Source organism: Nilaparvata lugens, chromosome 1 (genome assembly GCF_014356525.2).
Source record: "Nilaparvata lugens isolate BPH chromosome 1, ASM1435652v1, whole genome shotgun sequence".
In the NCBI taxonomy this organism is placed as follows: domain Eukaryota; kingdom Metazoa; phylum Arthropoda; class Insecta; order Hemiptera; family Delphacidae; genus Nilaparvata; species Nilaparvata lugens.
In genome coordinates this window covers 47,301,534-47,445,712 of record NC_052504.1, presented here as the reverse complement: position 1 = coordinate 47,445,712, position 144,179 = coordinate 47,301,534, and the positions used below count along the sequence as shown (strand labels likewise).

Below are 144,179 nucleotides of genomic sequence, written 5' to 3'. Positions count from 1 at the left end.
GAAGGTCGAATGACACACACAAAAAAGTTTCATCTGTTTTAGCAAGTACTTGATCCTTCCCAAATGCTTCCTTGGAGAGTTCTTTTTCTAGCAGATGCTTTTCCTGATCGAGTTCAGCTGTATTGTCATCTCTATTTTTGAAAATTTCACATTTTAGACACTTATCTTTCTTAGGAACATGAATGCCAACATTAAAGTCCTTGTTGAAAATATTTCGGAAAACATCTTCTTTCACTGGATCAATTTTCTTTTCTTTACAATCAGCAATATAAATTCTGTATATATTTGCTAAGTTTTTGAAATCTGCTTGTAAATAAAGTTTATTTGAGTCCTGGCGGCAATAATGTGACGGCACTGCAGGAAGAGAATTTATGAATGCATCAACACTTTTTCTTTTTTCTATTGAAGTTTTATTTGGGGACTCTTTCCTACCTCTCAAGTCTACTTTTGGTGTGTGTATTTCTGTTTTGTTATCAAATGAATATTGTAAAATTCTTTGACTGATGTTCAGGGTTTTAATTAAGAATTGTTGGCACACTTTTACTTTTTTTTCTCCTTTGGGTAGATAATAATTGAATGACCGGCCTCTTCTACTATTGTCTTGAGAAGTATATACTCTTTTCTTTTCTGTTTCCTCCATGCATGATAACAAAAAACTCTTCTTATTTCCAAAATCTAATCCATAGTACAAATCAAAAATTTTTTGTCTCTCATGACCCAGGATCTCAGAACAATTGTTTTGACATTTCCCATGAGCACATGGGTCAGGTTGTACTTTTTTAGCTTGCATAATTTTATTTGTTTTGCTAATATAACTTTCACCAGTTTGTTTATTCTTCTTGGCAATATTAGCTTTGGACATGGTTGCTCTCCTTTTTTTCCTTTCTTCACAAGGGGCATCTCCAAGTAATGGATTATCAACACTGGTTGCAACGTCATTTGTAGCAATAACTTCAAAAATATTGTTAGAATCGGATGTGTTACAAACTTCAACTTCACCACTAATAACTGGGCAGTCACCATCGAAAATTATTACATTGTCATTGTCAACCATTACACTGTCATTGTCGATTGAAGTATCAAGAGCATTCAAATTTACTGGTATACTGATGCTGGAAGATTCGTTTGTTGAGATGCTTGCCTTAAACATTACTACATTGTCGTTGTCAATCATTTCACTATCATTGTCGATTGAAGTATCAAGAGCATTCAAATTAACAGGTACACTGATGATGGAAGATTGTTTTGTTGAGCTAAGAGAACTTGCATCAAACATTACTACATTGTCATTGTCAATCATTACACTATCATTGTCGATTAAAGTATCAAGAGCATTCAAGTTTACAGGTACACTGATGCTAGAATATTCGTTTGTTGAGGTGCTTACCTGAAACATTACTACATTGTCATTGTCAATCATTTCACTATCGTTGTCGATTGAAGTATCAAGAGCATTCAAATTTACAGGTACACTGATGCTAGAAGATTCGTTTGTTGAGGTGCTTGCCTTAAACATTACTACATTGTCGTTGTCAATCATTTCACTATCATTGTCGATTGAAGTATCAAGAGCATTCAAATTAACAGGTACACTGGTAATGGAAGATTGTTTTGTTGAGCTAAGAGTACTTGCATCAAACATTACTACATTGTCGTTGTCAATCATCAAACTATCATTGTTGATTGAAGTTCAAGAGCATTAGAACTCACAGGTACACTGATGCTAGAAGATTCGTTTGTTGAGGTGCTTGCCTTAAACTTTATTACATTGTTGTTGTCAATCATTTCACTGTCATTGTCAATAATTTCAGTATCAAGAACATCCAAATTCACGGGTACACTCTTGTGCTAGGAGATTGGTTTGTTGAGCCACTTGCATCACAATAAAGATCACATCTTCTTCTTACTTCTTCACTGTCAAATGATAACTTAAGAGCTGCTTCTAATATTCTTTTCGATCTTTTAGACATATTTCCTACTGGAATAAGATAGGATAATAACTATGAACTAGACTACACATCTCCTGTACAGAAAGACTAGTTAGATTCACTTAACCTCAAATGAAATAATTTTTTGAAGAAGCATAAATCAGCTGTAACCCACGAACAGCAGATTGGCTGATGGAAGTAAACAGATGTATGCCACATAAGTTGGAGGATATCTCACTGTCATAAGAGAAATGTTTTGAAGGTAAAATGTTGTAACCCCACCAATCAAGGGTTACAACATTTTGCTTCAGAGGTATATTGCTTGATGAGGGTTACACAGATTTATAAAATGCTTTATCTGAATAAAATGATTATCAGAGGATTACAACATTTTACCCACATGTGAAACAAGCAAGTACAAATCCAACTATCACAAAACCTGAAATTTTGAATTTTTGAGGGTTACAACCTTTTACCTTAGAAACCTCGATAATAAGCCTACAGTTTAAGAGCCATCACTGATAAATACGTCACTTAGTATAAATACAGAAGAACAAAAATCATAAACCTTATTCCGGGCCACTTTCTCATTAATTCTAAATTTCGTATATGTGTGTGATAAACGAAATTTGAATTTGAAATCACAACATTTTTTGAAAAACATACAGTTTTGAATTACGTGCTTATTCTACGAAAATTGAAACCCCTTTCTTAGCTGGCGTCTAGGAATAAGAAATATATTGACCGATGAATACAAACAATTTGGATGAATACAAACAATTTGGATTTAGATTAGGCCTTGTCTAAAAAATTCAGCTTATAGTCTGTTATACAATAAATGAGCAATTCAATTCATAACATCTTAGTCATAACATCTTATGAATAGTGTAATCATTCATCAAATCAGTCTTATCAAGTCATAATTATCATCACCCAATTGAATGAATTAAGTCATACATTGAAAAAAAAAACAAACTATTTATAAACTTACAGCACTGAATATCACATTTTCAACAATTTGAAAATTAATTTACGGAATAATAAGCATTTTCATTCAGAATTAGATTTAGTGCGTTTTTTAATTTATTCAGAGGCAAGTTTCTTCTAATATAAGATAGTGGCAGATTATTGAACATGGAGTACACTAAATAGGAATAAATTTCAAGCTCTTACTCAATCTGACATTAGAAGTTACAATACTCTGGTAGTCCAGATAACAGTAGACCTCACTAAACATCCTTTGCAATGTGGTAACGAGAATATTCAGCCATCTACTAGAAATGCTATCTACTAAGAATAAAGTCATTATTATAATATCAGGGCATTTTTAAAATGTTTGCCAATGGCCCCACTAAGAAATCTGATCAGGCTGGTTGGAGACTTCCAATCAAACATACGATCACATTTCATTACATTACATTACCAGGGCTACCAGACATTGTTTTGCAGTAGTCGTCAATATACTATATCATAATGGAAAAAGTAGAACTTTGATATGAAAGTAATGATCTCACTTCGTTACAAATAAAATTTATTGGTGTGCTAATCTAAATGTTGCACTACTTCAATCCTGTAAAAATGAATACCGATATAATACTTATTCTGAATTGATGGAATCCCAAGTCCCATTGCGCTTATGATCATTTTAAATGTTACTTTATCAACTCAGTAAGTTCAGAAAGTTATTGCTCAGTTGAATCAGAGCTACGATTGAAAAGATGATTTGGGAATTATCAAGTGGCACTTTTTGTTTTTCACTGGGATTTTAATTTTGTAACATGTAGAGACGCTTGTAGAACAACAATCTGTTAAAATTTTTATGGGAAAGATTTCATGAGGAAAATGAAGTTTTTCATTGACATTATCATCCGTAACTCGGAACGCCATGATAAATCTTGGCATCTAAAGCTGCGTTTACACCAAAGTTATTAACAAGTTGTTAATAACTTAATCCTTACAGATTATTATAGATTGAACGGCATTTGAAAAACACATGTTCATCATGTGTATGATAAGTTATGTTCAATCTAATAGAATCTATAGAATCTATTGGTGTTAACGCAGCTTTACTCTGTGACTGCCTGAAGTTAATATTATATCAATTTGAATTTACAATTCGAGACCGCAGCTCGGAAAAAGAAGAGATGATTAGCTCATAATATCGGGGACCGAGCTTCACTCAGGAGTACAAAAGCATAAACAATTTATTACGAAAGAAGGAATTATAATGAAAAACCATTTTGGCCATGTGGTTTTTAAGAAGCGGTGATGAATAGGTCAGTGGTAGGCTATTTGGCTTTTATATATTCCATTTCATATTCATATCGATTATTCGTTCAGGTTAAAGGTCTAATATATCGTATTAGATATATTGGAATAGTTATCTTGGAGTTTGGTAGAAATATATTTACATTTGCATAGAACTAAATTTATTTATTTAAGTTATGTTCATAATTCTATCTAATTCTAATAGGTTACCAACCCATCCCTATCATAAACCTTTAATCATAATCATATACCTACATGATTAAAAAACAGCAGACATTCAATTTACGATTTTATTTCTGGCAAAGAATTTAGACTAGTGCATAATTAGATATTTTCATTGATCTCTTATCGCTTTATTGATAATGACTGTACCTCTTATCAAAAAGAAGATTCAATTTTATAATAATTCTACCTTGACTAGGCTGATTGTTTTCAGTTCGCTAATTCCTTCTAAGATGATTTATTTTATTTGATTATTATATTGTGTGTCACACGTGACATCACAGACTGACCATTGTTTTTTGTAGAGGAAAAATATGAATTTCTATTTCATAATATTAGGAGGCTGACCGTGAGTGTGTCAAGATTTATGACATACCGTGTCCAAGGATTTTTGATCACTACAGCTCCAAAAAATCCTTTGATTGCTTGAAAGTGTAAATCATACCAGGAGATCAAAGCACAGTCAACATAATTTATTATTTGGGTGAAGTATTGTAGTAGGCCAATGATTATTTTCTGGTTTTATTCTTTTAATAACTTTTTAATATTTTCTCTTTGTTAATTTTTTTCTTCTTTTTATAAAAAATAATTATAAAAAAATGTCATTTCCACCTTCTATGCATAAGCAATAATTATCAAGAGTTTCCTTCCATCTTTCAACAGAGTTGCAGATGAGAATAAAGCGTAATAATATTTTGAATGATCATCTTCTTTGATAAAACGGTTAATTTTCATGCTCTTTTTGATTTTACTAGGCTATAGACTACGTTATTCATGTACAACCAAAGGAGTTTCAAATTATTTGATCGAGTAAACTAGAATAGATTATTCTTTTAATAATAAATAGTATCTCACAACTCACATTTCGAAAAAATACTATTAAACTTATCAAATAATTGATAATTTCCTTCTTTATTGAGCAATTATTGAGCATTTAGTTTTGTTCTCTTGCTTTGATACAATCATTTCCAAATAAAGAGTCATCGAGGTATGATCAGTAATAATAAAGCATGAGCCCATTAGCAATTCAAACCTACAATATATACAATTAAAGGAGCTTCAGATAATTTGATCAAGAAAACGAGAATAGATGATTATTTTTATAAGAAATTAGTATCTCACATCTCACAATGTACATTAAAAAAAACTATTGAATAATTTTATAATTTTCTTCTTTATTGAGCAATTGATTTTGTTCTGCTTTGATATACTCATTCCCAAATGTAGAGTCTTGAATAATGATCAGTAATAGAGAGCCCAGGAACACTAAACATAGCAAACGAACTTAACCTTGTAAGCTACTTAGAACTTAATATTACTGCTAAATCACAATCTTCTGGGGTAAATCAAGGTTCTCCACTATCATCCTTGCTGTTTTATTTATATAAAAGCAAACTGAAAAACTGTGATTTAAAATAATAGAATGACTGCCTTTATTTAATACCTGGGAGGGCGAAGTTAGGGCGCAGTCGGCCCTCTCTTACACTTTACCCGCAAAATGAGAGCTCTATAACTATGTAGACGATACCATCATGCAATTTACACACAAAACTCATCAGTCGCAGTCGAAAATATACTGAAAGACAAAAATACGATCACAAAATATTTTCACAACAATTATATTCATATCAACAGTACAAAATCTAATAGTTATTCATGTATTAAGAGCGTAATGCGCGACTTTATCGCTCGCGTAAAACAGTAATCACTCGACGCGAAGTGGAGCGTGATAATTTGCAAGAGTGATAAAGAAGCTTTACGTGTGAATTGCATACAAAATTTTTTCTACAACTGCACAAACCTGTTAAATTACAGTATTTCAGTTCTGAAATACTACAAATTATTGAATTACTCGTATGAATTGATTTAATAGTGAAATTGACTAATAATTTATTCAGTCAATTCCAAAAACAGTAATAAATTTATCATTACCTATATTCATATTTTTCCTCTACAAAAAACAATGGACAGTCTGTGATGTCACGTGTGACACACAATATAATAATCAAATAAAATAAATCATCTTAGAAGGAATTAGCGAACTGAAAACAATCAGCCTAGTCAAGGTAGAATTATTATAAAATTGAATCTTCTTTTTGATAAGAGGTACAGTCATTATCAATAAAGCGATAAGAGATCAATGAAAATATTTAATTATGCACTAGTCTAAATTCTTTGCCAGAAATAAAATCGTAAAAATAATATAATTTGTTTCTTGGCAGACATAAAAATAGTCATTTAATTTGGAGGTTGGAATTCTTGTTATGATTTTGTAGGTCACATCAGGGCCGGATCCAGTGGGGGACAGCGGGAGCATGTGCCCGAGTTGAAGGGGGCGTCAAATTATAGTCAGCATTTTCTTATAAAAATATATAGGTTACAAAAATAATAACTGCTTTAGGCGTTTATATCTTACATTGTTAATTTGAATTAAGTTCCAATAGTGTGATATAGCTCTGTGCACATTTCAAATTTATTTCACTAAAATATTTTGGCAAAACCAACAGAACAAAATAAGAAGTATTTTTATAGCCGCAGTATACTTCCGCTGTATGAACTAGCCTACTTTGTTCCATACTCAGCCCACTCATTAAATTTAGTTGGGCTTAATTCAGCAGAGGCATGTCTTGAAGCACAAATATATTTTGGGATTGTAAATAGCTTTTACAACTACTTTCATTGGTTAACATCGAGGTGAGAAGTTTTAAAACAGCATGTTTCTCTTTCATTAAAATCAGAGATTAAAACAAGATGGTCGGCAAGAATTGAATCTGTGGAAGTTATTTAAACACATGGAGAGTACAAGTGTTCTCTGCTCTTGAAGAATTAGCCACCCATGAATTTTCATTTCCAGAAACAAGAGCTGATGCTAAATCTCTAATATATATATATATATATATATATATATATATATATATATATATATACTGTGCGGCATAAGTCACTACCCAGCCGCTAGAGCCGCTGTATTGTTACGGTGGGAGTGGAGGGGATGGGCGACCTTGAACGCTGGCCGGGACTTGTAAACAGCTACCGTCTCTGTTCACAGTTTAGTTGTTTTAGTACAGTTGGTGCGGTAGGTTGCTACTCTTCAGTCAACAGCGTCTGTCATCATGAATAGAAAACTGTCAGTTCAACAAAGAGTATTTATTATACAGATGTGGATCAAGTTTGATCGTAATTACGAAAAAGTACGTGAACAGTTCTGCATAAAATTTCCTAATGTTGTGCCACCGTGTAGGAAAAGTATGTATAATTTAAATAAACGCTTTGAAAGCACAGGCACAGTCGATGATTTACCCAGATCTGGTCGCCCTGTTTCTGTGACTACTGAAGAAAATTTACACCAGGTATCACAATCATTTGTCATTAGTCCGAAGAAATCAGCAAGACGTGCTTCCAAAGAGTTAGGCATTTCAGATAGAAGTGTTAGAAGAATCTTATCAGAGTTAAAAATGAAACCGTACAGGCCGGCTTTATTGCAAGCTCTACATGAAGACGATCCAGACCGACGCTTAGAATTTTGCGAGTGGTATACGATTCGTGATGAAGGAGATCCTAATTTTTTTAAGACAGTCTTGTGGACAGATGAAGCGTCATTTAAACTAAATGGCAGGATAAACAGACATAATTGTGTTTACTGGTCTGACCATAATCCCTTCCAAGTCATTGAAGAAGAATTGAATGTTCCAGGCGTTACTGTTTGGGCAGGCATTTGCAGCGTTGGTATCATAGGTCCATATTTTTTTCAAGGTACTGTAACTGCCGAAACGTACAGAGCTATGCTAGATGAAGTTATCATTGAACTAGACAATAGTCCTATTTTTGAGGGTATTAGGCATAACCTTATCTGGCAACAAGATGGTGCCCCTCCTCATTACGGTTTAATCGTTAGGGATTTCCTGAACGAAAATTTCAATGAGTGGATAGGCAGACGCGGTACTGTTGAATGGCCGTCACGGTCGCCAGACCTTACACCGTGTGATTTTGCCATGTGGGGCATTTTAAAAGACAAGGTTTTCGCGACAAAACCAAGAAATGTGGAACATTTGAAAGAGTTAATAGAGGAAGCGTTTCAAAATGTTTTCGGTAACGCTTCAAAGCTGTGTGAAGATATCTGTAAATCAGTGGTCAAACGTGCATCAAAATGTATCGAGCAAAATGGTGGACACTTTGAGCAGTTTAATTAAATCACATACACACATGTAAGTTATTTATTTTCACTATTGTTATTAAAGAATTTATAAAATACCGTTGTGTATTAGTTTTGATGTTCAAAACCTGATTATCCATAAGTTCGGGGTAGTGACTTATGCCGCACTCTGTATATAGCACTTAACAGAAAACACTTTAAAGTTTTGTAATAAAAATATAAACATAAATAAAAATATAAAATATAAGTGCAGATTTGAACATTCTAACGGTCGAGACCACAGAGACGCGGTAGAGATGTTGTGTAGACCATAGAGCACAGACGAATGGAGGCGCACTGATTGAAGGAGCATTATGGGATTAGTTGGTGGGCCATGATGGGTTATTTTAAGCGGGAGATTTCAAATTTGAGTGGGTTATGAATAAGGAAAGGTGTAGATTATGAATTGATAGAAAAGAGTAGATTTAAAATTAGAAATCCGAAATGAAGTAGAATAAAATTAGAAAATGGAATTATAGAATAGAATTGGAATTCATAATTCCTATTCTCTTCATAAAACCTATTCATAATCAATTCTATATGATTTGGATATAAAATATATAAAACTCCAACGAGTGCAAATGACAATGTGTTTTCAAAGAATTGATACACAGGATACAGAGATTAAAGCGTTGAAGAAAGAGAATGAAAATCTCCACCGAGCAATCTCCGAAATGCAGCAGTACTCTAGATCCAACTGTCTTGAGCTGCATAACTTCCCACAAGAAAAAAACGAAAATCTCCTAGAAGTAGTGAAATCAGTCGGAAAGGCTCTAGGGTATGAAATCACCGACCAACAGATTGACAATTGTCACCGCTTACCTACCCGAATGGCAGACAAAACACCTCCCATCATAATCAAATTGACACGGGAGATCGATAAGGATGAGCTTCTACGCAGACGAAGAGTCAAGCGTGACTTCTCCACACGTCATCTCAACCTACCGACCGCCATCCCGTTGTACCTGAACGAGAGCCTGCCTCCTGAAAGAAGGAAGGTGCTGGCAATGGCGAGAGTTGCTAAGATGGAAGAAGGATACAAGTACCTGTGGATAAGAAATGGAAAAATACTGATGAGGAAAACGGATGGAAAACCGGTGATAACTTTGGAAACACTCAAGGACTTGGAAAAGCTATCTCAACCTGTGCACCCGGCGGTAACCTTCGGAACAATCGTGGAAGTGAATAAGTTGGCAAAACAAGAGAAAGCTGCAGATGCGAAATCAAATGAGGAAGTACCGGTATTAGAAGAGACTGAGCAGAAGTAGAAACGTATTATCAACTTTCAAGTATTCATATGGAATCTTATGTATGTAAGTTACTCAAATTCATGTTATTCATCATCCTTTTTTATAGAGTGAAGAATTTAATATTCAAAAAAATCCACGATTTCTCTTGTTAGTCTACACATTGTAACTAGATTCTTTTCTTTTTATTTCATATCACTTTAATAAGTATCAAAACATTTATATTATTTCCTCATTGAATATATTTGTAGACTTATTACAAGTATTTGGAGTAGTAGTAGAATTCGTAGATTTAGTAGACGTATATTTTAGACTTAGTAAGTATATTTTAGAACTTCAAGCCTTTCACATACATGATGCAAATATTAATATCCTCATTGTGATTTTGGTTGAAAAATCTAATAACTATACGAAGCTAATATGTGAATATTTATATGGGCTTTGCATTCTTTTCAGTACTCCAGCCAAATGCCAAGCATGATTAATGAAAATACATTTCTCTGTTTAACTCAAAATATAAGGAGCATGCGGGAAAATCTCGATTTATTCACCAATGAGCTACAAAAATACCCAATAAAACCGATTTGTATAGTATTAACGGAAACTTGGATATACAGCGAAGAAACAGGTCAATACCCTATAGAAGGATATAATTGCTTTTTGAATTGTAATGCCAGCTACAGATCAGGTGGAGTTGCAGTTTATGTTCGAGATAATTTTGAAGCATCAACCGATAAGATAGCGCTGGTTTCCGCTGACGCTCTGAAAGTGAGCCTAGTCATCAACAATATGACAATCACTCTGATTGCACTGTATAGAATTCATTCAATATCAATCGCTACTTACTGTGATGAAATAAAAGCAACGTTAGAAACACTAAGAGACGAGACTATCATTGTTCCTGGCGATGTGAACATCGACCTACTTAACTCCGATTTTCAAACCGATGAATATAGATATATCATGGCAAGCTTTGGCTTCAACTCCTATGTAAATGAACCAACACGTGTTTCATTCAACTCTTGTTCTTGCATTGATCATATTTTCATCGGGTATTCCCAATCGAAATATAATTTTAATCCTTTTGCTAAAATCCAGAACAGTGGAATCACCAGTCAAAATAATGGTCGTTTTTCAGGAAACAGCCCCGAAAGAATTTTTCTCGACGGTTCTATATGTATTTTGGGGCGCTGAATTAGAATCTGAAATTTGCTGACACGCCAGAGGGCGGCTTCACCCCCACAACCCCCAAAATTTCGGACTTTTTTCAATTTCCCAATTTTATCTCGTGAACCAAGTTTCTCAAGAAAAATCATTCTCAACAAAATTAAGGAGAATAAAATGTCCAAGAAATTGTGTTGTCGCGCAGGATTCTACCATTTCTGGTTCCGGAGCTACGAATTTTCAAAAAAGGGGTATTTTTTAAGGGGTTTTCAAAATACATATAGAACCGTCGAGAAAAATTCTTTCGGGGCTGTTTCCTGAAAAACGACCATTTGACTGGACTAAATACTTGTAATGTTTCATGTAAGTTACATGATCCAAATCCATGCCTGAATCATAAACTATTATCTTAACAGATTGTAATCAAACTGTTCATCAATAGATCTCCAAATAATGGATGATTTTATCATTATTGAACATTTTATGTTCTATGAATTTTATGTTTCAATGTTTTTGTCTCTGGAATAATGATGATTTTTTCTTTGACAGCTGAAGACTGTGAAGGTGAAAACTTCGTTGATGATGGAGCACAATCACCAGCTCACATTAGAAGGAAGAAGGATAGGCAGTTCTCAAGAAAAAAGAAGGCTGAAAAATACCAGAAAAGGAATGCTGGCAAGTCATACTCAACACTTGGAGAAAAAGTAATGAGCTAGAGAAACCAAACCTCTCAGAGATTGTTGAGCCAAATATCAAGAGAAGCTCTCCCAATTCGGTGATGTAACAGATTTGACAAATAAGATTTTCAATGAATACTGGTCTTTAGGTTGTAGAGACAGAAGAGTGTCATTTGTGGCAGGTCTAGTGGAATCTACTGAACCTGCAGTTTGAAGGAAGCGAACTGATGATCCTGAAAAAGCTAGATGTAGGATGGTATCATACAATCTTTTCTTTCTAGTGAATGGCAACTGTATTAAATTTGGTAGAGGTTGTTTTATAAAGGTTCTTGATGAAACACATGTTTATTACATTATCTGTAACAAATAGAGATACATCTGTGTCTGGGGTCACTGGAAGTGACATGTGAGGAAGAGATCCATCTGTAGATAAGGTAAATAAGAAAAGGTCTGCTGAGATTCATATGCACATTAATTCTTTCCCAGCTTATGAGTCACATTACACTAGGTGGAAGAGCGGTAGAAAAATTCTTGCCATACTTCCTCAACTTGACAGAGATTTACAGTTTACACAGGAAGAGTTCATCTGATCCAGTCAATCGAGTAATATACAGAAGAGAATTTCATTCTCTCAATATTTCATTCAAGTCTCCCAAGATTGATACCTGTCACGAATGCGACGTTTTACACATGGAACTAAAGTTAGCTGTGGAGAAAGCCAAGAAAGAATCTGTTATTTGTATATCTAGAGTGAAAAGTACTGTTTTTTCTCCCTGAGGGAAAAGTTTGCAGCCCGAGGCAAAGACGAAGGCAAGAATTTTCCTGAGGGAGAATAAACATTTTTCACTTGTGATGTACACAACATTTTTCCTCCACCTACATTTTTATAAAAACTACAAATTAAATAATTTTTAAAAACTTACGTGACTAGTGAAATGTGTTACAACATAACGTAAAAATTAAACAGCTGTCTTGTAATCACACAGTTCACCGCCGACAGCGCTATCTGTCGGCAAAAGTGGTAACAACAATGGCCGCCGACTCGACTACATCACTATGATGAGGTTCCCGTTTCAAATTTGATTAGTTAATGAGGAATATTCGTTGGTTGGTATTTTGAATAACATGGAATATAAAAAAAATATTTATACATTTTTATAGTATATTGATATGAAGTTTGTAATAATTTCAGCATGAAACATATATTTCATATATTGATCAAATGTCTGGTTGAGGTATTGAATTTAGTTGGTTTAATGACTACTCTATATGCTCCCTCATCTGAGCTTAGAACTTCTAACCTATTTCAAATGTAAGTTTTTAGAATAGAGATGCTTCACATGTTATTTAAACAGATTTACTTTTACGCTCTAGGGAGTTTTTCTGTTTTTCCTACCGAGAGCGAAAAAGTGACACTTTAGTATTATGTTTCAGGGAGAAGAGTGGGCTCTTTAGACAGTAGGTGGAAGAAAATTGATTTTCATAGAGAAGCTGACCTGGCATGCAGATAAAAAAATTCAGATAAGAAAAATGCACAAGCTGATTCAAGTAGAAGGTGCTATACATTCTATTTACAGCAGCTTCTACCCACTCCTTTTCTCAACACATCTTTATCTTTCTACAAGAGACAGCTGTGGACATACAATGTTAGTCGATAACACATCAGATGGTGAAGTCAACTGTTTTATGTGGCATGAAGCAGAGGGTGCAAGAGGGGCCAACCAGATTGCTACTTGCTAGTTTCATGAGATTTCAGTCATGCCAGAAATCAGTGAAAAATTTGACTCTCTATTCGGATTCCTGCTGGAGACAAAATAGGAACTTACATGCGAGTGCTATGTTTCTATACCTTATGCAGCAGAATACGCATATAGAAACCATTGACAATAAGTTTATGGTCAGTGGACAGAGCCACTTGGAGTGCAACGTGGACCACAGTCTCATTGAGAAACAAAATAAGAAATTACAAATACTGATCTCACACCCTCATGACTGGTATCAGTAGGTTAGGAGCGTGTGTAAGAAGAGGTAGTTCAAAGTGATTGTGCTAACCCATGTGGATTTTCTGGACTTCGCTGACCTGTTCAAGACTACTGTTGTGGCCATTTGAATCTTCGCGCGTTCGAGCAGTTACTGCATGGTGCTGCCCTCTGCGATTGATGTTGGTTGTCATCTGTGTGTGGTTTTCTGGGGGGCGATGTCAGTATACACCACCGTCAAAGCAGTCCCTGGCAATGGCATAGTTCCACCGTTTGCAACCAGAGTCGCTTGAATCGTTTCCACAACCAACTGATGAATATATGCGCTCGATACATAGATATATGATTTACAGTGTTGCCGTATTGACTCATCACAGTCTTAAAAACAAACGGCGTTTGGTTCTTCTTGCTCCCTATTCATAATAATATATAATTTATTGTGCTTGGCAACTGTCCAAGTGTAGTTGGACAGCGTTCAACTGAAGGGGCTATTAGGAATGATACTATCGATAGTCAGACAGTCACTCTCGATCAGATACGATCTGACACTGACAGGATCAGAGAGAGTAGTCACTCGTTCTCTTTCACGAATCTTATTTACATAGCCTACTATCGCCTCTCTCCCTTCCTTTTCTTTTTGTCCATAATATAAAATTATTCTCCCTTCTGTCTCACCTTATAATCATAAGATTCATCGTCCACATTTATAAAAGGTGTTTATGCAGGTGTCTAGCAATGACTAACCTACTGTTACCTGTTACTGTAGGCTTACCAAATAATTCAAAATATTACAGTAAGAGCTATTTCATTATTACATTTCATTTTTTAAAATAAAAAGTAAGTTGAAGTCTCATACATATGAGATACTTTATTCATCAAATGTAATAAGCCTTGGTATTTCTCAAACTGAGGATTGTTAATTTTTGGTTAATTTTAATGAGTTGTACGTGGTTATGAAAAATGTATTGATTACAAAGTTAGGCCACATACATAAGTTGAAGTCTCATACATATGAAATACTTTATTCATCAAATGTAATAAGCTTAAGTATGTAATCAGCTTGTAATAAGCTGAAATAATCAAATGTAATAAGCTTAAGCTTGTAATCAAGCCGTAATAAGCCTTAGTATTTCTCAAACTGAGAAATTGTTAATTTTAATGAGTTGTACGTGGTTATGAAAAATGTATTGATTACAAAGTTTGGTGGAAAGAAGGCCACATATTGTAGTGCGACCATAATTATAATATACTATTATTAGGTGTCTAATCACATCCAGTTAATCTTTGTAATCAATCCTTTATCCTGTTCTATTCTCAATTTACAGTCAAGAATTATATTAAATTGTAACTTCTGTGTAAGCTGCAAAGTAGCATGGAATTAATTATATTTTAGTGCTGTCTCTTTATAAAATTTGCAATTTATTATTTTTGCAAATCTTGTTTTGTTATGTGGATAGTAATAGAATAACTTTTTTATTTGATTACGTGACGAAATTAGGACATTAATGTCCACTCTACCACTTAACCACATAATAATGGCAGAGGATTGTACATTTTTCATCAAATCTATAATTCTAATTTCTTGGATCTTCATGGAGGTACCAACTTTATAATTCCCCCTAGTAAAACTAGCTGAGAATTAAAATGAAACCAACTTTATAATTCCCTGTAGTAAAACTAGCTACACACGTTTCAAGACACTCCCAGTCCATTATTTTGTTTTTGGCCAGAGGAGGGTGAATCAACACACAGAATGGAAATGACCGTGAAGTATTTCTATTCATAATTTCCACCCTCGGCCAAAATCTGCCTGCAAACGTGACTTCAAAAACGGAAAAGAATTCTGTGAGAGCATTTCTCAGTCGTTCTTCAAAGTGGAAAGGTTTCGTGAGTGAATGAGGTCTCTGTATAAAGATTGAATTGATTGTTTGATGTATCAGTGATTGAAACTAAAATGAAGGTTCAACATTTTTTAAATGATTAACTTTTAAATTTAATATTAAGTTTTTAATATAATATAGTTAGATTGTGAATAATTCATAGTTAGTTATCATGCCAAATACTCGTTGTTCATATAAAAACTGTACCAAAAGCCGATTCAAGAATAGAGGAATCAAAATGCACAGATTTCCCAAAGAAAACAGCGATGCTTGGATCACAAGAGCAGGTAAGATGATGTTAAAACTTTTTTTATCATTTATTTTCAATTGAATTATTGTGACATCCCTACTTTTAAAGTTTCGTTTCATTTTGGACCATCATTTTTATGAATATAACTTGTCAAGATTTCATATTTCAAGATGTTGACTCTATATTGATTTTTCGAACATCAAATAGATTAAAAGCCTGTTGTTCATTACCTATAATATTTATACGATTTGTAATAATTGTATCCACAAATAATAATACATGAAATACATAAAATCATCATAATAAATACATAATTACCTTTTCAATCTCGAATCTACATAAAAATCTTTTTCTTTCTCTTCTCCTCTTTATTCTTCTACTTCTTTTCCGTCTTCTTCATTTTCTTTTTCTTCATCTACTTCTTTTTTTCTTTCTTCTTATTCTTTTCATTTTTCTTCTTCTTCTTTTTCTTCTTCTTCTTCTTCTTCTTCTTCTTCCACTTCTTCTCAGACGTTTCTATTATATTGTATCCGACTCGTTTGAGAGACTCTTGATTAACAGTAAAATCACGAAAAAATGAATAACTAAAATTGTTTTTTTTTTAATTGGCTGTAACTTTCGAATGGTATTGAAACCAAAGAATTGTTCATTGGAGTGAGAAGAGGAGAAACTTTTTTACATCTTTTCAAGATTTAGAAATTTTATTGGAAGCATTCCACAAGATACGCAGCTTTGAATAGGCACTATAAAAATGGACCATTTTCTTATGTTTGGAAATATGGGTTGGAGTATACTCAACAATAAATTTTCATTTCTTAAACGAATTTGACTCATGATACATAATTTTTTCAAAATACATGGAGCATTCTTATCAGGTGTACCTGGAATTCTATGTGATACAGCGCAGGATTTTGAATTATACATTCAAATTCTGACAATCGGAAGATATTAGTTGACTAAATACTGAAATTCGTCAAAATTGATTTTTCTTAAAATTTTACTCATTTTAAAAAAATTGTAACCTAGTATTCATTGAAGATAAAGAATTCCAAATTATTGCATTTTATTAAGAATTCAATCATCTAAAAAAAAGGTGAGGGCGAATTTTTCTGCCCAATGACTGGTTTTGGTAGAAATAGCTGAAAACTGGAAAATTAACAGAAAATTGAGGTTTTTGGGCCATACTGTATTTAGGAAATTTTGTATGCAGAAATTGGTTCTACACTTCTCTTATGCATTCAAACAATCAATACTACAATATGAATTGCAAGCACCATATAAATATCCAACAGTATCAAAGTTATTCACATTTAATGATACAAATGATAGTCCGGGAGCAAATGTCATGAATAAGGCACTCCGTGGTCATTTTTGGGTAACAGCCGTGGAAGATGCCTCAATTTCTTCATTAGGTCTACATTATGAGGATCGTGATGATGATAAGTCAAAATTACAAGCAAACACCTCGAAAACAAGATGGCCGCCAAAATTTTCAGGGTTTTACTATATCGCTTTTATTTCAATAACCGTTCAAGAAATTCAACCGTTTTTTTAGACGAAAATATTTTTAAAATCTTACTCTACAATTTTTGTTTCATAAAATTTTCCTATAAACGCATATTTTTTAGTTACAACCTCCAAAACCCTACATGATATCTGGTGCGTTTTTTCATATATGCATGAGGTAACAAGCTAGAACTATAAAATCGATTTTTCATGACTACTTCAAGATAGAGACTTGCAAATGGTCTCAATCTCTTTGTTACAACAAGCTGAATAAGAATATTGATGTTGGAAACAACGAAAATATTCGACATCATTGGAAAATTCAAGATACATTTTTATATCACTTGCTATTCAATTATTGTAAGAAATGTCAGATTGGTTTTATCACTAAAGAGTTTAGAATTAAGTGTTTATCATTTATGATGTTCGAATGAATTGTCTCATTTCGACCACTCTTTTCATGATTTATTCAACTTAAAAAACTTGAAGCATACATTTTTCGGGGACAATATTTCACTTTCCACTCTGTAAATGTATTCGCAGTAGACATACACTAGTGTTATTAGTACAGTGTTTTAGAATATTTCGAAAGCTTTAAAATGATATCTGGTTGGAGGCTGTAAGTCCATATTCCACGGCTGAAGTGTAATCGGAAAAAGATAGAAAAGTACTGCTTGCAGCGGAAAACAGGTTTTTTACACCAAATGCCAATCCCAATAATTAGAAAACCATGCCGCAATTAAATGGCAGCTAAAAATCTCATTTCAAGAGTTTGAAGTTATATTCACCTAGTAAAACTTGTTGGAATTGAATAAGACTTTCGGATATTGTAGTATGATTATTTTGGAGCTTTGAGATGGCTGAATTGATCCGATATCCTCGACATTATTAGAATTGCAGACGATTTCATGAAAATCTACATTTTTTGCCGCCATCTTGTTTTTTTATGATGGCAAGCATTTTTGAGATTGCCATCATGGATAATCTCTTTCTACACATCAAAACAAAGAGATTGATACCATTCCCAAGTCTGTAACTTCAAGGAGTTATGAGTTACACCGTTTTTCTAATTGTTGGGATTGGCATTTGGTGGAAAAAGCGTGTTTTCCGCTGCAAACAGTACTTGAAATGTTCTAAAAATGCTCTAAATTTTATTATTTAAAATTTCTCTGTATCTCTTATACAATAAAAGTTATAATGGAATGAAATTTGAAAACATTTAGGAAAAACGTTTTTTTTAGCTTTTGAAGGTTGTAGCCTAACTAAAAAATATGCGTTTTAGAGGAAAATTTTATGAAACAAAAATTGTAGAGTAAGATTTAGAAAATATTTTCGTCTAAAAAAACGGTTGAATTTCTTGAACGGTTATTGAAATAAAAGCGATATAGCAAAACCCTGAAAATTTTGGCGGCCATCTTGTTTTTGAGGTGTTTGCTTGTGATTTCGACTTATCATCATCACAATCCTTTTTATGCTAGATCTAACGAAGAAATTAAGACATCTTCCACGGCTGTTACCCAAAAATGACCACAGAATGACATTTGCGCCCGGACTATGAAGAGAATTAGTTACATTTTATTAAAATGGGATCTCCAATCAGACCTATCATAGAATTTTCCTTATAAAAAGAATATAAAGCTTTTTCCATAATTTTCACCAATCCTTTATGTCAGATGTGATAAGAGAGTGGAAATATCATAGATAATAGAAATTCAAATACAGGTGTGAACAATAATTGAATCATCATTATCCACTTACCTCTTCAATGAAGAAAATATATATGGTTAAATGTTGGCGTAATTTTTATATTATGGCTAACAATTGCTGTACCTGATATCTGCCTTATCTGATTTACCGTTAGTCATTATCTTTCTTTGTCGACTGGATAACATTGCGACTGGAGATATAGATTTTACTTTTGTTCATTTGAGACCATGACTATCATTTTAAACATTTTCACGGTGTACTTATACAGTGTATTGTTACAATATAATCTGTTTACATAAGAGCATATTAAAAATATAGAACTTAGGTACAATATCAAACTTTATGTTCCAGGAAATCCCAGTCTGATTGGCTTATCACCTTCTTCTCTGAGGAAAAACATGCTTTGTGAAGATCACTTCCATGCACATGATATCCTCCCAAGTGGTCGACTCATGCACTCTGCTCTTCCAATCCAGTATCACCCACCAGATAATGAAGAAGTGTCATTCTCAGCAACATCTACAATAGCATCTACATCAACTTCCACATTAGCATCTACATCTGCATCCACATCAGCAAGCACCTTGTATCATTCTTCATCTCCTCGAGTCAAACGAACTTCAGAGTCACCCAGAAAATATTCAGCCAAGTCGAATATAGAATAGTGGAAGAATCACCATCTATTGTACACCAATGTTCATCTCCAATTGACACTACATCAGCTACTTTCAGTGTGGAGAAGGTACCAACATCTGAATGGATTTCTAGTGCTTCTCCTGAGAGACCATCACTCACAAGGGCGAAAAAGTGTTTATTTCAATCTCCTGTCAAACAGAAACTTTTGAAGAGAATCAAATCACAGACTAGGAATTTGGCAACCAAAAGAGCAAAAATCTCCAGACTTCGACATCAGTTATCAGTGTCACATGAAAATTTTGGTATGAAATTTAAATCTGAAGAAGCTGCCTGATTCTTCAAAATGCAGAGTCATCAAAGGAGAATGCCTTGGACCAAGAAAGAGAAGAAATTTTCAGCTTCCCTGTACCTTCGTTCTCCATCAGCATATCGGTATTTGCGCAACCTATTTATCCTGCCAGCTGAAAGAACCATTAGGCAATGGTTGTCAACAAAGAAATGTTTCCAGACAGGGTTCAACAAAACATTGTTTGAAAAAATTAAAGTGAAAGTACAAAGTATGAATCCAATGGAAAAGTCATGTGTTTTATTGTTTGATGAAATGGCAATCAAGCAGTGCCTTGAATATTCAACCACCTACGATCTTATTGAAGGATATGAAGATATTGGCAACCTTGGCCGTGACAAGGAACTGGCCAAAGAAGCCACTGTTTTCATGGTGAGGGGTCTATATTATCAGTGGAAACTACCCATTGGTTATTTTGTTTCCAAGAAAGGACTTATGGGAAATCAGACAAAAATCATTATTAATGACTGTATCAACAATTTGATAGATGCTGGCCTGGATGTGCGTGCAACGGTTTGTGATCAGTCTACAACCAATGTGAGAGCTTATAAGACATTAGGCATCACTATTGAAACCCCCTTCTTCCTAACAAATCGTGGTCACAAAATTGTGGCTTTTTTTGATGCACCTCATCTTGTGAAATCTTTGAGAAATAATCTCATGAGTCATGATTTTTCAATTAGAGATGAGATTATTTCATTTCGTGATGTGAGAGAGCTCTTTAAAATTGATAGCCAGAGTGGGAGTACAAGAGCAGCCCCACAACTAACACCTGCACACATTTGGCCTGACCCTTTTCAAAAGATGTCTGTGCCACTTGCTGTACAGATATTCAGTCACACAACAGCAGCTGCTTTGAAGACTGTCCATGGTACTGGGCAATTAAGGAGCAGCTCAGCTTTATCAACAGCCAAGTTCCTGAGTCAGATGAACGCAACTTTTGATGCTATGAATAGCAGGACAAAGTATTCAAAAAATCCAGATGCATGTGCACTGGATAGAAACAATATGCACATTTCGGAGATATTCACAAAATCAAAAGAGATATTCACGAGACTGAAGAAAAAAGATGCAACTGTCCCAAGACCTCCTTGCTTTGATGGTTTTCTATTGAACTTCAATGCATATAGCGAATTGCTATCAACTGAGAACTGTCAATATCTACTCACTGCAAGACTCAATCAGGACCCTCTTGAGAATTTTTTTTCTGCAGTGAGGCAAAGAGGTGGGTGGAATAGAAATCCATCTGTCAGGATGCTCCGAGCAACAATGAGAATTCTCACCATTCAACAATTATTGGAGCCTCCCAAAACCACTTCATATAACCCTGATCAAGATATCCTCCTAGATTTGGGTGAAGAATGGGAAGAGGAGAAAGTTCCAATGATGCAGACCTATGACAAATCGTCAGTTTCATCAGAGGCAGAAGAGAATGAAGAGGAACCCACATTGACATCGGATGATTTTAATGTAGTCACTCTGGAACAATGCTCTGCTGCATATTTTGCAGGTTACATCGTTCAGAGCTACAGAAGAAAATTCAAATGTAGTGACTGCCATGAAATAATGTGCAACAGTGAGACCCAACTCACTAACAAAAAGGAACTGCTGATATTGAACAGAACATTTTCAAACATCAATGTTACTGAGATGAGTGGATTGGTAGCTCCTTCAGTGAGAATTATGTCAGTAGTCGAGCAGGCATTGAAAGTTTTCAATAGAATATTTAAAAAAATAGCTCACAAAAGAAACGTTTTGAAAAAACTGATCAATGAAACAAAAAAAGTTGTATCAGTTGAATCACTCACTTGCCCACAATGTGCTGAACGGGGAAAATTCATTCTACAGCACCTGTTCAGAGTACTTGTGCACAAACAGTGCAAGTGGGTCTCAAGTGAAGTTAAAAAATCTGGTGTGGTACACTCACACAACTTTCCTTGCTCATTGAACTATTTAAAATTTTACATCTATTTTCGCTTAAAAACCTTTCCCCTTATTTTGATCAAATATTTCTCTTGTAAAAAAAACATCCACGGAACAAAGTGCCCGTTTTTTAACCCTACCTTAAAATTTCCAATATAGTTCGCTAAATAAACCTAAGCTTCAATATCAAACGAGAATAATTTAGGAGAAAAACATAATGACGATTGACGGCAACATATTTGCAACTACGATCAGACTACTGTATATGTGTATATACAATTGTTTTCAGAGTACTTTTTCCTTTATGTAAATAATTATTGTGAAATTCGATGTTTTTTTTAAATTCGTCAAAACAGCTGTTCTACAGATGAAATATCTTGACTATGACTGTGTTCTTTTTATAAACTGCTCTACCTACCCACGGTATATGGAAGAAGAAAAAGTAAAAACCGTGTTCCAAAGGTTACAAAGTCCATTTCTCAAGGATTGGGTGGACCCCCATTAGTACCCCAGGAAAAAGACTCATGACAGTTGATAGAGCTAATAAATAACTATACAGGGTATGGATTTGAAAAAAATCGTTGGAGCCGTTTTTGAGAAAATCGTGAAAAACATGGTTTTTTAGTAACTGTCATTTTTCTCAAGAATATTACGGAGCTCCTGCAATTTTCACAGAAATGAGACTCATGTCCGTTGATAGGGCTTATAATAGCTATCCATGGTATAATTTGAAGAAAATCGTTAGAGCCGTTTTCGAGAAAACCGTGAAAAACATGGCTTTTTAGTCATTATCCGCCATTTTTCTCAAGAATATTACGGAGCTCCTGAAATTTTCCCAGAAATGAAACTCATGCCAGTTGATAGGGCTTATGAATATCTATCTATGGTATAAATTTGAAGAAAATCGTTGGAGCCGTTTTCGAGAAAACCGTGAAAAACATGGTTTTTTAGTCATTATCCGCCATTTTTCTCAATAATATTACAGAGCTCCTGAAATTTTCCCTGAGATGAGACTCATTTCAGTTGATAGGGCTTATAAATAGCTATCCATGGTATAAATTTGAAGAAAATCGTTAGAGCCATTTTCGAGAAAAACAAAAAAACATGGTTTTTTAGTAATTATCCGCCATTTTTTCCGCCATCTTGAATTGAATTTTATTGAATTTCTTACTGTCGGATCCTCATGGTATATGGACCTTAAGTTTAAAATTTCAAGTCAATCGGTTAATTAGGAATGGAGTTATCGTGTTCACAGACATACACACACACACACATACACACACACACACATACACACACACAGACCAATACCCAAAAATCATGTTTTTGGACTCAGGGGACCTTGAAACGTATAGAAAACTTGAAATTGGGGTACCTAATTTTTTTGAAAAGCAATACTTTCCTTACCATGGTAGTAGGGCAAGGAAAGTAAAAAACTGCTCAGGCTAAACTGAGAATTTTGAGGCATATACAGGGTGTTTCAGAAGTAGTGTCGAGAATTTTAGGGTATTGTACCTGGATGCTAGGAGACTACAAATGTCATATTTGAAGTGTCCAAAACTCAGCGGTTATCCTTATAGCTGCCATTTTGTTTTTTTCACTTAAAAATTTTCATCTCAAGAACGAAATGTTGTATTGATCTGAAATTTGGCATGAATATTTATGCTATAAAGTAAAGACTCAACTATAAAAAATAAAAAAAAAATTTTTCGTTGAAATTTTTCAAAATGGCGGCCATTTTAAATTTTTGATGGCGAATATCTCGAAAACCATCCATTTTACAGAAAATTTACAAGAGACAAAAAGTTAGCAAATTTTTTCACGATTCCAATGATACCTAATTTATTAAGATTGGTCGAAGAATAACAGAGAAATTAATTTTTTTCGTACTGCATGCATGACCACTTTTCACCATTTAAAGATCAATATTAATTTTTTTTATAATTTCATGAAAACCGTTCTTATTACAGAAATATACAAGAATAACTTTCCTCCAATTTTATTTTACATTGAAAAATATTAATTTCACTCAAATCGGTTCACTGATACTAATGCAGCAATTGCTCAAAATGCCGTCCTTCAACTTGATTACACAGTCTGCACCTTTCAATCATGGACCGTCGAACTGCTATAAAAGCATTTTCATCATCTTGAATGGCACCTGCTGCAGCAACCACTCTTGCCACAAGGTCTTCTTCGTTTTCTACTGGCGTGCTGTAAACAAGGTCTTTCATATGGCCCCAGAAAAAAAATCTAAAGGGTTGAGGTCAGGTGAACGTGCGGGCCACGGTACTGGTCCACCCCGCCCAATCCACCGCTGACGATAGGTCATGTTCAGAAAGTCCGTAACAACATTTCCGAAATGAGCAGGGGCACCATCATGTTGAAACCAAATATTATATCTGTTTGCAAGAGGCACATCTTCCAAAAGTTCTGGTAGTATGTCTCTTAAAAAAGTAATGTACGTGGGAGAATTCAGACGATTAGGAAGAATGTATGGTCCAATCACGCGATTACCTAAGATACCCGTCCAAACATTCAGCGAAAATCTATGCTGATAACCACGCACTTTGACCTCATGAGGATTGTCTAAGGCCCAGACGTGACTGTTGCGAGAGTTGAAGATTCCTTCTCTTGTAAAGCTGGACTCATCGGTAAATAACACATTTTCTAGAAAATTTGGTTGGATAATGTCTTGCTGAAGAAACCAACGGGCACAGTTTACTCTTGGCTCATAGTCGCGTTCAACCAATGAGTGAACTTTTTGAAAGCGGAAGGGGTGAAGTCTTTCCTTGTTTAGTACACGCCACACAGAAGAAGCACTTGAATTGATTTGCTTTGCAACTGCTCTCGTACTCGTTCTAGGATTGAAATCGAATTTCTGCAATACTTCCTCTTCAAAAGCAACATTTCGAACTGCTCGAGGCCTACCAGCAATTACCCTGTTCCGTTCAAATGAACCAACTTCTCTCAGCCGATTGTGAGTTCTTGTGAACACCTTGTCGGAAGGGAGACGGCGGTTTGGAAATGCAGCTGCATACATTCTTCTTGCTTCGGTCGCATTGCCAAGAGCTGCTCCATACATGAAGTGAATATCGGTGTACTCCAGCGAACTAAATTCCATTACAATAATTAAATATTTGTGTAGAAGCAACGTAAGAAAATATTGAAACTGGAAATTTAAGATAGAAATAAGACCTAGGAAACGTGAGACTAAGAAATAGGAAGCACTACATCTGGTTCTTTACTTTTAATGAAACAACAATACTTTTACAAGACAACATTATCATCTGAAAACCATTGTAAAATCATCTGTTTGCCCATATGGAGCCATACCGAGTTTCAAAGCTTCATCTTAAATACATCTGGAATTAAAAAATTAATATTGATCTTTAAATGGTGAAAAGTGGTCATGCATGCAGTAGGAAAAAAATTAATTTCTCTGTTATTCTTCGACCAATCTTAATAAATTAGGTATCATTGGAATCGTGAAAAAATTTGCTAACTTTTTTGTCTCTTGTAAATTTTCTGTAAAATGGACGGTTTTCGAGATATTCGCCATCAAAAATTTAAAATGGCCGCCATTTTGAAAAATTTCAACGAAAAATTTTTTTTTTATTTTTTATAGTTGAGTCTTTATAGCATAAATATTCATGCCAAATTTCAGATCAATACAACATTTCGTTCTTGAGATAAAAATTTTTAAGTGAAAAAAACAAAATGGCAGCTATAAGGATAACCGCTGAGTTTTGGACACTTCAAATATGACATTTGTAGTCTCCTAGCATCCAGGTACAATACCCTAAAATTCTCGACACTACTTCTGAAACACCCTGTATAATGTTTAGTATAGATTGTAGTGTACAGTTTTTTTTATAAAGTATTGATTTAGTATAGTTCAGAGATCAGTCTCATATCACTATTACATTTTATTAGTTTGAATGATTTTAAGAACATTTCCCATGAAAATTGAATCGTCCATGGATTGATAATAATGAGTAGAAAATGTAATTTCTACATTTGTATTTCTACATTTCAATTTCAGCATTGGAAAGTCAAGAGAAATACTGTAGTTCAATATTAAATTTTCTTCACCTCTAGAGCTGCTTTCATCCATAGTAACCTGTTATCCATTTGTCATTTTATATGTAGAAATTTATGCAACAATAAATATTTCAACTGAAAATAATTTTAAAAACTTCAAGTTGCTCCAAGCACCATATTATTTTATGGTTTGTATAATATTTTTGTAGAGACTTTTGTAGAAGTGAAAATCGAAAAGACCTACTGTAACTCTATTTCTGACTTTTTAAAATATGTAAACTGAATTTTGGTTGCAGAGACAAGGTTCATTATAATTTATGACTCAATTAAATAATAAATTCAAAAATTTTGCAATTTTTTTCATTTGTTTATCACCAACTATCTATTTGCTAACATTTACTTTACAAGTAAGTTTGCATATGAATTTTATCACAAACTCTACTTAATCTGGGAAGCAATTAATTCCAATAATAGAATATGAGGTAAAACAGTTGCATCTATAATTTGAGAGCAGCTTTGCATTTTATTTCAAATAGATTACTTGTTTGATGATCACTGGTTTATTCATTCAAAAAAGTTGGAGATCACATTGAAAACACTGTTAATTAATGTTGAGATTCAAAGTCTCGCTGCTTTCTCTAAATCTATAGTGTACAGTCATTATTAATTAATTAACATTATAATATTATAATATTTATGTATGATAGTTATATTAAAGTCAAATCAATTCTAGTAAGACCGCATTGCCTAGATCAGATCATGATTGTTCATGTAAAGAACTCTGAACAAATGGCAATTATAGTAATCATCATTAGTGAGCCAAGTTTTATCAACTTGGGCCTCTCTGTCACACAATTAATTCCCACTCACTCACACCTTCTCACAACATGCTGTGTTCAGTCATTGACAGAGAATCTTGTCAAACAAGTCGCTCTCTGTTTCACACTTCATTCCTACTCGCTCACACCAACTCACGCGTTCGAGCAGTTACTGCATGGTGCTGCCCTCTGCGATTGATGTTGGTTGTCGGCTGTGTGTGGTTTTCTGGGGGGCGATGTCAGTATACACCACCGTCAAAGTCAGACACATCCATCCTAGCACTGAAATTTAGTCTTGTTTTGGCGGTGGCTACTTTTGTCGTTCTTGTGCTGAAAAAGAAGTGTCTTGTTTTGGCGGGCCGAGTCCGTGACTAATTTCTCTACCTGGAAAACAGTCTCTGGTTGTCGCTATCAGCTTTTGTCGCTTATGTCAGGTAAGCTGGCAGAAAAGCTAGGAAATAAACTGGTTTGAATTTTGGCACAGACTGTACTTTCTTGGAAAAATTCTGTTTATAACTTAGTGTGACTGTAGAAGTGTGTGTGTGACCACCATCAGACAATACTCCTGCGTGACATTGTCTCTTATCTCAACCTTATTTAGTTATATTACTTACTCTCTCATTCTCTATCTCTCTCTCTCTCTCACTCACCCTCTCTCTATCACTCCTGCGCCTTTCTATCACTCTCTCTCTCTGTCTCACACACACACACACATACACTCTCACTCATTCTCTCTTTCTCTCTCCTCTCTCTCTCTCTCACCCGGTTGTGTGCTAATGCTCTCCTTTCTTCAAAACCCCACAGGGTTTTGTTATTATTTCATACAATGCTTCAGACATATTATCTTCAACCTATCTTGAATTTGACTTTCCCATGCCTAGATTTGTAAATTTTTTTGTGTCAATAATATTCATTACTATCAACTCTTGCTTGTAATATTGTGAATTCCCCCATTCCACTGAGTAGGATTGTATAATATGGTTAATGTAGCATCGTACTGGAAGGTTGATGGTTGAATGTGAGAGAGGGTCGCTGGCGTACGGTGTCGATGGATGAGATAGTCGCTGTCCACTCCTGTCAGGTTCTGGGTGTGTTGGAGGACTAAGGTGGCGCGTACCCGTTTTCTGGCGCAGTCAAGTTTAAGTTATGTTCGGATTGGCAGCCGGTCTTTGTATTTTATTTGTTTTATCGTATGTCTGGACAGATATATTATGTATTTACTAGGGATGGGTATCGAAACATCGATGTTTAAGTTTCAACATCAAACATCAATGTTTCTAACATCGATGTTTACTGTTCAATGTTTTTCACTTATGGATGGTTTTACCTAGACATCAGTCAACTGATGTTTTTCCCCAACTAAAAGGACTTTTTCAATCAGGCTCTCTGTATTTTTATGTGAGTCTGATGGATACTCTTGAAGATTTACATATCCTCTGTGGCCCTTGTCAAGGTTAGAAACTTAGGAAGAATGAGTTTTTTCTTATTACAAGTGCTTTCCTTAACATACGTTTAACACCAATAATTAGTCTAACTCTGGAATAGAGGTCCTCGTATTGTAAGGAGTGTAGATATCCATATAGAAAACGTTATTAATTTTTATTTCCTAAATAAAACCATCAGGTATTGAATGAATACGATATGAGTAACAATGATTGCTAAAATTAGCTTAGGATGAAATTCCAAGACAGAACCTTCGAGGATATCCCGAGAGGTTTCTGACATAACTATGAAGATGATAAATCTTGTAAACTATAATAGAGTTGATGTATCTCTCTAGTCACAACCCGACTTCAATTATTCGAAAGACTGTTACTTGAATACCACAAGTCCAAAATTGCTGTAATTCCAGTTAGTAACTGTTAAAATATTGGAACAATAGCTCCAGATAAAATTGTAGTCACTTTGTTGTTTTGTTTTGGAAGTTTTTTGTACTTTCAAGTATTTCGAGATTTATGAAAAAAATATATCAATAAATCAATCAACTTCCAAAATAATTGAGTCATACTCAATAAAACTAATACTCTGTAAGCTTATTAACAGAAGTGATGTGGGTTCAATCAAATTGATCTCACCCTGTTTTATCATTTTTATTTTAGAAGTGTAAAGTATCATATACTGTACATTATATCATTTTCACTTGATTAATACTAATAAAAATCTATTCATCCATCGTTTCTGACATGTCTTCAAGTTCATTCAAAATTATTTCATCATTCTCATCATCCATTAAAAAAGTAATATTATTATTCATTCAACTTTATTCTCTTTACAAAATTTTGACAAAAGAAGAATACCGTATTAATTTCTTCTATACTAAACAAATATTCAAATCTATAAAACAATATTTTAGAATATTGGATTTTCTTTTTTAAATTCGATTAATATCAATCTCCATTGGTAAACGTCAAGTCTGATTACCTATAACTACAAACAATTTTTAAACGTTCAGTTTGGCTGCTGCCAATCAATAATATTCCTTTATTGTTAACTACTTTTCAAAAGCTCTGTCCCTTTCTTTTACATGTACATAAAAAAGGAAATTGATTTCACTATCAGAGTTACTCTAAGGATATAATAGTCTTCATAGTATCATCCGTAAAATGTACAGCGATACGTCGATGTTTAAAAACATTGATGTTTACTGTTCGATGTTTTTCACTTATTGATGTTAAGGTGAAAAAACATTGATGTTCAAAGCATCGATGTTTTGTCTTTCGATACCCATCCCTAGTATTTACTGTAATTTTATGTACCCTGAAAAGCAAGGTTTTGATGATTAATATCCAAATATTTAGAGTTATATCTGAATTCGAATTTGTTAGCTCAACTGAATACTATTCCATGAACCATCGTTGCAGTTTGAACATTTTTCTGAAGTTAGTTAGGAAGATATTTCCTGTCCTGGGGTTTGTGTTCCATCTTTCCAATTTCCCATCCTATGTCTTTGCAAATACCATAAGTAATAATCAATTACCAAAAAACAAACGTTCCACACAGTGAATGATTCATTTATTATTTGCATACTACATGAAGTACCATTGTTATGCTCACATTTAGCCCTTTCAATTTTGATATTATTTTTGAAAACCCATTTTCATACAGCCCACTTTTGAATTTAACAATCAAACATTTTGATCCTTGGTCTAGGATTAATAATCATCAAATTAATGATTTCGATGCATTAAAACCTTGCTTTTCTATCAGTACCTCGTTTCTCTTAGTCCTGTTTATGCAGGCGAGTACAACTTTGTGCAAGGTTTGCTCAAGGTCATAACATATGACAATCATTATCTCTGCTTGTGGTATGACAATCATTAAGTGCTTACCGGTGTTTTCAGCAACTTCCAATAAATATTACTGTAGGTATTGTTTTTATGTTCAAAGAATATGTTCTTCACTTAATTGATTTAAAATATAGAAACATCAACTTGGATGTTTTTTCTTATTGTTGAATTGTACATAGTATTTGATTTTACATTTGTTTTAATTGATGTAGCATCATTCCGATGGCCATCAGTTGTTCAAGTTTATGGGATCTACTATCTACTTGTCAATTTTGTTTATGACTTTTATAGCATCAATTTGGGTGGCTACAAGTGTTTGTGAAAATTGTCAAATTATTTATTGTATTTGTAAAATTTGTGGGTGGTTGGGTGAAACCAGATTCAATTTGTACTTTGTTTATTTTTTGTTTGTTGTGTCTTTTCTGTGTGTCAATATGTCAGAGAAGATGGAGAAGGCCCTGAGAGTTCTTAAAGCAAGGAAAACCCAGCTATTTTCGAGAATTCAACGCTTGTATGACTTATCTAAAGGCATCGAAGATAAGAAAGTGGCCGAACAGTTTATTGTTTTAGTTGAAAATCTCCCGAAAACATTAGAGGATTTTGAAAATTGCGTTCTAAGAATTCAAGAGTTAATTGAAATACAAGAGGATTATGAGCCTTTATTCACCAATGCTCATCTTGATTTGGTGGCACTCATTTAACAAGCATGTAACAAATTTAACAAATCATCTAGACCCAAAACAGTCATGGTTTGACTGACAACAGACAATGGTTTTTCAAGTAACATCTAGTGATATTCAAAATGAACTAATAACAATTATAAGTGACATTGTAAATGAAGAAATTCAAGGAGAGATAAAAAACACAAGCTTTGTTACTATAATGCTAGATGAAACTTCTGACATGAGAAAAAATTGCAGCTGTCTACAATTCTGAGATTTGTGCATGAAAATGAGTTCATTGAGGAGCGGTTCATTGGATTTACCAATGTTAGTGCTAATTGTTCCGTGGATTGACTGTTAGCTCATGTTAAAAGATCTGTAGAAACTTACAACTCTGCTGATAAATTTGTGGCTCAAACATACGATGGAGCAGCCATTGTCAGGTCACTTGACAGGTCTTCAGAAAAAAGATTGTTCCTGACTGCCCTTTTCACACATTGCTACGCACATGATATCAACCTTGTACTATCATTAGGGATGATTGAGATTCTTGAGTTGAATGTATTTCTATCTTCTATCAATGGGATATCAACATTCTCCTCGCATTCTTCAAAAATATAATTTGTGGTTCAACAATATTTGAAGAAGTCTATACTATCCTTCACACCCACCAGGTGGTATTTCACATCTCGACTTGCACTATTGAAACTCACAGAGTAGAGAGCTTTTTTTCAATAGTATCAATGAAAACGGAAATTATGAGTGGAAAGGAGCAGATAGATGCACTGCTATGGGATTTATTCCGTATCTTGAAAGTTTACAGACTGTGTTTCTTCTAAACACATTTTTGCCATTATTTTCACGAACTAATGTGATCTAAAATGTTTGCAAAGTGAGCAAGCGGACATAATGACATGTTTGAATGTGATAAGAGACTTTGAAAATGAGCTAAAATCTTATCGGAAAGGGGTAATCAATTGCAAAGATTGCAAGAAAAAGAAAACTAAAAGAAATGATATACTATGTGAGCAATGCAAAACAGTAGGTTTCAAATCAGTGTGGGGATAAAACTGTATCCACCGTGGACCAACCCCCCAATACTGGAAATAATACCAAGGAAGAGTATTTATCTCTTGAACAAAAATACAGGAGGCTGTATTATTCAATTGTTGATAATTTAATTGGACACATCCAAGCTCAATTTTCAACATTGGTAAGCTCAAGATTTTTTGAACTTCTGAATTACTAGACCTTTGAACATTATCCCACTCCAGATATGTTTCCTGACACTCTATTTGTTTGTTGAAACAACTCTATCCTATTTTTTTCTATTTTCAAGGTGTTCAACCCTACTTCTCTCTCTCTCTCTTATTTATCTTTCTATTTCGCCTTTCCCACCCGTTCCTGACATTACGTAATTTGCGATAGGGGTGAAGAACAATGGTACAATTGTATTCCACTATTCTACGACTCAGTGCACGACCAGACGTTCTGCTGTACTGCTGTACGCAATGCCGGCTCCGTGAGCTAGCTCGATACCAGTGCTGCCTCTACTCTTCTTCAACGAGACCGTGCCGTCTACGTGGAGACCCTTGCCGTCTCAAACGTCCACCACTGACGACGTTATTTGGGCCCTGAAAATCCCTCACCAGACAAAAAAGTGAGTGCCAAATTTCCTTCCCTTCACCGAAGGGAAGGAAAGCTTGTTACCGAAATCTTTTAGTTTTTTTATAGTCTTCAATATCTAACACAAGGACTGAAAAGTAAATTGGTAGTGATCTATTGACTGTACTTTAGTATTTCAAAAGAGATCTCAAGTTTAATTGACACAATTCATGAAACGAGAAAGCTTGGATTCATCATTTAAAGAGGTGTTCCCACTGGCGAATTTGACCTGCACAATTCCAGCAACCACAAGATTCGTGGAGCGCAGTTTTTCTGCACTCAAAAAGATCCACACCTATAAAAGATCCAGCCAGAAGAACGATTGAGTAATCTTGCTCTAATGTCGATAGAGAAGGAGCTATTGGAGTCTTTGAGAGAGAAGGATGACTTCTTCAATGTAGTCATACAGAAATTCGCAGCCAAAACCAGGAGGGCCAAGTTCCTGTATAAATAATGTAGGATTTTGAATAGTAAACAACTTATACTATTTATGTCATCTTGCTTAATAACTAATCGTCTAAAACGAAACATTTTTATCTTTTAAGTAGGGGAGGGTGGTGCAGCTTTCATTCAAACTTTCAACTGAATTGTTCCTGGAGATGACAGAACGAAAAAGTCATGAAGATTATGGACGTGAAGAGAATGCTGAGAAATTATTTGAAGACCATGGATGTGACAAGGATGCTGAGAAATTATTTGAAGACCATGGATGTGACAAAAATGCTGATATACTATTAGGGCCGGTTTTCAAGCTTGGGATTTGGCTAAGTTCTGGACTTTACACAGCTGGAGTCAGATAATTGGCTTTCCAAAACAGGGCATAGTCGCAGTTTTCATTTTCTCATCTCTATAATTGGAAACGTTTTTACATTACAAAATTTATCATACCTGAATAATTCAAAATAGCTGAAGCTTTAAACTATTTCCCAGAACATTTAAATTGTTTAATTTGAATATACTACAGCAACTCATGAATAAACTCAGAATATACTATTGCATCAGAAGATGAAGATAGTATTTTTGAACGTGATGATGGTGACAAGGATCCTGATTTTGTTTCAGAAGAGAGTAAACCTTCAGACTTTGAAAGTGTGGATGAAAATCCTTTTCCAAAATCTGAACCTGTACCAGATCGACAACAGAACGTCGCAACTCTAGTAGGGAAAAATTTCCATAGATTGAGGTTAAATGAGCCAGTTCGAAGGGGAAGTCCACTAGCCAGAAATTTGAATGTTTATATTCCTGGAGCTAAAGGAATTGTTACAGAGGTGAAAAATCCATTGGATTAATGGGAGAGAAAAATTATTAAGTAAATTGTAGATGAAATTGTGAGTGTAAACACAATAAATTATTGTGTAAATTGAGTTTCACTAACTTATAATATTGTCTATGCCTACGAGTGATACTTGCAGCACTTGCGATTCTGATGAAGCTAATTCTGAAAATTCTCAACTACAATGCTGCCTACCATGTTATGAGAACACTGACAGGGAGAAGGCCAAGAATGAATCAAATATATATTATGATATAGATATTCAATGACATTTCTGAACTTTCAACTTTCAAGGAATTCTAAAGCAGTGGTTTTACAATTATTTTGGAATGCGCATCGTCAATAAATCTAGCAATCTAGCTAGCTTTTGTACCTGGACTGAGGCTTTTGTTAGTAGAGGGAGCAAAGAAATTTGCAGCTCATATCATACTTCTTTAGAATTTGACAATGAGGTCGAATCATAAGATGATCTCATATGCAGTGACTCCGCAGCAGGTCAAAACAACAATTTTATTATTAGATTCGGACCAAGAATTTGGCTGAATAGAAAACATGAGAATATTTATCCACCAGAAGTTTACCGCAAATAATTAGAAACTCATATAGAAGGAATTGACTTATTGATATGACTGAATATTTTCGTGCATGGGATGAGCTTCAGTTGAGTTACAATCGAAAATGAAAAAATAAATAAAGGTTGTATTAAACATGAGGAATTACGATTCAAAGATGGCATAAAAAATGAAATAGGTTGGGAGAAAATTGCTCAAATCTATTCAATATAATATCAGTTCACACCTTTCAAATCACTGCGCAATAAGAATTCGACTTAATGTGCCATTGATATTATCATTCCATTTTAGAGAACTCCTTAATTTAGGCACTTGCAAGTTTAGTGTGAATTTGAATGGCTTATTGAATTGCAATATTAATTTTTTTTAATGACTTCGAGAGAGTGTTATTATATTATTATACACTTCCAATTTGAATCATTAGAAAATAATTATAAAATATTGAAGAGTATAAAAATGTTTCTCTTTACAGAAGCAAGCATTCAATGTACCTATATTTTCTATATTTACCATTTCTTCATTATTATTGTATCGTCACCTAAAGACATCATTGTTGACTTAGATTTACGTGTTTAATCCCGTGTATTGCTACAAAGAGACCCACTTATAATTAACTTAGGTTATTGTTCACAGATTTCCAATTTATTGGATTGAGAAAATCCAAAAAGCAATAACAATATTCTAGATGTAGTGTGGAAAACTAGATAATAAAAATTAATCTTAATTCAGAAACCATTGCAAGGAGCCTTAACACTATACAACCTTATATACTGTACTATACCTAACACAACTTAAAACATATTAGAGCTACAGCGCTCAATATAAGTTACAATTCAAATTAAAACGATGACTACGAGTACGAGGGACTAATAACAATAAGCTATCCATAATAACAAGGTTTTGATCGCAAATGAATCACTGTTTTTCAGACTGATGTCACCTAACCGACTTTGAATTCTTTTGTTTAAGTTTATCCTTACTGTTTTTTGAGTAGCCTGTACTAGATTTATTTTCTTCACTACACAGACACCATGGAGTCATAGTGCGATTACACTTCAATGCCACATTAATGACATCAACTGAAGCCGTATTGATGGTCAATTTATACTTTGATTGTATTATATACTTAACATCGTTCAATCCAGTCATCCGGTCCCGACGACGCGTTACCTCTCTCTGGTTGTAGCATTTCGCCATGTCTCTTTTTCTCCAAACGCGATCATGCATGTGCCTGAAATTGCAAATAGAACATTTCAGCCGATCATGTATTATTAAATGCAAGCATGTGTAACAAGCGCTCCGCAAGGGTCTGTGACAAACAAAAATAGAATGAATTAGTTTTATAGTTCCATGCTGGAAATTGAAAGTACAGAGTGTTCAATTTAAAACAGAACCCAACTTTTAGTTCAGTGTGAGTAAAAATTTATTGACGAACACTTACTTGTATTACGAAATTACAGTAGATTTTGAAAATGTTGTCCAACCATTTAAATGTACTTTCACCTAGTTCCTGGCCTCTCTTTTCAGCTTTTCTTTGTCTATTTCATGAATAGCATGAGTAATGTTTGTCTTCAATTCCTGTAGAGTATGAGGATTGCTCCTGTAAACAATCTCTTCCAAGTAGCTCCACAGAAAGAAGTCAAGGCTAGACGGATCAGAGGATCGTGGTGGTCACAATCCTGTTGAGATGATCCTTACATCAAAAACTTTCTGTAGCAAATTCCTGTGACAACATTCAAACGTCAATGCTTTTACCTTCACTAGTTCAACTGTTATGCACAAGGTAGCCATCCCTACCCCAACTCCAGTCATACCAACATTGGAAAAAGTATTTTGCCCGTTTCACACAGATATATTATGGATTTTCCAAAATGAATACTTTTAGTATAAATTAATGAGCAACGGGTTCTGTTCTTAATGAACACTCTATATTATCCCATCAAATTTACTTGAAAATAATAATGGAAAAATTAATTGCAAAAATGAAACAAGTATTTATTATTTCGTAGATAATCTTTATTGAATTTTAGAATTCTCAGAAAAAAATAAATGAATGACTGAAGTTGGACATAAACACACAATGTTTGATTGATGAGTCCCGCTCGCTGCTCGCTCGCTACCCCAACACCAAAACATCTGGTCTGTAATGATACTATTTTATTGGGCTTTCATCGTTACGTACACTTTGAATAAATTGGTTTTAATCATTGAAATAGAATCAATTGATTAATAAAAATGAAAATTGGTCTATAAACGTCCTCGTTAAATTAAGAGTTTTTATCAAATTCAAAATATCAAGTAAATTAGTTCGGACGTTCAGAAGTGATGATGCGTCACTATCACATACTTGCGTCACATGTATTTCCTATCAAGTAGGTACAAGTCATTTTCAATTATTTGTTTTATTTATGGTATAGATAGAAATAGATATGTATAATCTATTTTCAATATGAAATGATTCTAATAATATTGGTAGAATATGGTAATTAATAAAGGAGTTACAGAGCGATCGGACAGAAGTGAGAAGCAAACAACTAGTGGATGACCTCCACAAAGACTTGAATCTGTTAGTGGAGAGTGAGTTCTTTCAAGATTAGGTTCTCATGTTTTGTACATATTATAATTAAAACTATTATAATTGAATTTATAAACATTCTTCAACAAATCAAAGAATAATGTGCACACAAAAAAACCTTACTAGATATAAGTATATACAGACATATAATGAATAGTAGCTTAATGGCTATAGTACTCATTAGAAATGACAAATTCACTATGGGTTTAAGTTCTGAATGTATAGGCGGATTGAATCAGTTGCTCTGCAGCATCCCTGCCAATTTCTAATAACCATCTACTCAAATATTGCTTATAGGTGGTGATACTGTAATTTTCCGACTGTTTTAAATGATTGGGAACGTTTCTATAAGATATATGACAAATTTATTTACTATTATATTTCAAGCACTTATGTATGAGTTGGGTATGGGCAATACTAAAGTTAATTAGATTTCTTGTATTATGAGTATTAACTAGATTATTGAAAATGAAGTGTTTGTTGTGGTATATGTAATTCATTAAAACTTGTATATAGAGCTGTCTAATATTAAAAACTTGGAACTCTTGGTGAAAAAGATTATATGGGTAGCGATAGTCTTGCCTGAGATATGTATTGATGATTGCTCGCTGTGCGACCGCCACCGGCTCCAAGACAAACGAGGAGGCTCCACCCCAAGCTATGATACCATACATAAGAACTGACTAGATATATGCGTAGTACGCCCCCCGCAGTTAATGTAGAGGGAGGACCTCTCTTAAGGCATCTCTTAAGACTGTCTGAAAGCATATATCAATTTGCACAGTCGCTGCTTGAGTGAAACAGCCTGTGGAGCCCAGCTTAATTTGTGATCAATCAGAACGCCAAGGTACCTGTACTGCTCCACTCGCTGCAATACCCCACAATCATTGCCCAGTCACTATATAGATTGGTGCATGCAATTTATATTGTAGTTCTGATTTTTTAATATATTATTTGAGTACATAAGAGAAGTCCAGAACCAATTTCTTCATGCAAAATTTTCTAGTGTGTAATATTACATTTTTTCTCGATTAAAATCGAATCTTCAATTCGAGATCTATAAAACTTGATAGTAAATATCAGAGTAATCGATATGCGGACAACTTTTTAACTGAGAATTTATCGTAAATAATTGTGTTGCACATTACATGGTATCACCGAAACTGAGTTGACAGAATTAACAGATAAATAGATCATTATAAATATAGAGGATATATATAAATTTAAAATAACAGTTTCGAAATAAAGTTTTATTGAGAACAAATGTAAAATGTAAATTCTAAACTTGTGATTCATAATTTTTTGGAATTTAATAACGGTAATGTGTTCATGACGTTGACACTGGTTTTGAGGTGGGGCTTTACTCTGTACTTGTTAGGCTCTCGCTAAAAAATGGTGGCTGGCTATGTGTTCTGGTTTTGTGTTCTCTGAATATTTTTCTGTTTAAGTGAATTTTTAATGTTTTAAATTGAGTTTTGAACAGTTTTATGGTGTTCTAATTTTGTATAAAATTGTTTTGTCTGTCTACAAGCCTATAGCCATTGTTTTTCAACTATATAAATGGATAAGTATTTAGCTTGTAATGATGTTAGATGCTTAAGTGTGTAAGGTATTGTTTTGTGGATTTGTGTTGTATATTGCCAAAATTCTTCTGAAGATTATAAGTTGGTTTGCTCTGAAAACTGGATTTCTCATTCATAGGCGATATATCCATTCATAGTTTATCAATAATCTACCATTTTGGAGCCGATAACTTCCTGTAGGTTAATAGGTGTGAAATGCTATCCAACTTATTTAGGAGAAATTGGTAGCACGGCAAATGGTATGCCCTGGTGTGGGACTCAAACTACAAAATATGGTTATAAAAAATTATTGGTAGGATAGATATCTTGATGGATTATGAATGGGAGATGCTGCTGAGTGGGAAATCGGTTTGAGAAAGTTCAGGTTCTAATGAGTAAATATTTTTTATGCAGTAGCAAGATGGAGAACAATAAAAATAATGAAGTTTTATTCAGTGAAAACATTCAAAACTTAGATGAAGAATCTCAAGATTTAGACCTAACCTTAAACAATGACTCAAACGATAGTGTAGCTGTAAGTGAAAATGTTTCAAATGTAACAATTCATGAGGAAGTGGTAGAAATATCAAATGAAACAAGTATGGTAGGAGCTAAAAATGATCTAAATCTAAATGTATAGTGTTCTTAACACAAATGTTTGATAGACAAAATGCTAGGTTTGATGAGCAATGCTAAGATTGATGAGCAAAATGCTAAGATTGATAATTTGAAACAAGATTAAAGTGCTAGGTTTGATGATATGAAGCAAGAATGTACTAGTATAAGACTAGAGCAGGTTAGTATAAACCTTCTATTAAAAGATACACATGAAACATTGATAGATAATCATGAAGATGAAAACAAATTGAAGAAGGATGATAGTAGTGTTGAGATACAAGATCAATTATTTCAAATTTCAGATAATGTAGGCCTAGTTACTGTTATTGAAAAAGTAAATCCTAGTGAGATAGTAGAATTGAGTAATGTAGTAGGTAGGGAGTTGTCTTTATTGAAAGTCAACAGTAAAGAAAGTAGTATTTCCAAATTGAAAGTTAGGAAAACAGTAAATAAAGTGAATGTTTACATGAGACAGGTTTCTGTAGAGGTTAGGAACAATGTAAACAAAATGAATCTTGCTTTGTATCAAGTTGATGAATTCAACTTTCAACTAAAAATTGAAAAAGTGTATGCAAAGCATTATCTAGTGAACATGACTGACTTTTGTAAGCAAAATGGCTTTGTTGAAACAAATGAACCCATGAATAAAATCATGTTCTTGAAGAAAACAAAGCACAAAGTCACCATTGATGTGTTAGTATTCAAAGGTTGTTTCAAGTTGCTTACTTACAAGATGATAACAGTGAATCACATGATGAAAGGGTATTCTTCCCCAGCACTATGTTATGATTAGGAATCCTGTGTTATGCCAGGATTCAGAATAGCATAATCGCTACGCAGTGTATGGTAAGAATCCATAATTGTGTCTTTTTTCTTTCCTGTAGCATATTTTTCTTGGCCCTTAATCATTTCAAATTTCGATTCTTTCCTGTCTTTGTGTAATGTTCAGTAAATTTCTTCTATGATGCATATCTTAACCAATCTTGTCCATAGTCATTTAAATTTGTATTTTTGTTTCTGAAATAATTTTGGAAGTTAAAATAGTAGCTTATTTTCCTAATCTTTAAATTGTTGATAAACTTAACTTTTCTAAAATCTATCCATTGTAGTATAAATAATTGTTTGCTTGCGGTATATTTTTTCATCATATATTACATATTTTAATTATGTCTATTTTTTGTCAGGTATCATATTAGGTAATTAGGTTTTTCAGAGCAAATTATGTCCCATTTTCTCATCTTTCATTGCATATCGTGCCATAAGCCATATGTAATTAGGTTATAGTTTTCTTCTGGGCTTTTAACCCATTTTGCATTTTATATATATATATATATATATATATATATATATATATATATATATATATATATTTTTTTTTTTTTGCTGTCCAATACTTTGGATTTTTGGTAGACAAGTAGGTGTGATTCTTTTAGAGGTGTGGGCGTGAACCACATATGGCTGGACTCGATTATCTGACCTACTTGTTTGCAATATAAAAACCTTAAGACTGCAACATCAAATGTTTGTAAAAACTTTTGCATACTTTTGTTTTTGTGGTCTGATACTAGAGTCTGCTATCACATTGCCTTACAGACATCTAGGAACTCTTCACCCAGTCACAATAGTCAAAATATTTTTTCATTCACCAGTTGATTTTGTGGGAGTGATAGCTCACAGTTATAACAAATTAGAGTCATACTTGGAATCTACAAAATTCCATAGTAGTATATTTTTTTAAATATACTTCCTTATGAAAGTTTAGTACTGACATGTAGGATAGGCTCTAATTAATCTTTTTCTTCCTTGTATTATTTAGGAAATTTATTTACCCAATTTTCTTTTTCTCTTATTTGTATTTTTTAGGGAACTTATTTACCCATTATCCATCTTGATCGTCTTTGTATTGTAATCTTGAAATGGTTTGTACTTATTATACAGTTTTCAAATTCTGAAATTATTTAAAAAATAAATGGTTCAATTTAGAACATGCTGAAATTTAATCTTATGTATAAATTCTTTTGTTATAATAATAAAACTTCAAAATTTGAAAGTATTAATGAATTGTGTCGCCATATATGAGATGTTCAATATAAATGAAAGTTAACTTGAATAATGTTTTCATTAAATAAAAACGTCTTGTCATATTATTAATTGAAATGAGTTAAAGATTAAAATTTCTCTAAAGTTTTTGTAATTGATGTCTTTTTCTAAATTAAAAAAAAAAAAAACTGTTTGTTCTATAAATTTTGATATGATTGATTATCGTTTGAAATGGATGCTGGAGTGTGTGTAGAATTTTTAGTGGGGTTTGTTGATTAGAATTTTACTGGTATGTGATTGTTTTTTTGAGATGGAAACCCATTATTGCCTAAAGAAGGAATAACAGAGGTTATGACTTAGAGAGGCAGTAATGAGATAATATTTTTGTGTTAATTACTTATGTTGATTGCCATAGATGCAAAATAATGATTAATAATGATGATTGCCATAGATGCAGATGATTACTTATGAATATTGATTGCCTTTGAAGCAAAATATTATTGATGTTTTGAATGATTTCTTGTTTAATGATTGATAGTAAAGTTTTGTCATGAAATGTAGTTTGTGTTTAGAACATTGAAAAGTCGAAATAAACTATAGTATCCAACAAACGATGATTAATAATATTGAATAATTTGCTTTTCATAAAATATTTGAACAGTGAATAAATGGAAATGAAATTATTTTGACGTGACAACGTCTTATAAATTGGTTTGCCAGGAGACACTTCAAGAAACTGCGTTACGTTCCCACGTTATGCACTCACAATGAGAGCGAGTGAGAGCGTTCGTTTCGGTTCACGGTCGTCTGGAAAGAGCACGAATAGGAGCAGTGGCGAGCAACGCACGCAGCAGCAAACCCGAAGGCATTCACCTGGAGAGAGAGTGAAACGGAGCAGTCAACCTGCGCAGGCGCCGCAAGCAATCTCCTGCGACTGCGCCACTAATTCAAAATGTCAATTCAATGGTTGTCTCTCTCGCTCTTAGGTGGGCGCGGGCTAACCATGCCCGAGTGGAAGGGACGCGTGCCTCTCACTCACTCTCATTGTGAGTTATTATTTCATCCTTCTTCCTACTATACGAATGAATATTCACATTAAAATTATTTTACCACTCAAAGTCATTGTCACGTAAAACTTTCGCCCATATACCGACTTTTTTTATTAAAATTTTGTAATTGATGTCTCCAAATTTCACAATTTATGTATTGCTGACTGTATAATAAGATGTTAACAAATTTCATTTTTATATTGATTATATACTTGTAAATAATTTTCATGTGTATTAGATTGTATTGGTAGCCTAATCAAAATTTTCTTTTTAGTTTATAAGCATTTTAAGATAACAGGCATTTTAAGATTCATGTGTATTAGATTGTATTGGTAGCCTAATCAAAATTTTCTTTTTAGTTTATAAGCATTTTAAAATAACAGGTACAGCATGGACATTAACATCGAAATAATTATCACGTGAATCTCAAAATCAGCAACAAGTGAACGCCATGAAAAGTGTTAAGAACATTTGGGTGATTTTCGAACTAGTGTGACTCATTAATTGAATATCTACGCCAATATCTACACCAATAACTACGCCAATATCTACGCCAATATCAAAACCAATGCCTGCGCCAATGTTGATGCCAATGTCAATGCCAATAACTACACCGATGTCTATGCCAATGCCTGTGCCAATGTCGATGCCAACGCCAATATCTACACCAATATCTACGCTGATGCCTATGCCAATATCAACGCCAATATCTGCTCTGATGTCTACACCAATGCCAATGCCAATATCTACGTTGATGTCTACGCCAATGCCTGTGCCGATGCCAATATCTACGTTGATGTCTACGCCGATGCCTGCGCCGATGCCAATGCCTGCGCCAATGTTGATGCCAATGCCTACAACAATGCCAACGTCAATGCCGACACCAATGCATACGCCAATGACAATGCCAACGCCTATTGCTGACCATGTAACTCAAACTTCAACACTACCACATTACCTGGAGGTAATTGCCATCCATGTTCACATTCACAACTTTAAATTCAGAATAACAGTCACAGTATCATGAAAGAATTGATTCAAAAAATCCTCTCCTAAATTATTCCTGTATGCAGAACTCTAAACCTTGAAAGCTGAAAATATCAAAAAACCAAACCTTACCTAAATTAATCCTCACCTAAGTTAATCCTGTATGCAGCATCTATCTCTTTTCCAAAAAACAAATTACATTGTCATTTCAAGCCTGAAATGTACATTGTATAATTATATGATACAAAATTTATGTGACTCTGTATCGAGTTTGGTATGCAGCCGTCTACTACAAGCATGAGGCAATGCTAACTGAGATGTCACCTGTATCAAGTTTGGTATGCAGCCGTCTACTACAAACATGAGGCAATGCTAACTGAGATGTCACCTGTATCGAGTTTGGTATGCAGCCGTCTACTACAAGCATGAGGCAATGCTAACTGAGATGTCACCTGTATCGAGTTTGGTATGCATCAGTCAACTACAAGTATCAGCCCAACACTACGAGTATTTGGATCAGCCCAACACTGATGTCATCACACTGGAGTCACACTAAACTGAAATTCATACTGAGTGCCTTAACGGACTGTTTTCCAAAATTTGCATTTAAAATCAACTGCGTCAATAGTGAAAAAAATGTACATTTTTTGATTTATTGGAATTTTATGTGAAAATTAAATGTAACAATTCATCAATTCATTCCCGTGTTATCGGATGGGCACGTTAAACTGTCGGTCCCGGCTGAAGTATGACAGTCGTAAGGCCCATTGACGGCTTAAATTATATATTCAGGCGGTGGAACATTCCCGAAAGGGAACTCCCCACCAACAAAAGCCATACGAATTTATTTTTATTTAATTCATTTAAAAAAAAATTTTTTTTTTATTCAACATACTAAATTTTTTATGCAATAAAAAATTGAATTTTTCTATCTATTAAATTTATGTGCAATTTCAAAAACTATTCTTTATATATATTAAACTTTCCATTGAGATATTTTCCTTTAAATTATAAAGCTAAATCAAAAGTAATTTTGTTATTCTATACTTTGAAATATTGTTTGGAAACGTATAACAAATGCTATTGATGAATTTTTATAATAATTTTCAATATTATAGGATGACATGTAATGTTTTTATAGAAAAATTGTTACTGTTCTCGAATTTAAATTCAACAATTTCCATTTGTTTCAATGTAAATTTTTTTTCTTTAAATTCTCAAACAGTAAAATTTTTTATGTCAAGAGGGGGTATTTGTAATATTACATTTTTTCTCGATTAAAATCGAATCTTCAATTCAAGATCTATAAAACTTGATAGTAAATATCAGAGTAATCAATATGCGGACAACTTTTTAACTGAGAATTTATCGTAAATAATTGTGTTGCACATTACATGGTATCACCAAAACTGAGTTGACAGAATTAACAGATAAATAGATCATTATAAATATAGAGGATATATATAAATTTAAAATAACAGTTTTGAAATAAAGTTTTATTGAGAACAAATGTAAAATGTAAATTCTAAACTTGTGATTTATAATTTTTTGGAATTTAATATTGGTGACGTGTTCATGACATCGACACTGGTTTTGAGGTGGGGCTTTACTCTGTACTTGTTAGGCTCTCTCTAAAAAATGGTGGCTGGCTATGTGTTCTGGTTTTGTGTTCTCTAAATATTTTTCTGTTTAAGTGAATTTTTAATGTTTTAAATTGAGTTTTGAACAGTTTTATGGTGTTCTAATTTTGTATAAAATTGTTTTGTCTGTCTACAAGCCTATAGCCATTGTTTTTCAACTATATAAATGGATAAGTATTTAGCTTGTAATGATGTTAGATGCTTAAGTGTGTAAGGTATTGTTTTGTGGATTTGTGTTGTATATTGCCAAAATTCTTCTGAAGATTATAAGTTGGTTTGCTCTGAAAACTGGATTTCTCATTCATAGGCGATAGATCCATTCATAGTTTATCAAGAATCTACCATTTTGGAGCTGATAACTTCCTGTAGGTTAATAGGTGTGAAATGCTATCCAACCTATTCAGGAGAAATTGGTAGCACGGCAAGTGCTAGATACAGAGTGGCCCAAAAACCTTGTATTTTCGGCTCATTTTCCAGTTTTCAGCTATTTCTGCCAAATCTCGTAATCGGACAGAAAAATGTGCTTTCGACTTTTTTTTAGATCATAAATTTCTGAATAAAATGAGATCATTCGGAACTCTCTACCTCCAATGAGTACTGAGTTATGATTTGTCAAAAATGGGTGAAATTTAAAGGAAAAAATCAATTTTGATGAATTTTAGTTTTTTATCAACAATATCTTCCGATTGTTACCATTTAGATGTATACTTCAAGATCCCTCTGGGCGTATTTTTGTGCTCATCTCATATAGATTTCCAGGTACATCTGACAACAATGCTCCTTGTATTGTGAAAAACACCTAATTTTCAGCTTCAACCTTCTTTAAATGGTCTCTGAATTTAGTACCAGTCATTTCTTTTATATGAGCTGGCAATAAATTATAGTTAACTCCTAACACCTCGCTCATACATGGTTGTCTGGTGTGTGTCGTCTCTTAGGTTGTTCCTATAACTTGTTGGGTATTAATGAAATGTTCCGCATGTATTAAATTCATGTAGATTTTTCTTAATGAAGCAGATTGTTTCGAAAATATATAGGCTTGGGAATGGGAGAATTCGATTTTTTTTTTTTTAAAAAGGGGGCGACAACTTGTTCGTATTGATTCAATGCCCACTTCTGCATTCTGAACACCTCAACTACGCAACTTGAATTTCCCAAAAAAATAATGCCATAGGTAGGTGTGAGTGAAACAGTGCGAAATAAACACTTTTAAGAGCCCTGGAGTCCTAAAAAGCTTTCAAATTTCTCAGTACGAAAATTGCTGAGTTTAGTTTGTTTTTGAGGTATTCTCTATAATAATGTAGGAGAGAGGCTCGATCACAGCATTTATGTGTTCTTTTATAAATTTAGTATGGATGCCATCCTGACCCGGAGCAGAGCCTCCTTACATATTCTTGACAATTTTGAAAATGTCAAGCTGTGTCACAGATTGCAACTCAAAAGTCACATTGGTAGAATGATCTACATCACCAACCAACAGTGGACCACGCTCCGGAATCGCACCCGCCAAACGAGCTCCAACATTTGAAAAGAAATTATTGAATGAACTACTAATTCGCTTGATGTCTGACTGACGGCACCCCATCCCCGTGGAACTGTGCCAGGGGGAATCCCCCAACCACACCTGGCCTGCATGCCAACTCATTTACCACTGACCAAAACTTTTCAGGATTTCCTCCAGTACTATTATTTTTTACTTTCCTTGCCCTACTACCATATGTATGGAAAGTATTGCTTTCCCAAAAAAAATTAAGGTACCCTAATTTCAAGTTTTCTATACGTTTCAAGGTCCCCTGAGTCTAAAAACATGATTTTTGGGTGTTGGTCTGTGTGTGTGTGTGTGTGTGTGTGTGTGTGTGTGTGTGTGTGTGTGTGTGTGTGTGTGTGTGTGTGTGTGTGTGTGTATATCTGTGAACACAATAACTCCATTCCTAATTAACCGATTGCCTTGAAATTTTAAACTTTTGGTCCTTATACCATGAGGATCCGACAATAAGAAACTCAATTCAAGATGGCGGATAATTACTAAAAAAAAACCATGTTTTTCACGGTTTTCTCGAAAACGACTTTAACGATTTTCTTTGAATTTATACCATGGATAGATATTCATAAACCCTATCAACTGGCATGAGTCTCATTCCTGGGAAAATTTCAGGAGCTCCGTAATATTCTTGAGAAAAATGGCGGATAATGACTAGAAAACCATGTTTTTCACGATTTTCTCAAAAACGGCTCTAACTGGCATGAGTCTTTTTCCTGGGAAACTAATGGGTGGTCCTCCCCATCCTTGAGAAATGGACTTTGTAACCTCCTTCTCGTGCATGAGGTAGGTAGAGCAGTTTATAAAAAGAACACAGTCATAGTCAAGATATTTCATCTGTAGAACAGCTGTTTTGACGACTTTAAAAAAAATCATCGAATTTCACAATTTACACAAAGGAAAAAGTACTCTGAAAACAATTTATTCTCGTTTGAGAATGAGGCTTGCAGTTCAATGAGCAAGGAAAGGTGTGTGAGTGTACCACACCAGATTTTTCCTTAAAGTAGTTTGTTTTTGAATTTCTGATTGTTGAGTGTAGAATGTTCCTATAAATGCGGTATTGCTTACACAATTGAATATTGAAAGGTTGTCTTAATACTCTTTTGCTTAATCTGTCTCGGAATCTAATAGAATTAATAAGGCTCGGAGTTATCCAAGGTTTTATTTTTCTATTTTTAGTTGTTACTCATTTGGTCAGTGTATTGCTTTCTATGGCTGATTTGACAACGCTTATGAAAGTATCAGTAGAATAATCAATATCATCCCTTACATCAGTCACACAGCCCCAATCAGTCGACAACAAGGCAGCGCCAACGGCATTCCAATCAGTAACCCTGTAAGTTGTTGGATCACCCCCGTGAATATGTCCAGGCTAGTTGGGCGGTCCAGAGCTAAGTTGAACTGATATAGGATAGTGATCAGTAATAGATGATTCTATGATGGCAGATTTTATTTTGAGGTTTTGGTCATCTTTCAGGAAGAAATGGTCTAAACAGGAATTTCCCGTTTTGGGAAACATGTTACCCTGTTGATTAAACTTCCCAATTGTTGATGAATCCCATTCATGCAACATATCAAGGTAACAGTCCTGCGGGGAATTTGGAGGAACATTCAGAATATTAATATTGACATCACCACAGAATAATTGTAAATGATCCTTACAGTTTATGCTGAGAAGATAGCTCTGACGCATCACAACAAACGAATTGAGACAAGAGTTAGGGCTACGATAGGCGGCGGACAACAGGTGGCAAGACACGCCGTTCAGATTAAAGGTCAGGGCTAGGCAGTTGGCGACTCCCCCCAGGCACAGCTGATCACAAGAGGTAACGGACATTATTCTGGTAGTTGAGCGAGCGTCAGCGAGCTCTCACTTTCGACTCACTCGAGGCCAAAGTCGTTGTCTCTCTTTTTGTATGTTCTACGATAACTTTAGAAATCAATCAGTTTCAAATTTTGAACTCTTCGAACCTTTTTACAAGTCAAGTTCGTTGGACAACAAAATTGACTCACTTCGTCCTTTTTCAGGATATAACATTGAAAGTGCATAAGAAAAAATTTGATCTATCATTTAGTCAGCTGAAGAATTCATTGCATGCAATTACTAAAGTATTTTTTCAATTCATTCATAACATCAGCTGAGGCTATTTCAGTCGTGCCAAGGCAACCGAAGTGAGTGGACGTGTTTCCAATTGCGCTGTAGTATTCGATTAATAATTTCATTCATCGGTCATAATATGCGTTGCGGGTATTGTGATATTGCTGTTCCAGAGCGTGACATTATAGTGTGTTCAAGGTGTGATAAAAAATATCATTTTTCCTGTCAATCTATCAAGGAAACTAATTTTCGTAAGATGTCGGCTGATACGAAATGCAAGTGGAGCTGTCTGAACTGCAAGTCAGGTGATAGCGTGGGTGCTGCGACGGAGGGGGAGGTGAAGGAGAAGGGGGTGGGTGGTGCTGGTGATAGTGCGACTACTACATCTTCTACCGGTTATCTTACTCCTGTCGATGTGCAGCTTATCTCAACTACTGTCTTAAATATGATAACCGCTGAACTATCGCAGCTCTTTCAAACTGAGCTATCTCCGCTTAAAAACGAATTAGTCGAGATAAAAACATCTTTGCAGTTTATTTCCGATGAATTTGACTCTTTCAAGCAAGAACTAGAGAACCAAAAAACTGAAATAAGTACATTGAAGCGTGAAGTCATTGAGTTGAAAGCTGAAAATAAACTATTAAAAAGTGAATTAATAGACCTACAGGGGTACACTCGTAAGGATAATATTGTACTAGCCGGCGTTCCTGAGACTGTAAATGAATCAGTCTATGACGTTTTTGATAGAGTTTCTGATAGAATCGGTAGCACAGTGAAATCCGTGAACTTGAGTATTGCACATAGAATGCCAAGTAGGGTTAAGGGAGCAACCAAACCAATCGTTTTCAAGTTCATTAAACGTCAAGACAAACTTAAATGGTTAAATGATTTTGGAAGATTGGCTAAGGAGGATAAGACTGGACCGGGAGTTTCTGCGAAGCTAATCCATAAGGACTTTGTAGAGGGGAGAATTCTGGTTCACGACCATCTTTCACCTTTCCTATTGGATTTGTTGAAAAAAACTAAGGCAGAAGCCACGAAGAAGGGATTTAAATTCATATGGGTTAAAGAAGGGAGAATTTTGGTTAAGAAGGATGAAGGCAAAAAATTTCTTGACTTGATTAAAATATAGACTATTTTAACTACAAACACAGTATTGATTTTGTTTTTTTCATGGACGTTCCTTTTTTACTGGACAATCTACAAGATAGGAATTGCGTAACATGTATTCTGGAAAATGTAAATGACTGTAGAAGATTTTTCAATGTAAATTCCTTGAAGGTTTTTGATTTAAATATAAGAAGCATTGCGAAAAACTTTAATGAATTATGTGTACTCCTCACAAGTCTGAATATTGATTTTGATTTGATAATTTTGACAGAAACATGGGCCTCAGAAGACTGTGGTAACTATGAATTGTCTAATTATTGTAAAATAATGAAAGAAACAAAGTATAATAAATGTGATGGCATAATTGTATACATCAGGCAAGATATTTCTTTCAATGTTCTTAATACTGATATTGAGAATACAAATGTCTTAAATTTTGTTATAACTTATGAAAATAATCCTTTTTACTGCACAGCGATGTACAGGTCTCCTAACGATACTGATCCAAATGATTTTTTAGATAGCCTAGAGCTATTCCTGGATCAAACCAGATCAAACAGGAATAGAATCTTAATAGGAGACACGAATATTGACATCTCTGAGGGTAATATGTCAATTACAGGTCATAAATATTTAGATTTATTGTCAGAGCATGGTTTTGTGGAATACCTTCAGGGTTGTACAAGATACTCCTCTATTCGTAAGCCTTGTTTGGACCACCTTTTTGTTAAAAGTCAATCCTTTGTTTGAGACCGGCTATTTACAGCTCTTCTATTACTGATCATGAAATAGTAATGGGTTCAATCTTGCTTGTTCGTGATGATTGCGCTGGACCAGGAGGTAATGCTCCTGATAATGATAGAGTTGAACATTTTAGCTATACTAGATTTGATGAGCAGATGTTCAATGCATTGATTGAAAATGAATCATGGACAAATTTATATGTGGAGAATAATGCTTCTAAGGCTTTCACTTTATTTTATAATAGGTTACTGTTATTATTCAATTCTTGCACCATCACTAAAGCTGGGAAAATAAGTCACAAATTAATTAGAATCAAGCCATGGGTGACAAATAGTTTGGTCAGGTCAATCAGGAAGAGAGATAAGATGTCACTTAATATTCGTAAACAGCCATTTAATCCACTCTTACGCATTACATATAAAAATTATAATAGAATTTTAAAGTCTGTTCTAAGGGCTGCGAAAGAAATGTATTTTCAAAAAAAGTTTGTTGATTGCGGGTTCAACTTAAAAAAGGTTTGGAAAACAATTGATGAAGCTACAGATACTGTCCGGCAAAGAAATAATTTCATTTCAGATATTGTGTCTTTGGATAACCAACTTATAAAAAGTGATAGGGGAGTGGAGATGGCTGAAGAATTCAATAGGCATTTTGCAAATGTTGGTAAAAATATTACAGAAAAAATTAAAAATAAGAGAGATATAAATCATAGCATTGAACATAAAATTAATAGGACTTCATGCAATTCATTTTTCTTTAGCCCCGTGTCATCACAAGAGATACAAGATAACATAAAAAAACTTAAGAAAAAAGCAGCTGCTGGCATAGATGGTATTTATTCTAAATGTCTGATTAATTGCTCCTTGGCTCTTTCTCTGCCTCTGACATACATCATAAATTTGTGTTTTGAGCAGGGTTACTTCCCAGAGGAGATGAAGCATGCTACTGTTATCCCTCTCCATAAAGGTAAAGAAAAGTCAAACCTGAATAATTACCGGCCCATTTCATTGCTGTCAAGTATATCCAAGATTATTGAAAAATGTGTAAAATCAAGAGTTATAAGTTATTTTGAGAAATATAAAATCTTATCCAATTCCCAATTTGGGTTCCGAAGTGGTTTGAACACTTCTGACACAATCTTTTATGTAACAAAAGATATTATAAATCACTTGGATAATGGAAATAAATGTGTGGGTGTGTTCCTTGATTTTACAAAGGCTTTCGACACTGTTGACCATGCCATTTTACTTAAAAAAATGGAATCAATGGGCTTCAGAGGAAATGCTTTGCGGTTCTTTCAGTCTTATCTGAGTGGAAGGTTTCAATCCACAAAAGTTAATAAGGTGGTGAGTTCAATGTCTGAGGTGAATACTGGAGTACCGCAGGGAACAGTGCTCGGACCTATCTTATTTTTGATCTATATAAATGATCTTCTCGGTATTGAGCTTGAGCATGGTTCCTTCTATTCATTTGCGGACGATACTGTTACAGTGTTTCATGGTTCGAGTTGGGTTGATACTTGCGAGAGGGCTAACAGTGGCCTGGCTATAGTTAAGGATTGGTTAGACGAGAATCTAGTATCTATTAATGTTGCCAAGACTGTTGCCATCCCATTTTCCCTGACATCTGCGGGTTGTTTGACTGATGTTGACAACTGCAGAATTGTTATTCATGAAACTGGCTGTAATCGTTGTGCATGTACATGTGGACAACTGGAGTTTCAGGAGAATGTTAAGTACTTAGGTATCATGATAGATAAGCACTTGCGTTGGGGGAGTCATGTGGCATATTTGTGCTCCAGACTGAGAAAATTGATTTATAAATTTGTTCAGTTGGGAAATATTTTGCCTCTACACCAACTGAGAATGGTATTCTTAGCCTTAATACAGTCCATTGTGAGCTATGGAATCATTGGCTGGGGAAACTGTGGGGCTTCTATTATGCAGCCACTAATTCTATTACACAAAAAAATTATAAAAATCTGTCTTAAAAAACCAATAAGATACCCTTCTGAATATATATATACAGAGAATTTCTGGTATTTAGTATGCCACATCTTTTTGAATTTGAATTATTAAAGTTTATCTATTTGAGACCACATACTTTTCCTTTATCTGCGGTAGCCTACACATGTATGGTACACGAAGACAACTGAGAGAACCCCTTGAGGAGCCCCGTCTCAGGACTACTGCAGCTGCAGATCATGCTTTTTCCAGGGGGCCCCGTTTATTCAATCAACTTCCTCTATCAATAGTCTCTGCACCAAGATTCTCTATATTCAAAAATGGTGTCCGTTGTTTCTTTGAAATGAGGCAAAATTGAAGATTGATGTATAAGGCCTTTATGTTTACTTATGTCTCTCTCTTTTTCATCCTAAATGTTTCATTACATTGAATTGAGGATTAAGTGCATGAGAGTCTTTTCTTTGTTGCTTTTTATTCTTTCTATGCATTCTGTTAGTTTTTCTCACTGTGTCCATTATCATTATTTTGATTTTATATACCAGTTTCATTTAATTTTCAGTGACTCTGAAAGAACAATTTTAATATAATACGGTAATGAAGAAAATTATTCTAATTATTTTCTTCTATAAGATTAGATTAGATATGGATAGGTATGATTTTGTTTATACCAAAATAGATTGTAAATTTAGTTTTGTTAAAAGAGTTCTTTGTTGATTAAAAAATTATTTTTCTTGTTTCGTTTTTTTAAATATTGGTACAAATGTTTAAAATATTCATAACAAATAGTGTAAATGTATAACACAATTGATTCAGTTTATTTTAGTTTTGTTGGAGGATTTTTTAGTTTATTTTGTTGTAGTTAGTTTTTTGTTTAGTTGAATGATATTCCGGTTTGTTTGAATGTGTTCTGGTTTATTGTACTGTAGTCCAAGATAAAATTATTATGTTAAGCGACTCATCCCTCAGCACAAGCATTATGCTTAAAGAGGGATGAACCATTAATATTTCTTCAAGGGCACTTACCTTTCATTGTTATTGTCATTCATTATTATATCCTATTTTATTTTATTTTTTAAATATTGTACTATTTTATTTATTTTATCTACACATAGGATTCTGTTTATTTATTATTTCATTATTGAATGTTTAATGATTGTGAAATGTGTTTGTGTTCTTGAATGTGATTGTAATGTAATTTATTTATTTTTATTGGTTGAATAAAACCTATTCTTATAAAAGAAATATTTTGCTGTTTCCATAATTTTAACAAACTCTGTATACGATAGCACGTCCAGAAAGTAAGTTCCGTTTCAATTTATATCCGCTACAGTGCTGCGATCGCAGTTCCGCACATTCGCGGTAGACGCTCTGTATCAAGGAGAAGAAACGTGCGCCATTTGGAGATCGCTGTCAGCCACGTACGTTTAGTTGTGCTTGTTTACAATGTCAGTGTTGATTGAAAATCCCGCCGCTTGTGAAATCAGGTCTGTGATTCGTTCACTGAATGCAAGGAAAGTGAACCCCAGTGAAATTTATCGGCAAATTTGCGATGTTCTTGTTATGGACAAAGTGCGATGAGTGATTTAATGGTGAGAAGATGGGTCCGTCAGTTCAATGACGGACGTAATGATGTGCTTGATGAAGAACGAAGTGGGCGTCTATCTTTGGTTACAGAAGAACTGGTTCACGCGATTGATGACCAGATCCATGAAAACCGAAGGTTTACAATTAGTGCTCTCGCTATGGAATTTCCCCAAATTTCACAATCACAAATGCATGAAATTGTTACCGGAAAACTGAAATTTTGACAAGCTGGAAGAAACTGTTCCCAATTGGTTGATGACACAGGCGGCAAATTTCTATGAAGAAGGCATACAAAAACTTGTGCCACGCTATGACAAATGTCTGCAAAATTTCGGTAGTTATGTGGAAAAGTAGTTTAAGAATTGTAGAATTTTGTGCAATAAATAACTTTTATGTATCTGTACACAATTTAATTTTATTGCCAAACGGAACTTACTTTCTGGACCTACCACGTATTAATGATGCGGGTTTTAAAGATTACAATACAACAGTTCATGAACGAGTTCTCCAACCCATGGGTCACTAATTAGGAATAATTCCTAACAAGAAGAGCAGTATTATAGACATAAATTAGATTCACAAAAACGTTACCTGAATGTTCCCTCAATCCCTGAGGTAAGGTTGCCAGGACGACTGATGTTTAAGCCAGCTTCCTTCAGTCTAACAAAAAATTCATCGTCTTCAAGGCCCCATCCCCAGTATTTGTTGCTCATTCCATTCACTTTTTCGAAATCCTCTCTGAAAATGCATTCATTGTTATATTTTCTGTGCTATGAAAACAATATTCATTTTATTATGGAATTTCATGCTTAACGAAATTTTAATTATTCCTTCACTTGGAAAGAATGTGATTACTGATGTTCTATAGAAAACTTTCTATACTAAATTTATTTGACTAGAATACAACTAAAGGTAGCAGAGCTCAGAACTAAATATGTATCTACATTTACTTCCCTATGAATATTTTAATTGCGATTTCTTCATTGAATGTTATATAGGAAACTATTTTGCACTTGCGATCTACTACTTCCATTATGCTCGACTAATAAATAAATATTTATCCCATTCTAAATAAATGACTGAATGAACGAGAGACTGGAAATTTATACAGGGTGTTCTGAAAAATGTGCCCATACGTCAGGGCGTGATTCCTCTCATCAAAAGAAGAACAAAAGTTCTAATTAACATAGGTCCGAAAATGCTTAGTTACCAAGTTAGTCCTGACGTATGGGCGGGCACCTTTATCAGAGCACCCTGTATAAATATGGAAAAAATTGGAGATAGGATTTTTAATTATATATAAATGAAACGACACATTATTATTCTATTATGAATTCATATTAAAAATAATAAATAAATGAATGTTTATTTCCCAAAAAAACTAAAACTACAACATCAATTATTACACAAAATATTAGATAAATTACAATTACATACAATAGTTACAAAAATTCTTATAATGTGTCCTCTACTTGTTTAGTTTTTCTGTGTGGAAATTGGCCTACTTCACTATGGCGTACCATGTTCTAGAGTAGGTTTTGTTTGTTTTTTTTTTTTTTGTGCGTATTATTAATAAGTTAGTGTTTAGTAAGTCATTAGGTGGTTGGTTGTTGTTTGAAATAATGTTTTCTATGTTCTGTCTTCCTTTGCTCATCAACCAATTGTGTACTATTGTGTTGAGCTTTCTAGGATGATTAATCTGTTTAAAGTTTGCAGGAAGTAGATTATATAATTTTGGTGCTAAATGATTGAAATGTCTCTGGTATAGTGCCTTCCTTGCAACACTGGTGATGAGAAGATTCCTGTATCTGGTTTTGTGGTTGTGGTTTCTGGTTTGAAATGTTGTTGGGTTCTTGTCTAATCTGCATAGTATCTCCTTGGAGTAAAGCTGTCTTGAATCCATCACGTCAAACTTATTGAATTGACCCTCATGATCAGCTTCTGTACCCTGAGGAGCGGTTCGATGTGCAAGAAGCTTGCACCTCCCCATCCCACAATCCCATACAGCATGAGGGACTGTGCTAGAGAGAAGTAGATAACTCTTAGACATCCCTTGTCGACCAGTGTCCTCAGAATCCTGAACCTGTAGATGGTCTTCCTCAGTCTCCCGCATAATTCATTGAGATGATAATGATATTGCTTATTGTAATAAGTTATCCCTGATGAAAAAAAACAATGTTCAATTTGAATAACTCAGCTGATTCTTTTGATGAAAAGAGTTTATGCTGATTTTCAGCTACTAAAGTATTAAATTCTCTTTTCCTCCACCTCCTGTCTAAAAAGCTTACTTTACTCCCTGGAACCTAATACTAGTAATTCTGCGAACATTAGACCTCGCTCATGAACACAACTTTCAATCTAATGAGAAGGGCCAGTACAGTAAGTACAGTATATTGTGAAGATTTAGCCATGTCATCTATTATTTTCTCCATCGAAAGTGCTAAAGACACTGTTTGCAGGGACACCGGACTTATCAAGGAGGTACCTTTATATCGTCTCCATATTTACAATATAAACATAAATTACAACTTTTTTAATAATTAATTATAAGAAATCGGTCAACTGGCGGAAAAATGGAATATGCAGTAGGCAATTTAGATGATGAAACGTCTCACAGACGATGGTGAGACGGAAAATTATTCTAAATAAGATGGGTTTGTTGGTGACAATGACAGGAGGTTGCTAATGATGATTTTCATGAAAAGTGGATTCAATGTTATGGCTTGTTATGCCTATGCCGAATGTTAATGCTCACAAATTGGTTTCCGATCTCATACCAAAAGGAAAACAAAAGACTCGACACTGTAGAGCGACACAAAAATACACAAAAAATGCATGCAATACAATAATTATTGTACCTGATGAACTGAAAATTCAGTTGGAAAATAACTAAAATAATAACTGATAGTTATGAATAAAAGAAGTTGGAGATTAAAGAAATGTTTATGATGTTAAATATTGTCTACAACTAAAATAGTTGAGTTATCTGTAACATATATAATAATAGTTATTAATGTATTGATATTAAAGATTTTTTTAAATAATTTATCCAACTTGATAAATCAATTTATTAATAATAAGATGATTCAATTTAATTATTCTATATAGTCATAATAATGATTTTATAATGATATATTATTAGGAAAAGATAAAACAATTAGTATCGTCTGCAAAAAAAAAATCTGGTCGGAACGAGATTTGAATCTGGGTCCCACAGTGTGAGAAACTACGCTCTAACCTACTTGTACACCATGCCCTGGTAACAGTGGATGCGAAAATGTAGGAACATGAATTGCTGTATCTTCAAAAATACGAAAAAGTAACTTTTGAGGTTAGTCTAAGGTTTTTTTAAATATTACAAAAAAACAGAGGTCTTACCAAAAATCGTTACACATACGTTTCTGCGCCTTGTCTCAAATAACTTGCATACCAAATTTCATCCAAATCAGACAATAATTGCGACTGTAACTGCGGTACAAACAAACAAACAGACAAAAGCCGATCGAGTCGAAACTAAGACCTCAGCTTCGCTTCGGTCAACTAAAGTTTCACTTTTTCGCTCTCAGGAGGAAAAAACAGGAAAACTCCCTAGAGCATAAAAGTGACTCCATTTAAATAACATGGGAAGCATCTCTATTTTAAAAACGTACATTTGAAACGTAGACCAGTTATAGAATAGACACGGCCCATTGTAGGCTATATTCATACTGAAAGTCGATGAAGCCAACATCTACTGTCATATCACCAATCTTGACGTCACAACAGTGACGTCACGCATCATATAGAAATTATAGAAAACTTTTTTGAGTTTGTTGTTAAATGTTTGTGGTGTTTAACTTACATTGTTGTTAAACATAGCTTGTTTTCCATAGCAGATTGTTATTTATTTATGTAATTATTATTTATGAAAATGGTAATCTCCTGCGCAGCATATAATTGCACTGAATTTTTTAGGGAAAAAGTGGAATATCTTTTCATGCGTAAGTTGAAATTTATACACATAAATATTGTAAGTTGTAACTGTAATATTATCCTTGGTTATGATGTGAGTGAACTCATTGCAGCATGACAATAAATTAGTTTTGTAGGCTACCGTACCCTATTATTTTCAAAACACATTATAACTTTGAAGCCGATATCACATAACACATTATAACTTAACCGATATCGTTTTTGCCCGTAGCTATAAATAACCTAAAAACACCATGAATCTGAAATAGACACAATCTGAAAGTTTTCTATACGATGCGTGACGTCACTGTTGTGACGTCAAGATTGGTGATATGACAGTAGGCTTCAGAGGCTAGACTTCCCAGCGTGTCTATTCTATAACTGGTCTAAAATTTTAAATAGGTTAGAAGGTCTAAGCTCAGATGAGGAAGCATATAGAGTAGTCAGTCATTGAGCCAACTAAATTCAATACCTCAACCAGATTTGATCAACATATGAAATATATGTTTGTATGCTAAAATTATTACAAACTTCATATCACTATACTTAAAAAATGTATAAATATTTTTTCCCTCCACCTACTGTCTAAAGTACTTATTTTACTCCCTGAAACATAGTACTAAAGTGTCACTTTTTCGCTCTCGGTAGTAAAAAACAGAAAAACTCCCTACGGAGGAAAAGTGACTGCATTTAAATAACATGGGAAGCATCTCTATTTTAAAAACTTACATTGTAATAGGTTAGAAGGTCTAAGCTCAGATGAGAAAGCATATAGAGTAGTCAGTCATTGAGCCAGCTAAATTCAATACCTCAACCAAACATTTGATCAATATATGAAATTCATGTTTGTATGCTAAAATTATTAAAAACTTCAAATCAGTATACTATAAAAATGTATAAATATTTTTTTTATATTCCATTTTATTCAAAATACCAACCAACGAATATTCCTCATTAACTAATCAAATTTGAAACGGGAACTTCATCATAGCTGTAGTTGTGGCGGCCATTGTTGTTACAACTTTTGCCGACAAATAGCGCTGTCGGCGGTGAACTGTGTGATTACAAGACAGCTGTATAATTTTTAAGTTATGTTGTAACACATTTTACTGGTCACGTAGGTTTTAAAAAATTATTTTATTTGCAATTTTTATAAAAATGTAGGTGTATGTAAAATTATTTTATTACAATTTTCCTGAGGGAGAAAAAACATTTTTCACTCGTGATATACGCAACATTTTTCCTCCACCTACATTTTTATAAAAATTGCAAATAAAATAATTTTTTAAAACCTACGTGACCAGTAAAATGTGTTACAACATAACTTAAAAATTATACAGCTGTCTTGTAATCACACAGTTCAAACTTCCCTCCCTGAAACTAGTAAGTTACAATACATTCTGGTTCATACACGAATCTACAATAAATTACAGTACAACAGCCAATTATGCAGCAAATTTCACATATTATGAAAACTTATTAATTACAATGAAGATTGAATGCAACATTAGAATATTGATAATATAGTATTGTAATATAACTACATAAATCAGCGGTGTTTCAACAATGAATAAATGATAATTTCAATGAATAAATATACACCCCACTATATATTATATGTGTTGGGGTATAAGTAATTAGTTGCTTATTGCGTGTAATAATTACTATTTACAAACTTCATTCACTGATATGGGATTAAAGTTTTTTATAATAAAATTAGTAAAAATGTATAATACAAACAAACAAAATTATGGAATTAGTAAATAAATATTAATGTTCTATTAAGGATAATAATAAGAAAGGTTATTTTTAGAAAAATGAAAAACAGTAAAGAGTGGAATGAAGAATAAATAGTTTCAATATTTACAGTCTAACTAAATTTTCACAATTTTCCACTCCAATATCAACCAACCAGGAAAATAAACTTTTCTTGAACCTGTGTCTATTGAATTCTTCCCTAATGTAACTTGGTATTGAATTATAAATTTTTGGTCCCAAATATGTGTAGTTTCTTTGCCCAAATGTAGTGTTCATCCTTGGTACTATTGAATACGTGTTTCTCTGCCTTGTTTGATGGTTATGATCTGCCAGTCTTATGTGTTCGTTGTTTCTCCTCATTCGCGTGATGATAGCCTGGATGTAGAGTTGTCTTACACTCAGTACTTTACTGTCCTTGAAAAGAATGTTCGTGGGGAATTGATTCTCCTTGAAGCCTATTATTTTTAGTATTCGTTTTTGAAGTTTATAGAGAGGTTCAACATGTGTAAAATTCGTAGCTCCCCAGATAATTATGACGTATCTTAAAATTGATTGCACTAAAGAAAAATAAACAGTTTTTAATGTCTCATAGTTGAGGATTTTACGGAGTTGATAGAATTTGTAGAGAAGCTTCCTGATCCGGGTAATTGATAGATTAATGTGCTTGTCCCATTTGAATTTGTTGTCCACTATTGTTCCTAAATATTTTATTTCATTGACTTGTTGAATTGAAGGGCAATCACACGGGTTGTTGGTGCTTCCACAGTGATGCAGGATTATTGAAGAATCCGGTGGTCTCGTCCGTTCTGTCAGAGAAAAGGCTAAAAATTTCGTTTTTGTTGCATTTACTGTAAGCAAATTTTCTCTTAACCATTTATCAACTTTGATCAATTCTTCCTGTGCCAGATTAAAAACTTCCTCCCAGGTGTTTCCTTCAAATAGTATACACGTATCATCAGCAAAAGCTATTACTCTTCCTCTTATCTTGATTGAACATAGCTCATTTGCATATGCCAAATACAGAATTGGCCCAAGAACTGTTCCTTGGGGAATCCCAAACTTCATCGTTTCCTCTGAACTGAGATGTTCTTCAACTTTGACTTTTTGACGCCGGTCACAGAGGTATGATCTAAACCATGCTAGAGGAACTCCTCTAATTCCCATGGCTTCTAATTTCTTCAGCAGCAAACTGTGATTAACAGTGTCAAAAGCTTTTGCTAGGTCCAGGAACACTGCTGCACATTTTTTGTTATTTTCTAGCTTATCTGTGACAAAATTTGACAATTCTAATACCGCATCTTCTGTACTCCTCCCCTCACGAAAACCAAATTGATTCCTAGATAGTAAGTTGTTTTTTTCCATGTAATTCACAAGACGTTTCTTTACCAGTTTTTCCAAAATCTTAGAAATATTGCTTATAAGTGAAATAGGCCTGTAATTGGTGGCATTTGTTTTGTCGCCTCCTTTATGTAATGGTCTAACACATGTCTCTTTCATAGCTTTTGGAAAAATTCCTTTTGACAGACTTAAATTAAATATGTGAATTAATGGTTTTACAATTACATTTTTTATCGACTTCAATGTTCTATTATTGATTCCATCAAGTCCTGGAGCACTGTCATTTCGCAAACTACTAATAGCTTCAAGAAGCTCATCTTCAGTTACTGGGTGAAAGTAGATGGAGTGTAGAGTTCTTGTAACAGGTTTATATTGGGATATGATTTGGTCTAGTGGTTTTCTTAAGGAATCTATTATTGTCTCCGCCATTTCTTCACCTACATTTGTGAAAAAGTTATTCATGTGGTTGAGCACAGTTTCTGGATTTTCCTTTAGATTGAAAATCCTATCATCTATTTTAATAGCATTCAATTTCATTTTTGTTTTTGATTTAGAGTCAGTAGCATCTTTGATTACTTTCCACATTTTTTTATTATCCTTTCCAGCTTCATACAATTTCTCTCTATAGTATTGGTCCTTTGTTTCATGAATTAAAGCTGTGAGTGTATTCCTATACCGACGATAGAAGTTGGTTAAGTTAATGTTGTTTGGGTCTTCCTTTCTTCTTTTGTTGAGTAGATTTCTGGTTCTTATTGCTGCTACTATACCTCTGGTGATCCATGGTTTGATGGGTTTGTACTTCTTCTGCCGCCGATGCTGCTTGATATTATTTTGTATATGTTGTCTCAGAGTTGATAAGAAGGTGTCATAAGATGTATCTGGATTATTATCTTCTAAAACATGAATCCACTCCTCATTCAGTAGTTCATTCTTCAAGCTATTAATGTCTATTTTCTCGTTTATTTCATGTGTTCCAGTTTCATTTGCACTATTTCTCGAAATATGTTGCACTCCTAGAATTGTGGTGAAGTGGTCAGTTATTGTTGATTCATAAATGATTGGAAAAAGATTATCTCTGGAGTTGGTAGCAATGTGATCTATGCAAGAAGCAGTTTCTGTTGTAGTTCTGGTTGCTTGTTTAATGCAGAGTCTGAGCCCATGCTCGCTTAGAAGATCGCAGTAGTCATTCAATTGATGATGTGGACGAATTTGAAGGGTGTTAATATTCATGTCTCCGGCACATATGACTTGTTGCCCTCTTAATTCATTCAGGATCGATTCCAAGTCACTCAGGAAATCTGTAATATCATTGAAGGACGGTGATCTGTATATTGCAAGGATGTTCCACTTTTTGTCTGCTGCATCCAACCGAATATGTAGGACATTTGCCTGGTTAATATGTAGCTCAACACATTGTACATTTATACTATCTTTAACATAAACAACTACACCATCATTTTGTAATGGTTGTTTATGGTGGAAAATACATCATATCCTCGAATGGACTGGAGTACAAATTCAGTCCTAATCCAGCATTCGGTTAGAATAATAACATCAAAAGAAAAATTAATGTCGCACAATTGAATCATCAGCTCATCAAAATTTCTTCTGATACTCCTTATATTGAGACAGAAGATGCTCAAATCACAAGAACTCAATGCTGCACAAAGTTGTTGACTGTTGTTGATCACTTCATCGTTTATTTCTTCAAAATAATCAAGATCCTCGAAGCTGAGCAAATTTGATAAGTTGTTGTTACTCATTATTTAAACTCTCATTAATCCCTTCCATGTCTCTTTCATTCCAGCTTAAGAGAAACTCTTCACTAACATCCTTTAGTTTTCGAATTAGGGTCAGCACTAAATCTTCTTGCCCTGTTGTGATATATCTGAAGGTTTGTGTGTGTCTGCTCATTGCTACTATTACATGTTGTGTGCTGTTATATATTCCAAGTTGTTTTTTATTGTTCCTTATCAGAACTACATTCTTGTGAGTTAAGCCCTGTGCTTCATGAATTGTATGGACTTTAACTGAAGGGTGAAGTTTTGATTGCAGCTCTTCTAGCACTGTTTTCTTCTCGAGCTGAGTGAATGTAAGAATCAGAGTGTTAGGTTCAAGTGGTCCAAGTTCTCCATTTGTTATTGGAGGTCTGACGGATAACAGGACCTCATTTTTCGTACTAATGTCCTGGTAGTAGCTGGAAAGGATGTAGCAGACGTCTATTGGACACCTTCTAGTTACTGTTTGATGGATTCTCTTCTCACAGAGAGATGAAATGTGTGACCATTCAGCTGTTAATTTACTTCTCTCTATGTAAGGTATTTGGTTTGAATCTCCTAGCAGAATAATCTCAGAAGCACCAGCGAGAGATGAGACAAATCCCACGAAACCTGCATGCATCAATACTGCTTCATCTATGAAAACACGTTTGTACTGCTTTTTTGATCCGTTTATTATAAAAGATGAAACTGTTCTATAATCCTGTTTAATTATTCTTTCATATTTATTTTTGTGAATTCTATTCACCTCTTGCCTAATTTCATTTATTCCAGCTCTTGTCTGACACAAAATGAGATCTTTACCTGGTGTATGTTGCTGAAGGATAAAGTGAGTTTTACCACACCCTGGAACTCCATCCATCCAAGTTATTTTTGGCATCTTACAATTTGTGATGTCAACTTTTAGAATATTCTTCAGCAGCTCAGCATTCAGCATGATTTGGGTGTCTCTACTGACTAGAATATACTTTTCCTTAGTTAAGAATGACTTTGTTGTTTCATTGTAGGGTACGTATTTTCCTTCATTTTCTAAACAGAAGCCCATTCGATATGTAGTGGATGTCGGCCACAGGAAAGTCTTAAGTCGATTGTCGTAGATGTTCATCTCGTTTCGCCTTATCTCTTGAATACATGCTGCTGAAGAAGAGATATTACTATTCAGTGATGATAGTACTCCCCTATATAAATCCGCATTCAGAACATCATACTGTTGAATAAAGTTCCTGAGTTCTATCATACTGTTCAAATAAGCATAAAGAATAGAATCATGCGGTAGGTATCCTTTTGGACAATCTTCAGAGCCATCGTTTTCATGTGGTATATCCAAGAACTTTAGATTGTTTATTCCTCTGTAATAGAATACATAATTCAGGTTTTTAGTTTTAATTACTAAACTTAAAATGTCCAAGCATGTAAACTCGGAGTCAATATCAAAAGAATCTATTCCAATCGTAATGTTGTATTTATTTATCGATGCATATTCGTCTATTACCAGTAAGAGGTCACGGATACCTAATTGAGCCTCATTGTTATTATTTTGCGCTAATATCAATGTCAATGAATTTTTAACAAGATGAAAACGAATTGAGCTATTATTTACGTTCCGTAAATAAACAGTAGGTAAGCTATTGTATTCATCTTGACTCAGCGTTTTCTTCTTGATTGAATGTGCAACGCCTTCTGAAATACGTAAACAATTTTTATTCCAGCGAGCTAATGATAAATTAAAATCTGTATATTGACCAAAGCTGAAAATCAAAGACGTCCTACTTTTCGCTGACTGTTTTATTAATTCTGTTTTTTTAATAGATGATAGGAAATCTTGAATATCTATTTTTATATTTGATGCTGTGAATTTATTTGATGATTTTGAGCTGGAAATTCTATTTTTAATCTTTTTAAGCACTTCCATAATTTGTTCGATCAATTGATTGTTGCAATGCTTTCACATAGCTGGGACACTTTAGATAGTTTACTTTGTGGTCTGAGGGTTTATCAGCTCTTTTGCAGTTAAAACATACTGGAGGTTTATCGATTGAAGGGCAGGTTTTGATGTTGTGCCCTGTGATGGAGCAATGACCACAGATATCTTCTTCCTTTTTACAATGTTTTGTGATGTGCCCATAGACTTGACATTTATAGCACCTTTGCACTGCATGATAATCATTAACTCTACATGATGTCATATCTATAAATATTTTTTTCTTATTAATTATTGCTTTCCTAATTTCGGGTTCACATTCTACTACCCAATGCACGGAATCCTTGTTTTTCGGCCCTAATTTGAATGATGGCTTGCAACCTTCTTCAAATTTTTGTTTTTCTATTCCTGAATTGACAAAATTTTTGTTATATATTTCTTCAGTTACCTCTTTGTTAGTGAGATCAGATGGAACATCATAAACAATTATCCTGGGTTTTTTATTTTGGGGCTCAGTTATCTTGATTTGATCATTATTCACAGCTTTATTCTTCAATAATTTCTTTTTGTCCTCTAGAGAATCCAGAACAATGAGTAAACCTCCTCCTCTAACGGGTACTGTCTTTTTTATTTTAATGTTATCCTTTCTCGCGATGTTGGTTTTCAGTGTTCCTTTTATTTTTTCACTATCTTGTTTCTCATTACCGGTGGAATTTGAGGGTTTAATTAAGACTACCTGTTCTTTCGGAAGGATTTTCCTGACTTGATTATTGGACTGGGGATCGCTTGAAGTAGCTTTTTTCGGTAGTTGTATCATGTCTGCGTAAGTAATAGGCCTGTCTTTATTTTTAATTTCCTGAACAGATTTGCTTATGTCCTGTAATGAGTTATGAATTTTCGGATGCCCTAAAGTATCACTTATTTGGCTAATAGTAACTGCTCTCGTTTCTACTTTCACGATTACCAATGCTAATTTTTGAACTAATTCTAAGAAATTATCATATTCGGCTCTGGAAACCTTGTTTTTTTTAAATTCTGACGAAGCCCATTCCTTGAATTCCGAAGAGATACTCTTCATGTTCATTATGTCTGTGTTGAATTCACTCAGCAATAATTGTTCAACAGTTTCCATTTTACCTGGTTGTTCTCGTACTTTGAGTCCTTGGTTCCCTGGAAAGTTATCCTCTTCTTCCTCCTCCTCGAATTGCGGGATCAGTCCATCCGGTGGTTTGGTTGGTGACCTCATCTATCCGACGACGATGACGTATGAAGATAGCTGCTGTATGGTTATGTTCCAGTGACCCACTTATTGATGAACGATGATTGTTTTGAAAACTATCACTACGGTGAAACTAAACTACTAAGATGTTTACTCTACGAGCGCTACTGTAAGACTGTGAAACTCCTCAGAAACTTCAAACTTTTCCCTCAGGGAGAAAAAAACAGCACTTTTCACTCTAGATATACAAATAACTATTTATATTCCATGCTATTCAAAATACCATCCAACGAATATTCCTCATTAACTTATCAAATTTAAACGGGAACTTCATCATAGCTGTAGTTGTGTACTACTTTAAATTACATAAATAGTTCCAAAATCATGCATCATGAGTCAAATTCGGTCGAAAAATGGAAAATTTATTGTTGAGTGTACTTAAGCCCATATTCCAATAAACAAAAAATCTGGTGTGGTTCACTCACACAACTTTCCTTGCTCATTGAACTTTATGCCTCATTCTTAAACGAGAATGATCTAGGGGAATAACATAATGACGATTGGCGGCAACATATTTGAAACTACGATCAGACTTATGTATATGTGTATAGTTAGTTGTTTTCAGAGTACTTTTTCCTTTGTGTAAATTGTGAAATTCGATATTTTTTAGAAGTCGTCAAAACAGCTATTCTACAGATAAAATATCTCGACTATGTGTTCTTTTTATGAACTGCTCTACCTACCTACCTCATGCCCGAGAAGGAGGCTACAAAGTCCATTTCTCAAGGATGGGGTGGACCCCCCATTAGTTTCTCAGAAAGGAGACTCATTCCAGTTAATAGAGCCGATAAATAACTATACAGGGTATGAATTTGAAAAAAATCGTTCAAGTCATTTTTGAGAAAATCGTGAAACACATGTTTTTTTAGTGATTATCCGCTATTTTTCTCAATAATATTACGGAGCTCCTGAAATTTTCCCAGAAATGAGACTCATGTCAGTTGATAGGGCTAATAAATAGCTATCCATGGTATAGATTTGAAGAAAATCATTAGAGCCGTTTCCGAGAAAACCGTGAAAAACATGGTTTTTTAGTGATTATCCGCCGTTTTTCTCAATAATATTACGGAGTTCCTGGAATTTTGCAAGGAATGAGACTCATGTCAGTTGATAGAGCTTATAAATAGCTATCCATGGTATAGATTTGATAAAAATCGTTGGAGCCGTTTTCGAGAAAACCGTGAAAAACATGGTTTTTTAGTGATTATCCGCCATTTTTCTCAATAATATTACGGAGTTCCTGGAATTTTTCAAGAAATGAGACTCATGTCAGTTGATAGGGCTTATAAATAGCTATCCATGGTATAAATTTGAAGAAAATCGTTAGAGCCATTTTCGAGAAAACCGTGAAAAACATGGTTTTTTAGTAATTATCCGCCATTTTTTCCGCCATCTTGAATTGAATTTTATTGAATTTCTTATTACCGGGTCCTCATGGTATAAGGACCTTACGTTCAAAATTTCAAGTCAATCGGTTAATTAGGAATGGAGTTATCGTGTTCACAGACATACACACATACACATACACACACACACACACATACACACACACACACATACACACACACACAGACCAATACCCAAAAATCATGTTTTTGGACTCAGGGGACCTTGAAACGTATAGAAAACTTGAAATTGGGGTACCTTAATTTTTTTTGGAAAGCAATACTTTCCTTACCTATGGTAGTAGGGCAAGGAAAGTAAAAATGGCCAATTTCTATATTCGAAGCTATGAATCTTGGTAACCCCTTATTATAAAAATCATTACTTGATCTTGAAATGTACAATACAATTTTCTCTTTCATCAGCTGTAAACGATTCATGGAAAAATTTGTCCTTAAAGTGAGATTTGATTGTTGAAGAAATCCGGAAATTGTAGATATTTTTGTTCTATTAACGGTTTTGGCAGTTCTATGATATGGAAACGTGATTCAAGATGGATTTTAGGCAACTGAGCTCGTAGAGGATGAATTTATCCACAATTTGGAATCAATCGTGAGTTTCTATGATGTATCAGACTCGTTTTAGAAACTTTTGATATAGAAATTGGCCATTTTTTGTGTATTGGAATATGGGCTTAAGTACACTCAACAATAAATTTCCCATTTTTGACCGAATTTGACTCATGATTTTGGACCGCCTTGACGAGCCGAGAAGAATGAAGTGTAGTACGATGAAATCTGAGCATTGGGTCAAAAGTTATAAGTGTTTGAAATTCTGATCCTTGAGGTGTCCTTAAGCGCGCCTCTCCACTAGGAAATGCATCTAACGGATGATTCTCATAGAACATAATCTCATGAACTAATGTCATTGTGCGAAATATCAATGTAAGGACAATGTAGTTGGAGATGATGGTTGAAGGTGAAGATGAGGTGTTTTTCACAATACAAGGAGCATTGTTGTCAGGTGTACCTGGAAATCTATATGAGATAGAGCTCTCTAAATGATCTCAGATTGTAGAGTGCAAAAATAAGAATAGCGCCAAGAGGGATTTTGAATTATACATCTAAATGGTAACAATCGGAAGATACTGTTGATCAAAAACTAAAATTCATCAAAATTGATTCTTTCTTCAAATTTTACTCATTTTTGAAAAATCATAACTCAGTACTCATTGGAGGTAGAGAGTTCCGAATGATCTCATTTTATTCAGAACTTTATGATCTAAAAAAAGGCGAGAGCACATTCTTTTCTGTCCGATTACGAGATTTGGCAGAAATAACTGAATACTGGAAAATGAGCCGAAAATACGTGGTTTTTGGGCCATTCTGTATCTAGCACAAGGAAATTTTGCATGAAGAAATTGGTTCTGGACTTCTCTTATGTACCCAAATAATTATTAAAAAATCAGAACTACAATATAAATTGCATGCACCAATGTATTAGTGACTGGACTATTCCTAGTTGGAATCTAAATATCATTATTCTAAGGAAGAATTTATTTCACAATTCAAAGCCAAGCAATATTCCTTGAACAATAAAAAAATAACACATCATGTTGTTCAATCTATAATGATAACAGCTGATAAATTTGATAATTGGTGAACTAGAACCCCATAAAATGACGATTTTGCAATGCATAACGGGATTGTGTCATGACCTGTATTTATAGACCTTCCCAACCAGACGACCGGTTCTTAGGTTTTAGGTTATGTTTTAAAAGAAAACATTGTTATCAATAACGTGAGATATTAAAATTATTTGATTTGCAGTTTCTATAAAAAATGTAGGTGGAGGAAAAATTTGTACATCACGAGTGAAAAATGCTTTTTCTCCCTCAGGGAAATTGTTGCCCTCGGCTTCACCTCGGGCTTCAAACCTTTACCCTCAGGGAGGAAAAGCGGTACTTTTCACTCTAGATAAACAAATAACTATTTTTCACGTACTTTTTGCTGGAAAAAAACTCAGAACACGTTCATGTTTACGTGCAATGATTCTGGAGTATTGGTAAGCTTAAATACAAAACCTTTACCTTCTAGCACTGGATCTTTTTACAGGTTGTCCCAAAACCTTGGATTTTCGATTCCTTTACTATTTTTCTGCAATTTTCGCATATCGATAGGACAGAAAAATCACTCTTGGCTTTTTTATCGATAAAAATTCAAATAAAATCTAATGATTTGGAGCTTTCTATCTTCAATGACTCCTAAGTTACACTTTTTAAAAACGGAGTAAAATTTTTGGATAAAAAGGAATTTATAATCTATTCTATTAAATAATATATTATTTGTTTTTACTATATTCCACTTTTACCGATTTCCACTATTTAAAGGTATGATCCGAATCCCTTTGAGCGTAATTTTGTGCTATACAACCTGAGATCAGGTAGACCGTTCTTCTCAAATAGATTTCCAGGTAAACCTGATAACAATGCTCCTTGAAAAACATCCAGTTTTTAGCTTTAACCACCATTATAAACTTGATTGTTCTCATATAATTTTAATAATAATAATATGATATATTTAGCACAACAATATAGGTTTCTGAGATCATGTTATGTGAGAATTACCCGTTAGATGCACTCTATTTCAGTATTTCCTGGTGAAGAGGCACCTCAAGGATTAATAAAATTAGAGAACACTTATAACTTTTGACTCAAAGATCGGTTCTTCTCGTTCTACAGCTCATTCTTCACGGCTCGTCAAGGCGGTTCAAAATGACGTATCAGTCAAATTCGATAAAGACGTGAACATATCAAAAATCCCCACCCCTAGCCCTTGTGCAAAAGAGGTAAGGGTGGTTAGAATGTACAATTTTTTTGGTTTCTTCCATATAACTCGAAATCAAACTCTAAAACTATAACTAGAAACTATCTCAAGAACATGACTATTCTATAAAAATTTGAAGCTTTTACAAAATTACAATATTAATCTATCAAACTGTTTTAGTATTTAATAGTTTTCAAGATATCTGCTCTTGAAGGTGTGAAATTTTTGCTCTTATGACTTTTTATAAATCAATGGAATCAATCAATCAAAAATTCAGAGAAGCCAGAATCATCCCAATACCTAAAACCGGAGATTTAAAAAAAACAGAAAATTATAGACCGATAAGCTTGATAAGTAACCTTTCCAAAGTATTAGAAAAAATAATAAAAAACAGAATTATGAGTTTTTTAGAGAATGAAAATATAATAAATGAAAAGCAATTTGGTTTTCAAAAAAATAAGTCTACTAAAGATGCAGTCATCCACTTGAACGAAATAATTTTTGGCAATTTTAATAGCAATAGAAAAACTCTCGCAGTGTTCATGGATCTATCAAAAGCTTTTGATAAGATACCTCACAATATATTATTAAACAAATTAGATAGGGCTGGAATTAGAGGTGCAGCAAATGATTTATTTTCTTCATATTTGACTGAAAGGAAACAATACCTAAATCTTCAGCGTCAAACTGATATTAAATATACGTCAGGTTTCGGCTTGCCTCAAGGTTCTGTGCTATCACCAATTCGTTTTTTGTTATATGTGAATGACCTACTCAAACTAAACCTCCAAGATTGCACCACTCTGTCTTTTGCAGATGACACTGTATTGATCTTCAGCGGCAAAAGCTGGGTAGAAACTTATAGCCAATAGAAACCTAATAATTGTCAGAAAATGGCTTCAAGATCATATCCTGACTTCAAACGCTGACAAAACTAAGTATATCACCTTTTCACCCAATATAACTGGACAACCAGGAACAGATTTGAATCTTAAAATAGGGACAACAAATAATAACAATGATAATACAGATACAAATACAGATAATACAGAAGTACAAAAAACATTAGAAAGGGTTCACACAATTAAATATCTTGGTATATTATTGGACCAACATTCAAAATGGAACAAACACATAGATTATTTGTGCTCAAAGTTGAAATACCTCATTTACATTTTTTAAAAATAAATAAAATAAAAAACATAGACATTATACGGAAAATTTATTTTGCATACGCTCACTCATTATTTCAATATATTAATGAAGTATGGGGAGCTGCATATGATACACATCTAAAGAAATTATTTATCTTACAAAAACATATTATAAGAGCAGCATTAGGAAGACCTCGACTCTATCCTAGTAGGGAAATTTTTCTTGAATTTAAGGTCCCTACAATAAGACAGAATTATATGAAAAATATAATACTCCATATCAATAAGAATAAATCTAATTTTCCTGCACACATTACACCCCATAATACACGTCCTAACAATATATTTAACACAGAACTCATTAAGCTAACCATATGCAGGCATCAATTTACATGTTATTGCAGCTACATTATAAATAAAATTCCAAACGATTTTATAGATAAACAAATGACACGTAATTTAAGCAAAAGCATAGATTATTGGAGTTGAGCATAACATATTCTTCAAACTATTTGTATAAAGTATAATATTGTATCCAACAAGCATTGTTACTAAAAACATTGAGCAATGGTTTTTCCATTTTCACGTTCTCGAACCAGGTATTGTAAATGTTCCCACATCATCTTTTTTTGTATTGTTTTATGTATTCCCTGTGTGAAATATTCACTTCATGATGGCCTCAAGACGTCACAGTGGTTAATTGGATTCTACTTTGTCATATAGTATGTACTATTCTTAAGTTTTTAATTTTTTTCTGAGCCTTTGAGACTTTTGTATATTGGTGTAATACTTTCTTTAGCTCTTTTTAATTTAATTTTTATATCGCTTCTTACTTGACCAGAATTGAAGCAGAATAAGTTCACCGCAACTCACTGCCAACACACAAGGACTCTTATGTTGGCAGTGCCCAATATTACATTGATTACATTGATAATATTATTGTTGTGCAAGTTACAATAAATGTCTATTTGTAGGTAATTGTAGATTGCATACTTTAGTGATTGTATTGTACAAATATTTGTATGTGATTTTTGGCAATAAATTCAATTCAATGGAAAAAATCTTTAATGAAAATAACTTTTTCCCCACCTACTGTCCAAAACTCCTAAGAGACTAAAAGTAACTCTATTTTAATAACATGGAAGGAATCTCTATGTTATAAGCTTGCATTGGGAATAGGGTTGAGGGTCGGAGCTTAGATGACAAAACATGTACAACTCTACTCATGTAGAGTTGATCCATTGAGCCAACTAAATTCAATTCCGCAACCAGAAATTTGATCAACTTATGAAATATATATGTTTATAAGCTAAATATTACATACCGTATTTAATATTAGTAGACTATAAGAATTCACAAATATTTTTACATATTTAATATACCAGCCGACGAATATTTTTCATCGTCTAATTTAGAAGTGGACGCGTCGGCCATCATTTTTTTAAGGTCGGCCAACATCATTTTTACAACTTTTGCTGATAGATAGCGTCAGCGGCAGTACCTGGCACCTGAGCTCAAAGTTTTTCATTTTTTAGTTTATTTTGCAAGTTGTGACACATTAGCACCTGTTATGTAAGTTTTGAGAATTATTTTATCTGCAGTTTTTATAAAATGTAGCTGGAGGAAAAATGTTGTGTAGATTACAAGTGAAAAAGGCTTTTTCTCCCTCGAAGAAATTGTTGCCCTCAAACATACCCCTCAGGGAGAAAAAGCTAGCTGTATTTTACTCTATATATACAAATAGGATGACATAAAAACACTTCACTTTTGAACAACTTAATAAAAAAAATATAAAAATCTTGTAGTACCCTTCATTTTTTAAAAACTTTAAAATAGTTCAACGACTAGTTTCGGAACTATTTAAAAGTTTTTAAAAAATAAAGGGTACTACAAAATTGTGTTTATTGTTTTTATTAAATAGGATGACATAGTACTGATTAAAGACTCTGAAAGAAAACTAAAAGAAGCTGTAATTGAGTGGAATGAGGAGATAAAGCTAGCCGAGCTTTCTATGGTACAAGAGACAGTATTTTTGGGAAGAAAGAAGTGAGTACCACATTGAAGAATAGGATATATGAAATTATTATAGAACCTAGTCTTGTATGGAGTGGAAAGTTGGCCCTTCAAAACACAACATATGAGTAGAGTTAGGGCAGTTGCGTTGAAGTGTCATAGAAGGAGGCTGGAAGAACACTGAGAGATAGAAGCGACCGGATCAGGGAGGAAATTGGAATGAAAGATATAAAAGAAGTTGTTGAGAAAACCAATTAGGATGGGGGTCATCTACTGAGGATAGATGATGAAAGAAAAGTCAAACAATATGCGAATACGGTTTTGGGTGGTAGGAGGAAGAGAGGACGCCCCAGGTACTCATATGATGAGCACATAAGAAAATTGGGAGAGGAGAGAGGAAAGAATGTAGGGCAAATGCGCAGGCTGGCTGTGGATCGGGACAGTTTTGTTCCAAGAATTGGACAATATTTGAAGAACTCAATACTTTTTTATTTACTCCTTGTAATATAAGTTCAAACTATATTAAGGTGCGTACAGATTTACGCGCCGCGAACATGAGCAATTCACTTTTAATCAGCTGACTATATCTGTATTTTTACAGAAACGGTAAGATACAGATATAAAAAGCTTGGCATCAGCTGATTAAAAGTGAATTGCTCATGTTCGCGGCGCGTTTATCTGTATGCACCTTAATAAATATATAAATTCAAGAATGGCTTATTTTACATTTTTGAATAGGCTATATATTCTTTAATTCAAAAAGTGACACAAAAAGGTTTTAGAGTAATAATTTTAAGGTTCAAATACCTACTTGGACTGTTTAAAGAGAAAAAAAACAATTTTGTGCTCAAGCCTCTTGCGAATATCCGAAAGTGTTCGTTAATATTATATAACATGGAATAAATAGATAAACTCTTATGACGATATAGAACAAGTACCGTATCTAAAATACAATCCATATTTTGAGAACTAACTCACCTTTTGACTAGTAGTATGCCTCCAACAAACGTTGAATAATGGTAGCGCGGATGCAGCTGAGGCGATGCAACGTGGAAGAGGCCATTGTGAGGATATGCGTAGGAGAGCAATGGATTCATGGGCAGAAGATCGACATCATGCATTGCAATGTAATCACAGCCTCCTTCCGTCACGGCCATCGTGAAGCCGACGTTGATCAGAGACGCTCTGTTGAATCTGTACTGATCCACCTATCAACACAAAAACACCTACAGTTATCTAGCCTCAAATTTCAATTTGACAAATGTCTGATAGCTCTATTGAATCAGTACTGATCTATCTACAAACATGAAAGTTCAGCTTAAGTTATAGGCTATTATAGTTTTTTGTGAACATAAAAGTGTTTTACAATTTCCCTCACAAACTATATCAGTTTAGTACTATGTACCTATGCCAGCGCACAAACCTAGGTTTTGCTGGCTTTGTCAGATAGAAAACAAGTTATTTTTAATTTTAAGAGTTTATGTGTTATTGGAATCTTATTATGTATTTCTTGCTTGTATATTATTTTTATGATTCATAGTCTACATTGTATTGTTTTCGATTTGACAAATAAAATTTGAATTTGAAATTGAATTAGCCTATAGTTACCTGAAAATTCAATCCATAGTAGGCCTAATAGCATTAATCTTTTAAATCTGTTCTGATCTACTTACGAACAGAAAGTTAGTCTGCTACAGCTACAATAAAATTTAAGTTGGAAGATTGATAATATTGTATTCGAACTTTTAGGCCTAATAGCACTGTTGAATATGATCCACCATCAACTAAAAGTTAGCTCAGCTGGAGTTAAAATAAGTTCCATGATAGTTGCCTGCGATTCAATCTAAAGTAAGCCTAATTGATCATTATATGCTAATGAAAAATCGCTAAAGAATTTATGCATTCATTTCCAAAAAATATATATACAGAGTGTCCCACCAAGGTTGTAACAGCCGTTGACCATAGATTCTACTCAACATTTCTGACAAAAAATGTTCAGTAAACTTTTTTCCTATCGACCTTAGTTTTCGAGATATATAGATTTTTCTATATTTTTAGAATATGCCTACTTCCGTTCATTAAATACTCAATAACTCGAAAACTACTGGTCGAATTTTAATTTCAAGGGTATTGTTGAAAAGAGAAAAACATTTCAAACAAGATTAATGTAATTTTTGTTGTTGGACATTTTGTAGTTTTTTATTAGGGCTTAAACTTGAAAAAATGCTATTCTTCAAAGTCAAATTTCAAACAGTTTTTTATCAATTTTCTCCGGGTAATTATAGTGGTTTCAATATTTCAAAAACTTCTCCATTTCATAAGCTTTCAAATGAGTATAAATAAGAAAAGGTAAGTTCCATGACAAAGTGTTCAAAATTGCTAATATCTGGAATGAGCACATTCAAAATGTGGAAATTCACAAACAGCATTTATCAAGTGATGATCTTAAGGGTGAAATCACCTGATTATTGCATCATTTTCTGTCATTTGATCCTGAATCCTATATAAAATATTAATCATACACTTTTACAAGATCCAACAAAATCTATTCATAGAATAAGAATTCAAAGTAGATGAATGACAGAATTAAAAATGCTGATGACAATCATTCAGTTGGTAATTAAGTTACATAGTATCATGCTCACTGCTTACAGGAATTCAAAATAGCCTCCATTTCTGTTTATGCAACTTCTGCTGCCGTTCATCAAGCTTCGAGTTGCCCGTCTCACTTCGTTTGGCCGTGTCTTCATTACTTTAAACGTCAATCGAATTCTGAGAATCAGTTCCTCCCGGGTCTCTACAGGTTCTCTGTAAACTTTACTTTTCACAACCCCCCAAAAGTAGAAGTCTATTGGAGTAAGATCAGGTGGCCAACTTACGGGTCCACCTCGGCCAATCCACCGCCCAGCATAATTGTTATCAAGCCACCCACGGACGTTTTTAGCATAATGAGGGAGGCAGCCATCCAACTGGAGCCACATATTCTGCCTCAAATTGAGAGGCACGTCTTCCATTAATTCGTGAAGCTCATTGACCAGAGAGTCCATAAAAACTTCACCATTTATTCTTATAGGGAAATAAAGGTCCAAACATATTTTTATCAATCATGCCAGCCCAAAAATTGAATGAAAACTGATGCTGATATCGATATGGTCTATAGATAAGATAAACGAACGCGCAACTCACTTTTAAAAAAATTTATTTAACAAATAAAACACGTACATAATGGCAGCATGACTATTGGTAACGGAATGACACGAGAAATAATCTTACAGAGGTTTAAATACTAGTACAAAGTGCTTACTCTACAGTTCCTAAATCTATTGTCTTTTATATATATATATATATATATATATATATATATATATATATATATATATCCTCCCCCCTTAAGATGAAGGTGTCCTCACCTTCATAAGGGGAGCTGGGGTGTAAGAAATATTTTAGAATTTTCTAAGTGAAATTGAACAGTATCTAATTTCTTGTCTGGAATCCCAAGTTTGTTATTGAATACATGAGAATGAAAAACAACATATAATATAATAAGTATTAAGCACGCCATTAATATATAAACTACATATTCTGATAAGTTGCTACTAACTACAAATTCTTCAAGAATCAGTAATGGCTCTAAATAAGTATTTGCTTTATGTATTTCGTCAAAAGTAAAATTAGTGATTATTTTATTTTTATAAGTCGGTAATTCAGTAGGATATAGAACATTTCTTTCCCAAAATGTATAAGGTTTACTAAAATTTAATAATGCTTCATCTTTTTCAAGGGCTATTAGTTGTGTAGATTTTGGATATGTTACAATATTTCTTGAGCCGTGAACAATTGAACTCTTGCTGATGTTAAACATTAAATATTGGTTTATAATCGGAATATATTTCATAAAAGAACAGCTATACCCTTTGATAACTAAAGTCCTACAGCTATTCAACTTCTTATCACTAACTAATTCTTCTACACACTTGTTAACAACTTGTGTGGCATTTCTACAATAATAATTATTATTCAATAACTGGCAATCGCCTTCATACAATTCATGACCTTTAAATAATTGATGATGGATCAACATGTATCGTAACTTTATTTCATTGTTCGTTTTTACAGGATAAGACAGCATAAAAAGTGTTTCGTACAAATTAGAACAAAGAAGGCCAGTTTCACACGGCAGAGACCTCGCTCCTGGAATATCATATTACTGAAGATCATATTTCATATTTTGCAGCTCTCCTGTACTTTCACATGGGGATCTTACAAATAAGCCGACAGATCTAACAACTACGCCGCCGTTTGCTCAAAGTTATGACTCATCACTTTTTCTCAAAGTCTAACTTCCTTAAAAATATAGATAGAAGATTTCTGATTTCGATTTGGATTCAGCGACCCCAAATTCTTTAAAGCGTAAGTCCCATTTTCAAAAATACCTGAAAACAAGGGAGTTATAGCTGTTTTTAATATAGCTTTCCATTATCATATGATTATATAGTACGTACTAAGATAAATAATACTCCTGCCTCACAAAGGGACAGGCAAAGGTTTTAAGAAGTTTTTGAACACCTGAGAAGTTTATACATAAACATTTTTAATTTTTAAAAGTTCTAGTTTTCCAAAAAAGTATTGAACTATGAAAGATGAATCCAAATATGAAATCAAATATCACTTTAAATTCCAGCAATTATTGACTATTTCTTTTTACAATCAGAAAATCTATTATGAACATACAGAATAAACATTGTGCTGATCTGAATCGATCTATGGTAATAATAGGAATTGAAAGAATAGAAATGTCATGGCATTCCAAGTAGTGATGTCTGTGTATTAGAACTGCTGAGTTGATAATGCATAGTGAAAAAAAGTCATGAATAGCTCAGACCAGCCTGGCCTATGATGAACCGGTATAACAATTCATAGAATTCTTAGAATTCATAGGAACGGTAAAAAAATCAATTTTAATTTAATAGCTCTGATGACACGCGCCATCTCGTCAAAAGTGAGGATGCTTGAATGAATTATGTTAAGTTTACAAAATTTCAAACTAGTTCCTATATCATCTATTCTATTGTGAATTATTGTTAGCGTAACAAAATATGATGCTGTTCATTCAGTTCTACAGAATCAAATTTACTGTTGACAGAATTAAAATAATTGTTAAGTTTCAAATTATTAGCGTGGATTACATCAATTCCATTGTTAAAGCGACTAATTCGATTTTTGTTGATTGAAACTTGATTCTTAAGATCATGTTCTAAACTAATTTCGTTGGAATGCACTTTTGTCAAAATTTCATCATATTTAGCTTTATCATCAGCATCCATATTTCCTGTTAACCAAGAAATAGCGGAACCTAATCCATTAAAAAGACCTCTTTTTATTCGAAATTTATTCAACAAAATATGATCGAATTTCATGGTAACTTGATCGAGATGTAATTGAAGTAATTTAATTTTCGTTTTATCGGTTTCTTTTCCATTTAACAATTGTATTGAATTCTTGAGTTTAGAAAGTTCATTTTGTAAAGCTGTAATGTTGATGATATGCACGTAAGTGTAGGTTTTGTTAATGATGAAAGCATCCTTGATTCGGATGGGTACGACTCCTGCTGATCGTGAGAGGTCAGTCGTCTTGAATGCGTCTACTGGGGCCAGGTTGAGGGCTGCCAGGCTGACAATCAGGAGGGCGAAGTCTGCAAGTTTTAGACTTGTCTTGTGGGGGATCTTTAGGTTGTTTCGCCTTCGGCGGAGTTGTTCGTTCATCTGAAACAGAATTATCATTAGTTTTGTTCACTTTACGTGGTCGCTTAATGCGATTGGGATGAATCTTGAAGGGGCGTTTCTGGATCGCTCTTGAATTTGTCACTAGATTGGTGTTCTTGTAGCGTTTCAGTTTGACTGTTTGAAACGAGTCCGTTATGATATTAACAAAACTTGTATACATCACTTCATAATCAAGCTCTAGAGCGCCTTTCTTGTAACAATATTTATACCGTATGTTGTGTTCGGTAGAAGATATTCTAGGCATTTGTTCTTGATTTCTTCCTTATCAAACGGGTTAAGTATGTAGAAAGTCAATCTTGTTTTGTCAAACATTTTCTGAATTTTCGGAGGATCGTTACCTCTTTCTAATATCAACTGATTATGTTCTACATTCATGATTTTGTCTTCTTCCATTATTGCAACTTGACTATTCGAACTATCCTGAGAGTGAATTGTTACACCTATACTTGTGGCATCGTCATTATTAGTATCTTGATTTCCATTTCCACTTTCACGAAGAAACTCGTCCAAAACAACTCGACTGAGATCCTCTAAATCATCATCTGGTTCGGGGTTGAGCATGTTAACAGGGTGACTTGGAATGCGAGATAAGCTGTCAGCCACGAAATTCGTCCGGCCTTTCACGTATTTGATGTCGAAATCAAATTCTTCTAAATAGAGTTTCCATCTAATTAGTTTCGAATTGGGTTCCTTGATATTGTGTAACCACTGTAAGGGTTTGTGGTCTGTTTGAATTAAGAATTTCCTTCCATACAGGTAAGGGCGAAAGTATTTGCAGGCATAAACGATTGCTAGTAGTTCCTTCTTTATAGTTGATAAGTTTACTTCATGTTTATTTAGAGTACGGGATGCAAACGCGATTGGTAGGTCCTTCCCATCAAATAATTGAGAAAGAACAGCTCCCATTGCAAAGTTGCTCGCGTAACATGTGAGTATGAACTGACGAGAAAAATCAGGCAATTGTAGTATAGGTCCATTTTGTAACATAAGTTTCAATTTCTCAAATGCTGCTTGGAAGTCTTTATCGTGTGGATTGAATGGTTTTTCCTCACCTAAAACGGTGGTGAGTGGCTTTGCTATCTTTGCATAATCTTTAATCATTTTTCGGTAATATCCTGTAAGTCCTAAAAATTGTTTAACTTCTTTAGGAGTACGAGGTAAAGGGAAATTCTTCACTGCGTCTATTTTCATGGGGTTTGGTTGTATTCCGTTTTCTGAAATTATATGATCTAAGTACAACAGTTCGCGCTTGAAAAATTATGTTTTATGAAGCTGGATTTTCAAGTTGTGCTCTTTTAATTTTTCAAATACTGATTTGAGGTGTTTCAAATGTTCAGTGAGGTTGTCAGAAAAAACAATAATACCGTCCATGTACACTAAAACATTGTCCATACACTTCTGGAAGAAACTGGGTGAATTTTTTAGTCCAAAGGGGAGACGTAGAAATTCATAGTGGCCATTTTCAGTAGAAAATGCTGTTTTCGGGACGGAGTCGGGGTACAGTTCAATCTGGTGAAATCCTGATTCTAAGTCGATAGCAGAGAAATAAGTAGCACGTCCTATCTTCCCAAATAAGTCCTCAATGTTGGGCAAGGGATACTTATCATCTACAGTCTTGTTATTCAATTTTCGAAAATCTACAACCATTCTGATCTTTCCTGATGCATCCGATTTCTTGGGTACGACCCAAATCGGGGAGTTGTAGGCAGAGTTTGGGTGTTGAATTATTTTGTTCCTTAAAAGTTTGTCTATTTCCAATCGAATATCTTCTCGGAAGATTTGGGAATGCCGGCAATTTTTCGTGTAAACTGGGTTTTCATCTGTAGTAATTATCTTACGTTTCATTAAGTTCCTGCTACTTGATATCTCGTTTTCTAGTTTTACAATTTCAGGATACTGTTCTACCAATTTCAAGATGTTGTCTCTTTCCTCCTCATTCATATGATCTGTTCGTAGAAGATTTGGAATGTCATTTATAAGCTTAGAAAATTTCGATTTACATGAATCATTTATATCTGTACAATCAACTATAGTTTCTACTTGTTCAACCTCCATTGGCTCAGGACAAATGGTCGTAAGTTCATGGGCGAAAACTAAACACATACATTCATTACTATCTATATTAACAAGAGTCCTTCTTCAATTCTATATTTATCTGCATTTACTTCTTTAATTATTCCTAACGTCATATCCGAGGCTGACTTAACCGGGACCGAAATCACGTTTTAGCCTGGTTGCAATTTAACACTCTTATTATCGAACAAAAATAACAAATCTTTCTCTCCATCCCTATATTCTAGCTTATTATTATCAAAGTTTAATCGCATTTTATATGCACGCATGGTTTCATTCCCAAGCAGTATATCATACTTGGACGAAAAATCAAATATATATACAGTTTTATCTTATGAGGTTTGGAAAATACATGCTCTATATTACAAAACACATACTCATTCCCTGTACTTTCTCCAACGGGAGTTTTCACAATAAAATCCTCTTTGTGACGAGTTACGCCAGGAGAGACTAGTGAAGGATGAACATAGTTCTTTGCAGATCCGGTATCGACTAGCCATTTCCTATCCTTCTGATCTACAAAGTAAGGAAGCGATTTATTAAGGATGTTTAAGTCGAATCGCTGGGTGGGTCCGTCGCATATTGGGGGCCTGACCCTAAAAAATGGTCGGTTAGTCTGTTCAGCGATTCAGTCAAAGTGTCAAGTTGAGATTGCATATTTTGAATCGGGTTCGGAGTGTACTCACTACTCTGGCAATCTAAGTGGTCTTCTTCCAGATAGTTGACTTCATATGGAGACTTATAATTCCTCAATTTTTGTACTGGATCCGTTCGCTGAGTGCGCATGGATACTGTGTTTGATGAGTTATTTATCGGAGTACTTGGTTTGAAATTACTGTTTTGTTGTTGTGGGAAACGTTGTTGGAAATTTTGTTGTTGAAAATTTCTTTGTTGCTGAAAGTTTGGACTTGAAAAATTTTGTTGAAAGTTGTGAGGTTGGGAGCTACTTGGTGGCAGGTAGAAGCTCTGTTGTTGGAAGTGCGGTTGATAAAATCTCTCATTGTTTTGGAATCGACGTTGTCTGCTTTGAAAAATTTTTTGAGTGTTTCTGTTTTGTCTGCTTTGTGATTGATAACTACTCTCATAGTTTGGGGTTCTAAATGTATTTGAAGCTTAAAAAAATCTGTTTTCAGTTCTGTTTAGGTTTAGTTGGTTCAGTACAATGCTGCAATCATTTATCAATTTGCTTCTGGCATCATCTAGATTTTGAATTTGAAGCACCTGCAAGTGGGATCCTAGCGTGGGATGGACTCCATGTACAAAGGTGCTCACTAGTGTTGCGTTAAGTTGATGTATTAAATTTGTTAGCAATTCTCCTGACACTCCATCTATTTTGTATTTTGTTATTACATGAGTACGTTTTTCTTCTAGTCTGTTTAGAAAGTCTATCGGGTGTTCCCTATTGAATGAGCACATTGCTGATATTTCTGCTATCAATTCTGGAACAGGCCTATTGTCTGCAAAGTTCTGTTTCAAGCTATTTATCAGTTCTGTTAGTGTTGAGCAACTGTTGTAGGCTACAGCTTCCGCTGGTCCTTCTAGGTGGCACAAAGCTGTTTTGAAAAGAAGCCAATGATTACCTTCCTTCTCTACAATATGATCTGTACAATAAGCTCTCTGTAAATCTTCACAAGTTGAAATGAAATGAGGTAATTTGTAAGCTGTATCTCGGTATGCACTTAAGAAGTTCATGTGGTAAGGGCTTGCTAGTTGCCATGGTAATATTAGAAAGAGTTTCTAACCTTGTTTCTTGATGGATGATCTCTGCGTTGACGGAAGGACTTACTGCAGTAGAGTCCTGATCCGGGTCTTCCTCCTCGTCCGACGATGGGCTGCGGAAAGTTCTGCAAGCGTCGTATCGGGTGATGTCTCGTCTGCTTGCCAACGTGTAGTTGGAGTTGAGTTGTCCGTGTAGGGTTGTAGAACCACAGATAAAGAGTTGAAACTCACGTTTTTCGGGACTCGAGAACGTAGGTCGCGAAAAAGTTAATTGAACTTTTACCGAAAAAACTTCTGTAGTCCCTGTGCATCGGGCGCCAGATAAGATAAACAAACGCGCAACTCACTTTTTAAAAAGATTTATTTTACAAATAAAACACGTACATAATGGCAGCATGACTATTGGTAACGGAATGACACGAGAAATAATCTTACAGAGGTTTAAATACTAGTACAAAGTGCTTACTCTACATTTCCTAAATCTATTGTCTTATATATATATATATATAACTTATGATTATGAGGATTTTCCAAGGACCATGTATGTGTATTGTGAAAATTTACAGCACCAGTTCTTGTCAACTTTTCTATCTGTGATATGTTCATAAAATGTTTGAAGCACAATCTTGTGCTAAGATCCAACGGCAAAACTGCATCCTTGAAACAGTATCAGGTTCATTCAACTCTTGAACTGGGGTATCATGAAATGGTCGAAAGTTATTCTTCAATATTCTTTGAACTATCATTCTTGAAACATCCACATCCCAGCTGCCTGCCGGATGCTGGATCGAGGATTCTGCTCGAAATACTTTGGAATTCGATTTTCAAAAGCTACAGAAAATAAGACGGGCCTCTCGTACATTGAAACTGATCTTAGACCCTTACCATCTTGTCATCTCTCAATCTTAAAAACGTGTTATGAGATGGGTGTTTTCGGTCAGGAAAACGTCTCCTGTATACTCTCTCTGCCTCTTTTTAATTGCATCCACACTCTCCATACACCAATAACATGTTCAAGTACTCAATCAAGGTGAATTTCATGATAATGAACGCGAACACTTCTCTACTAGCCAAAGCTGATACATATAATGCCAAATAACTGGAAAGCACGCTGAAAACTATCCTGGAAATAGGCTGAAACATACACTTCTTGTTATTTTATTCAGGATTTATGGTACAGGAAATAATGCAAGTTATTGAAAAATTCATATCATTGTAAAATGTTAAAATGTTGATTAAAACTTGTGAATAAATTGTCAGAGTGAAATCAGGTGATTTCATCCTTAGGATCACCACTTGATGCATGCTGACGTGCTACCAATTTATCCTAACAGGTTGGTTTGCCTTCACCTATATTCTAAGGAAAGTCATCGGATCCAAATAAGCAAATATCTTGATATATCATGAATGGATCTAATGCTTATGAATAAGAAATCCAGTTCAGAGCAAATTATAATTTATTAAAAAAATTAGACCTATTATTAAAAAATTTCAGTTTACACCAGAACAAATTTAATAATCATACATGGATCGAACATAGATTGAACATGATTGAGGTTACTAATATGTTTGTTCTGTTCATCAAAATAGATTCCAACAGCTTTCATAAAAACTCAGAAATTATTGTTTCAAATCAAGATCAAAATATATAACTTATAGATTAAGAATACTTATCTATCGTTTACAGGTTTCAAAACAGGCTTATGGCTTTCAACATTAAACGAGAAATTCAAAACAAAATGAAAAGAAAAATTGAAATCTACATTTCACGTATGTTCAATAACATCAATAAACTTTACAAAAACATTTAGATCACAAATAACACATCTTAAATTTCAATTATTTAGGAAAATTTCAACAGAAGCCAACACTCCTAACATAAGCCCGCCATTAAAAAGTTTGAGAGGCACGCCTGCTATAAGCACCCGGAATAAGTGCCTAGAGCCTCCAAGCATAAACACGTCATCAATTTCCAACCAGCAAAGAACACAAGTCTACAAACATTATATCTTAACACTCTTAACATTTTATTAACACTCCTAACATAAGCCAGCCATTAAAAAGTTTGAGAGACACGCCTGCTATAAGCACCCGGAATAAGTGCCTAGAGCCTCCAAGCATAAACACGTCATCGATTGCCAATTAGCAAAGAACACAAGTCTACAAACATTATATCTATTGTTTTCAATAAAACTTTATTTTTAAAGTTATTTTAAATTTAATTAACCTTTATGTTGTTCAGAATTATCTGTTAATTCAGAAATAGAACTTTGTTACAGTGATACAGTGGGATGTTCAACACTAGTATATATGATGAATTCCCTGTGAAAAGTTTAGTCCGTATAATGATTACACCGATATTTGCTATCAAGTTTTATTAATATTTTGAATATGGAATTGAAGATTCGATTTAATCAAGAAAATGTAATATTACAATGCTGTTTGTAAATTTTCTCATTTTGTAGGTGTTCATTCCAGATATTAGCAGTTTTGAACACTTTATCATGGAACTCACCTTTTCGAATTTATACTCATTCAAAAGCTTATGAAATGGAGAAGTTTTTGAAAAATTGAAACAACTATAATTACCTGGAGAAAATTCTCTAAATTATCTCGGAAATTAAGGTCGATAGAAAAAAAGTTTTTTGTCAGAAATGTTGAGTCGAATCTACGGTCAACGGCTGTTACAACCTTGCTGAGACACTCTGTATATTCAAGCAAATAGGTATAGTAGTTGTTCAATCTTACCTGGTTTATAACATAAATAGCATGATTAAGATTCTGAGCGTTTAGAAAATTGTGTAAATGAGGAACAAATTCAAGCAGCTCTTCAAATCTATCTCGGAATGGCACAACAATCCCCAATTTATGTCCTTTATTGTTCAAGTGATATTGCTGTTTAGACGGTTCACCGTTGCAATGGCATTCATCTGTAACAATTCAGAATCCAATTACTTGAAATAAGAAACATGACAATCATAAACATTAAGGTTGAACAGATCATGTGGTTAGATCCGGGCTTGTTAAGTGCATACACACTCTACATACTTGTTTAACCAACTACTGCAATTTCTGATAAAAAAATCTTCCATCAAAGCTCACTAAAAAAAGTTTTCTTCCTTTATATTGTAGGATATTATTCTTTAAATCAATATCCTGATACAAATCAATAAAACTTTTATCAATTCCACACATTCACATTTTACATTTTCTTAATCTATTCATTGAGCTTTTCTCGTAAAAACTAACTTGTTTATTTATTCTATTAACGATGTTGCTTTTTGAATTAATTACATGACTACTTCAATATGATGATAAAATCATACGTCAAAATAGAACATCGCTAAAATCTCACATCCTACACTCGGCCATTCTGACAAATAGCTTGCCTCAAGCCTTCACTAAATAAAACAAACATAAAATAAACACATTACACAATCCTCCAACATTTCAAATCGTCTCTCGAGTACTGAGGATTAACCCCAAACAAAGCACCTATGTCCTCAGCATATCTGATTTGAATGGTTTTATTTGAGTTTGATTTCTTAATCAGCAGCTTGTTATTCGTAAACTACACATACTTGAGCACACCTCTTGATTGAAAATCCTTTGCACGTTTGAATAGCGAATAAAAGTGGGGTGACATCAATTCTTGAAAAAAATTGGTTTGTTAGGTTCTATACCCAGCAGCCCAGTCTTCAGAATCTCATATGACTTCCGCGCCGACGATAGGAATCCTCTCTGGTCCGATCCGCTGTTGAATTTCAATATAATAGGAGAAATAACCTTTGAGTTCCGAGATGGCATTCGGTAGCACCAATTGATTGTGTTTTCATTAAGGGGAAAATCAATACTCTTCAAAATTATTCTAATTATGTTTATTACGCTCTCGCTCTCTACACTAGGAATGTTCATAATTTTTATTCCATTATACTGGAGTATTTGGGTATTGTTGATTGCTTGCATATTTATTTTCGATTTATTTCTTTTGATTTTGTTGCTCTCCTTAGTTGATCTATCTATTTTCACATTACAAGTGCTAATATTTGATTTCAATTTAGTTTTTGCATTTTCGTAAGTTTTTTTCTTACAAGGCTGTATAGTATTACCATCTGGAAGATCTTCTATATGATTGAGATCAAGCAAGATTTCTTTCTTTTTCAACCACATCTATATGACACAGGTAAATCTGATTTTTTCTATCAGTACTTTTTTCATTTCCTGATTTAACATTTTGAGGTACAGAAAGAGAATCAACAGAACTCGAAATTTTACGACTAATGCATTCCCTTCTAAAAGTATGTCTTGTTGCTTCGTAATCATCTAACTTATTCACAAGTTCTTCTGTCTTTACGATTTTAGGTACCTACCTAGATCATCAATCAGATTCTCACGAATTTCGTTTGGTATTCTTCGTCTAATCTGATCAACTACAATTAACTCTTTCAGGCTTTCATAGTCATTCACTTGCAATCCTTTTATCCATTCATTAAGTTTTTGAGTTCAAAAGCAAAATCTCGCCACGAAGAGGAATTTTCTCTTCTATGAAAAGCAAATTTTTGTCGGAATTGCTCCAGACTAAGCTTGAATCGTTTGAGCAATAAACTTTTTATATAATCATAGTCGTTTGCATGTGGATCAGGCTCTCTTGTAATGATATTCACTATTTCTAGTGGCAAGAGTGCCATTAGATAAGTGACCCAGTCATCTTTGGTTATATTGTGTCTATTAATTTGTCTTTCAAATAAGGTCAAATATATACTTATATCATTATCCATGTTAAATCGTGTCATAAGTTTCAAAAATTCATTATTTCTACTTACTATTGAAATGTCCGCATTATTCCTTCCTGCTTCTAACTCTATTTTTTCCAATTCCAATTGCTGCTCAAGTTGTAAAGCAAATATTCTCTCTTCTCGTTTCTTTTCCTTTCCTCACGTTCTCGTCTCTCTTCTCGTTCCTTTTCCTCTCGTTCTTGGTCCCTTTTCTCACGTTTTCGTCTCTCTTCTTGTTCCTTTTCCCTTTCCTCTCGTTCTCGTTTTTCTTCTCGTTCTTCATCATTTTCTCTATCTGTCTTTACTCTCTCCAACAGATTCTTGATAAACTCTCCGTTGTAGCCTTCTAATTCAGTAATCAATCTACTTAATTGTACTACTCTCGGATTAGTAGGTGAATCAGTATTTAACTCCTCTGCTATTTTCAGCAAGTCACTCTTTTCGACCTTGCTAAATATGTCATTTTTCACACAAAACTTCAGATATCCCGTTCAATTCCATCCAATCCCGGACGAGCCCCCAAAATGTAGGATATTATTATTTAAATCAATATCCTGATACAAATCAATATAACTTTTATTAATTCCACACATTTTACATTTTCTTAATCTATTCATTGAGCTTTTCTCGTAAAAACTAACTTATTTATTTTATTAACGATGTTGCTTTTTGAATTAATCACATGACTACTTTAATAATAATGATAACATCATACGTCAAAATAGAATCGCTAAAATCTCACATCCTACAATATCAAGGTATAGATGGGACTTCTTTTATTTTTACTTTCCTTGCCCTATTACCATAGGTAAGGAAAGTATTGCTTTCCGAAAAAAATTAAGGTACCCCAATTTCTAAATTTCTATACGTTTCAAGGTCCCCTGAGTCCAAAAAAGTGGTTTTTGGGTATTGGTGTGTGTGTGTGTGTGTGTGTGTGTGTGTGTGTGTGTGTGTGTGTGTGTGTGTGTGTGTGTGTGTGTGTGTGTGTGTGTGTGTGTGTGTGTGTGTGTGTGTGTGTGTGTGTGTGTGTGTATGTGTGTGTGTGTGTGTGTATGAGTGTATGTGCGTCTGTGTACACGATATCTCATCTCCCAATTAACGGAATGACTTGAAATTTGGAACGTAAGGTCCTTACAATATAAGGATCCGACACGAACAATTTCGATCAAATGCGATTCTAAATGGCGGCTGAAATGGCAAAAATGTTGTCAAAAACAGAGTTTTTCGCGATTTTCTCGAAAACGGCTCCAACGATTTTGATTTAAGTTATACCTGAGATAGTCATCGATAAGCTCTATCAACTGCCACAAGTCCCATATCTGTAAAAATTGCAGGAGCTCCGCCCCATCTATGCAAAGTTTGATTTTAGATTCTCAATTATCAGGCTCCAGATACAATTTAAACAAAAAATCTCGAGTGGAATAGATTGAGCATGAGAATCTCTACAATTAATGTTCAGTAACATTTTCACCTAAAATTAAAAATAAACTCGAAAATCGAGAAAATGTGATTATCCAATTGCAAACTATTGGCAACTGTTGATTCTATTAAATGATTCACTATAAAGATATAGCAGACCTCGTGTGTCTCCAGCGTTATTGCCCTGTCACCAGCTGGCTCAAATCTTTCAATAGTAGACTTGAGATGGGCGGGAACACTACCGTAACGTCAGGTGATCAATTTTCATAACGGCAAGGAAAGTTGTGTGAGTGCGCCACACCAGATTTTTAAAAATGCTCCAGATAGCTATTACTGAGAAGAGTATTCGAAACTTATTGTTTGATAATAAGTATTGTGTATTTCAGGTTCTTTAATGATAGAAAACTTTTTAAAATAATATCGATTTATTGATTCTTGATCAAAGTACAAAATCGATGTTTCTAGTTTTCGTACATCAGTAGATGAGAGCGTGTATGTGTGTGTATGCACTGCTAACTTGGATTGTTGTTACAGAATGTGAAAAGTGTATGTTAAATGTAATAACTGTCCGAGTGAAGTGAGGTCTAAGATTCAAGTCGACGGTTTTTGCATTTCTCTTTATATCTAAATGTTTATATGTTCCGCATTTACGACGAAACGCGGTAATAGATTATTATGAAATTTGACAGATATGTTCCTTTTTTAACTGCGCGTCGACGTATATACAAGGTTTTTTGGAAATTTTGTATTTCAAGGATAATATAAAAGGAAAAAGAAGCCTCCTTCATACGCCAATATTAGAGTAAAAAAAAGACTATAGAATTATTAATCATAAATCAGCTGTCGAGTGGATTATAAATTGCATGCAATGACGCATGCAATTCAATATCTCAATGTAACTTAGTGAAAAATCTGGTGTGGTACACTCACACAACTTTCCTTGCTCATTGAACTGTAAGCCTAATTCTTAGACGAGAATAATTTAGGGGAATAACATAATGACGATTGGCGGCAAAATATTTGCAACTACGATCAGACTACTTTATATGTGTATAATATAATTGTTTTCAGAGTACTTTTTCCTTTGTGTAAATTGTGAAATTCGATGATTTCTTCAAAAGTCGTCAAAACAGTTGTTCTACAGATGAAATATCTAGACTGTGACTGTGTTCTTTTTATAAACTGCTCTACCTACCTACCTCATGCACTGGAAGGAGGTTACAACGTTCATTTCTCAAGGATGGGGTGGACCCCCCATAGTTTTCCAGGGAAAAGACTCATGCCAGTTGATAGAGCTGATCAATAACTATACAGGGTATGAATTTGAAAAAATCAGTCAAGTAATTTTTGAGAAAATCGTGAAAAACATAGTTTTTTAGTAATTATCTGCCATTTTTCTCAAGAATATTACGGAGCTCCTGCAATTTTCCCAAAAATGAGACTCATGCCAGTTGATGAGCTTATGAATAGCTAGCTATCTATGGTATAAATTTGAAGAAAATCGTTGAAGCCGTTTTCGAGAAAACCGTGAAAAACATGGTTTTTTAGTCATTATCCGCCATTTTTCTCAAGAATATTACGGAGCTCCTGCAATTTTCCCAAAAATGAGACTCATGCCAGTTGATGAGCTTATGAATAGCTATCTATGGTATAAATTTGAAGAAAATCGTTGAAGCCGTTTTCGAGAAAACCGTGAAAAACATGGTTTTTTAGTCATTATCCGCCATTTTTCTCAAGAATATTACAGAGCTCCTGAAATTTTCCCAGAAATGAGACTCATGTCAGTTGATAGGGCTTATAAATAGCTATTCATGGTATAAATTTGAAGAAAATCGTTAGAGCCGTTTTCGAGAAAAACGTGAAAAACATGGTTTTTTAGTAATTATCCTCCATTTTTTCCGCCATCTTGAATTGAATTTCTTATTGTCAGATCCTTATGGTATAAGGACCTTAAGTTTAAAATTTCAAGTCAATCGGTTAATTAGGAATGGAGTTATCGTGTTCACAGACATACACACATACACACACACACACACACACACCAACACACACACACCACACACACACACACACACACACACACACACACACACACACAACACACACACACACACACACACCACACACACACACACACACACCCACACACCACACACACACACACACACACACACACACACACACACACCACACACACACACACACACACCACCACACACACACACACACACACCACACACACACACACCACACACACACACCACACACACACACACATAGACCAAACCCAAAAATCATGTTTTTGGACTCTGGGGACCTTGAAACGTATAGCAATTAAGAAATTGGGGTACCTTAATTTTTTTGGAAAGCAATACTTTCCTTACCTATGGTAATAGGGCAAGAAAAGTAAAAAACAGCTGTTGTGTGGACTATTAATTGCATGCAGTGAGGCATGCAATTGATAACTTGAAGTAGCGTAGTATTTTTTCTTCTTTCAACTCGGTAAGCTTTTGATGATTAGCATTCCAATGATAATGAATCATAATGAATGATAATGATTATAATGGATATTAATAATTATTGTCGATACAACATTTGAAACAGTCATTAGTTGTTTATACACCGATATCTCGCCGACACGTCAGGGCAGGACATAATCACTCAGATGGAGACTGTATCTTTTAACTGCGCGAGGTCTACTGTTCACAGAACTACTAGTGATAATAATGTTTAATGCACTAAAATATGTAAGTAATAAAGAATATTAATGTTTTGATGTTTATGTTGGATGTTCGTTCATTACCCACAGTTTGTGGTGGTATCATGTAACATAAAACGAATTCAGAAAGATGGCATTAGCTTGTGATCCAACCCTTAAATTTATATTTAAGGGTTGAATTCAGTCTGGATCACACTTATCATGCAGCTTACCGATCCCACATCGATCCAATCACATTTATAATCAGTAGTGACAGCGGCCTGGAATGGTGCATGCCACAAAAGTGTCCGTCATGTTATCGGTCCCATCACCACCACCCACCAATCCACTCCACAGAAATATCGGATATGGATAGTATCGGAACGGTACGGTACATAATAAATTTGGCCGGTCTTTATTCATTTTTGGGTATTGCTTTTTAAAAAGGTTATTGTTTAAAATTCCAGTGTTCCACACAAAATCCTTTTCAGTAAGCTAGAAAATTAAGGGATTAATGGAATATAAATTCATCTTGAGAACCGATTGATTTGGACTTGTATGTGCGTCTGTGTACACGATATCTCATCTCCCAGTTAACGGAATGACTTGAAATTTGGAACTTAAGGTCCATTCACTATAAGGATCCGACACGAACAATTTCGATCGAATGCAATTCAAGATGTCGACTGAAATGGCAAAAATGTTGTCAAAAACAGGGTTTTTCGTGATTTTATCGGAAACGGCTCCAACGATTTTGATCAAATTCATACCTAAAATAGTCATCAATAAGCTCTACCAACTGCCACAAGTCTCATATATGTAAAAATTTCAGGAGCTCCGCCCATCAATGCAAAGTTAGATTTTAGATTGATTTGGACTAGTTTGTAGGTGAACATAGCAAAAGTACGCATTTTTATCCCCTCTGTTGAAGGTGTGGAACTGCTGAGTTGACACTTGTTGCAGCAATGAAAATTTCACCCCCTACATTGAAGCTGTTATAACAATGAGAGGAAAACTTGGACTAGTGTCCAATAATACATCATTTCAAAGAGAATTCAATGCTCTACGAACCTACGATAAGCATAAGTTTTTATGATGCATTGTTGGAGAGTTATAAGCCCTTAAAGAGGAAAACATTGCATAAAATCTAGGGATGGGTATCGATACATCGATGTTTACTGTTCGATGTTTTTCACTTATCGATGGTTTTACCTAGACATCGGTCATCCGATGTTTTTCCAAACTAAAAAGTAAAAACAATTCTAATTTTTTAATTTGATACAAGTTTTTTTTTTTTTTTTTTGTTTGAAGAGGATTATCTTGAGAGCAATAAGCAATAGTAACAGAATTACAATCATTATCTTTTCTAGCTAATATATATTCTTGGACAGAGCTTTGAACTTTAAATTTCCTCAGTAAGAACATAACCTTTTTTTCGGACATTTCATTATTTATCAAAATTTGGGAACAGAATAGTTTTGGGCTATGCCTGTTGTTCTATCCCGATCATATTCATATGATTTGTAATTATATCAACGAATAAATAAATATAAATAAATAAATATGTAATATAAATAAATAAATTATCTCTATCATATTTAGTGTAGTATTCTGTTTAGTGTTTTTTTGTGAATATAGATCACTCTTGTGAAAGATCTCGCATGAGTTTTGATTTACTGCAGATTGCTATTTTACTTTCCTTGCCCTATTACCATAGGTAAGGAAAGTATTGCGTTCCGAAAAAAATTAAGGTACCCCATTTTCTAAATTTCTATACGCCCCCCGAGTCCAAAAAAGTGATTTTTGGGTATTGGTCTGTATGTGTGTGTGTGTGTGTGTGTGTGTGTGTGTGTGTGGTGTGTGTGTGTGTGTGTGGTGTGTGTGTGTGTGTGTGTGTGTGTGTGTGTGTGGTGTGTGTGTGTGTGTGTGTGTGTGTGGTGTGTGTGGTGTGTGTGTGTGGTGTGTGTGGTGTGTGTGTGTGTGTGTGTGTGTGTGTGTGTGTGTGGTGTGTGTGTGTGTGTGTGTTGTGTGTGTGTGTGTGTGTGGTGTGGTGTGTGTGTGTGTGTGTGTGTGTGTGTGTGTGTGGTGTGTGTGTGTGTGGTGTGTGGTGTGTGTGTGTGTGTGTATGAGTGTATGTGCGTCTGTGTACACGATATCTCATCTCCCAGTTAACGGAATGACTTGAAATTTGGAACTTAAGGTCCATTCACTATAAGGATCCGACACGAACAATTTCGATCGAATGCAATTCAAGATGTCGACTGAAATGGCAAAAATGTTGTCAAAAACAGGGTTTTTCGTGATTTTATCGGAAACGGCTCCAACGATTTTGATCAAATTCATACCTAAAATAGTCATCAATAAGCTCTACCAACTGCCACAAGTCTCATATATGTAAAAATTGCAGGAGCTCCGCCCCATCAATGCAAAGTTAGATTTTAGATTCCTAATTATCAGCCATCAGATACAATCTAAACAAAAAAAATCAAGTGGAGTAGATTGAGCATGAAAATCTCTACAATTAATGTTCAGTAACATTTTCACCTATTTTGAAAATTATTTCACCTAAATTGAAAATAAGCTTTAAATTCGAGAAAATGTGATTATTCAATTGCAAATTATTGTTGATTCTATTAAATCAGTCACTATGAAGAGATAGCAGACCTCATGTGTGTCTCCAGCGTTATTGCCCTGTCACCAGCTGGCTCAAATCTTTGAATAGTAGACTTGAGATGTGCGGGAACACTAGCGTCAGGTGATCAATTTTCATAACGGCAAGGAAAGTTGTGTGAGTGCGCCACACCAGATTTTTTATTTTTCAATCAGGCTCTCTGTATTTTTATGTGAGACTGTTGGATACTCTTGCAGATTTACATTACTTCTGTGGCCCGTGTCAATGTTAGATAGTTAGTTATTTAGAATTGAATAAGAGGTCGGATTCTTCGTTTCTTAGGAAGAAAGAGTTTTTTCTTACTACAATTATTTCCTCAACATGTGTTTAACACTAATTAATCTAGCTCTGGAAAAGAGGTCCTCGTATTGTAAGGAGTGCAGATATCCATATAAAAATACTTAATCCATTTTCATTTCCTAAAAAATCTATCAGGTATTGAATGAATACGATATGAGTATCAATGATTGCTAAAATTAGCTTAGGGTGAAATTTCAAGACCGAATCCTCAAGGATATCCCGAGAGGTTTCAGACTAAACCATGAAAATGACAAATCTTGTGAACTAGAGTTGATGTATCTTTCTAGTCACAACTTGTCTTCAATTATTCGAAAGACTGTTACTTGAATACCACAAGTCCAAAATTGCTGTGATTCCAGTTAGTAACTGTTGAAATATTGGAACAATAGCTCCAGATAAAATTGTAGTCACTTTAGAAGCTCTTTTTGTGCTCTACAATCTGAGATCAGGTATAGCGATCTATCTCATATTCCAGGTACACCTGACAACAACAATGCTCCCCCTGTATTGTAAAAAACACCTAATTTTCAGCTTCAAGCATCATCACCAAGTACATTGTCCTCACATTGATATTTCGCACAACGACATAAGTTCTTGAGATTATGTTCTATGAGAATCACCCGTAAGACACACTTCATTTCAGTATTTCCTAGTGGAGAGGCGCGCTTAAGGACACCTCAAGGATCAAAATTTCAAACACTTACAATTTACTTTTTATACAATGCTCAGATTTCATCGTACTACACTTCATCCTTCTCGGTTCGTCACGGCGGTTCAAAATCATGCATAATAAGTCAAATTCGGTCGAAAAATGGGAAATTTATTGTTGAGTGTACTTAAGCTCATATTCCAATACACATAAAATTACCAATTTCTATATTCAAAGTTGCATGTCTTGTGAAATACTTCTGATAAAATTTCCAAATCTAGTGAGAATGTGAAAATTGTCCCCCTCTACCCCACTCCAATAAATAATACTTTCGATTCCAAAACAATTTGGAAGTTAAGATTTTAAAAATGGCGATTTCAGTTTTTACATTTTTTTCGTAATTTTAATGTTGATCAAGAGTTTCTAAAACGAGTCTGATACATCATAGAAACTTACGATTGATTACAAATTGTAGATAATTTCATCCTCTACGAGCTCAGCAATTGCATAAAATCCATCTTGAATCACTTTTCGCTATCATAGAACTGCCAAAATCGTTAATATGAGAAAAATATCTACAATTTCCGGATTTTTTTCAACAATCAAATCTCACTTTACGAACATATTTTTTCATGAATTGTTTACAGCAGATGAAATAGAAAATTCTATTGTACATTTCAAGATCATGTAATAGTTTTTATAATAAGGGGTTACCGAGATACATAGCTTTGAATATAGAAATTGGCCATTTCTTATGTATTAAATATGAATAAGTACCTACACTCAACAATAAATTTTCTATTTTTTGACCGAATTTGACTGTTGATGCATGATTTTGAACCGCCTTGGCGAGCCGAGAAGAATGAAGTGTAGTACGATGAAATCTGAGCATTGTGTAAAAAGTAAATTATAAGTGTTTAAAATTTTGATCCTTGAGGTGTCCTTAAGCGTGCCTCTACTAGGAAATACTGAAATTAAGTGCATCTAACGGGTGATTCTTACCCATGAACTTATGTCATTGTGCGAAATATCAATGTGAGGACAAAGTATATGGTGATGATGGTTGAAGCTGAAAATTAGGTGTTTTCCACAATACAAGGAGCATTGTTGTCAGGTGTACCTGGAAATCTATATGACATAGAGCGCTCTACCTGATCTCAGATTGTATAGCACAAAAATACGCCAAGAGGGATTTTGAAATATACATCTAAATTGTAACAATCGGAAGATATTGTTGATTAAAAACTAAAATTCATCAGAAATTGATTTTTTTTTTAAATTTTACTCATATTTGAAAAATTATAACAAAGTACTCATTGGAGATAGAGAGTTCCGAGTGATCTCATTTTTTTCAGAATTATATAATCTGGGAGAGATTTGGCAGAAATAGCTGAAAACTGGAAAATGAGCCGAAAATACGAGGTTTTTGGGCTATCTTGTATCTAGCACAAGGAAATCTTGCATGAAGAGATTGGTTCTGGATTTCTCTTATGTACCCAAATAATATATTAAAAAATCAGAACTACAATATAAATTGCAAGCACACCCCCTTTTTTATGTCTATATTGACTGGACTAATAGTATCATCCATAAAAACGTATGGCGATAAACGATATTTAAAAACATCGATGTTCAAAAGCATCGATGTTTACTGTTCGATGTTTTTCACTTATCGATGTTAGGATGAAAAAACATCGATGTTCAAAACATCGATGTTTTGTCTTTCGATACCCATCCCTAATAAAAACCTGTTATTTTAACAATTACACACCTTCAAGAGCGAATATCTCAGGAACTGTTGGGAATATCACAAAATTTCATTGAACAAAAAGTGTAGAGAATCTATGATGCTTCATTTTTGAATAGTTAGTTATGTATGTTGAAAGCATTTTTTTCAAGATATGAGCGTGGAAGTAGAACGCTGTAAACTTTTAAACCACCCTCATCCCTTTAGCACATGAGTTAGGAATGGGGACTTTTGATATGTTCTCCTCCTAACTAGTCTCAACAAAGCTGCAAAGTCAAAAATTTTGTTTAAAACATTCCCTCCAAATTCCTTTGTCAATAATTGGTCTATTGATGCAAAAATGGAGATTTCACACTCAACACTAAAGCTGCTGCAAAAGGTGTAGGGAAATTCATAAAAGTGTGAAAGTATACATCAAATTTAAGAGAATTCAATGCTCTATAAGCTCATAATCAACATGGATTTTTCCCAACGATTTTCAAAGAGTTATTAGAGCGAAAATAGAAAAAAATTGGTGACAAACGTGTCTTTTTCAAAAATGTCACACTTTCAAGAGGCGATATCTCGAAAACAAGAGGAGATAAAGGAAGTTGTGAGATGAATATTGTAGGAAATTATGTGAGCTTTAATTTGTTATATGACAGTCAAGTCCTTAGGATATATAGTTTTCCAGTTTTATGCGAGAAACCAAAAAATGGTACCTTCAAACCACCCCCACCCCCTTAGCACAGAGGGTAGGGGTGGGGACTTTTGATATGTTTACCTCCTTACTACCCTTAACAGAACTGTGGGGTCAAAAATTGTCTTCCAAACATTTTCCTCTATAGGCTACCCTTTTTTGTGCATTCATTGCCTGGACTATTAACATTTAATACAGGGAACTTCTCAAAAAGTAAATTAGTGGGGAATCTCTGATTTTTTGAAATTAAAGCCTTTATCAACGTCCTCTGTGCAACTGCAACAGGCCAGAGAGCATTGGTTGAGGCTCCACCCCAAGCCACCATGCCGTATTCAAGCAATGACTGGGCGTAAGCAAAATATATGGATCGTCAATGTCTGGGACTTAGCACCTGTCCAAGTTGCCCAAATGCATATGTTAGTTTACGAGTCTAAGGAGTTGAACCTGTCCAACACAGCTTGTGGTCTAACACAATTCCCAAATATTTATATTGAGACACCTGTTCTATACTTTCACATATGCAAGTAACTGATTTTGGATCTCCACATGAATGCATTTTAAGCACATTTAGTCCAGGGCCACCACGAAGGTATATTGGAAGGCTCTTTGTTTTTCCAATGTTGATAGATAAAACGTTGTTATCCATCCCATTTTTAACCTTTGATAAGTCTGATGAAGCATTTTAAAAAACTTCTGCCCATGAACAGCCTGATGTCACAAGAGCTGTGTCATCGGCAAAAAGGAGCAGGCGACTGTGCAGCTTCAATTTTGCAAGTTTGTTTGTATAGATAAGAAAGAGGAGAGGTCCCAAGGTACTCCCCTGTACTCCGCCATGATCAACATTGACAGAGTCGCTATGTATGCCATTCAGACAGACGGTTTGCTTCCTATCCTCAAAATAACTTTTAAACCAGTCAAGAGATCTATTTCTGAATCATATTGCTTGGAGTTTAATGAGAAGTTTGTTCTGGTCTATTGAATCGAAGGCCTTTGGAAGATCGAGGAATGTAATCATGACCTGCTTTCTTTTGCTACATTGATCTGAGATGTGGTTTGTCATATCAAAAAGGGCATTGGTAGTATTTTTGGAACTCATAATACTGTACTGATTACTTGTGATAATATTATTATTATTCAAATAAGTGCTTACTTGTATTTTAACGGATTTTTTTAGAATTTTAGCATGTGAAATTAGAAGGGAAATGGGTCTGGAATTACTAATGACTGATTTCGAGCCAGATTTATGAATTGGAATGACCTTCGCAATTTTATAAACATCTGGAAATTTACCTGTTGTTAGGCTAAGGTTTGTAATGTGTTTAATTGGAGAGAGAAGTCCCTGCACATTGTCCTTCAGCAAAGGTAGGTATAGAGTCCCAGTCTGGTGAAGAATGGCCTTTCATGCTACTTATAATATTTATAGTATCAAGCTCACTGACAGGGCTCAACTCGAAATCAGCATTAATGACATGGTCCAAATCGCTCACTTCTGAAGGAGCAGATGGATGTATAGCTCTGGCCAATTGCTCCCCCACAGACGCAAAATATTGACTGAATGAGTTGGAGATCTCAGTAGCCTCCAACGGGGTAACCCTGCTGCCGGCATTGAGAGCTTTTATAGGGAATTGTTCATCTTGCTTGGATTGTCGCCCTGCTACTTCATTAACAACAGACCAACATTTTCTAGGGTCTCCCTCAGCTGCATCTATTTTGAATTTATAATAATTAAATTTGGCTCGTTTCATTGTCGGAATGTAGAATGTTCCTGTACCTGACATACATATTTCGAAGCACAATGTTAAATGGCTGATTGTATAACTGCTTCCTCATTTTATCTCGCTTACAAATAGAATTGACTATGCTATCTGTTAATCTTGCCACGGTTTAATCTTTGAGATTTTGGCATTCTGAAAAATCTGGGACTGAAATAATTGTTTGAATAGTGTCAATAAATTTAGTTGAAGATAAGTTAACATCATCAATACTAGTAACATTGTCCCAGTTTTGATTTAGTATTGTAGAATTTATTTTGCTCCAATCTCTTATAATCTTTACCTCCCTCTTACTGGTAGTTCCATTACTATTGGAGCCTGTTGCAAAATGGTCAGTTACTGCTGACTCAATAATTACTGATTTAGCAGTTATATTATTGTTTTTTTTCAAGAATATGTGATCCAAACAGCTGCTACTATTGGGTCTGGTGAGGTTTTCAATACAAGAAATCATATTAGCATCACAAAAAGTATCCAAATAATGATCGCGTAGCGTATTCTGGAGTGTTTGTAAAATATCACAGTTTATATCTCCCGCAAATATGCAAAGATATGAGCGGCGAGCGTTATTTGTATAGTAATCAGAGAGATCCTCAATGAACAGAGAAAAGTTAGAATTAGGACTTCGATAAACGGCTAGTAAATCACATTTAACTCCTTCCCAATCGAAAGAGATAGATAAGCTAGTGAACACTCCTCCCAGTAATAGCTGATTACAGATAACTGATAAACTACTATCAATGTAAACTACAACACCATCACTGCTGTTCAAGCTATTATATGATCTGCATAGATTGTAACCGGGAATGTTAATTAGGTCACTGTCATCCTTAAGCCAAGCATCAGTTAAGATCTAGCAATCAAACCTAACTTGAAACCCCTCCAATAGCACAAGGAAAGAATCCAAATTTTTGTTAAAACTTTGGATATTTTGATGAATAACCCTGGAAGCTGTCAGATCACAATTATCAATATTAATAAAATCCTTCACATCACAACAATTGATGCACTCCACTAATGGAATGTCATATGCATCTGTCACATGCATCATACTCTGTAAGACCTTCAATTGAGAAGAAAAATATAGAACATGAATTGTTTGTCACTCGTGCATCTATATTGAAAAAAGGAATATGCTTAGTCTATTATCGAGAAATTTTATTCACCGAATAGCCTAAACTAGAAAACTCCACCCATGAAGTTCAAGATCAAAAATAAAAATAAGATTCCCGCAAAAAATATGAAAAATAAATACCGAGTTGAAAAAAAATGATTAGCTCTTTTATGCTTAGAACATTCCAATTAATTCAAGTTTGACATTTATTCCAATTTATAAAATAGTCACGGTTCATATATATGTGATCACAGTATCACAATTCTCTAGAGAATAGAATGATTTTAGACATAATATGATTGATAAATTCCAATGGTTATTGGATGGAAAAACAAATTGAATTTTTAAGAATAATTGATAAGATAACTATACTAAGTTTTGATAACGACAATACTTTCAGCTTGCAACACTAATCGCTACAGCAATAATCCATGTACAAGTAGTAGTACAGCAATAATCCAATACAAGTAGACTTGTACAGTCCTACTGTGTAATAACATGGGGCGTTCTAAATAAATAATCTTACTGTTATAATGCCACTGAAATTGAAGTTTTCATACCCGTTAAGTACTTGGGTGAATAATAATTATGATAATTAATGGATTGGATCTAATTCAGAAGTTATGATTTTATAATATAGGCACTGTCCCAGTTAGGAGATCTATAACATACTCGTAATTACATTAGATAGTTTTCAATAACAATATGATTTTATGATATAGACACAGTCGCAGTTAGGAAAATATATAATAACTCGTAATTACAGTAGATATTTTAATAACAGTAGGATTTGTGATTTCAGTCTGGAGCATCAAGATTATCACTTTATTCAATTTTCAGATTGGTAATAGTTATGTTTTTTCTATTATCACATTCATTTTTTTATTACAGTTTTAGTATAAGAGATATTAAATTATCTATGAATAATTAAATGATGTATCAATAGTCTTGAAAAAGGCGTGTTCCAGAGTCACTGAAGCTAGCTATAGTTAATCCAATTTATAAAAAAGGGAGTAAGACCAACATTAGTAACTACAGACCAATTTCACTTCTATCAACTTTCAGCAAAATCTTCGAGAAAATACTCTACAACCGTTCTGCTAATTTTTTCTCAAAAGAGAATATATTCAGCAAACTTCAATTTGGGTTTAGAAGGGGCTTATCTACAATAAATGCAATTGCTGAGTTCACCCAAAAGATTTACGAATGCCTTGACCAAAATAAACCTATTTCAGGTACTTTCATTGACCTTTCAAAGGCTTTTGATTCAGTTGACCATTCTATAGTATTAACAAAACTAACAAAACATGGTATTAGAGGTCTAGCATTGAAACTTATAGAGACATATCTTTCAAACAGGCTGCAATGTACAGAAATTGACTTAGAGGTTCAAAATGCAAGTACGAAAGTCAGATCAAATTTGAAAATTGTAAGAAAGGGTGTACCCCAGATATCTATTATTGGACCCCTCCTTTTTTTAATCTATGTAAATGATATGCCTAAAATATTGAACAGCCTAATAGTATCATATGCAGATGATACATCTCTGCTAACATGGGACAGTTGTACTGCACAGTTGGAGACATCAAATAGACAGGCTCTTGCAGAAATAACAAAATACTTCAACTCCATTGCTTTAACTGTCAACCCTGAAAAAACCAATGTTGTGCTATTTGACGCTTGCAAGCAATTTTTACTGGATCCAAACTGCTCTCGTATATATGAGCCACTAGAAGTAAGGAAAAAGGTGAATTTTCTTGGTATTCACATTGATGAAAAACTGACCTGGGAAGAGCATATCAATTACATTACAAATAAAATAACGAGAAATTCCTACATTCTTAAAAGGCTATCCAAATATTTAACTGAAGATCGGCTTCTTCTGGTTTATTATGGAATCGTGTACTCTCATCTAGCCTATGGTATAGAGATATGGGGAGGAGCTGCCAATAAATACATGAATAGACTTTTTCTCGTTCAAAAAAGAATATTGAGATATTTTTTCGGACTAGGATATAGAGACTCTTGTAGAACTACATTTCAAAATTATAAAATATTGACAGTTTATGCTCTCTACATATATAAAACCATAATCTTCATCCACAAAAATTCACATAAATTGACTGCTTCAAGTGACATACATAGCAAGAACACTAGAAACTCTAAATTTTATCACAGGATAAGGGTAAATAAGAAACTAACAGAGAATGATCCATTTATTAAAGGGGTCATATTTTTCAATAAAATTGCCAGAGCATAATATCAAATCCCTGAAAGGCAACCAATTAAAATCTCAATTAAGAAATATCTTGGGAGACAGGCCGATATATAGTACTTCTTAGTGACTACTAATTAATCATATTACTATATGATATTGTATATTGTATAATATTACTATATTGATAATATATTGTTTATATTTATTTGATTTATAGATTCACTGTTTAACTCTCTTTCTCTTTGTACTGTACAGTGTATGTTTCTTTTAAAAAATGTTAGAGATTAGGAAAACTGACGGTTTCAATCTTGTAATCTTGCTTGATATGGAAATAAACTGATTATTATTATTATTAATAGAAGTACTCCAGGATCTTATTCATAAAAAAAACAACGTCTATTAATATATGGTATGGTTTCTAAATAATATATGTGGTAGTACTGTTGTATGTACGGTAACACTAGTTATTCGAGTTAGTAGAATTCTTATCAACAACTTGAAGAAAGATATGTAAAAAGATTAGGACAGAATAAGAAAGAGAAACAAAACTGGTAAAACATTTAAAAATCTTAAAATAATACGGATAAAACAATAAGCAAAAAATGAGAAAAGTTCGGCATCAGTAATCAATATCACTTGTTGCTTTCCGTAATTTATATTTTATTCAGTTAGAAACGTCCTGCACTGGTTCAGTTTCTGCAATAAGGTCGTTAAATTGGTCCAATGTAGTTAAACGAATGACCGGTCCTGACTGATGTTTTTTCACCAGAACTCTACAATCGTTCACCCAGCTAGCTAGCTTACCAGCCTTGTAGAGAGTTCTTGCATGGTTAAAAATAGACTCAGTATGTGGAGACAAATGCTCATTGATGTAGATAACAGTTTCCGGAAATTCAACATGTAGGTGTTTGGCGGTAAGATTTTTCACCTGTCTTCGTGCATACAGCCAATCTGATTTCACGACCCGCGACACAAAGTTTACTACAATTGAAGGGGGAAAGTTTTTATTTCTGCTTGAGAGTCTCTGTGCCGCTGAAATGGCATATCTATCGAAAGGAATATTTAGCTGGAGTGCTAAACTCTGTAGGATGGCACACATATTTTCACCATTTGTGACAGGAATACCAGAAATAACAATATTGTTTTTACGTGTTTGATGCTGGAGATTGGCTACTTCTTCTTTTAAAACTTTAATTTCAGTCGAAAGTTTATTATTTTCTAGAGTTAGTTTATCTAATTCATGGGAGTTCTTATCACATGTAGCAGTTACCTCGTTGAACTTTACTTTCAGATCACTAACGTTGCTACTGACCTTATTCAGATTGCCCTGCATCTTATCGAGTTTTTCATTGTTTTCCTTTTGAAAATCAGCTATAACTTCGAGAATATTTTGTGACTGGTCACAGGTGTTGTCTAGACGATTACTCTGCATACATTGATCACATTTTCAGTTTTTACGAAGTGATGTTTTTTTAAACTCGTTGGAAACACTTTCATCCAAACAGGTCGGGTGGAAGGCAATATTACAGATGGTACACTTGACACTATCCTTAGCCTGTGTGACTTCACCACATTTTTTGCATTTATCTGCCATATTCAAGCCACAAGAACTATTAACTTTCGTAAATTATAGGCAAGCTGGATTACTAAGCATGATGAAAGCACTGAGCGACAAACAATAACCGGTTAGATTGAGACTGATAAGCAGACAACTAGGAGATGTTTACTCATCGGATGACCGATAGCGACTGAAAATGTGTAGTTTACTAGCTGCGTGAATAAAGAAAGGCTGTTTTACAAACCTGCCGTCTAGAAAAGTGTGAATTTCTTTTATTCCATTACTCTCAAATTTTCTATCAAGAAAAATTCATTTAATGAATGGTTATCAAACATCATATTGTTGGTTATGTATTCTATGGCAAACAAACTATCAGCTAATGCGCAGAGAAGCAGACTACAATAATCGACTAATGAGAGCTCAGATAGTTGGAACTGTACCAGGTCGGACAATTTACCACACTTCGACTGTGGGGTAGGAATTTGGAACTGGAACTGGTTTCTGGTACAGAATCTGTCAAAACTCTTCCCATGGAACGCGGAACTTTTTACCTGGTAAATTGTGAATCAGACAATTTACCACATTCCATGTACACAGAACGGGCCCATTGGCTTCTTTCTTCATTGTTGAGTCCCACTCCAGAAATTCAAAATTGTTTTTTGATGTTTAGATTAGTCTTTTAGGATGAAATTTATAGTAGGCTATGGACACCTATTTTTTCCTCTTCAATTTAAAAAAATTGAGTATACAGTATATTAGCAATGTAATATAGGTCTATATAAAAATACAATTCATTAGCCTATTCTTAATTAGTCCATATTAGGCCTACTCAAGCTAGCCTTTTCAACTAATTTTGGGCTAGTCGGTGTGAGTGAATAATTATTGTTTTTTTTAGGATTTCTATAAAAAATAAAAATCTGGTGTGGTACACTCACACAACTTTCCTTGCTCATATTTGAAACTACGATCAGACTTCTGTATATGTGTATATATAATTGTTTTCAGAGTACTTTTTCCTTAGTGTAAATTGTGAAACTCGATGATTTTTTTAGTCCTCATTTTTTTAAAGTCGTCAAAACAGCTGTTCTATTGATTGAATATCTCGACTATGTGTTCTTTTTATGAACTGCGCTACCTACCTACCTCATGCACGAGAAGGAGGTTACTAAGTCCATTTATCAAGGATGGGGTGGACCCCACATCAGTTTCCCAGAAAGGAGACTCATGCCAGTTGATAAAGCTGATAAATAACTATACAGGGTATGAATTTGAAAAAGAATCGGTCAAGTTATTGTTGAGAAAATCGTGAAAATCATGGTTTTTTAGTAATTATCCGCCATTTTTCTCGAGAATATTACGGAGCTCCTGCAATTTTCTCAGAAATGAGACTCATGCCAGTTGATAGGGCTTATAAATAGCTATCCATGGTATAAATTTGGAGAGAATCGTTAGAGCCGTTTTCGAGAAAACCGTGAATAACATGCTATTTTAGTGATTATCTCAAGAATATTACGGAGCTCCTGAAATTTTCCCAGAAATGAGACTCATGTCAGTTGATAGGGCATATAAATAGCTATCCATGATATAAATTTGAAGAAAATCGTTAGAGCCGTTTTCGAGAAAACCGTGAGAAACATGGTTTTTTAGTAATTATCCGCCATTTTAAATTGAATTTTATTGAATTTCTTATTGTCGGATCCTCATGGTATAAGGACCTTAAGTTTAAAATTTCAAGTCAATCAGTTGATTAGGAATGGAGTTATCGTGTACACACACACACACACACACACACACACACACACACACACACACACACACACACAGACCACACCCAAAAATCATGTTTTTGGACTCAGGGGACATTGAAACGTATAGAAAACTTGATTTTTTTTTTTTTTTTTGGAAAGCAATACTTTCCTTACCTATGGTAATAGGGCAAGGAAAGTAATAATCCTATTTTGGAATAATAGGTCTATGAACTCTAAAGGTGCGTACAGACTCTTGCTCTGCTCCGCAACCGAACGTCACTCCAGCAGAGCGATTGATGATCGCCCGGGGAGCAAGAGTAGTTCGACCGGGGAACGCGAGAAGAGCTAACATCTTCCATAACGTTCATGATGGGTGCGTGGGTGGTCCGACTGTGGTTCGATGGTGGTACGAAGGCGGTACGTGGGCGGTACGAGGGAGGAGCGTGCTCGGTGCGGGTTGGAAGCACGAATATGTGTACGCAGCTTAAGAAATACTGCATTATAAACTTCAGTGGGATTAAAATTGCTTATTATTGAAAATTACAGCAATAGTTTAAAGAAATATTACTAAAATTTAATATTGCCTCAATATAATGTAGCCTAGTTATGGAGTTAAAAGTATAATATTTTGAAAACTATATTCAGTAGAGATAATATTATTACCTAAATTCCTGCTTCTTTTTTTTGTGAACTCCAATAATTGTAAAAATATTTAATTAACCTAACCAACTAGAAATCAGTCTCAATTAATTCGGATAATTAGAGTTCTACTATGGCATAGGCTATATGAATTAATGTAATCTTTTTGTTTTTCTTTTGAGCAATCACATGCGATAACTGTTATCAAGATAAAACAGTAGCTGAAAAAGTCAGTTTAGCCAACTGAATTTCTTGAGTACCGTATCAATATCAATAATCTGGAATAATAATATTGTCGAAATGTCGATTGACTGAAAATATTGATACCAGATTGAAGTATCGAAACGTAAAAGTCGTCTGTCGAGTCGAGTCATCAAGTGTCTATGAGAAAATGGCCGTTACCAGCCTCTTGAAACATTAAAACTTATGAAGAAAATAAAAAAAAATGAATTTTCATTTGGCAGAATCCTTTAATATTGCATAAAACATAATCATAGTATATGCTATATTATTTTCGAGTGCATAAAATATCAATTAATTCAAGACTACAGACATCGTCTACTGAAAATAAGGTTAGTTCATCTGAGATTTATGAAGTGGCATTAATACTATTTTTAGAATCATTTATTGAGTTAAAAATAGGATAGTGACTCCTATTTTTTCTTTCACTATCATTTAAAAAAAATTGAGTCGATATCTTCAAAAATAGCTGAGATACAATTGCGCCGTAATATTAGTCACATATACCCTATCTCATTCTTCATTGTTGGGTACCACTTCAGAAATTCAAACTTGTTTTTTTTATGTTTTAATTAGTCTTTTAGGTTGAAATTTATAGTACCGACACCTATTTTTTCTTCCTCTTTCGTTAAAAAAAATGAGTCGATATCTTTGAAAATACTTCAGATACAATTGTGCCATAATATTAGTCAAATAAAATATACCGAAATTTCCAAGCATGAAGACACTAAAGCCGGGTCAAGACGCTCAAGTTTACTTTTGCTTGAGCAAAGACTGATCGTTTGGTTCAAGCAAAAGACGGATGTAAAATTGCGTCCACACGTATCCGTCTTATGATGTCCGTTTTCCTATTTTTGTGCTCACAAGCTCAATCGTCATAAACTATGGAAGAGCTAGTACTCTTGGCCACTTTTGTTTTGTGTGTAAAAATTATGAAGAAAGGTAGAGTTCATCGTTCACGTTGGAGTAGGGACTGGTTGTTGAAAAGACACAAAATTTCTCACGTTGCATTGCTTCGAGAATTGCAAGATGAATCTAAAAATATGTTTATAATTTTGTTTATATGTTCCTCATTTACGGTGAAACGCGGCAATAGATTTTCATAAAATTTGACAGGTATATTATGTTCCTCTTTAAATTGCGCGTCGACGTATATACAGTACAAGGTTTTTTGAAATTTTGCATTTTAAGGATAATACAAAAGGAAAAGAAGTCTCTTTTGAACGCCAATATTACAGTAAAAATCAGACTATAGACATCATAAATCAGCTGTCTAGTGGATTATTACTTGCATGCAATTAATATCACATTGTAATTTGGTAAAAAATCAGCTGTCGTGTAGACTATTAATTGCAATCAATGAGGCATGCAATATTGATAGCTCGATGTATCTTATTATTTTTTCTCCCGACTTTTCTCTGCTTTCAACTCGGTAAGCTTTTAATGATATTAGCATAGTTGTTTAAAACAAATTATAAGCAATCTAATGCTAACAATTATTTTTAATATTAATGATTATTGTCGATACAACTAAAATCATAATATCAGCATCAAATTCTGAGAGTATCGTGAGAATCAAAAGAGGATTATGACGTTATAATATACAATCGATAAAAGAAAACTTGCTTATTTTCAAGTACTCGCGAGGCATTTTATTAATTTGAGGTCGCTGAATCCAAATCTGAAATCACAATTTCTCTATCTCCATTCTACGCGATTTAGGTTATGGTGGATAGGCAAAAGACGGACGGTTTGATGGAAAAAGATTCCCGGCCGATACATTTTAAGTTTGACGACTTAAGCTTGAAGACCCATCCGTTTTACCGTCCAGACGCAACGACTCACATGTTCCGACTTTTGCTTGAGCAAAAGACTAAAGCTAAACTTGAGCGTCGGGACCGGGCTTGAAAGTAAACTTATAGACCCAAGTTATAATTATCTAAATTTCAAACTTACCTGGCGTCAAAGATGAAAGAGAGATCAAACACCCAATTACGAACGTAACAAGTATACAGCATAAAATTCTTTTTATACGAAATAATCTCAAACAGACTTCTGGAGAGAAGAATGGTGAATATTTCATGTCAACTAGAATTTAGAAAATATTCCATTCAGGTTTTACAGAAGATTAGCTGGCGGCAAACAAATTGAGGTTATGATTGAAAGACCAAATTTGATTGTTCAACTTCAAGTACAGTATTAAAGAATCGTTTGAAAAATTGCTAGTCTAGAAGGCTAAGTTAAATACAAAATCGTATATACTTCAATCACATGAGTCACTATAATAGATCTGCAAAAATTAACAATTAGTAAAGGATGCACAGCTCTTCCACAACATTATAAAAAGAAGGTGGAAACTAGAAACTTCATTGTTCTTTCTTCTTTTATTTTATTCAAACTGGGAGCAACCAACAGACCCAATTTATCTTTCACCCAACCTACAATTTCACCCAAGATTTCGGTATTGTGGAAGATACATGAAACCACTTCATCCAACCGACACTTCATCCAATTGCCTTTATATCCAAACTTAGACCAGTTACAGAATAGACACGTTGGGAAGTCTAGCCTCTGAAGCCAACATCTACTGTCATAATATCTCCAAATCGTGACGTCATCATCGGATAGAAAACTTTAGATTGTGTCTATTTCAGAAGGATGTAAATTATTATCCATTGAAATGATAAACTCCAGCTGCGCTCCCGCTGAAATAGACACAATCTGCTATGGAAAACAATGTGAACAAACTATACAGAAAAGTTTTCTCTCTGAAGCTGACGTCACGATTTTGGAGATATGGCAGTGGATGTTGGCTTCATCGACTTTCAGTATGAACAAAGACCTTAAAGAGATCTTCAAGGTCTTTGAGTATGAATATACACACGTACACACGTACACACGTACGTACAAATTCGCGCGAAAAATCGTATGTACACATGCCTCGGCATTCACCGTACGTCCTTGTGGACGCGTTCCACGTATGCCTCGGTATTCAAAAAGCTATCTGATTTGCAGACGACATGAAGACCTGGTAGATGTAAATTTTCCACATCATGATCATGACAATAATGGCGTCATTTCATCATTGAAGATAATTACAGAATGCAGTTGAGTTGTATCTAGTGCTAGTCTATGCTAGTTTTAATGACTAGTATAATAAAATCGGAAATAGAACTTAACAAACCATGTTGGTGGGTTGAACGATTGTAGGTTAATAGATTGAAGTAAGGAAATGAATTGCTCCATGACATAAGATATGAGATTGACAATTCAAACTTTATTAGGATGTAAAAACAATATTTTGTTAATATACTGAATCTTATTCAACTAGTTATCCAAACAAATGATACCATTATGAGGAAAGCAATAACTTCACAAGAACGATTGGCCCTAACTTTGAGATTCTTGGCATTAGGTGATTCAATATTGTTGGTTTACAATAACTTTTCTAAATCCCAAAACGGAAAATTTCTACAATAGCTCCAGGAGTTTTGATGACCTAATCAAAGCACTAAAAACTGTCCCACGAAATTGACAGTCTTCTTTAACCAAATTGACCATAAATTGAATCAAATACTGAATAACTGTTCATTGTAAATCAACTCTACTCATACACATAATAAAACAAGATTCTCCAAAAGATTAGCTTCAAGATTTACCTTCAAGGAATACTCGTTTAAAGTTTGATTAAATCTCACTATAGATAGTCTTGCTATCTAAAACGTATAATAGCATATCGAAGATTACAATTTCAATTGCCAACTCTGATTGATATCATAAAACAAACACAAGATGATTGATAGCTACAATAAAATATGTGATCTATATTTTGTTGTAGAAATCCTGTAGAAAAGCTATTTTCACTTAAATTATACAGATCTAAATTTTCTAATCATGATACAAAATATATACTCCATGCATGTTTCGATTTTAATATTTGAGACACCACATATATTATTCTACAAGATTACAAAAATCATACAATATTTACAATTCATTATTGGATCACAATTTGATTTGTCATTCATTAACCTAATTCATTGGAATTAGGTTATGGCGCCTTCAATGGTTACGTTTTGCCTCACCCGTATGGCAAAAAAGCGTCCACACCTGCATTCAATGCTCGCCCGAGGCGCCTTTGAGCACGCCAAAATACCGACAGGGTTCCGGTTCGCCCACATGCCTCAGCGAACAGTGTCCAGACGTGCGAATGCAAGCCCATACACGTATGCTCACCCGAGGCAAACGTACGTGTGTACACCGTTTTAGCAAGGAGGATCGTGGAGACGAAACAATGGTTATCTTCAGGGATACTTTTGAGTCACTGACTCGGGTGACCCAGAGCCAAACAAGATGGCGGCTGACCCGGGGCAGACTAGTGATCCTCAGTGAACTCTATACTAACTGGAATGGTCTAGCAACACAAAGAAAGTGAGACACCTGGTAAAGATTGGGAACCCGCATTGCTGTGGGATTTGTAATTTTGTAACATATTGGCTCTTATGGAAAAATGCATTGCACAGTTTCAATTTCTATTTTATTTCTATATTGTATGTCTTATTCCATAGAAGTGTTATTTTTTCTTTAAGCAGTTCATTGTTAACTTTTCGAGAGCAAAAATAATGAAATAGGTTGAATATGAATAAAGAAAAGATTTTTTCATTTGTGACTGCAGTAGTTTTAGTATTGTCAACTTTTCACAAGCAAGGGAATAACTTTGTGACAGATTTCAGAGAAGCGTATCATTTATTTATTTTTATCAATTTAACAAGGACAAATATAAACTGTCATGAAATGATTGGGAATGAAAAAACAGGCTCATAGTCCTTATTATTCCAATCCTGAGTTTTGTTCGTACACAGTCCAAAGGAGGGCTGTGTTTAATTGAAACTATTAAACACAGTCTTATGTTTATTTTGATATGATATACTATTGTTTTTTGGATTATATGATTTATTGTTAAAGGAAAGATTTATGATTTATTGTTTAAGAAAATATCTCAATTTAATAATATAGGCCTACTTACAGCAGGCTATGAATGTAGAATTATGTAGGTATGCATTGGTGTAATTTCAAATCAAGTAAGTGTGAGAGTTTCAGAAATGAAGCAAATAACGAGGAAACATTTTATTATATTATATGACTATGATAAGCAAACAGTAAAATATGCTACATAATTACCAGAGTAAAATGAGCAATTTGAAATTAAAAGGTTTCAAAAATTAATTACAATTCATCTGATAACGATCTCATATTTTTAAAAATAAAATTAGGTAAATATAATGAATTATGTGGACTCATGATAATTCAATAAAGAAGGATTATTGAATATGTAATGATAGCAATATACTAGGTATTCTGATAACATTTCAAATCATGTATGTGTGGGAGTTTCAGAAATGATGCAAAGAAATCTATGAAGAAACATTTATATTAATAATTGTATTATAATTATGACCATATGATAAGCAAACAGTAAAATATGCTAAATAATTATTATAATATTGTAAATTGAACGATTACTTATTTGAAATGGAAAGGTTTCAAAAATTAATCACAATTCAGCTGCAATATCAATATAATATTTTTCAAAATAAAAGTGGGTAGGTACCTAAAATAAATTATATCATCTCATGATGATAACACAAAATTATTAATCATTTGTATTTATTCTTTTTTGAATAAGGATTAATTTGTTCTTCAACTATGTTTCTTTATTTAAGATGCTATAAAGTAGGCCTAAATTTTCAATTAGCATAGATACTATCACCGTATACTAGGAATATAACCAAATTTGTTGTTTTATTTTTGGTCAAATAAACTGATCAATATAGAAAAAAGTATTGGAAATGAATGTAAAATAAAAAGGTTCCTTCAAATTAATTAATAGACTAAAAATGTTTGACTTACATGTTGGCGTGCTACCAATTTTTCCTAAATACGTTGGATAGCATTTCACACCTATTAACCTACAGGAAGTTATCGGCTCCAAAATGGTAGATTCTTGATAAACTATGAATGGATCTATCGCCTATGAATGAGAAATCCAGTTTTCAGAGCAAACCAACTTATAATCTTCAGAAGAATTTTGGCAATATACAACACAAATCCACAAAAATAATACCTTACACACTTAAGCATCTAACATCATTACAGGCTAGATACTTATCCATTTATATAGTTGAATAAAAATGGCTATAGGCTTGTAAACACACAAAACAATTTTAGACAAAATTAGAACACCATAAAACTGTTCAAAACTCAATTTAAAACATTAAAAATTCACTTAAACAGAAAAATATTCAGAGAACACAAAACCAGAACACATAGCCAGCCACCATTTTTTTAGAGAGAGCCTAAAGGTGCGTACAGACTTTTGTTCCGCTCCAAGACCGAACGTCACTCCAGCAGAGCGATTGATGATCGACCGGCGAGCAACAATGGTTCGACCGGGGAATGCGAGAAGATCTACCATCTTCCATAACATTCATGATCGGTGCGAGTAGAGAGTGGAGGCGGAGCGATTGCTGTGCGATGGTGGTACGTGGGCGGTACGGGGGAGGAGCGTGCTCAGTGCGGGTTGGAAGCATGAGTATGTGTACGCAGTTTTCCATTACAAAGCAAAGCTCCACCTCAAAATCAGTGTCGACGTCATGAACACGTCACCGCTATTGAATTCCAAGAAAATTATAAATTACAAGTTTAGAATTTACATTTTACATTTGTTCTCAATGAAACTTTATTTCGAAACTGTTATTTTAAATTTATATATATCCTCTATATTTATAATGATCTATTTATCTGTTAATTCTGTTACTCAGTTTCGGTGATACCATGGAATGTGCAACACAATTATTTATGATAAATTCTCAGTTAAAAAGTTGTCTGCATATCGATTACTCTGATATTTACTATCAAGTTTTATAGATCTCGAATTGAAGATTTATTTTAATCGAGAAAAAATGTAATATTACAAATACCCCCCTCTAGACATAAAAAATTTTACTGTTTGAAAATTTAAAGAATAGTTACATTAAAACAAATGGAAATTGTTGAAATCAAATTCGAGAACAGTAACAATTTTTCTATAAAAACATTACATGTCATCCTATAATATTGAAAATTATTATAAAAATTCATCAATAGCATTTGTTATACATTTCCAAACAATATTTCAAAGTAAAGAATATCAAAATTACTTTTGATTTAGCTTTATAATTTAAGGAAAATATCTCAACAGAAAGTTTAATATATATAAAAGAATAGTTTTTTGAAATTGCACATAAATTTAATAGATAGAAAAATTCAATTTTTTATTGCATGAAAATTTAGTATGTTGAGCAAAATATTTTTTTTTTATGAATTGATGAATTGTTACATTTAATTTTCACATAAAATTTCAATAAATCAAAAAATGTTCATTTCTTTCACTATTGATGCTGTTGATTTTATCGATGCAAATTTTGGAAAACAGTCCGTTAAGGCACTCAGTATGAATTTCAGTTAAGTGTAACTCCAGTGTGATGACATCAGTGTTGGGCTGATCCGAATACTTGTAGTGTTGGTCTGATCTGGATGCACATAGTGTTGGGGTGATCTGGATGCACGTAGTGTTGGGCTGATCTGGATGCACATAGTGTTGGGGTGATCTGGATGCACGTAGTGTTGGGCTGATACTTGTAGTCGACTGATGCATACCAAACTCGATACAGGTGACATCTCAGTTAGCATTGCCTCATGCTTGTAGTAGACGGCTGCATACCAAACTCAATACAGGTGACATCTCAGTTAGCATTGCCTCATGCTTGTAGTAGACAGCTGCATACCAAACTCAATACAGAGTCACGTAAATTTTGTATCTTATAATTATACAATGTACATTTCAGGCTTGAAATGACAATGTAATTTGTTTTCTGGAAAAGAGATAGACCCTGCATACAGGATTAACTTAAGTGAGGATTAATTTAGGTAAGGTTTGGTTTTAGAGTTCTGCATACAGGAATAATTTAGGAGAGGATTTTTTGAATCAATTCTTTCATGATACTGTGACTGTTATTCTGAATTCAAAGTTGTGAATGTGAACATGGATGACAATTACCTCCAGGTAATGTGGTAGTGTTGAAGTTTGAGTTACATGGTCAGCAATAGGCATTGGCATTGTCATTGGCGTATGCATTGGTGTCGGCATTGATGTTGGCATTGTCGAGGCATTGGCATCAACATTGGTGCAGGCATTGGCATCGGCACAGGCATCAGCGTAGACATCAACGTAGATATCGGCACAGGCATTGGTGTAGACATCAGAGCAGCTATTGGCGTTGATATTGGCATAGGCATCAGCATAGATATTGGCGTAGTTATTGGTGTAGATATTGGCATAGATATTGGCGTTGGCATTGGCATCGACATTGGCGCAGGCATTGGCATAGACATTGGTGTAGTTATTGGCATAGTTATTGGTGTAGATATTGGCATAGTTATTGGTGTAGATATTGGCATAGATATTGGTGTTGGCATTGGCATCGATATTGGCGTAGGCATTGGTGTAGGCATTGGCATCAACATTGGTGCAGACATTGGTGTAGATATCAGTGTAGATATTGGCGTAGTTATTGGTGTAGATATTGGCATAGTTATTGGTGTAGATATTGGCATAGATATTGGCATAGTTATTGGTGTAGATATTGGCGTAGATATTTGCGTAGTTATTGGCATAGATAGTCAATTAATGAGTCACACTAGTTCGAAAATCACCCAAATGTTCTTAACACTCTTCATGGCGTTCACTTGTTGCTGATTTCGAGATTCACGTGATAATTATTTCGATGTTAATGTCCACGCTGTACCTGTTATCTTGAAATGCTTATAAACTAAGAAGAAAATTTTGATTAGGCTACCAATACAATCTAATACACATGAAAATTATTTACAAGTATATAATCAATATAAAAATGAAATTTTTTAACATCTTATTATACAGTCAGCAATACATAAATTGTGAAATTTGGAGACATCAATTACAAAATTTCAATAAAAAAATAATTTCATTTCCATTTATTCACTGTTCAAATATTTTATGAAAAGCGAATTATTCAATATTATTAATCATTGTTTGTTGGATACTATAGTTTATTTCGACTTTTCAATGTTCTAAACACAAACTACATTTCATGACAAAACTTTACTATCAATCATTAAACAAGAAATCATTCAAAACATCAAAAATATTTTGCTTCAAAGGCAATCAATATTCATAAGTAATCATCTGCATCTATGGCAATCAACATTATTAATCATTATTTTGCATCTATGGCAATCAACATAAGTAATTAACACAAAAATGTTATCTCATTACTGCCTCTCTAAGTCATAACCTCTGTTATTCCTTCTTTAGGAAATAATAGGTTTCCATCTCAAAAAACAATCACATACCAGCAAAATTCTAATCAACAAACCCCACTAAAAATTCTACATACACTCCAGCATCCATTTCAAACAATAATCAATCATATCAAAATTTATAGAACAAACAGTTTTTAAAATTTAGAAAAAGACATCAATTACAAAAACTTTAGTGAAATTTTAACCTTTAACTCATTTCAATTAATAATATGACAATACGTTTTTATTTAATGAAAACATTATTCAAGTTAACTTTCATTTATATTGAACATCTCATATATATGGCGACACAATTCATTAATACTTTCAAATTTTGAAGTTTTATTATTATAACAAAAGAATTTATACATAAGATTAAATTTCAGCATGTTCTAAATTGAACCATTTATTTTTTAAATAATTTCAGAATTTGAAGACTGTATAATAAGTACAAACATTTCAAGATTACAATACAAAGATGATCAAGATGGATAATGGGTAAATAAGTTCCCTAAAAAATACAAACAAGAGAAAAAGAAAACTGGGTAAATAAATTTCCTAAAACAATACAAAGAAGAGAAGATTAATTAGAGCCTATCCTACATGTCAGTACTGAACTTTCATGAGGAAGTATATTTAATAAAATATACTACTATGGAATTCTGTAAATTCCAAGTATGACTCTAATTTGTTACAATTGTGAGCCATCACTCCCACAAAAACAACTGGTGAAGGAAAAAAAATGCTGACCATTGTGACTGGGTGGAGAGTTCCTAGACGTCTGTAAGGCAATGTGATAGCAGACTCCAGTATCGGACCACAAGAACAAAAGTATGCAAAAGTTCCCACAAACATCCGATGTTGCAGTCTCAAGGCTTTCACATCGCAAACAAGTAGGTCAGACAATCGAGTCCAGCCGCATGTGGTTCACGCCCACACCTCCAAAAGAATCACACCCACCTGTCCACCAAAAATCCAAAGTATTGGACAGCAAAAAAAAAAATAAAATGCAAAATGGGTCAAAAGCCCAGAAGAAAACTATAACCTAATTACATATGGCTCATGGCACGATATGCAATGAAAGATGAGAACATGGGACATAATTTGCTCTGAAAAACCAAATTACCTAATATAATACCTGACAAAAAAATAGACATGATTAAAATATGTAATACATGATGAAAAAATATACCGCAAGCAAACAATTATTTACACTACAATGGATAGATTTTAGAAAAGTTAAGTTTTATCAACAATTTAAAGATTAGGAAAATAAGCTACTATTTTAACTTCCAAAATTATTTTGGTAAAATAAGACACAATAGAAAGAAAAAAGACACAATTATGGACTCTTACCATACACTGTGTAGCGATTATGCTATTCTGAATCCCGGCATAACACAGGATTCCTAATCATTGTGTGTTGGGGAATACCCTTTCATCATGTGATTCACAGTCATCATCTTGTAAATAAGCAACTTGAAACAGCCTTTGAATACTAACACATCAATGGTGACTTTGTGTTTTGTTTTCTTCAGGAACATAATTTTATTCATGGGTTCAGTTGTTTCAACAAAGCCATTTTGCTTACAAAAGTTAGTCATGTTCACTTGAGAATGCATTGCATACACCCTTTCAAATCTCAGTTGAAAGTTGAACTCATCAACTTGACTCAAAGCAACATTTATTCTGTTTACATTATTCCTAACCTCCACAGAAACCTGTCTCATGTAATCATTCACTTTGTTCATAGTTTTCCTAACCTTCAATGTAGCAATATTACTTTCATGATAGTTGACTTTCAGTGAAGACAACTCCCTACCTACTTCTTTACTCAATTCTACTATCTCATTAAGGTTGACTTTTTCAACAACAGTAACTAGGCCTACATTGTCAGAAACTTGAATGAGTTGATCTTGTATCTTAACACTACTATTATCATGCTTCAATTTGTTTTCATCTTCATGACTATCTTTCAATGTTTCATGTGCATCTTTCAATAGAAGGTTTATACTAGCCTGCTCTAGTCTAATGCTAGCAAATTCTTGCTTCATCTCATCAAACCTAGCATTAAACTTAGCATTTTGCTCATCAATCTTAGCATTTTGCTCTTGTTTAAAATTATCAAATCTTTGTGTTAGGAATGCTATAAGATTTATATCATTTTTAATGTTTGCCATTTTGTAATATGCACTGATATCTATTCATTAGAACTTGATCTCTCTTGAACTGATTTCCCACTCAGCAACAAACCATTCATAACCTATCAAGATATCTATCCTACCAATAATTTTTATAACCAAAGATATATTTTGTAGTTTGAGTCCCACACCAGGGCGAACCATTTGCCATGCTACCAATTTTTCCTTAATCAGCTGGATAGCATTTAACACCTATTAACCTAAGGATAGTTGTCGGCTCCAATGTAATAGATTCTTGATAAATTATGAATGGATCTATCGCCTATGAATGAGAAATCCAGTTTTCAGAGCAAATGAACTTATAATCTTCAGATGAATTTTTGCAAAATATTATACAAATAGACAAAGAATTATATCTTATAAGCCTAAGTTCTAGAGTTACTATGAACTAAAATACTTATCTAGTTTACAGTTGAAAAAACAGTGGCTATTGGCTTGTATACACACAAAACAAATTATATGGACAAAATAGAACACTATAAACTGTTTAAAACTCAATTTAAAACATTAATAAATTCACTTAAACAGACAATTATTTAGAGAGCACCAAATTGCAACACACACCAGCCAGCCATGTTTTAGAGAGAAAGAACAGGAAAAACCTAAGTTACAAGTCACAGAGCAAAGCCTTGTTCAGTGTCGATGTTACAGACACGTCACCAAAAAAATTATAAATTACAAGTTTAGAATTCACATTTTATATTTCAATAAAACTTTATTTTGAAACTATTATTTTAAATTTTATATATCCTCTATATTATCTATTAATTCTGTTCTGTCAACCCAGCCTCGGTGACACCATGGAACAATGCAACAATCATTTACGATAAAAAATTCTCAGTCGAAAAGTTTGTCCGTCTATCGATGACTCTGATATTTACTATAAAGTTCCATAGATCTCGAATTGAAGATTCGATTTCAATGTGAGAAAAAATGTAATATTACAAATACCCCCCTCTTGACATAAAAAAATTTTACTGTTTGAAAATTTAAAGAAAAAAAATTACATTGACCCTAATGAAAATTTTGAATTGTAAATTCGAGAACAGTAACAATTTTTTTCTATAAAAACATTACATGTTGTCCTATAATATTGAAAATTATTATAAAATTTCATCAATAGCATTTGTTATATGTTTCCAAACAATATTTCAAAGTATAGAGTATCAAAATTACTTTTGATTTAGCTTTATATTTAAAGGAAAATATCTCAACAGAAAGTTTAATATGTAAAGAATAGTTTTTTTTTTGAAATTGCACATAAATTTAATAGATAGAAAATTTAATTTTTATTGCATAAAAAAAATTTAGTATGTTGAATGAAAAATTTATTATTATTATTATTTTTTTAATGAATTGATGAATTGTTACATTTAATTTTCACATAAAATTTCAATAAATCAAAAAATGTTCATTTCTTTCACTATTGACGCGGTTGATTTTATCAATGCACATTTTGGAAAACAGTCCATTAAGGCACTCAGTATGATTTTCAGTTAAGTGTGACTCCAATGTGATGATGTTAGTGTTGGGCTGATCTGGATGCACATGGTGTTGGGCTGATCTGGATGCACGTAGTGTTGGGCTGATACTTGTAGTCGACTGATGCATATCAAACTCAATACAGGTGACATCTTACTTAGCATTGCTTCATGCTTGTAGTAGATGGCTGCATTCCAAATTCGATACAGAGTCACGTAAATTTTGTATCATATTTGTAATTATACAATGTACATTTCAGGCTTGAAATGACAATGTAATTCGTTTTTTGGAAAAGAGATAGACGCTGCATACAGGATTAATTTAGGTGAGGATTAATTTAGGTAAGTTTTGGTTTTTTGATATTTTCAGCTTTCAAGGTTTAGAGTTCTGCATACAGGAATAATTTAGGAGAGGATTTTTTTTTTGAATCAATTCTTCCATGATACTGTGACTGTTATTTTGAATTCAAAGTTGCAAATGTGAACATGGATGGCAATTACCTCCAGGTAATGTAGTAGTGTTGAAGTTTGAGATACAAAGTCAGCAATAAGCGTTGGCATTGCTATTGGCGTATGCTTTGGTGTCGGCATTGGCATCGGCGTTGATATTGGCATTGGCATTAGCATTGGCGCAGGCATTGGCATCAGCATTGGCGCAGACATAGGCATTGGCGCAGGCATCGGCGTAGATTTTGGCATTGGTATCAGCATTGGCGCAGGCATTGGCATTGGCGCAGGCATCGGCGTAGATTTTGGCATTGGTATCAGCATTGGCGCAGGCATTGGCATCGGCACAGGCATAGGCGTAGATTTTGGCGTAGTTATTGGTGTAGATATTAGTGTAGGCCTCAGCGTAGATTTTGGCGTAGTTATTGGCGTAGATATTAGTGTAGATATTGGCGTAGTTATTGGCATAGTTATTAGTGTAGGCATCAGCGTAGATTTAGGCGTAGTTGAGTCACACTAGTTCGAAAATCACCCAAATGTTCTTAACACTCTTCATGGCGTTCACTTGTTGTCGATTTCGAGATTCACATGATAATTATTTCAATGTTAATGTCTGTGCTGTACCTGTTATCTTAAAATGCTTATAAACTAAGAAGAAAATCTTGATTAGGCTATCAATACAATCTAATACACATGATAATTATTTTTAAGTATATATAAAATTGAAATTTGTTAACATCCTTTTATACAGTCAGCAATACATAAATTGTGAAATATGGAGATATCAATTACAAATTTTCACTAAAAAAAATTTCATTTCCATCTATTCACTGTTCAAATATCAAAATTTAATCCATTCTTCAAAACAGAAATAGAATTTCATAACATCCTGTATCATTATCAAAATTGTAAAAAACATCAGATCATCACAACAAAAATTAATTTCAATATATATTTCAATAATTTCAGACAATAGGTCTTCTATTCACAATCATTTCATAATATATCTGCATTTCATTATCATTTAGTATAACATTTCATTTATAGCATTTATAGCAAGTTTATTCACATTTATGATTTATCATTCAGGGTTTCAAAATTATTTAGTTTTAATTTTGTGTTCAAAAATAGTATAAAAACAAATTATTTAATATTATTAATCATCGTTTGTCGGATACTATAGTTTATTTCGACTTTTCAATGTTCTGAACACAAGCTACATTTCATGACAAAACTTTACTATCAATCATTAAACAAGAAATCATCCAAAACATCAATAATATTTTGCTTCAAAGGCAATCAATATTCATATGTAATCATCATTTTGCATCTATGGCAATCAACATTATTAATCATTATTTTGCATCTATGGCAATCAACATAAGTAATCAACACAAAAAATATTATCTCATTACTGCCTCTCTAAGTCATAACCACTGTTATTCCTTCTTTAGGCAATAATGGGTTTCCATCTCAAAAAACAATCACATACCAGCAAAATTCTAATCAACAAACCCCACTAAAAATTCTACATACACTCCAGCATCCATTTCAAACAATAATCAATCATATCAAAATTTATAGAACAAACAATTCTTTTTTTTTAATTTAGAAAAAGACATCAATCACAAAAACTTATTTCAATTAATAATATGACAATACGTTTTTATTTAATGAAAACATTATTCAAGTTAACTTTCATTTATATTGAACATCTCATATATATGGCGACACAATTCATTAATACTTTCAAATTTTGAAGTTTTATAATTATAACAAAAGAATTTATACATAAGATTAAATTTCAGCATGTTCTAAATTGAACCATTTATTTTTTAAATAATTTCAGAATTTGAAGACTGTATAATAAGTACAAACATTTCAAGATTACAATACAAAGATGATCAAGATGGATAATGGGTAAATAAGTTCCCTAAAAAATACAAACAAGAGAAAAAGAAAACTGGGTAAATAAATTTCCTAAAACAATACAAAGAAGAGCAAGATTAATTAGAGCCTATCCTACATGTCAGTACTGAACTTTCATGAGGAAGTATATTTAATAAAATATACTACTATGGAATTCTGTAAATTCCAAGTATGACTCTAATTTGTTACAATTGTGAGCCATCACTCCCACAAAAACAACTGGTGAAGGAAAAAAAATGCTGACCATTGTGACTGGGTGGAGAGTTCCTAGACGTCTGTAAGGCAATGTGATAGCAGACTCCAGTATCGGACCACAAGAACAAAAGTATGCAAAAGTTCCCACAAACATCCGATGTTGCAGTCTCAAGGCTTTCACATCGCAAACAAGTAGGTCAGACAATCGAGTCCAGCGCATGTGGTTCACGCCCACACCTCCAAAAGAATCACACCCACCTGTCCACCAAAAATCCAAAGTATTGGACAGCAAAAAAAAATAAAATGCAAAATGGGTCAAAAGCCAAGAAGAAAACTATAACCTAATTACATATGGCTCATGGCACGATATGCAATGAAAGATGAGAACATGGGACATAATTTGCTTTGAAAAACCAAATTACCTAATATAATACCTGACAAAAAAATAGACATGATTAAAATATGTAATACATGATGAAAAAATATACCGCAAGCAAACAATTATTTACACTACAATGGATAGATTTTAGAAAAGTTAAGTTTTATCAACAATTTAAAGATTAGGAAAATAAGCTACTATTTTAACTTCCAAAATTATTTCAGAAAAAATACAAATTTAAATGACTATGGACAAGATTGGTTGAGATATGCATCATAGAAGAATTTTACTGAACATTACACAAAGACAGGAAAGAATCGAGATTTGAAAAGATTAAGGGCCAAGAAAAATAGGCTACAGGAAAGAAAAAAGACACAATTATGGACTCTTACCATACACTGCGTAGTAATTATGCTATTCTGAATCCCGGCATAACACAGGATTCCTAATCATTGTGTGTTGGGGAATACCCTTTCATCATGTGATTCACAGTCATCATCTTGTAAATAAGCAACTTGAAACAACCTTTGAATACTAACACATCAATGGTGACTTTGTGTTTTGTTTTCTTCAGGAACATAATTTTATTCATGGGTTCAGTTGTTTCAACAAAGCCATTTTGCTTACAAAAGTTAGTCATGTTCACTTGAGAATGCATTGCATACACCCTCTCAAATCTCAGTTGAAAGTTGAACTCATCAACTTGACTCAAAGCAACATTCATTTTGTTTACATTATTCCTAACCTCCACAGAAACCTGTCTCATGTAATCATTCACTTTGTTCATAGTTTTCCTAACCTTCAATGTAGCAATATTACTTTCATGATAGTTGACTTTCAGTGAAGACAACTCCCTACCTACTTCTTTACTCAATTCTACTATCTCATTAAGGTTGACTTTTTCAACAACAGTAACTAGGCCTACATTGTCAGAAACTTGAATGAGTTGATCTTGTATCTTAACACTACTATTATCATGCTTCAATTTGTTTTCATCTTCATGACTATCTTTCAATGTTTCATGTGCATCTTTCAATAGAAGGTTTATACTAGCCTGCTCTAGTCTAATGCTAGCAAATTCTTGCTTCATCTCATCAAACCTAGCATTAAACTTAGCATTCTGCTCATCAATCTTAGCATTTTGCTCTTGTTTAAAATTATCAAATCTTTGTGTTAGGAATGCTATAAGATTTATATCATTTTTAATGTTTGCCATTTTGTAATATGCACTGATATCTATTCATTAGAACTTGATCTCTCTTGAACTGATTTCCCACTCAGCAACAAACCATTCATAACCTATCAAGATATCTATCCTACCAATAATTTTTTATAACCAAAGATATATTTTGTAGTTTGAGTCCCACACCAGGGCGAACCATTTGCCATGCTACCAATTTTTCCTTAATCGGCTGGATAGCATTTAACACCTATTAACCTAAGGATAGTTGTCGGCTCCAATGTAATAGATTCTTGATAAATTATGAATGGATCTATCGCCTATGAATGAGAGATCCAGTTTTCAGAGCAAATGAACTTATAATCTTCAGATGAATTTTTGCAAAATATTATACAAATAGACAAAGAATTATATCTTATAAGCCTAAGTTCTAGAGTGACTACAAACTAAAATACTTATCTAGTTACAGTTGAAAAAACAGTGGCTATTGGCTGTATACACACAAAACAAATTATATGGACAAAATAGAACACTATAAACTGTTTAAAACTCAATTTAAAACATTAATAAATTCACTTAAACAGACAATTATTTAGAGAGCACCAAATTGCAACACACACCAGCCAGCCATGTTTTAGAGAGAAAGAACAGGAAAAACCTAAGTTACAAGTCACAGAGCAAAGCCTTGTTCAGTGTCGATGTTACAGACACGTCACCAAAAAAATTATAAATTACAAGTTTAGAATTCACATTTTATATTTGTTCTCAATAAAACTTTATTTTGAAACTATTATTTTAAATTTTATATATCCTCTATATTATCTATCAATTCTGTTTTGTCAACCCAGCCTCGGTGACAACATGGAACAATGCAACAATCATTTACGATAAAAAATTCTCAGTCGAAAAGTTTGTCCGTCTATCGATGACTCTGATATTTTCTATAAAGTTCCATAGATCTTGAAACTATTATTTTAAATTTTATATATCCTCTCCATTATCTATTAATTCTGTTCTGTCAACCCAGCCTCGGTGACACCATGGAACAATGCAACAATCATTTACGATAAAAAATTCTCAGTCGAAAAGTTTGTCCGTCTATCGATGACTCTGATATTTACTATAAAGTTCCATAGATCTCGAATTGAAGATTCGATTCCAATGTGAGAAAAAATGTAATATTACACAAGGAAGAAAAAGATTATTAGAGCCCATCTTACATGTCAGTACTAAACTTTCATAAGGAAGTATATTTAATAAAAATATACTGAAAATGAGAAAATGGGACATAATTTGCTCTGAAAAACCTAGTTACCTAATATGATACCTGACAAAAAATAGACATAATTAAAATATGTAATACATGATGAAAAAATATACCGCAAGCAAACAATTATTTACACTACAATAGATCGATTTTAGAAAAGTTGAGATTTATCAACAATTTAAAGATTAGGAAAATAAGCTACTATTTTAACTTCCAAAATTATTTCAGAAAAAATACAAATTCAAATGACTATGGACAAGATTGGTTAAGATATGCATCATGGAAGAAATTTACTGAACATTACACAAAGACAGGAAAGAATTGGAATTTGGAATGATTTAGGGCCAAGAAAAATAGGCTACAGGAAAGAAAAAAGACACAATTATGGACTCTTACCATACACTGCATAGCGATTATGCTATTATGAATCCCGGCATAACACAGGATTCCTAATCATAACATAGTGCTGGGGAATACCCTTTCATCATGTGATTCACAGTCATCATCTTGTAAGTAAGCAACTTGAAACAACCTTTGAATACTAACACATCAATGGTGACTTTGTGCTTTGTTTTCTTCAAGAACATAATTCTATTCATGGGTTTATTTGTTTCAACAAAGCCATTTTGCTTACAAAAGTCAGTCATGTTCACTAGATAATGCTTTGCATACACCTTTTCAATTTTCAGTTGAAAGTTGAATTCATCAACTTGATTCAAAGCAAGATTCATTTTGTTTACATTGTTCCTAACCTCTACAGAAACCTGTCTCATGTAAACATTCACTTTATTTACTGTTTTCCTAACATTCAATTTGACAATACTACTTTCTTTACTGTTGACTTTCAATAAAGACAACTCCCTACCTACTACATTACTCAATTCTACTATCTCACTAGGATTTACTTTTTCAATAACAGTAACTAGGCCTACATTATCTGAAACTTGAAATAATTGATCTTGTATCTTAACACTACTATCATCCTGCTTCAAGTTGCTTTCATCTTCATGATTATCTATCAATGTTTCATGTGTATCTTTTAATAGAAGGTTTATACTAACCTGCTCTAGTCTTATTCTAGCAGATTCTTGCTTCATATCATCAAACCTAGCACTTTGATCTTGTTTCAAATTATCAATCTTAGAATTTTGCTTATCAAACTCAGCATTTTGCTTATCAAACTTAGCATTTGCTCATCAAATCTAGCATTTAGCTCATCAAACTTTTGTGTTAGGAACGCTATAAGATTCAGATAATTTTTAATGTTTGCCATTTTGTAATATGCACTGATATCTACTCATTAAAACTTGACCACTCCAGAACTGACCTCCCATTCAGCAGCATACCATTCATAACCCATCAAGATATCTATCCTACTAATAATTTTTTATAACCAGGGATATATTAAGTAGTTTGAGTCCCACACCAGGGCGTACCATTTGGCGTGCTACCAATTTTTCCTAAATAGGTTGGATAGCATTTCGCACCTATTAACCTACAGGAAGTTATCGGCTCCAAAATGGTAGATTCTTGATAAACTATGAATGGATCTATCACCTATGAATGAGAAATCCAGTTTTCAGAGCAAACCAACTTATAATCTTCAGAAGAATTTTGGCAATATACAACACAAATCCACAAAAATAATACCTTACACACTTAAGCATCTAACATCATTACAGGCTAAATACTTATCCATTCATATAGTTGAAAAACAATGGCTATAGGCTTGTAAACACACAAAACAATTTTAGACAAAATTAGAACACCATGAAACTGTTAAAACTCAATTTAAAACATTAAAAATTCACTTAAACAGAAAAATATTCAGAGAACACAAAACCAGAACACAGCCAGCCACCATTTTTTTAGAGAGAGCCTAACAAGTACAAAGCAAAGCCCCACCTCAAAATCAGTGTTGACGTCATGAACACATCACCGTTATTAAATTCCAAAAAAATTATAAATTACAAGTTTAGAATTTACATTTTACATTAATTTGTTCTCAATAAAACTTTATTTCAAAACTGTTATTTTAAATTTATATATATCCTCTATATTTATAATGATCTATTTATCTGTTAATTCTGTTACTCAGTTTCGGTGATACCATGGAATGTGCAACACAATTATTTACGATAAATTCTCAGTTAAAAAGTTGTCCGCATATTGATTACTCTGATATTTACTATCAAGTTTTATAGATCTCGAATTGAAGATTGGATTTTAATTGAGAAAAAATGTAATATTACAATCTGGAATGGTATTTCATTTCCTTTAACATGCCCATCCTAATGCAACACAATAGATCACAATTTCTCGGTCGTATTTTTATTCAATTGTACTCATTTTACGACAAATACATCACAATATTTAAAAGAAAAGGTTGTGATCTAATACTGATAGCCCTAATACTCATTCAAATCCGTTTTTCAACTTTAAAAATGAAAAATCGTACTCAAGAAGAGTTGCAACAACCTGCTTAAATGTATGAGTACGAGAGAGAAGGGAATCCCACACGGTAGGCCTGTCTCACTCACTCCGCCTTACACACTTTTGGCTGTAGCTTAGCATTGGACAGCCCGTTCCAGTTGGTATAGAGTTCACTGGTGATCCCATGGAACGACAACCAGGGGCCTATTTCACAAAGGTACAAGTATTGTTACCAACCATGGTTACGAACAAGTACTTGTAGTTACAAGTTTACAAGTACTCACGTTTCACAAAAATTTATGATCTAAAAGTTCACAAGTTTACAATTTTACAAGTCTACAAGTACTTCAATAGTAAACATAACCTATTTTCATGATGATTTCCTTTTTTCATCCTTTATAAAGGTTACTTGTACTTTTCAATAATTACTTTGAAAATATTTGAAAGCAATATAATGTTTTTTGTACAGTCTACTTCATTTATTGCTGAATTTGTAACCTACACACTATAGGTACTCTGTATATATATAGTAGATGTACTATATATAATGTATACTATATATACTGTGTATATTTACTATAGTATACATAACCTATGAGGTAACACATTAATAACTATTTTGGAAATTTATTAAATTTGATTTCCTGATGCATATATTTCCAAAATAATGAATTTTAGAAGGATATAGGGCATTTTTGATTATTAGAAATATTTATTGAATATTTAAAATCATTTTAATGATCACTTGTAAATCCTTTACATAGCTTTCCACCTCGGTAGAAATCTCATAGTTACGAACAAGTAATTTTGACAAAAATTGTTGGCTACAATGAAAATCTTTGTGAAACACTTGTTCGTAACAAGCAAATCACTTGTAAACTTGTAGAAATTCATTGTAACTACAAGTTTACAATTCTGCTTTCGTGAAACGCTTGTAATCAGCTGTTCTCCAAAACCATGGTTGGCAACAAGACTTGCAACCTACTTGTACCTTTGTGAAACGGGCCCCAGACATCGACTGGTCGATGCTGTCTGGCGTGTACTTTTGAATATACAGATGGCGCGTATTTGAATAAAACACACACAAACTGGTGTGACACTAAACGTAGGTTATGTTTTGCAAAACAATGCTAGGCTTCTCCAGACATCTGTGTAATACATGCAATGAATAATCAATCCACTTGTCAGCTGATTGATTATGAATAATTCTATATCAATGGTTTACAAAACATCCCACGGCGTGGGTTGCTTTTCGTGGATTAGCATGGGTCTACTTTGCGGTGGACCATATGAGCGTATAATAGAGGTACTGTAAGATATACGCCATACGAAAAACCAAACATGGTATATTTCAAATCAAAAATTGGTAGATTGTTTTGTTTTTTTTTATTAAATTCCAATTCTACAAAGATTAACATCAACATTTTCAGGTGCTCTTAGAAGTTATAGGAGGGAGAATTAATCAGCCAAATATATAATCATATGCAAATATAGAAATACCTCTTGAGGAGAAAATACTTTTTACAGTTTGGATGTTGAGCAAACCAGAGACATTCTTAGCTGCTGATGACATATAATTTTTCTCAAAGTACTGCTCATAGAACATTCTATGAGATAGTGGATGTCATTGCAGCTTCAGTAGATGAACATGGTCGACACTCTCGCAGCAACAAAAGTCATCAGATGTAATTAATAACAGCCTTTACTAACTTTATAACTTGTGCTTGCAACATAAGAACTTCCTTTAATACAAGATTATCGCCGGGTTGCACAACGGTCTGTTAACTTTTAATCCCAAATAAATTTCACTTTTGTTGCTCAGTGGTCCACACATGACCCTCTGTGGTGACTTCTGTAACATAAAGAGAACAATAATGAACAATGGTATTAAAACATCATTAAGTAGTGAACATGCTTGACTTCCATAAGGTAGGCCTACTAAGCATTATATTATAATTACTAGTAGAGCAGTCTATTATATACAGTGGTGCTTGAAAAATATATTGTAGTTCTGAATTTTCAATATGATATAAATCACTCTCAAACAGGCTGTATCAGTGCCACTTTTTTGGAGTTGTTCAAGAAGGATAGAGGATCATTTTCTCTTTTATAGAGGATAGCTGATACCAATATATCTTATGTAATATCAAATGTTCATTCTTCTTTAGAACAATCAATTTATTGTACTCATCAAGTAAATTTACTTTTCAATAAATAATACACTTGCATAATTAGATAGAACATTTTGTTAATAATTAACAATTATTGGATATTATATTATTCCTACATTGTAAAAAATCTGGCAAAAGGACAGCAATACCAATGTTAATCAAATACTGTCATTCAATCAAATATTGACTATCCTATGGAAAATTAAAGGTTACAAATTTTCCTAAACATTTTATTCGTCTCATACTGTAGTTTTAGAGATTTTCCTATACTGTAAGTCTTCTAGGTTGTTCTCTGTATCTTCTTTAGTATTGAAAAGACAGACTTCTTTCAATTGTGGAGTAGCTTGGTTTAAGTTTTCAAAATGCAATGGGTTTAAAGCTGCATATTATACACCAAAGTTTTCACAGATTATTCTATAAAAAAGTTGTTAATTATCTTTAAAAATTTTCTGTTCTTAAACACTGTAGAGCAACAAAAGCTGTCAAATTTTTGCTTAGAGAGCATAGCCTGCATGGACTTGTAATGAAGAAAATTTTTTTAAGGCAACTTTCTCAGTGTTTTCGACAATGTATGGAAAACAAAAATCATGTTAGATAGAGGGATTTTTACAATTTGAGGAAGCAATATTGCTGTAATTTTAACATATTGCCATAATTTGTTTAAAACTTTGAATTACAACTCTAATGTAAATGCTCCAAGTTTTTAGCTTAGCGTAAATTATCACAGTCGCTACAATAATAGCAGCAGAATATGGTAAAATTATTTATACCAATCTGACTACTATCACTAATCGTTATTATGTAATAGAAATTATATTACAAGAGGATTGCATGAAAGCGCCTTACCTGCTGCCATAGTTTTCTTTCAGATAGGACTGGACCAAAGAAGTCCGAGCTGCCTGTAGAACAAAAATCATAAAGTTTCAGTACTTGAGCTGTTGAATTTAAATTAAAATCAATCTTTATGAAATGCAGATGACATGCATAGCAAATAAAATTATTCTTATAGAAAGCAAGAGATAATTTTTATAATATTTACTATGCATAGGCCTATTCCATAGAATAACAAACTTTCTAATGAAATGAAAATGAGTGAAGTTTATTGGGTTTAAGTTTCTGTTTAGCCGATTAAGTATTCTGAAATTTGAAACTAGGCCATAAACAAAATACAAATAGGTATTGAGTTTAAACAGCAATCTCTATACTTATAAAAGGCTAAGCCCCGACAGACTGAAATCACACCACAGCCCAAACTACTGAGCCTAAAAACTTGAAATTTTGCACGATTGTTTATGGTAGCCTGAAAAAATCCTCTAAGAATGGATTTTCAGAAATTTTCCCCCCTGAGGGAGCTGGGCCCCCCCCAAAATTTTGTACTTTTTAACCGCTCATTGCACAGCAAAGTCATGAGGAACTTTTTTGTTCAACTACGAAAAAAAATTAGATCTATGCAGAAAAATTCCAATCAGGAGCACAGGAGGGTCAGGAGAGGGCATTTTTCGAAAATTTTGATGTAAAATCACACTACAGCTCAAACTGATTGTCCTACAGACTTGAAAAACTTTGCACAAATATTCTTCAAACATGCTAGACGCGCACTAAGAACGGATTTTGAGATATTTTGCCTCTAAGGGTTTCAAAGGATGAAAAAGGATCATATTTAGTAAGGTTATGAACATGGTAAGGTGAATGCCATATGAAACTGAAATAATTGACACATGATATTCTAACATATGTTATAATCATTGAAAAGCTTAAAATAATTTCATCAATCAGCTGATCAAATTTAATTTTCCAAGGATTGAAAGCGCTAGCATGCCACGTGTTTGTTCCATTGTTGTATGAGTCTCATACATTCCGATTAGAACAGAGCACAGAGATTTTCTTTGGTTAGGAGTTTGTTGATAATTCTTTTTTTCAAATTTTAGTGCAAACAAAAATCACATTGAAAAATTTCTTAATAGACAACAAGATTTTAAAAAACAAGATGTCAAACATAAACCTATATTCATTTGTAGCATGGCCAGAAAAAGACAAACTTGAGTACTAGCTGTGAGTTCATTCAATATAACTCATATTTTTGTGTTAATATTTTGTGAACAAGAAGTACGAGTTGATGAGAGATGTCAGTAATATCTTTTATTTGATGTAAATGGTTATCCATATTGTAGTAGTTGGGGTCACTTCAATCAAAGTTTTTTATTTTGTAGCTAATAAATGTCATACATATTGATTGTCCATAATGTAACTGATTAAACTAACCAAAATTAATGGCTTACTGGTCCTTCACAGAACTTATAGTATTCCTGGTGATTGAGCCTGTCTTTTTTCAGTGTTGACTATTAATAATAAAGCTTTATTTACAACTAGCTTACCTGGCGACCTTCATACCACCAAAAGTCAATGTACACTTCACTTTATTTGGTGAATCATGAAATTTATCTGACAATCAATATTTTCATTCACATCTAAATACGGAATTTCTATGTGCTTAGTCATGCAGCATTCATTATTCCCAAAACATATTCTTCTCAATCAATTGGTAGTAATATCTAACAGTAAAGTGTATAATTAAAAAGAAATAGATAGGATAAATTAGTGTTTCAAAGATGAGTTCAATGTTTTCATAGTTGTTGATTGTCAATAGATGGTCCAGGAAATATGCGATGTACAATGAATCATCACCAGGAATTACATATTCTTTCCATCTTCCATTCTAGGATTTTCATGATGAAAATAAGCTAAGCTAAATTAAAAAAAATAGTGAATTATTCTGACATTCTTCAGTAATAATAAATGCAATATGAACAACTCTCTTCCATGAGGTGAATAATTTTTTCCAACATTTTCCGGTTACTCAATGATAGGGGAGTGATAATTATTTGTATAGGTCTTCTAAGGAACCATTATCTACAGCTGGTACCAATCAACTACACTTCAACTCCAAACTACCGTTGTAATACCCATAGCCTCCACAATTTATCATATGACGTGTTTATTACAGCTGGTAACTTTAGATGCTAAATCATATTATCTCGATATGATCTTGAATCATGATCATCTTTCCGTTCTTCGGTAGCCGCTAGGCCGACAATTTCGAAAACATAGGCCTGTAAAGTAGATTAATAAATAATCATTATTAGCCACCCTATTAAAATTTCTGGTCAGAAACCATCCCCAATATTAACACAACATATTCCCAAAGTTTCATGCCGTTATGTTAAGTATTTTTCAAGTCATAGGGAACAAACACACAAACAGACATTCATTTTTTTATATATATAGAAGATAAAAGATTTCATTCGGCTCAAACAAAAGCCTCTCCAAATGGTGGTAGAATGATAAGGTTGACAACTTTCAGTTCTGTTGTTTTAACATTTTTTTTGAATCACTTTCAAAAAGTTCATGTAGTACTGAGATATCTGGGCCTAATTCGGGCGTAACTCCGAATTGTGAGATAGTGGACTGTAGACAATGAATAATGTAGATGTTGAAGTAACTGTCTAGGTTAGACAATGTCGGTCCAGAATCACATAAATTCAATGCGGAGAAACAGCCACTTGAGTGCGCTGGTTCTCGTTCTCTCTGGTATGACAGAATACAATAATGTATCTGTGAATGAAATGAAAACAGCTCAGGACGCTGAATGACAGACAAATAAATATGTTTATTTGCTGTTGTGCTGAAAATACTTCTAAGCATGTAGTAGGATCTTAAAGTATGAATTAATGTAAGAATGTATGATGCAATTGACATTTATTGAATTGCCTTGTGCAATGCTTAAGATTAATTGCAGTACAAATGTTGATAAAAATCTGAATAAATGAATTGAACGCTCGAAACCGCTTGTATTTAATGAATTGACCTATTTCCATAGATATAAGAAATTAAGAATAATGTAGAAACGTAGGAAATGACCTGTGAGGTTTGAAATTGATTTGATTTGAGTAATAAGAATACAACTTAATACTATGAATAATTGCATGAATAGTTGCATGAAGCATTGTGTGATGAGCCTTACCACAAGTTTTGCAACTACCACGACAGCTGTGAGATTTGTTCCATGGATGAACGCAGTTCAGACAGAGGTTTTTCTGCCACACTGTGGATGCTCGTTCTGCAAGTGGAATCTTGATGAGCGATTGACATGTGAAAATATTATGCAAATTACAGCTACAAAATGTACAATTCGTAGACCTATTAAACACATTGGGAGTGCTGGTTGTTGTGAAATTTGAATAACCTGACTTCTGCTGAAAGGAGGTTTGCTGGTGCTGGGTTGATTGGCGCTTGCGGCCATAGTGCGAGAACTCGTTTGAGTAATTGATGCGCTGGTGTGAGATAAGGCTTGTGCTACCTTATGTTGAGTCTCCAAAAATTCCCACAAATTGTCAAGTGTGAGTTTTGTTTTCATAGAGAGGAACCTTTCCCAGTCTCTAAGTGTTGAATTGTCGAAACGAGAGATAGTGACATGGATGAAAATAATATCTTGAACTGATAAGTCAAGCGTCAATGATTGCAGCGCTGAAATGTTTGTTTATTGATTATCAATGAAAGCTCTCCAAGATGAGGCTGAACGAGATTCAAGTTTGGGAGGGTTGAAAATAACTAGAATATGATTTTCAGCTATAAGTAAAGCATTGTCATACCTTTGAGTAAGTAATTCCCAAGCTAGTTTGAAATCCCTTGAGGGCGAATTGGCGGTACGGGTGAGTGCTTCCCCATGAAGTGCTTGACGCAAATAATAATACCTTAATGTGTTATCCAAAGATTAATTATTAATGATGAGGCTAGTGAAAGTGGCCTTGAAATGAAGCCATTCATTGAAATTGCCATCAAAGTGAGGCAGAGGAATGTCGGGCAGTCTTGCATGGACTGGTTGTGACAACATGGAACGTTGATGTGCTGGTATGTGCAAATTCATAGCAGCATCCTTATGATGTAATTCAAATTCATAAATGGCAGTGTTGATTTTAGAATTAATAAGTGAAAACTTAGTTCTAATTGTATGGCACAGTTTGACATCAGGGAATTGACCCTTTTGATTGAGTTTTTTACTTTCCTTGCCCTACTACCATAGGTAAGGAAAGTATTGCTTTCCAAAAAAAATTAAGGTACCCCAATTTCAAGTTTTCTATACGTTTCAAGGTCCCCTGAGTCCAAAAACATGATTTTTGGGTATTGGTCTGTGTGTGGGTATGTGTGTATGTGTGTGTGTGTGTATGTCTGTGAACACGATAACTCCATTCCTAATCAACCGATCGACTTGAAATTTTAAACTTAAGGTCCCTATACCATGAGGACCTGACAATAAGAAATTCAATGAAATTCAATTCAAGATGGCGGAAAAAATGACGGATAATTACTAAAAAACCATGTTTTTCACGTTTTTCTCGAAAATGGCTCTAACGATTTTCTTCAAATTTATATCATGGATAGCTATTTATAAGCCCTATCAACTAGCATAAGTCTCATTTCTGGGAAAATTTCAGGAGCTCCGTAATATTCTTGAGAAAAATGGCGGATAATGACTAAAAATCCATGTTTTTCACCATTTTCTCAAAAACTGCTCTAACGATTTACTTCAAATTCATACCATGGATAGATATTCATAAGCACTATCAACTGGCATGAGTCTCATTTCTGGGAAAATTCCATGAGCTCCGTAATATTCTTGAGAAAAATGGCGGATAATGACCAAAAACCAGGGTTTTCACGGTTTTCTCGAAAACGGCTCTAACGTTTCTCTTCAAATTCATACCATGGATAGCTATTTATAAGCCCTATCAACTGACATGAGTCTTCTTTCTGGGAAAATTGCAGGAGCTCCGTTATATTCTTGAAAAATGGCGGATAATTACTAAAAAACCATGTTTTTCACGATTTTCTCAAAAAAAACTTGACCGATTTTTTTCAAATTCATACCCTGTATAGTTATTTATTAGCTCTATCAACTGGCATGAGTCTCCGTTCTGAGAAACTGATGGGGGTCCACCCCCATCCTTGAGAAATGGACTTAGTAACCTCCTTCTCGTGCATGAGGTAGGTAGGTAGCGCAGTTCATAAAAAGAACACATAGTCGAGATATTTCATCTGTAGAACAGCTGTTTTGACAACTTTGAAAAAATCCATCGAATTTCACAATTTACACAAGGGAAAAAGTACTCTGAAAAAAATTATACATACACATACACAGAAGTCTGATCGTTGTTTCAAATATGAGCAAGGAAAGTTGTGTGAGTGTACCACACCAGATTTTTGATATTTGAATGAAAGTCATCTTTCAGAGCTTGAATTTCAGATTTGAAATCAAGGGCAGCAAAGTAGCTCTCACGTGAGTCAAAATTAGTAATGACTCCTTGTTGAATGATAAACTCTAATTGAGCATGAATAGAATCAAGAGCACTAGTGGTAGCTGGAGCTACTTGAGTTGAAGTGAATGCACTAACAGCTGATGGCTGTGTGACATTTGCATGAGCACTTTCTGAGTGAGGCGTTGATGGAGGAGGGTCTGAAAAGCCCTGGAAATCACCTGACTCTGAGTCGGATGATGAGTCACGATTGACTGACATCTTGATTCGTATAAAAATAACAATTAAAAAGAAATTATTAAATTGAATGAGTTTGATTGAATAACGTAATAATTGTATATGAGCAATATGATGCTTGATTGAGTATATGAGCGATATCACGCTTGATTGAATAATAAATATGTTTGATAAAAATTCAATAATAATGATGATAATTGTTTGAAAAAATATTTAAATGAAGCGCATGCAATTGAACTTTACCTGCCTAAAGCGGTTTGAGATAATTGATTGAAAAATACTTAATTAAGTACATGAACACAATAATCAGAAAATGTGACACAATATAAATGATACAGATATAGCTCACGGACAGATTGATTCGCATGAACGCACGTAGCTCCACCCTCAACCTTGTAACACAGCACTGTCTGGTAACACTTGCACAAAAGTCCGGTCAGGTATGGCAGCTGCGTGGCGCCCTTACAATAGCGGTATGGGCTGTCTGCTGTGGCGAATGAATTCCTTCTGGAAATATACAAAAACTATGGTTATGATAGTGCTAAGTTCACTTATGCTAGACACAATATATGAAATGTGGATGCTATATACGCCTGCCTGGTGGGTAATATTATCCTGAATACTCAGAGGACTTGAATTTTGATATTTGCAAATTTTGAGGGTTACCCAAATGGTCACTGGCCTGAGGAGGACCATGAAATTGGTACTCCTCAGCTACTGAAGAATGAGGTAATCACAAGATGTCACTGGAAGAAACTGGATGCAGGAGGACCATGAAATTGGGACTCCTCAGCTACTGAAGAATGAGGTAATCACAAGATGTCACTGGAAAAATCCGGACACGGGAGGACCATGAAATTATGAGATATCTGGGCCTAATTTGGGTGGGCGTAACTCCGAATTGTGAGATAGTGGACTGTAGACAATGAATAATGTAGATGTTGAAGTAACTGTCTAGGTTAGACAATGTTGGTCCAGAATCACATAAATTCAATGCGGGGAAACAGCCACTTGAGTGCGCTGGTTCTCGTTCTCTCTGGTATGACAGAATACAATAATGTATCTGTGAATGAAATGAAAACAGCTCAGGACGCTGAATGACAGACAAATAAATATGTTTATTTGCTGTTGTGTTGAAAATACTTCTAAGCATGTAGTAGGATCTTAAAGTATGAATTAATGTAAGAATGTATGATGCAATTGACATTTATTGAATTGCCTTGTGCAATGCTTAAGATTAATTGCAGTACAAATGTTGATAAAAATCTGAATAAATGAATTGAATGCTCAAAACCGCTTGTATTTAATGAATTGACCTATTTCCATAGATATAAGAATAATGTAGAAACGTAGGAATTGACCTGTGAGGTTTGAAATTGATTTGATTTGAGTAATAAGAGTACAACAAATGAAGAGTACAATTAAATCTTCATCTACAGCATCTGCATCATCATCCTCATCAGATTCCATAGTTTTTTGCCTCCTACGTTTGATATTCAAGTTTTGCCAGTAGTCTTCAAATTTCGATTTTGACATACTCTGAAGCTCGTCATGTGTTATCTCTACACTAGTATCGCCCTTCTTAGGAATTCTATTATTTGCATGAAAATGTAGTACATTGTTAAAACCTTCCTCAACATTTGGTATTGAGTTACAACTTGTAAAGCCAGTTAATCCAATTTCCCAGTCACCACTGCTCACATCAAGTGGCGGGTAAAAATCACTCTTCAACACTGATGTCTTACCTCCAAAACAGAGCATCATCTTGCTCAATGTACGTTTGCACAATGACTAACACTATCAGGTTCAACCTTTCACTTATATACTATGAGGAGGAGGGTAATAATGAGGATAGACATATTGCAATACTGATCGAATTTATTTATTCTCATCAATCAAAAATTTTAAACACAAATGTCCACAGATATGTGAGTATAGATCCTCCTGCTTCTGCTCATAGTGTTATACTCGATCCTTGATGCTGGCTCCAGTCCTCGATGCATGTAGTTGATAAACTCCTGCAGTGGTCTCAGGTTGCCGAATCCATCAAAGTATTGGGTGACATTATCCTTTTTCAAATAGCACACCAATGTGTGCCTGCTCCACTGCTGGTATCCAGGTTGATGATGCCACACTCTTGTCTCCAAGGTCCATCCAATGGTAGGACATCTCGCATAAACACTCCTCGAAAATGTTTCAGCTTTAGGCGGCATGCATCTTGTAGAGATCAGCATCTGTGAGTGCTTGATCAGGTAGAGCAATTATAGTCTTCTCTTGTTGCCGCCACATTGACGGCGACGAGCTCTGTTTCCCTGGGTCCTGCGCTGTTGTCTCAGATAGAGTCCCTTTCCCTTCTTCAAAACTGCTGCTGCTTTCTTCTTCTTCTGATGCTGCTTATGTTTTACCCCTCCACCAAACTTGGCGTTCATGATATTATTCACTGCTGGTGCTGCTAGTGCCTTCTTAAGTACTCCTGCATCTGAAGATTTTATCACTCTCCAAGCTCGTTCTGCCAAGATATTGTCAGCCTTTGCTCTGCTTGCTGTATCACCACTTTTTGAGTAGGCAATATCGTGCTCTTTGCAAGCTCTATCAAGACTATTTATACCCAGATCACCTCTTGCAAAACGCTTCTCTAGCTTGGTACCTGGTCCGCAGTACTGGTAGCAACCAGGGATGTGCACCTCAAAAGGTAAAATATCGATAGCTCGATTAACAAGTGTCCCAGCACTTTTTTCCACTATTGAACTGGCAGCTTTTGCAATTGATGATAGTACCCCTCTCCCTTTGTACCTCCTCACTCTCTTACATCCAGCCATCTAATGCTTCTTAACGGCTTTAGCAGCTGGTTTTATACTTTTTGGTGTGGACTATGTTTGTGCTGGTGGTAATGATGTTTTAGGTAGTGTTGCAGGAGGTGGTTCTGGTAGTCCCATAAGATCTATGAAACGTTTTCTTCATTTCATCAGGTGGCAATCCCTTCATGGTTTTAGCATTTTCTGGATCTAACACAATGTCTAAATACAATGTAAACATTTTACCAGCAAACTCAATCAGCCTCTTCTCAAGATATCAATTGTTCACTCTATCAGTAGGCTTTATTGGATCTAGCATATCAGTTAGTATTGAATCGTTGAGATTTGTAAATACCTGTGATGTGGTATTGTTCCTTGTCTTTGGCAGCCATAGTGAAATCAGATCTCTACATGTGTAGAAATTCACAGCATCCCTATTGGCACATGGATGCTTGTTGAACTCTTTTTTGACTGCTTGTTAGTAATGCTGGATTTGCTAAATTGATCATACGCCTGAAGCGGGCATTGATGTTTCCCATAGAATCCATGATGTACACTGACACTTATCATCAGGTATACAGGCTTTTATAGCTAGTTGCCACCAACTATATAACCGCCTTCAACCAACTCTTCTAGAATTGAATTGATTTCATTCCCCATGTCCAGTGTTGCCAACTGCCTTGGACTGATCCAACAGTCTTAGTCTGTCCACCAACTCGTTGGGATCATTGTAGTAGACATACTCAACCTTGGTTTGATTGTTTACCACCATATTAAATGGCGCCACCAGTCCTCTTCCACTAACCTTACTATACTTTGCTCTTGTATTGAGGAGCAATTTATGGATAACTGTCTTATACTTGGTATCATTGTGATTGATAATCCTGCCATCAGGATCATTGTTTTCCTTATGCAAACTTGTAATGTTCAAAATATGGATGTATGCAACCTCATCAGCTTTCAATGGTTTGTTTGGCTTCTTTTTGAAAATTAAATCACACAGTCCAGGTGTTGCATTGAATGTTAACATGTTTGCAGAGTTTTCTAGGTCAGTCAGTACAATCTTTGCCCCATCACTTCCAAAGGTTAGCAGTTTGTTGCCCAAATAGTACTCATTGCCAACAACTTTTGGACCATATGTAGCATCATAACTGCTATCTCCACTCATAGCTCTATGAAGATAGCATCCTACTAGTGTTCCAGTCAGTCCAGCACTTGCCAATGCTTGTCGAACTCTTTTTTGACTGCTTGTTAGTAATGCTTTCTGAGCAGTAGCACCCCTCTCCTCCTCCTCCTCCTCCTCCTCCTCAACCTCCATCCCATCATCTTCTTCATCATAATTGTCTTCTTTACTTGACAACATCAATTTGTGTGCAACACTTGATGTACTTGCAGATGGACTAAAGCCTGTTGCTTCTCCAAATGCTTCAAAGCTTGAAGGAGATTCCTCCCCAATGTTGGGCAGTTCTAGATGTCTCACAGCTTGTTTTAGGGGCCGCCCTGGCCCTTACATTATGGGGCCACTATAGCCCTTATAGTGGTGTAAGTGGTGGTGTGTATGGTACACGATGTCCATGATGTCTGCGTACTCATACAGGTTCTTTAACACGTCTACGATGTGGGCATGGCTCTGATTCTGGTGATGGTGGAGGTGATGGAGCTGCTGCCTGTTGATCCAGAGCTTCAATTATATTGCCAAGTGGTTCACTCAATGATAGGGATCAATTAAATCCTATGAGAATGGAGATTCTAAATCAGAAAATTAAGAAAATGCTAGAAGAAGGAATTATTGAAAAATCTAACTCAAATTATTATAGTCCTTGTTTCCTTGTGTCAAAAAAAGATGGTGGACATAGAGTAGTGGTAGATTTTCGTAGTTTAAATCGCAAAATAGCATTGGATGCTACTCCTTTGCCAAATATGGAAAAAATGTTTCACTGGTTCCATGGAGCGAAATATTTTTCTGTTCTCAATTTGAATCAATCCTACTACTAGTTAGGTCTTTCCGAAAAGTGTAAACATTTAACTAGTTTTTGTACTCCTTCTGCTAATTATAATTTTCTTAGAGTTCCGTTTGAATTATCCAAAGGTGCCCAAGCCCTCTCTTCTGTTTTGGATACTCTTTTTGAGGGGATCAAGTTCAAATTTCTGATTCATTATCTAGATGATATTGTAATCTATTCTAAAGACTTCGAATTGCATTTGGAGCATATCAATATTGTTTTATCACATTCAAAATCGGCTAATCTGACGGTGAAAGAAGAAAAAAAAAATTTTGCTAAGAGGCAAATTTCCTTCTTGGGTAACTTAGTGTCTGAAAATGGGATAACTATTGATCCTTCCCGAACCAATTCTATTCGAAATTATCCTCGTCCTAAAAATGCTAAAGCTATCGCCAGATTCATTGGGATGACTGGATATTTTCACAAGTATATTAAAAATTATGCCCAAATCGCTTCCCCCCTGAACGAATTACGCAAAAAGGATGTCAGGTTTGTTTGGGAAGATGTTCATGAAAAGGCTTTTCAAACATTAAAAAAAAGGCAATAATGAATCCCCCAATTCTAATTACCGCAGATTTTCCCAAACAATCTGTATTACAAACTGACGGTAGTTCCTTAGCGATTTCTGCCATTCTCTCTCAAGAGATTGATGGTGTCTTGAAACTGATCGCGTTCGCATCCAAGAAATTATCTCAACAAGAGTGTGAGTATTCCACTTACAAAATTGAATGTTCTGCCGCTATCTTTGGCATGGAAAGATTCGCCTATACTTGCAGCATTCAAAATTTCTTTTACTTACTGATAATAGTGCTCTAGCGTGGATACTTAAGCAAGATCAGCAGCTTGGCAGGCTTGGGTGTTGGTTGATAAGACTTATGTCTTTCCAGTTTGTTACTCGCCATGTTGCTGGGGAAGATAATTGTTTGGCAGATGCGTGATCTAGATTGTATCATGATGACAATGAGTTAGGGGAACTTGACAAAATTGTAGAAACAAATAATGATGAACTCAATTTAAGTTTGATCAACACCCTAGAAATGACCGATTTTCCTCTTGCTTTTACTTATATTAGGCAACATCAAGGAAATGATCCTGTTCTTTCTGAAATTATAAAAAAATTGAAGATTATACTGATCAATTTCCTTACAAACTATGGCTCCTTTGAATAAAGTGTTAGTGATCAAAATGCATAGGGATGATAAACTTAAGGTTGTTGTTCCAAAGATTCTTGTTCTTTTAATATTCAAATATTATCATGAGAGTGTTCTTGGAGCTCATCTTGGAGTGTCTAAAAATATTGGAAAAGTCTTGGAAAATTCTTATTGGGTAAATTTGACTAAAGATATTACCTTTTTAGTTAGGTCTTGTAAAGTTTGCGGTCGAAGTAAGCCTGCCCAAGCTGGAAATTATGGATTTTTATCATCTAAAATTCAAGAAGAACCCTTAGCCTTGTTCCATATAGATACAGTAGGCCCTCTTACTCGTTCCTCTCTTAATCATGAATACATATTTTCTTGTATTGATGTATTCAGTAAATATGTATGGCTTTTACCTCTATGTAAAGCAAACTCTGATTCAATTATCAAGGCTCTCAAACCAATTTTTGTTCAGGTTTTGACTCCTAAACAGATAATATCGGATAATGCTAAAATCTTTACATCAAACAAAATTCAAAATTTTTTCTTTGAATTTGGGATTTGACATAATACTACGTCACCTTTTTATCCCAATCCAAATGTCGTGGAAAGGGTCCACCATAATTTACGTAGTTCTTTGATTGCTTTCCACTCAAATAATCAAAGTAAATGGGATGAGAGTATCAATAGTTGGTTACCGTTAGCTTTCAATACCGCTATTCATGATAGTACAAAGTGTACTCCTTTTTCATTGATGTACAGGTTTAAGCCTAGAGATCCATTATTAAACGTTTGGAATATTAGTGAGATACTTCCCGACAGGGTGACCGAAGAGACTGTTGAGATATGGAAAAGAGCTCGTGACCAATGGATAAAAACGTACAATCAAAGAAAAATTGCTTATGATAAGCATAGACAACCTGTGCCATTTAAAATTAATGATTTGGTTTGGATTAAAGCTCACTTATTAAGTGACAAGGCTCAGAGAATTTGTAGTAAGTTAAATCAGCGTTATAAAGGACCTCTTTTGATAAGAAGCTTTTTGTCTGATGTAACTGTAGAATTAGTGTGTCCTTCTACCGGTAAATTTGTTCAAAAAGCTCACATTAGTCATTTGAAAAAATATCACTAGTATTTCGCCGCCTTATCTGCAATGGAATGTCTATCAGCTAACTGTTTCAGTAGTTGCTTTCTTTCTGCTTTACTAACTTTAGCTTGCGAGTTTTGCAATATAAAGAGGAATACTCCGTTTCCGCTAAAGCATAGGATGCTCACTAGGTCAAGGTTATCAGCTTGACTTGAACATGGCTTTACTATCTATTACCAAACTGGTGTAGCGCGCCACCTGACATAATTGGATTAGTTTTGCTTCTTTCTTTCTCTCTTTTATAAAATGAGAAATGTACAAATGTAATTATTATATTGTCGATATGTAGTAAAAAAAAATAAATAAAATAGAAAAAAAATAAAAATAAAAAAAGAAAGAAAAAAAAAAGGGGTGATAGTAGATGAATTTTACCACTTCTGGGACACCTCAAGGTCATCCACTCCTGGGACACCTCAAGGTCACCCATGATGTCATAACCTAACCCAACCCAAGTTTTTGATATCTAACCTAACCTAACCTAAGTTTTTGATATCTAACCTAACCTAACCCAAGTTTTTGATATCTAA

The 144,179-nt window shown here is 34.0% G+C and overlaps 1 protein-coding gene and 1 long non-coding RNA gene across 3 annotated transcripts; both read right to left on the bottom strand.

Annotated features, from left to right (window-relative positions):
- Positions 1 to 30,592: 30,592 nt before the first annotated feature.
- Positions 30,593 to 109,354, bottom strand: LOC111051545 (beta-1,4-galactosyltransferase 7). The gene is made up of 5 exons (XM_039435449.1): positions 108,916 to 109,354; positions 85,481 to 85,662; positions 74,136 to 74,365; positions 54,349 to 54,495; positions 30,593 to 35,477 (listed from the first exon to the last, which is right to left on the bottom strand). Exons 1-5 carry the CDS (start codon positions 109,040 to 109,042, stop codon positions 35,183 to 35,185), a joined length of 981 nt encoding a protein of 326 aa, XP_039291383.1. The 5' UTR covers positions 109,043 to 109,354; the 3' UTR covers positions 30,593 to 35,182.
- Positions 109,355 to 129,229: 19,875 nt separating this feature from the next.
- Positions 129,230 to 137,473, bottom strand: LOC120353022. Of its 2 annotated transcripts, XR_005572147.1 has the most exons (4): positions 136,925 to 137,473; positions 134,045 to 134,140; positions 130,870 to 130,922; positions 129,230 to 129,704 (listed from the first exon to the last, which is right to left on the bottom strand). It is a non-coding gene; the product is annotated as an uncharacterized LOC120353022 (long non-coding RNA). The 2 variants fall into 2 exon arrangements; XR_005572145.1 differs by lacking the exon at positions 136,925 to 137,473 and having other exon boundaries at positions 134,045 to 135,075.
- Positions 137,474 to 144,179: the final 6,706 nt, after the last annotated feature.

What these genes read in the sequence shown, in the direction of transcription:
- LOC111051545 (XM_039435449.1), bottom strand. Translation starts at nt 109,042, where the DNA reads ATGAAATATTCACCATTCTTCTCTCCAGAAGTCTGTTTGAGATTATTT. An exon ending in TCTTTCATCTTTGACGCCAG is followed by an intron (nt 85,663 to 108,915) that starts GTAAGTTTGAAA and finishes GAATTGTTACAG; the next exon opens with ATGAATGCCATTGCAACGGT. An exon ending in GGGATTGAGGGAACATTCAG is followed by an intron (nt 35,478 to 54,348) that starts GTAACGTTTTTG and finishes TTGCAATTTCAG; the next exon opens with GCACATGCATGATCGCGTTT.